Raw genomic sequence first — 144,179 nt, forward strand, 5'->3', positions numbered from 1 at the left:
ATTGCCAGATGATTATTTTTTGCAGATTTAATTTAATGGAAAAGGAAACCCTGACACAATTAGAATCTCACAAATTAGAACAAAGTGTGGAGAATTAGCAGCGCGAAGACCAAATGGCTGTTCTTTTGCATGTTTCTGCTGGGAGGCGTTTGGAAGGCCAAGGGCAAGTGAAGGGGTGTCCGCCTGGGCGAGGTCCTCCGGCTCCCACCGCTGGCTCTGCTCTAGCATTCCTGGGTTTCAGATGTGGTTTGTGGAAAGACCATTTTGCTTATAGCTGGCCCCTAGGGGTTGGTTGTATTGGGCACGAGGAGGGACCAAGGCCACGTCCCTGATGTATTTATTCTCTTGGTCTCCAGATATCCAGCCGATGGAGGGCCTGTCTTCTGAGTTTGGAATAAAATATGAGCACATTACTGCCTAATGTCAAGCCCCTCTGGCCTCTGAACACCTGCAGAAACTGCCCGGCCTGCCGCCCACCAGGTCTTGTGGGGACGACACTGAACTCTGTGTGTGGAACAGGACGCTGCTCAGGGCCCTTTGCCCCACTCTGCCCGCTGACCTTCCTGATGCATCTGCTAGTGCTCAGTTAGCTGCCCAGGCCGCGAGAGCCACGCCGACTTCTCAGAACGGCCCGTCACTCCTCTGCAACGCGTCCCTCCATAATATCGAAGTTAGCGCTTGTCTCTTATTTCCCTTTGTGGATTGGCAGGATCTGTGAGAACAGAGTCTATGCCTCGTTTCCTTCTGAGTCCCTGGCTCCAGCAGCACCTGGCCCAGAATGGCACTCAGTAATTCAAAACTGAACTACACTGAATGGACAGCTAGAGAAAGACCAGCCAAGGTTCCTGTGGACACTACCGTGCCCTTGGAAGCCTTGTACAGCTGGTATGGATCGCCGGCCTCCTGCATGGTAATCCCTTAAGACAAAGTGGTGTTGGAGTTGCTTTGGAAAGCACACCCCTCTGTTTTCTTTCTGGCCACGCTCCCATTTCAATACATATTTTTTTTTCTTTATTGATGTGAGAGAAAGAGGAAGGGAGACAGAGAGAGCGATAGAAACATCGATGAGAGAGACCATCCACTGGCCATCTCCTGCATGTCCCCCACTGGGGATTTGGCCCACAGCCTGGGCATGTGTCCTGACCGCGAATTGAACTGGCGATCTCTTGGTGCAGGGTCGACACTCAACCGCTGAGCCACACCGGCCGGGCTGTACTCCCATTTAATAGTTGCACTTAGATGCGACCATTCCTACTGGAGGCTTTAATAGCCCACTTGACATTTTCCATTTTTTGAATGGTTGTTCCTAATGTTTTAATGGAACAAATAAATATTACTTGTTTTATTTTCTTCTTCAAAATCTGTGTCTAAGCGGACTGTTTCATCAAGCTTCCAACAGCAGCAGATCTTCCAGATGACTGAGCTGGTGGCCCGAGGGAGCATCGGCGCGGCGCTGGGCTGGACACCCGGTCTCCTCGCGCTCTGCACGTCGGAGGCGAGGGCGTGAGCGTTTCAAGGGTCACTACTGTGTTGGCATTGCCTGTGGCAGAGTTTCCAGTTATCAGTGATTATCATTACAGACGTCCCTGAACTGTTGAAGTATGGAGACGAGGATTAGAAGTAGTAGACCGTTTCTTCAGCACCTGAGACAGTGACAATGTTCCAGTGTATTTATTGGTCAGTTTTTGCATATTGTCCATATTTTACACTTATTTAATAAACATGTAAATCAGAAAAGAAAAACATATACAGTATGAAGAAGAAAATGAAAAATCACTCATAACTGAAGTGCCTTGATTTAGTGCTGTTTGCGATTTGATGTGTAGTCTTTGGAAATGCTTTTCTCTTGATCTAATAAAAAAAATGAGATCTCACTATCCATCCGTCTTGTTGGCAACTTGCTTTTTGTCACTGGCTAATATATCATGAACAGCTTTCGAGAAAAAAAGTACCAATGGTCTCATTTAAAGAATTTTTTTTTCTTTTATTGATTTTAGAGAGAGAGGAAGGGAGAGGAAGAGAGAGATAGAAACATGGATGAGAGAGAACATCGATTGGCCGCCTCCTGCATGCTCCGCAATGGGGATCAGGCCCACAACCTGGGCCTGTGTCCTGACCTGGAATTGAACCGGTGACCTCTTGATGCCTGGGTCGATGCTCAGCCACTGAGCCACACCAACCAGGCTGAATTAATTTATTTTTATTGTGTTATCTCTGAACTTGATTCCCTTGTTCTGCTAAAATCCTTAATGACACAAAGTATCTATGTTATTAGGTCATAAGCTGCTTTAGTGCACGCTATCAAATGTGGTATCTCCACCATCACAGTTCAGAGCACAGCGTGAGACGCGAGGAAAGTGTGTGGTCACAGAGCTGAATGAGGCTGAGCACATGCACCCTGCCAGGCCGAGCTCTTCGTCTCTCTTATTCCAGGCGTTTTCCGTTCGAATTTATGTGGCTGTTTCTTCAACATTAAATTAAAGGCTTTAAATAACAAAGTCTTGCTTCTTTGATCCAACTGTACTGTATATGCAATTTTATATCTTGCTTGATAAAATTTGATCTGATTATCATATGTTTATAAAGTTAATGATGTTATTATGGATTCATTCCCATTCATGAGATGGATCCTATTGTACTTGACTATTAACTGACGTCAAGTTGAGATATTACTGATTATTTCTGCTATTAAAATTATGCAAATATTGTTATGCATAGAGCTTCTAAAGCATTGCAGAACTTTCTTCACCATGAACTCACGGCAGTCAGGTCTGTGGGTTGAGGGCGTGAATACTTACTTGTTGTATTTTGACATAAGGACTTCCAAAGGGCCGTTCAGAATTTGGCAGTCCCCAGTGACATATGGATATAACTGTGTTCCTGCAGTTTGCTAATTTGGGGTGCTATTCGTTCCTGTCTCCCATCTCTGGTCAGTGATCCTTGTACTGCACTGTCTGTCTTTCTGTCTCTCTTTCGATCTTTAGAAGGTGTTTCCAGTTTCTCAAGTGCAAATAAGCTAAGAGTGAGAAAGATCTAGAATTAAGAGGATACATTTAATTATTCATTTCACTTATTCTTCTATTAAACAATCAGGCTGATTAAGTCTTTTTAAAGTTACAGAAGTACAAAAGAGAAAATATCCCCCAAGTGGTTTGATTATTGTTGAGTACATTTCACAGGTTGAGAAAGTCAAACCACAAAGAGTAGAAGGATGTGGAAAGCAAAAATCTCATTCCCACTTTGGTTTCTCTCCCTGGAGGTCACTACTTCTTACGTGTCTTTGATTCCTTCCAGAATGAATTTGTACACACGTAGCAGCACACTTGTCGTGTTTCCCAGAGTCTGTGACTGTTTCAGTGATGGCCCTTTGGTCTCACTGTGAGGTGGGACGAAGGTTGTCCACACACATGCTGTCTCTGCCACAGGCTGGCACCAGCTGAGAGGCTCCAGCTTGGAAGAGGCATCTGCTGGCTTCTGTTTATTTAGCTTTTTACTTATTGATTTTGGAGAGAGAGGTTTGTTGTTCCACTTATTTATTCATTCATTGGTTGATTCTTTTATGTGCCCTGACTGGGGATCAAACTCACAACCTTGGCATTAGATGCCCTAACCAAAGGAGCTGCCTGGCCAGGGCGAGGCACCTACTTTTTAAGAAAGGTTACAGGTGCATCTTACAGTCAGTGAAACAAGGTCTACCTATTTCCACATTTTTAATCCACATAAATGAGCCATATATAGACTGTTCTGTAACTTTCAAGGAACTTCAATAATCATTCAACTCACACAGCAGGAGGAGGGGGCAGGGTTTGGGAAGGTCTATCTGTTAAGGAAGTATATTTCATTTAATTATTTTTTTTTCTTTATTGATTTTAGAGAGAGAAGAAGTGAGAGGGAGAGAGAGACAAACACTGATGAGAGAGAACATCGATCGGCTGCCTCCTGCGTGCCCCCACTGGGGATGGGTCCACAACCTGGGCATGTGCCTTGACTGGGAATCGAACCAGCGACCTCTTGGTGCATGGGTCGATGCTCAACCACTGAACCACACTGGCAGGGTAGGAAGTACATTTTTTAACCACTGTGATATTTGTCTCCAAAATGGCACACTTGGGACCAATGCGGAAGTTTCAGGGAGGCACAGCCAGATTCCGTTGTGAGAGACAATCCCAACTGCGGCTTGTGTAAGGGGTCGCCTGCCTTGTGCAGGTGACTGGAGGGGTCGTTTGGTGATGACCTTCAGTTCTAGGTGTTACGGAAATACCTTATTCAAGCTGGACACAAGTTAAGCAGTTGGTTGTCAAGTGTGCATTTGATGAAAGGTATAAAGCAAGGTTCATGCATTGACTCTGCCCCTGACTCACCTCAAGTCAGTCTTTCCTTTGTGCCTCAGTTTCCTCATCTGTGAAATGGGAGAAGCTGGACTTAATGAATATGACCGTATTTTCTAACACAACAATTCAATGGCAGTTACTTTGTTTTTAAATATTTTTAAATTGATTTTTAAAGAGAGAGCGGTAGGGAGAGAGAGAAACAATGATGTGAGAGCTAATGATCAGTCCGCTGCCTTGTGCACGCCCCCTACTGGCCACCAAGCATGCAACCCAAGCATGTGCCCTGACTGGAATTGAACCAGCATCCATCTGGTGCACAAGATGACCCTCGTCCACTGAGCAGCACCAGCCAGGCCAGGGAAGCAGTTTTTTGAACCTGTAGTTTTGTTGGGTAGGAAGAATAATCTTATTAGAAACTGGTGTTCAGGGATGGAGTCTTTGCAGTTTGGGTTGTGCTGGATGGAAGAACTTTGCCTATTTACAACTCTCAGAAGGAAATACATGCTTGTTGCACCTCATCTTTGCAGCACTTCAGGGTAGCTGACAGCAAAAAAAGTGAGCAAAGGTGAAATCTGAGATCACGTGAGCACATTTATAGCAGAAGTAACAATGTGTCATGTGCCCTGATCTCGAATGCTAATGTGTCTTACTGGTAGATCAATCTGGAATTACTTCTAGGGTGTCAGAGCTAAGGTCTTATCCCAAGACAGCAGCCTCACTTGCCAGTGGGATGAACCAGAGTTTTTAATCATTCCACGGGAGACCACAGATTTCGTGGATAAAGTTGCTAAGAGCAAGAACACATTTGCTACACTTTTATTTATATGTGGGTTACACAGTCTCTTTCTGACTATCTGACTACCTGTCTCATTCATTCATTCATTCATTCATTCATTCATTCATTCATTCCACTCATATTTGCTGAGCATCTACTATACATCAGGCATTTTCCAATGCTTGAGACGCAGCAGTAAACAGATAGGATAACAGCCGGTTCTCATGGAGCTCACATTCCACCAGGGAGACAAGTAATGTTCATCGCTATGTCAGGCAGTGGTGTTATAAAGTGCTTGGGGAAGATTAGGCAGGCTAGAGGGACCAAATATTTTAGACAGGATGGTTGGAGAAGCCTCTTGGACAAGACAACATTTGAGTGACAGGCAAGGAAATGGCAGGAGCAAACACCCTGAGGAAGAAATGAGCTTGGCATGTTCAAGAAACAGCCAGAAGGCCCAAGTATCAGGGAAGAGATGAATGGGTGATGAACCCAGGCAGTTGGGAGGGCTGTCCCATAGCCCTTGTTAATCATAGTGGGATGTTTGAATTTGATCCTAGTTCTATTGGGAAGCCAGTAGAGGACTCAAAAGGAGATGTCACATGCTCCAATGTATGTTTAAATCTAAATTCTGTGAAAAGCGTTAATTATAGGGGCAAAGGTTGGGGCAGAGAGAGCAGCTAAGAGGCTCCATCTGAGTCTGGAGAAAAGGGAGGCAGCTGGAACAGAGAGGGTTATGAGGAGAGGTGGCTGGATTCTGGGCAGTTTTACAGTGAACCAGGAGGGGTCACTGTCAGACTGAGTGTGAGGGGCGAGGGGGAGAAGACACCACAGTGATGAGGCTACTTTGCTTCAGCAACTGGGTGAATAAACATGGCATTGGCTGAGGTGTGGGAGCCAGGGGTGATGTGTTGGAGAGGATGGAAAACTGGGTGTGCATTTGGGACCTGCCTGGTAGATTCCCAAGGGGAGTAGGTATGGAGTCTGATGCCTACATTTGGAGCTCATGGTGGTGGTCAGAAGAAGGGGCTATTTGGACATTCTCAGCAGTATGTGGATGTCACTTCGGCCATGTGGCTGGATGAGGTGTGAGGCAGCCTGACGTGAGCTGAGTTGGGGAATGTCCTGTCCTTGCCACACCTGGGTTGGCTCCAGGTTTGGAGAAGCTGTGGGAGGACCCTACTTTGTTTTTTTTTTTTTTTTTTTTTTTTTATCCTCACCCGAGGACATTTTTCCATTTTTTTTGTTCAGATAGAGTGGGAGGGAGAGAGAGGAAGAGAGAGAGAGAAACATCGACGTGAAAGGGACACATCGAGTGGCTGCCACCCGCACGACCAACCAGGGCCGGGGACAAACTGCAACCGAAGTACGTGCCCTTAGCGGGAACCGAACCCGGGTCTCTCTGGACCGCAGGCCGATGCTCTAACCGCTGAGCCAAACTGGCCAGGGCTTGTTTTTGTTTTTTAAAAATAATTTTTTATTGACTTTTTTTTTAGAGAGAGAGAGAGAGAGAGAAACATCGATGAGAGAGAACATAGATTGGTCACCTCCTGCACGCCCCACACTGGGGATCAGGCCCACAACCTGGGCACATGCCCTGACTGGGAACTGAACCGGTGACCTCTTGGTGCAGGGTCGACGCTCGACCACTGAGCCACACAGCTGGACGAGGGCCCTAGTTTGATCTAACGTCTCTGCTGGCTCTTCACTTCAGCCTTTCCAGGGAACTTTGAACTTTGGGAACCACTGGGCAAGTGGTAACATGGATAAAGCTAAACTTTGATCCTCATTTAGAGTCTTTTTAAACTGTTACCTACTGATTAGAACCAAAGGTATGGAGAAGTGGGCACTCCAGAGCCCCACACAGTGACGCCTTCACTGGCAACTCCCCTTGAAAATAACTTCACAGTTCGCTGTATGAGATATAATAGAATCTCCTGTAGGGAGATTGAGCCTCCTGTGACCCCACACACTGGGATTTCATGGACACAGGTGATGCTGGTGGCAGAATTGAAGTCCCAAGACCATGGACGACATGGGGACCTTGAACCTGTTCAAGTGGCCTCAGGCTACGCTGTCACTCCAGCCGAGACTGCAGGTGTAGCCAGGCATTGGAGGACGTGGTTTCAGGGTTTGCAGTCCAGAAGTTTCCTTTCTCCCCTGGTACATGTCTTGACCTTCAAACATGCCATTCAGGCCGCCAGGCAATAAAGATGACAAGACTTGCAGCTGCAGTTGGATGCCACGAGGAGTCACGGGCTGCCAGCCGTCTGCTGGCTCCTCCCAGGCCTCATCTCTCTGCGCTGTTTCCCCTCCACCCTCAACAACCCTTCCAGGACGAAGTGCTTGGCATACAATAGTCACTCAAGGAAAATTTACTGAACGAGTGCTCAGTAGTTGTATAGGCCAGCCAGGCTGCGCAGGCTTTGCTTTTCCAAGTAAATGATAAATGTTTGAATGAAAGTTACCGCCTTTAACCTACTGTTTCCAGGACCCAGAGTTTCAAAGCGTTGCCTGTGATTGAAGTTGATGAATCCATTTCGTTGTTTATCAAGTAGTTACTGATCACCTATGTGCCAAGTGTTCTTCTGGGCACTGGGGATAGAGCAATGGATAAGACTAGTCCTTTCCTTCCCAGAGTTTACATTCTGTGATAAGTAGGCAAACTAATAAAATATAAAGCCAGGGAGTTGTAAGGTTATAAAGAAAAATAAAGCACAGTATGGGATCAAGGTCTGGGGAAGGTACAACCTTGGAGGGGATGGCCCAGGAAGGGCCTCCGAGGAGGAACTTTGGGGCTGAGCACTGAAGGCGGTGAAGGTGTGCAGTGGGGCCAGCCAGAGGGGACGGCAGGGACAAGGCCCTGAGGTGGGGTGAGGAGGCATTCCTACGCAGCCGGCAAGACCATCACTGTGTGGAGACACATGGGAGCTGCCAGGGATCTGCCAAGGAGAGGTTGAAACTGGTTCTATCTGGATATATTGTGAGCCTACAGGATTGCTTTTACACTGGTTGTGGGTTGAGAGAGAAAGACATGGGTCAAGGGTAGCTGCAAGAGTTTTAGCTGGAGAAACTGTTGATGAAGATGAGCAGGAGCTGTAGCTTGGGAGGGCAGTGGGGATAGAGATCCGCCCTTGGGAACCACTCCTCTGTGGACGTTCCCTGTGGGGGAGTCCACAGGTCTGGACGACTTCATCGAGAAGACAAGTTGGCGATGGGGAAGAGAAGGTGGCCGTAGCTGCAGGTGGGCTTCGGTGTGAGGTTCTTATTAGTTTGTCCTTGTGAAGGGACTAACGCACCGAGAACTCCTTTCTGCTTGGCGACAACCTGTCACCTGGCAAGGCCACTGTCCCCATCAGGGGGGCGTCACAGAGCCGTGTGTGACATGTTCATCAGCAGCTCTCTCACATAGAGCCTCTCACGTCTGTCCCTGTGTCCTTTCTTCCACCCTTTTCTCTCTTTAACACGTGTTGGCAAACACACTGTATGGCCCCGATTCAAGTGCACGATATTTTTATTTTCTAAATTAGAATGCTTGTCCTATGGATCAGCTTTTGGGGAGGATAAAGAAGAAAACGCCAGTCTGCTGCTGGGACTGTGCCCCAAACACACCAGGTGTTACCTCCACTGACTGCCCAAGAGGATGGGGCAGTGCGTACCCATCCCTCAGAGAGCTCTGGGCTCCAGGGAGTGTCCCTGGTCTGCCTGCTTTTCTAACAGCAGGTGTGTGATGTTAACTTAAAGTAAGAAGGCCTTTCAACGTGATGGGCAAGAAGCTTTTATTTGAAATTGGTAAGAATAGATGTTTGGGAGCATTGATTCAGGCAGAAGCCCAAGTACTATTTTAACTAGTGGATAAAAGCAAGGGGTACTTATGAGAAGGGGAAGGAGAATGATTACATCCCTAGGAAGAAGGCATTTCTATCATTGCAAGTAAGCAAACATAGTGACGCTAACTCTAAAGCATGTTTTAAGTTTTCAATCAGGTAGCCATCGGTACGGTGGTCAGAGCTGCTTTCTTGTCTTTGCAAACAGGTTTTGGAGACACAAGGCTGCTGTAGGCACAGTACAGGACTTTTTGCCCTATTTTAACATTCTAAGATTTGAGGTATAAGATGTGCACTGCAGTTCCCCTTGGATGGCACCCCATTTCAATGTGGCTCTGTTCATACTGTTGTTTACATGTCCCCCACTTTGATCAAGCGTTTTTCTTGACAGCACCACCCATCAGAGGCAGCGGCTTTCTTTAGAAAGCAGTGTTAATCGGTTAAAACTATCAATGTCAGGCGGCGCATTCTGGGTACGTCATCGCATTACAGACAGTCTGTCCCTGATCCCCAGGAAGACTCGGTCCTGGTGCGTCATGTCCCACGTACAAGGAGAGGTCATCTGCTCTTCTCCTGGAACCCTCGAGCCGTGCTGGAGCACCCGGCGTGCCAGGATGAAGGAGGCTCTCCTGTCACGCTCCTTAAGGACCAACACTGCAGTTTCTTGAGGCTTTTCCCATGGTCTCATCGGCCTTCGTGATCATCTCCAAATGCTGAGCAGCCGTTATCAGGGTGGTGTCTTTATAACACTGAGCCATGTACATTGAACAAACATTTACAACAGCAAACATTTCTCTAAAAAACAAAATGCAAAGTCCAGTGGAAGACTAGACCTGAACAGGAGGCAATACCTGAAGGCAGCCAGCTGAAGACATAAAGAACCATAAGGTTCAGTGGGCTCTGCTTGTAATCCTTTGTCCTGTGCCCAGATTTTGTCTAGTGCCATGTCTATTTCATCAGAGGTGCGTTATCCAAGTGCCACAGGAGGTATGAACAGAGCAAACCCTACCTTGTCATCGAGGATGTGGTTACGATGACTTTTATTGTCTAAGGAAACTCATGTTAGGGAATTGAAAGATTTTCCCTGGTTGGCTACTCCTATGGTGGTCATAGTACTACCTGTCCAAGGGAAAGTATTCCTCCAAATTGGGTACCTTCATGGGGCTGACGTCACCAGCCATTGAATGTCCTTGACTATGTGTACCCAATGTCACACTTTGTCCTATGAAATGGTTTAAAGGTGAATCCCTATGAGGAATTATCTTCCCAGACAGAAATTAGGGGTAGCGGTGGGTTAAAAAAGTCATTACATAGTCCTCGGCCTCTCATGGTTTTATTTTTTGTGGAGGCGGGAGAAGAGGGAAAGAGCAAAAATTAAAGAAAAACAAAAGAAAAAATAAGGAAGATGCAGAGTTATACATTAAAAAGGTATGGCCCACAATTCTGGGTTAGTTGTCCACAGCAAATGTCGCCTGCTTCATTTCCTAGTCATTTTAATTTCAAATCCTCTGATGGTGAACAGTCTAATTAGGTATAAGAACTTTCTTTAAATTGGGAAACATGAATCAATCTAAGGGTCAACATCTTCAACTTTTGTCATAATGGTTTAGTTATGAGTAGTTGAAATTTTAGGAAAGGAAAATAGAAGAGTTTTAGTTCTGTTTCCAAAGGTGTAATTTATCCAATTGCTCTAGGTCATAGGCAGTTCAGGAGAAAAAATGTTCTTCTATCCAGAAAACACTGCTTTCTTCCAGCTCCAGCCTGGTGAGCTGCTGGCGGCCCGGTGGCCAGCTGGTCAGCAGTCTGTGCCTGTTCTGCTTCCTGCTGCTTCTTCCCTGACCGTATGCTCACCGCTCCTGCTGACGTGCACACTTCACACCGGCACTTCTCAATAACAGGTGAAGCACCTGCTTCTTCAGGGTATCAAAGCAGCTGCAACAGCCAGGACAACCCACAGTGATGACAATGGCGGCAACATTGTATCACTTATTCATCCTATGTGTCTGTCCATCAATGAGCCTTAGGTTGTTTCCACATCTCGGCTATTGTGAGTGATGCTGTGATGGACGTGGGGATGCAAATATAGATCCAGATTTACATTCTTTAGGATAGAAACCCAGAATTAGGATGGCTGGATCATCTGGTAACTCTATGTTTAACTAATTGAGGAACATCCATAGTGTTTTCTATAGCAATTACACCATTTTACATTTCCACCAATAGTCCATAAGGGTCCTCATTTATCCTCATTCTTGGCAATACTTGTTAATCTTTTTTGAAAAATAATAGTCATGCCTGGCCAGTGTGGCTCAGTGGTTGAGCATCGACCCATGCACCTGGAGGTTGCCAATTCGATTCCTGGTCAGGGCACATGCCCAGGTTGCGGGCCAGATTCCCAGATGGGGGCATGCAGGAGGCGGCCAGTCAGTGTTCTCTCTCATCGATGTTTCTATCCCTCTCTCTCCCTTTCCCTTCCTCTCTCTCTAAAATCAATAAAGATAAAAATAGTCATTCTAACAAGCATGAGCTGATATCTCATTATGCTTTTAATTTGCATTTACCTGTTAATTAGTGACAGTGTGCATTTTTTATACACCTGTTGGCCACTTTTTCATCTTCTTTGTAGAAATTAACTTTTGATTTGATGATGTGTGAAGGTTCTCTAAATTCACCTGCTTCGAAGAAGTGGTTTTGCTCCCCCGGCCCTTCCCAGAGCCCAGAGCCTCTCCTGTGCAGAGGACTGTATTCTTAGGCTTCAGAAAGTGTGCGAGCCAACCAGGCACTGGATACTAGAGTGTATTTTCTTGATCACTCGGGGACCAGATGCTTTTGCTGGATCTGGGACTTGAAGTTTTTTGAAGTTGAGGTATCACTATGTATAATTGTGGCTAATTTTTAGAATGTAAATATATGCATATTTTGTTAAGCGCTATACGTGTATTTGAAACTTCAAAGATAGGAGCACATGAAGATTTATGTGCGTATATATACTTTTTGAGGTTCTTTTTTTTTTGTTCAGATAGAGTGGGGAGGGGGAGAGAGAGAGAGAGAGAAACATCGACGCGAAAGGGACACATCGAGTGGCTGCCACCTGCACAACCCAACCAGGGCCGGGGACAAACCGCAACCGAGGCACGTGCCCTTAGCGGGAACCAAACCTGGGTCTCTCTGGACCACAGGCTGATGCTCTGCTGCTGAGCCAAACCGGCCAGGGCGAGGTTCTATTCTTTAAAAACTAATGACTCCAAGGAATGAACATCTACTACATGTCTTGGTGGTTGATATGAAGCTTGGAAAGGAATTGCTTTTATAACTTGTGTTGAACCATTAAATTAATAGCATAACAAGAAGAGTCGCTTGGAGGCCTCCCAGTCCCGCAGTGGGGGAGGAGCATTCAGGGACCAGAATGGGGTGACTGATCCTTAGTATAAACTCGACCCCTGGGATTGCACCTGCCTGTCCAGCCCAGATATTGCTTTGGGTGCTCAGTGAAAGAACTTCACGAAACCTCGGTTCTTTTTATGAGAATTTCAAGAGCTCCAGCTTTGTTCTTCTTTTTCTCTTTTCCCCCTTTTATCGAAATTTTGGGGGATGTTTTTGACCTGATCTTTCCCTCTACACTGCATTCGGGGCCAGCCTGCCAATGTCTCTGATCTTTCTTGTGGTTTTTGTCCTGATCTTGCCCGTGGTCCAAATGAGGGAATTCAGGTCTGAGCTGAAACTTGGGCTTTCTGTGTGACGCATGCCCTGCCGGAGGGCAGCAGGGCGCTCCCGAGGGCGGGCAGACAGAGAGAGGGAGAGGGCTGGGCCGTGGGAGCATCTGAGGAGCGGGGCATCTGAACCAATGTTTTGTTTAGCCCTCCATTTCGCCCTGGGTGTAGGTCTGAAATGCACCATCCAGCCGAATTCCTCTGTCACGTGGACCCATTTAAATTTTGCTTTCCTTTTTTACCAGGAAGAAGAAGAAGAACAAGCTAGTCAAATTCTCCTAAAAATCCAATTTGGCTTTTTCCACTGGGGTCCCTAGCTTCCCCGGTTTGTTTTGCAGTTAAACACGAACTAAGTACACTCTAAGGCATGACCTGTGAGTGTGGCCGGGGTCTAGTGCAAGACTTGCTCCTCACGCTCGTTTCTGCAATGGACACACTGCGATCACATCAGGGTCACATACTAGCGGCACTTCAGATAGAGTGAGCACGGCAGAGGACACTCCCTGGAGACACCGTTTCTATTTGTCTCCTCACCCTAGACTCCACAGACATGTTCTGGGGGTTTCCAGAAATAGAAGGAACTGGTGGAAAGTGACTGACAGCAGTAGCCGCTGTTTCCTGAGCACCGGACACGTAGTGGGACTGCTGTGTTCATGACCCACCGAGTGCTCGGCAGCACCGCTGCCTGGTTGTTGTGCCTCTTGTACACGTGGAGAGCGTGGTTTCTAAACCTCTGAGCTCACTTCTTCTTACAAAGACTTAGGTAAGAAACACCACTGTCAGTGTTTGGTGGTCTTCCTTTCTTAGGATGGTTGATGTTGCTCCTCATGCCTTCCATCGGTTGTGTGTCCATGGTAACCAATCAATCAACAACGGCTTTCTTGTTGCTGAGCATGGATTCCCTTGGAAGGCAGCTCATAGCACACAGGCTGGACTGGTGGGGAAAGTGGTATCCGCGTCAGCAAGGTGCTCAGATCAGTAAAACACGGGGCACACCTTTGCATGCTTCCTTGCAGGCATTCCCGGGACATCCCCTCAGCAAGCTCCTTGAGTCCACTCGGTGTTTCTGCTTGGTGTTTGTGTCACTCAGTTATGAAGAAATCATTCTCCATTTGTTTTGGGTGTGTACTATTTTGCTTACCTGAAATGTTCCTTTTTTTGTTTCTTGTGCGTTTCCTGGGAGGCTTAGCTCTTGGTGAAAACACATGGCAATTATTTACTTAAAAAGTATTTTTGCATTTATTTTATGTGTGAACCATGGTGGCAGTTGATGAAGGCAAAAAGATAAAATAAGACATACCCTCTGTCCTCAAAGACATACCCTCTGTCCTCAGAGACATACCCTCTGTCCTCAGAGACATACCCTCTGTCCTCAGAGACATACCCTCTGTCCTCAAAGACATACCCTCTGTCCTCAGAGACATACCCTCTGTCCTCAGAGACATACCCTCTGTCCTCAGAGACATACCCTCTGTCCTCAGAGACATACCCTCTGTCCTCAATGACATACCCTCTGTCCTCAAAGACATACCCTCTGTCCTCAAAGACATACCCTCTGTCCTCAGAGACATACCCTCTGTCCTCAGAGACATACCCTCTGTCCTCAATGACATACCCTCTGTCCTCAAAGACATACCCTCTGTCCTCAAAGACATATCTTCTGTCCTCAAAGACATACCCTCTGTCCTCAGAGACATACCGTCTGTCCTCAAAGACATACCCTCTGTCCTCAGAGACATACCCTCTGTCCTCAGAGACATACCCTCTGTCCTCAAAGACATACCCTCTGTCCTCAAAGACATACCCTCTGTCCCCAAAGACATACCCTCTGTCCCCAAAGACATACCCTCTGTCCTCAAAGACATACCCTCTGTCCTCAAAGACATACCTTCTGTCCTCAAAGACATACCGTCTGTCCTCAAAGACAGACATACCCTCTGTCCTCAAAGACATACCTTCTGTCCTCAGAGACGTACCCTCTGTCCTCAAAGAGCTTACACATGGACATAGGTGATAAATGTCCAAGTAGATGTATAAACAACGTGGCAATAGTAGAAACCAAGTGGGAGATTCAGAGATTAAAGTGAGAGCTACCCTAGTTGGCAGGACAGGGAAGGCTTCCTGGTAGGAGAGGTACCTGAGAAAAGTGTCAACTCAGGACAGGTAGGACTAGCAGCCAAAGCAGGGAGACCGGACGGAATGCAGTAACAGGGAACTTGGAGCAGCAGGGGGATGTGGTTCAAGCACGGAATGACAGGCAGAGAGTGTGAGGAGATGAGCCCATGAACGGAGCATCCCCATGAAGGGCGCTGGCTGTGGGCTTGAAACATTTTAAGCTGGGGATTTAAAAGTTCATATGGGCATGTAGATAGAAAATAGGCAATTTGTTCCTGTTTCCTCATTGCTCCCAGAGACAGATATTTTGCGGTGGGTCGAGGAGAAGCTGAGGGCCTGCCGCACGCTCACACCCTGGTCCCGGGCAGCGGGCTCCTGCATTTCCTCTGCGGCTGGGAGCCTGCCGAGCGACCCGATCACTCTTCCCCTGCCAATGGCCTTCTGAGCTGGGGGCTTCTTTGTTCTTGAGCCCATTTGTTTTTGTGATAGAAGAAAAATAACTGACCCTCTACATTCACCAAGATCAGGGATTGTAGCTGTGACACTCACTCACTGTTTGATTTTTGGCCAGGAGGAACAGCCTCTCGACACCCCGACTTACTCGTCTGCAAGGGGTACTAACGTCCATCCCATAGAACTGCGGTGGGAAAGGCCCAGGCAAAGTGCCTGGCACACGGTAGAGGTTAAATGAGTGCAGATTCGCTCCCTTCATAAATATCAAACACTCCATTGATCTCTGAACTAAAACTGTCCTATTTCCTTTCAGTATTTCAAATGGAATGGGCATGGAGTTAGCCCTGGGAATGATGAGTTCAGTGTCTGCCAGCTCTTGCATGTGTCAGGCCTGTGCTAGGAGCTTTATGTACTCCGAGTTCAATCTTATTTCACAGTGCATGCAGGTGCATGATTTATAAATGAGGAGACTGGATGCGTAGAGTTTAGATGTCTTGCCTCAAGTTCTGTGGGTGGAACAGTTCAAGTCCAGGGTCTTACTGAAGTGTGCCCCTACAAGTACCAGGCATTTGGCGGGGCGCTGGGGAGTTGCAGAGTTGAATACGACATAGCAGGTCTTCTCGAGAAGCTCGTGGATGAGTGGGAGGAAGGTGCAGACAACTGTAGGGCTCTCAGAAGACAATGTAGAAGTGCACAGAGAGATATATCCAAGATGCTCAGGGAGTAAAGGGAGAGGCCTTTGGTTTCTTTGGGACCATCATTGTCTGAGGTCTGGAGATGAAACATTAATCGTTAGACGGAACCTCAGGGTTGTTTCCATGGACATGCTTATGCTTCGGTGGCAGAAACAGCGGTCATTTCTGCAAGGGCTTCTCTGTGTCCTCTTGGTCTGTGGGCAAAGTCACTAGAAGTCACAATGTAAGATTTATGCTTCATTGAAAACAACATGTCTCAGCATGGTTTCCATTCATTTGCTTGGTCTCCAAGACAAGTTTCTTTTTTAATGGGGAGAGGAGCCCATTCACCTGTCACCCGTCACCTGTCAGTTGTTAGCTCACTACGGTGGCTTATTACTGCTGCCAAGGAAAAGTGTGCATACTTGGGAAAGGCGTTCATAAAAGTCAGGGGAGAACACATACAGGCAACACAATAACAACCCTCGCTTCTCCTGTGTACATCCCTGGTGTTCAGCAGGGTCACCACTCCTAATCCCCACCCCCTGCACCATCCACTTACATTCTTCACCCTCTTCTTTAGCCCATGCCAACTGGGCATGAATTCTGTCTCATTTCATCACTCAATGTTATTGCTGAGCAGACTTGCAGATCTAGCCACTATTTGGAAACTATTGAACAGCTGACAACACATTGTCAAATTTATCTCATATACTGACTAAATAATAAGTGGGGGAAAGTTGATATTCAAGAAGACACAAGACCCTCTGAGTTTTCTGCCTTGAAAAGCAAAGGCTTCAGTCTAATTCACTTGAGTTGATTTCCACAAACGTTTCCTGGGTCTCTCCAAGGGCCATGGAGATGAATAAGACATCGGTCTTGCCTCAAAAACTCACAAGTAATAATGTTGCACATGTTTGTGGATGTGTGTGTATGATGGAATAAGCAATTGCAATTGACATGGGGTGCATTTGTGCTGGGAACAGGTAAGTAAGCCACTGTAGCTCAGAGGAGATACATGGATGCTTGATAGGCGTAGAGCCAGGAGGTGGAGAACAGTAGATGATCGTGGTATTTGCATTTAGGAAAAACATTCTGATTGTGGTGTGATAGACGAGTTAGAGCTGTTCCAGAGTTGGAGTTGTCCAGGGAAGAGATGGAGAAAAGTAGATATTCAGTAACTACCAGGAGGTTAAAATCAACAGGCTTGGTGATTCATTTAAAATGGTGAGTGAGGACGAGGTGGATATCAGGATGACACCACTGTTTCTGCTTGAGCAACAGTGTGGTTAATGGTACTATTGACTGAGATACAATTCTTGGGAGAGGTCAGGGTGGGGAATGGAGGGAAAGAAGAAAAGTAAGTTTTTAGATTCTTTCAGTGTGAGATGCTTTGGGAACACTCAAAGAAAGGCGGTAACTAGGAAGTCTTACATAAAGACCCAGAACTCCAAAGATAGTCCTGGTTGGTTTTATAAATGTCGAATCACCTTTGTTTTGCTGGTAACTAAAGCTGTGGACATAGAAGACCATGTCAATTGAGAAAAGAAAACATGCTTGGGACTCGGTTTTGAGGAATCCCACTATTTATGGGCTGGAGCAGGAGGATAAGCCTAAAATCGAGGTGCAGGTGGAATGGCTGGAGGAGAAGCTGAACCAGCAGTGTGTTAGGTCATGAAAGCCCAGAAACATGTTGCAGAAAAGAGAAAAGGTCAACAGAGGCAAACGCTGTTGAAGATCAGTTAAGAGGGTTCCGGAAAGCACCCACTCACGTGCTGTGTAGGCCTCAGGCGGCGGCAGCCAGGGCCAGGCCAGTGGAATGACGGCATCACGTTCGCATCAGAGTGGGTTGGGGCACAAGTGGGAGGTGAGCGAAAGCAACTCTTCCTTAAATTGGACTGTAAGGGGGAGGAGGGATACTGCAGTGGTTGAAACTGGACTCTAGTGCTGATGGTGAGCAAATGCTTAAAGCAGAGAAGGATCAATCGGAGGAAGGTTGTAAAATATTGGAAGTAAAAGGATAAATGACAGTTAAAGACTCTCAAGGTAGAAGGTGGCAATGGGACCCGGCCACATGGAGAGATCCTTGGGTTGGCTCCTCTGCGCCTGTAGGAGTGAAGGAGAAAGGGACAGGTGTCCTTCAGAAAGGTCGATGTGTTTGGTTGTGGGAGTTTTCTGTCTGATGTCATCTGCTTTCTCTGTAAAGCAGGAGGCAAGATCATGTAATAAGAGAGAAGAATACGGGTGGGTATCAGGGGCAGGCGTTTGAGAAGAGTAGCTCGACTTTGAAATGTATTACTATGTGGTGACAGGAGATGCTGGGGAAGACTGTTAGCAGAGCTGTGGACTCGCTTGACCCTGAAGGTTAAGAAGGTGCAGAGGATCGGAGATGCCCTTACTGGAGGGTATTTATAGAGATGGCACCCACTTGGATTTTCCCAGGCTTGGGCTTTATATGGATGGTATAAACAAAAAGCAGCAGATGGGCAAGGTATCTTAGGATATAGGATAAATGTTATTAAAAGCATTTGGACCATGGAGTCTAAGTTGGATCAGCGAATGAAGAAAGTAGAGGGCTGGTGACCTGGGAGAAACTGTGGTTTGAGAACTGTCGGAGTGAAGTGGTGGGATAAGCAAGGTGGAATGGGGGGAAGGGCTGAGAGAGCTTCCCCTGGTGATTCTAGGAGCAGAGTATTTATAGCAAAGGGGACTCATGAAGTGTGAGGTGGAGGGGAAGAGAAGACCACTGGAAATGAGAAGGCCAAGAGACTGAATCAGAGACCATCTCTGGGGTCATCCATGCAGGTGCTGACATCACCCAGGATGACGGCAAAGCCCAGGGCAGAAAAGATAACATGCACACGCCTTCAATAAGTAAACGAGGGTGACTGGCAGCTAGGCAGCTAACAGCAGCCAGTGGGGACGAGGGCAGTACTCTGGTATTTAACCCAGAAAATCTTGTTAGAAATGTCTCTCAACTTCCCTTCAGAGGGTATCAGTGGATCATTATAGCTCTCCTGACATCATCCTGGGTGATGTCAGCACCTACATGGATGACCCCCAAAATGCTCTCTGCTTCAGTCTCTTGGCCTACTCATTTCCAGTGGTCTTCTCTTCCCCTCTACCTCACACTTCATGTGTCTCATTTATTCACACATGTGTGCAATGTGTCATGGCCATTGAATATTTAGTATTATCAAGCATTCTCCATTTGCCAAACACATCACTAGAAACTGGTTAACTGTTGAACAAGACCCATTTCCCAGGGATCCAACTGCTCAGTAGAAGACACAGCTCCAAAGACAAAACCTGCAGTATAATGCATGGTGCCATGTCTGCAGTAGAGGCTCTTCATAATGGTGTAGAGGGTGATTGATTAATTCATGTGGGGAGGGTGAGTAAGGTGTCACTGAAGAGTGAGTGATTTTTCCAGATGATGAGGGTGCTAGAGGAAAGTAGAGTTTAGGCAGAGGAATCAGTAGGAGGAAAGACTCACAGGCGTGAGTTTATGAGGAACATGACGTGTCTCATCCACTTTGGCTCCTGGGACATGGCTGGGAAAGGTGATGCTCTGAGAATACCTTTCTCAGAGTATAAAGTAAAAATAAAAGCGACTGGGTGCTGGGACCATAAAGATGGCAAAGACGGGCAGTGCTGCCCTAAAAATGAAAAAAGAAAGAGGAGTGTATAGTGCTATAATGTGGTTGGTCACAGACAAGGATGCTACACACAATTTCACATCCAGGGGTCTTGGTAGCGTCATCAGAAAGACTCATTTTTCATCCGCTGGGGAGGGAATGTACAGGCCCTGTACCCTGGAAGATGGCATAGGCCTAGCTCACAGGAAAAGATATTCAACTATTTGATGGCAACCTTCATCTTTGAGGGTTTACCTAAAAAAAATGAACTATACTTTTATAGACTGAAGTCCCCACATCCACACATTAAGTCTGAAGTGTCCTTGACCACCATTGACTTTGACCTCAAGTAGCACGTCTGGCTTGCTCGTCTTCCCGTATGTGTTATTTTTTGTGAGCATTTCCTTCTGACAACTCAGTTCTGTCAAAGCTGTTGTGACTGAGCTTGACCTTGTCCAGAAGGCAGAACAAGCAAGTCTTGATCTGAGTGAGTTCTGGTGCTAGATTGTAAGGTTGTTGAGGGTAAGAGTCATGCTATGGATATTTTCTTTTCTTTTTTTAAAATATGGTTTTATTGATTTTTAGAGAGAGGAAGGGAGAGAGAGAGAGAGAGAGAGAGAGAGAGAGAAACACCAACCGGCTGCAAGCCTGTGACCCAGGCACATGTCCTGACGGGGAGTCGAACCAGTGACCTCTTGGTGCATGGGTCAATGCTCAACCACTGAGCCACACCGGCCGGGCTGCTATGAATATTTTCAGGTTGAGCACTGAGTAAATGTTGGGCTGGGAGGGTAATCTTTGACTCCTGCTGCCATCCACAGGCCACGCCCACAGCAGCGCCACCGATTTATCACTGCCCACGGAGCTGAACTGCCGCAGGTTCTCTGCAGAGTGCTCTGGTCAGGCTCTGTCAACGGACAGAGCTGACCCACAAGGGGAAATACATCGTCATCTGCATTAGCTTCCTAGGGCTGCGTGGCCTAGTACCACACCGAGTGGCTTAAAACACATTTCTTCTTTCACCGGTGTTAGGTACTGACAAGGTTGGCTCCTTTGGCGGACCCATTCCATGCCCTCGCACAGCAAGGGCTGCTAGCTATCCTTGGCTTTCCGGGGCTGGTAGCTGCATGACTCCAACCTTTGCCTCCACTCATGTGCCCTACTCCCCTCGGAATCTTCTTTTCTTGCTCTTTATATAAGGACACCAGTCACTGCATCGGGGTGATTTCCTCTAGAGATTCTTTATCCTACTTGCAAACACTCTATTTCCAAGCCTTTATTTCAAATCCACAGGTACGGGGGTTAGGACCTGGACCCATCTCTGTCATCAGCTTCAGTCCGACTCTAGCACGTGGGGGCCATGCAGTTCCTGAGTCCAAAGTCCTTCTGCACAACTTCCCTGATGCCCAGTGTCTGCAGTCCTGGGTGGCCTTAGACCCTACCAGCCGTATCTCCTCCTGTGGGCAGACCACCTGCTCCCAGACATGCACTCAGCATCCCATGTCCCACAGCTGTGCCGCTCTCGGCTGGCGGGGTCCTGCCAGGAGCCCCTGCTGCAATGCAGGCTGAAGGCACTTTGTCGAGGGTTCCAGCAGCTCATCCCCACATGTCAGAGATTCTCCACAGGCTTTCTTTCCTACCATCCATACCTGTTTGCTGGGTCCAGGGTTTATATTTCCAGTACTGCGTCTTGGTGTCTGGCCTCTGCCTCTCTAACCAACCAGTTCTTGCTTATGGTTCATTTACATGGCTTGGGTTGGAGTCTAGCAATGACACTTGCAGCCCAGGACCAAGAACATTAACCCCGGGACCCAGAACTCTTCTGACCTGACTTGTCTTGGATGTGCATTTGGAGACAGGCCTTGTCTCACACTTGCTGCGTCTCCTATGCCGAGCCACTCCTGTGTCATTGTAGGTCCTGGGCCCCTGCTCCCTCTGTCCTGACTCTGGTTTACTCTTCGTGACCCTGGCGCAAGGGAAGGCCTCAGGAGAAGAGCACAGCCCAGGTCTCACGCTCTGAAGCTCTAATCAGGAGCGAGTCTTGTCCTGGCAGAGCTTATAGCGATGTCCTCTCATGCCAGCCTGTGGAAGTTAATTCCACTGCTGCTACTTATTATCACACGTGGCCGTGGGAGAGTGATTGGCTTCTTCAGCTCAGGCTCCTCATCTGTACCATATGGACAATGATAGAACTTGTTTTTGGAGCTCTGCTGGTTTGAGGTTTGGCGTGATGCCTTCAGCCCTCATTGAGGGTCAGTATAAGGGATTATAGGACTGCCTCGCCAGTGTGGTCCAGTGGTTGAGCATTGACCCTGCACCAAGAGGTTTCCAGTTCAATTCCCGGTCAGGGCTCATGCCCAGGTTGTGGGCCCGATCCCCAGTGGGGGGCATGCAGGAGGCAGCCAAGTGACTTTCTCTCTCGTTGATGTTTCTCTCTCTCTCTCCCTGTCCCTTCTTCTCTCTCTAAAATCAATAAAGGGAAAAAAATAAAAAAAAGAGATTACAGGAAGAATTGTACTTGCAAGTTTTGTGGGGATACCCTGGGGACAACCTGTGAATTACCTGGGATCTTCTCAATGGAGACTTAGAAGATCGAGCTGGGATTCATGCATGCAAGTAGTGTGTTTCTGTGTTAGCCACACCAGGAACCAGTGACATGCTCACCTTCTGGTGTATGGGGCAGCTCAGGGGCACAGAGCCCAGCTTACGCTCTCCCTCGAGCAGAGGGTGCAGGGTGCTGCCTGTTTCCACGCCTCCTCCCCCTTCCGTCCCTTATTCAGTGTTCGCAGTGGTTGTATTTGGGGTTTTCCTCTGGTTCACATGAGCGGCTCCTCCCCACGTCTGGTGGTGGATCTCGGGAGACTACCGTTACCCACTGCTTTGGACTGAATGGTGCCCTACTTCCAATGTATATGCTGAAATCCTACCCCCAGCCAATGTGATGGTAGTTGGGGATGAGGCTTTGGGCAGGCCTTTCAGATCAGACAAGGTCATGAGGTTGGGGCGCTCATGATGAGATTAGTGCCCTTATAAGAAGAGCCACCAGAGAGCTTCCTGTCCCCACCACATGCACCCAGGAAAGGCCACAGTGAGATGGTGCCATCTGCAACCCAAACAGAGAGCTCTCACACACACTGACCATGGCCTCAGGCTTTCGTCCTCTGGAACACGAGAAGACAATTCCTGTGGTTTAAGCCCCGGTCTCTGCCATTGTGGTAAGGCAGCCTGACGAAGAGCCCACCCCTGGCCTCAACTAAATACTGGGTAAGTGGCGGCCATCTGTGACAAGTCGGGCTAAAATCAGTTCTTCCTGGGAATTCCGGTTGAACTACGAGAGCGTCAGCATCTCTCCAGGTGGCTTGAGCCCTAACTAAGGTAGCCTTCGAGGTCATGGGAGCTATGTGGATGGGCAGCAGGTGAGCCAGTCTTCTGAGAGCACAGAGGAGCAGGTGCACCGTGGTAAACGGAGCTGAAGGCCAGGCAGCCGACACCTGCTGGGATACAGGAAGGGGCCTTCTTGCTGGTACTGTCTGTCCTGGGACCTTGTGGCTTTCTTGCTTTGGGATTCCACAGTTTGAATCGTAAGGGTTTTTATATATATATTTTAGTAACTTTATACATTTACTATAAAATCTACACTTTTGACTGGTCTTATCTTTTTTTTTTTTTTGCTGTGGTTATTAATTTATTTTTGTTACAGATGTTTCTCATTTTTCCACCAGACACCCTCCTCTCCATCGCCCCCAGCACTGTTGTCTGTGTCCATCGGTTACGCATACATGCACACAAGTTCTTCGGTTTATCTCATCCCTCCTGCCACTCTGAGGTTTGTCAGTCTGAACCATACACCTTTCTATATCTCTTGGTTTATTTTGTTCATCAACTTATTTTGTTCATTATATTCCACAGATGAGTGAGATCATATGGTACTTGGACACTTGGGTTGTTTCCAGATCTTAGCAATTGTAAATAGTGCTGCTATGAACATAGGGGTGTGTATATTCTTTCTGATTGGTGTTTCAGGCTTCTTAGGGTATATTCTGAGAAGTGGGATCACTGGACCAAATAGCAGTTTCGTTTTTATTTTTTGAGGAAACACCATAGTGTTTTCCATAGTGGCTGCACCAGTCTGCATTCCCACCAGCAGTGTATTAGAGTCCCCTTTTCTCCACACCCTCGCCAGCATTTATTGTTTGATGATTTGTTGATGGCGGCCATTCTGACAGGTGTGAGGTGATACCTCATTGTTGTTTTAATTTGCATCTCTCTGATGATTAGTGACATTAAGCATTTTTTCATATGTCTCTTTGGCCGTTTGTATGTCTTGTTTGGAGAGGTGTCTATTTAAGTCCTCTGCCCATTACTTAATTGGGTTCTTTGTCTTCTTTTTGTTGTTTGTATGAGTACTTTATATATTTTGAATATTAACTCTTTATCTGATGTATCATTGGCAATTATGCTCTCCCACACAGTGGGTTGCCTTTCCATTTTGATGCTTTTTTCTTTTGCTGTGCTCAGTCTTGAGGGTTTTTGTTGTAACTCCCACCTTTTTTTTTTTTTTTCTTATAAAGCTAACTTATTGTAATAAATAAAAAAGTCCTTAGGTAAGTCATTTGTTCTGATGTTCTAACTTGTCAATATTTATGTTTGGAGGTTGCACAACCTTTTGTAAGTTGCCTCAGAATTTTCAGTGGGAACAGGTGGATTAGGAATAACTAAAAATAATTCATATATTTCCTTCTGAAGCTGGCTAGAGGCTGCTGAGGAAGGTCAGAAAGTCTTGTGGGTGTCCCCAATAACAAGACAGGGACTTGGAGAAGTCCCGACCACGGAGAAGTTGGTGGGTGGCCTGGGGTCCCCTCTGCTGCAGGAGTCTCCCTTCGGTCAGAAAAAAAAATTGGTGTTGGCCTGACATGAGTTGTTTATAAAGCGTGTTATTAAACTTTTCCTACTTTGCCCCTGCTTTGCTAGGAGTTTCAGATGGGTTATTTGTGCTTACTTTTCAGAACAGATCATGAATAGTCTCAATTATGGCTCCAGACAATTGCAATGGCTGTTACTGAGGATTTATAGAAGCGCCAATGTTTCTAAGCATCCTTTTATGACTCTTTATTTCTATGGCAACCTAGATAGGCGGCTCAGTCCACATAGGCACTTCTTTGGAAAAACCTGATAGAAGAAAATCTGAATTTACAGAAGAGATAAATAAGAGGTTGGCTATTCACATGGTCTTACAGCGGATCCACAGACAGCAGGTTCCCCCAGGCACTCGGTGCGTTCCCTATTCTCTTTACTGATCATGAACAATGTCTTACATGTAATAGGCTCAGAATGAAAATTCTGTTGGTTGATTGATGAACCCCTTGGGAAGGATGGGGGTGTAAAGCTGGGATTATAGTTTGCTGCTGCCAATTGCAGATAAATCAAAGGAAATAGAAAGCATCCTGAGCAGATAGCTATGAGGCATGGGGAAAGGGATGCGACCTCAAAAAACACGATTCTCAGACAGTTTCTCGGAAGCTGCCTGCTGTATATACCAAGATAAACATGCATTTTTCACATAAATGTGCCTAAAGGCCCCAGGATTGGCCCATTGCCCAGGTCATAGAATTGGGCACAGGAAGAGGACCCAGTGTTCTGCAGGGAGTAGCTGCTTCTCGTTTTCTAAGGCTCAGGGGCACGTTGCAAACCCAAGACCTTGGATAGCATGGGGACCAGGGGCTGCTGGATCCTCTTTCTGTTGGGGGCTGCTTTTGTGAGCATTCTTGGTTGCAAAGAGCCCTTATCCGCTGGACCTGGTGTGAACAAGGAGAACGTATTGTAAGGAAGCAGCGACTTCCTGGAGTCCAGGCAGGAATGCAGCTGGGCCAGGACAGGGCGGCCCAGGAGCACATCACTCCTCTGCACTCTGGCTCTGCCCTTTTCCCTGCCAGTGTGGCTTCATCTGCCTCTCACACATGGGCTTGTAGACTCGAAGGAGGTCACCACAGCCAGCAGCACCTCGACAGTGTCAGCTCTGACCTTCATGGCCGGCCCGAAGGGTGTGCCCGCAGCAACTAATTAGCTCTGGGGAAGATAGTTGAGTCAAGCGCTCAGTAGATAACTTCATTCATCATCCGTTCACCCAATACCCCTGGAGTATCTGTCCCTGTGACAGGAGCTGAGAGATAAAATAAGTAAACCAGCCCTAGCCTGGCTCGTTCATTGTCTAGATGGGAGATAGATGAAAAGATATATCATGGAACTTGCCAGGATGGGGACAGACTTTGGGGGAGGGATCCAAAGGAGGTGTGTGGCATTTCCATGTGCATTTATTCATGCAGCAAACATTCGTGAGCACTTCATTTGACCAGGGGCCGCTCTCAGGCCTGGGCGCACTCGGCCTGGAGGTGTATGTGGCAGAGGGCAGGGAGGGACGGGCAGCGGAGGGGTGGAGGACGCATCTGTGACACTGATGTATAGAGCGGGAGGTGGTAAAGAAAGACCTCTGGCAAGGAGGAGGTAAACACAGTGAGTGAAAACCCACTGGGGCCATTCACATGGTGCCGCCATCACGCAGGAGGACGGCGAACCTTGGGGAAGACACAGTGACGCGCCAGCCTTCAGTGAAGGACCACGAGGGGAAAACGGTGACCTCCGAGAGGAACGAGAGCTGGAAGGTGGGCACAGAGTGGTGAGCTGCAGACCTGTTGGCCGCTGTGAGGCATCGCGCCACCTCGGAGAGAAACCAGGACAGCTCTTCAGGCCGAGAGACCGAGGGCAAAGGCCCCGAGGCAAAGCGAGCCCGACGTGGGAGCATATCCAGGGGGAGGAGGGGAGGACACAACGGTCAGAGAGGGTCAGGGCCCGGTCGCAAAGGGCCTCTTGTGGCCTGTAGGCTGTGATGAGGACGTGACTTTAGATTAGCTGGGAGAGATCGAGGGTTTTCGTCAGTGTTGGGGAGGGCCGCGGTGGCTGGGCGAGGCTGGGTACTGAGGGACGAGGGGGGGCCTTTGCCCGGCTCAGTGGAGGGGCCGTCCTGCTGCGGCTGGGGGAAGAGGAGAGAAGCACCCAGACTGGGGACACATTTTAGAGGCAGAATGATCAGGACTTGCACATGAATTGGACATAAAGAGTGAAAAAAAGAGTGGGCTGAAGGATTAATTCTTAGGCTTTATTTTTTCTTTCGTTTTTGATTTTTAGAGAGAGAGGAAGGGAGAGGGAGAGAGAGAGAGAGACATCCATGAGAGGGAACATCGATTGGTTGCCTCCTGCATGTCCCCCACTGGGGACCCGGCCCACACCCTGGGCATGAGCCCTGACCTCTTGGGGCATGGGTCGGCGCTCAACCACTGAGCCACACCAGCCGGGCTGAACACGTTTTGAAAAGCATGGACCACCACAGGAATATAAGGTGTCACAACTTGTGCCACTATGTGTTTGTGACGGTTCCGCCGGACACCGGGGCGAGTCACTGTGAGATGCAGTCCTGCTTCACAAAGCCTCATGAATATGGGGGAGCTTGAGCTAGAGCCCCGAGAAGGAGCATGCACGCTGAGTGTCCCCGCAGTGGTGGCCACAGGCTGAAGGCGGGCGAGAGATGCCTGGGAGCCCCCGTCTGACTGCACGCCTTCTGTTTTGAACCCGTCGAGGCTCCCTTGGTCGGTGAAGAAGCTGTGCTCATAGCCTCCCCAACATGAGCCCACAGCTCTTTCTCCTCTTCTCTGCTCTCTGGAGACTGTCTCCATGCTCCTCACCCCCAGCACTCCATCTGCTCCTGGGGAGCCCCGCTTGTTCCCCATTCTCCTCTCCTCTCTTCCCGTGTGTCTCTGACTCTTCCTGCTCAACCCACTCCTCCCGTGGCTCCCTTTCCGCACAGAGCAGCAACCGCTCAGGCACCTCTGTCTGTAGTGAGGACCCTGTGCAAGGACCTAAGATCTGATCGCACCAGCTTCGATGAGGAGCAGTGGTTGTGACTGAGCGCTGTGGGTGGTACAGGAAGCCAGGACGTCTGAGGAGCGGTCAGCTCGGGGTGCAGCGAGGCCTGGGGGTGCGTGCTCAGGAGGGCGCCTCTCTCCCGTCCTGGCTCAGTCTCCTTCCTGCGGCAGAGTCCCCAGGGTGGGCGTGGCTGCCGGTGCTGCGGACTGTGCTCAGGAGGGAAGGGCGTTTCTCTTCTGGAGGTTCCAGCAGCAGTTCTGGACTGTTCAGTCCAGCCCTGAGCCAACTGTACAGCCAGCGGTACAGACACTCTGGCCAAGCGTGGGCCATGTGCCCAACTGCAGCTGTGTGGGCTCAGGACAGTTCTCTAGAGGGAAACACAGACCCCACTGCTGAAAGAAGAAATTCTGGACAAATATTCCTGTAAATGCCCGCGTTGGTCTCACTGACACACTCCTCACGGATGGTGTAGTCTCTGAGGACCAGAGCCACGTCTAACCACCCCTTGCATCCTCAGGGGCCATCCTGGGGCTGGGACGTAACATTCAGTAGATGCTTCCCACAAAACATGTTCAGAGGAGAGGAGATGCCAGATTGGGGGAGCCAGGCACAGCCTCGTGGTGAAGTGGCGGGACGGGAAGTGGCATCGACCAGGGAAACAGCAGGAGTGGCTGAAACAGGAGCTGTGAGGACCAGGTAGCAGGCGTGAAGACAGGTTGCCCGAGGAGGCTGCCAGAGAGCCTCGGGTGTCAGTTCAGAGTAACGGGAAGGAAGACACGCCCCTGCCTGGAAGACGGATTGATCCTTGCACGCACGGTGGGCGTCTCGGTGGAGAGCACAGCTGGTCGTTTCAAATCAGGGCCAGAGGCTCAGAGAGAGGCATCGCTGGACTTCACAATGGGCGCCTTTTCAAGGAGAGGCCCAGGGAGCACGTGTTCCGGCTGAGAGACAGACTTCAGGGGATGGAGGGCTTAGCCCATGATCTTAGGAAAGGCCTTTCTGTGGAGGGGAGCTGGAGAAGAAAGACAAGCCGGGGACCAGGCAGGGCTAGGTCACGGGCACAGCCAGAAGCAAGACAGGTGCAGGGCCCCAGGAGGAAACTTCTGGAAGAGCAGGGCAGGCGTGTGTTGGCTCAAATGACGTGGCGGGACTAGCTGAAGGAAAGACCATGTGTGCCGCTCTTCCAGGCCCGTGGTGAGCTTCAGGACACCGTCTGGGGAGAGATGGAGGGCAGGGCACTGACGGAGGAGGGCGCCGGGACGGGGGGTGAGGGGGTGGGGAGGGTGGCGCCGGGGATGGGGAGGAGGGCGCCAGTACGGGGGAGGGCGCCGGGACGGGGGAGGGCGCCGGGAAGGGGGGAGGGCTCTGGGAGGGCAGCAGACCAGAGCTGGATCCCAGGCCCCTCCCGCCCAACTACACTCCCAGCCTGGCCGCCTGCCAATGACTCTCCTGTAAACGCAAAGTAGTCACATCAGCTTTGCTTCCCTGCTTCCAAAATTCGGACTGAGACCCCCATTCTTCTAGACTTCACGTTAAATGTACATGTGGCTTTGAACTCAGAGCCAGAGGTGGGGACCACGGCTTTGTCTTCCTGGCACACTTTTTCCGAAGGCAATGAGCGAGGACGGCGGTTCGCGTTTGAAATCGATGTTTAGAGAAGTTAATGACAGTGTGACGATTCCACATCTGTGGCTCAGCCAAGGGCAGATCTGTGTAAAACAGAGAAGATAGGGCAAACGTCAGTGATTTCACGTCTGGGTGGGAAGACTTCAGGGAGAATTTTAACAAGGATGACGTTGCTGGGCTCTCTCTTTGACGTTACTTTTTCGCCTAAAAATCTTGGTCACAGATTCAGGGTGCAGCTGTTGGAAAGGGGGATCACAAATGAAAAAGCTGCAGATTTCCCTTTGCCTATAGAAATTGCTTCTTATTTTCCGTGGACATGCAAAGCCTTTTGCTGTGTGACCCTGATTTGCATCTCGTGCTGTCCTCCATTCGGTAGTTCATTGCCCTTTGGACGTCGCTGACCTGGTTACTGCCCTTTCCAACACGTATTCATCCCACAGGTGGTCACGGCACCTGCCCTGTGCCAGGCCCAGCTCAGGCCCAGGATGAGGTGGTGAACGCCATCCTCTCCTCTCTTCATCGGCCACGTGCCATGAGGGGCAGGCTCAGCGGCAAGACCACAGCTGCCGCAGACCCCAGACCCCGCCACATGCCGGCCGCGTGACTTGGGGGGAGCTCTTCTCCTCAGTTTCTCTGATATTAAATCAGAGCAACAGCAGCCTTCTCAGGTGTGGTGCAGGGATCAGCGAGAACATGACACACTGAGCTGGACACAGTTGGCCCCAGTTTACACCAGATGCATTAATACTGCGAACATCCTCGCGGCCAGGATGTTCCCTCCATCAGCTTGAAGGCCAGCCTGGAAGCGGAGGCACTGCTGCTGCTGCGACAATGTCTTCTCCAACCACCTCCTCCGGCAGGCGGGGGCGTGGCTCCACTTGTTCGCTTTTCTTTATTGATGTTAGAGAGAGAGGAAGGGAGAGGGAGAGAGATGGAAACAGCGATGAGAGAGAACATTGACTGCCGCCTCCTGCACGCCCCCCACTGGGGATCGCGACCGCAACCTGGGCGTGTGCCCTGACCGGGAATCGAACCAGCGACCTCTCAGTGCAGGGTCGATGCTCAACCGCTGAGCCACACCAACCGGGCAAGAGCGTGGCTTTATTAGACGGGGGAGCACAGGCTGCAGAAAGTAAGCGGGGTGGCGTGGTCGGAGCTGGGGCTCCAGTTCGGTGCCAGCACAATAACCACACGAGCAGTGAGGGGAGGGAGGGTGGCACTGGTGTGAGTGGCCCAGCGGACCCACGTTAGGAAGAGGAAGGCGGGGCCTCAAACCCAGGAGAGAAGAGGTACTGTGACTGTGAATGGGGAAGCTGAAGAGGGGAGCTGGTTGTGGGAAGAGGTGGAGTCAGTGCTGTCCCGGAGTTCCAGAAGGCCCTCCGTTATTTGGAGCCATCAAGTATGAGTGAGAGGGCAGGCTATTCCAATCCTCCTTGCTGGCGACCCAATTCTAGGAGCACCGAGCACCAAACACACAATTTAGAGGCCTCGTTCCTTGGGAAAGGAGGTGGAAGAAGGATGCTTAGTCCCCTGGTCACTCCTCTCAGACCTGGGGAACATTCTAGTGGCCTGAGTTGCCCCTCAGGATGGTGCCACGGCACAGGTGAGATCGTCTTGTTGCACGGTGGGCCACAGCCTGCCTGCGGTCTGGGTCCCAGCTCGCTTGACCACGAGAAGAAGAAGTCCCAGGTGTTCAGACTTTAGGCAGGTGGAGCTCTCGCCTTGTGACAGCTCCTGCCTCTCAGGCTGTGCCGAGCTGCTCTGGCTAGGGGTTGGCCTGCTTGTCCCCTCAGTGCCCTTGCTTGCGTCACTGGGACTGGGGCTTATTCCTCTTTGACCTATTTGCTCAGAGGCCCTGCTCTCGTAAGCAGGGGCTGACCTCTTCTCGGCCTCTCAGTGGCTCCTCTGCTTTGTCTGGTCTGTGAGGCCCCTGAGGAACACCTGGCCCGGCACTGGTGCTCTTGGCAGAGGCCGAGCCGTGTGTGATGCAGCTTCTGCACCCGTGTCCACACCCCTGCAGCTCACAGATAGCCAACACGTCTTCTCCAGGCCTCATTTCACAAAGCCAAGTGAGCACCTATGGACTTGACTGCGCAGCTATGTAGACAGAGGAGATGGAACTGTACTGGACGAACATCCAGCAGGAAGCTGAGGACACGGACCCGCAGGGGGGATCCTAGGCTGGCTGGTGGCCCAGCTCCCGGAGTCAGCATTCCAGCTGAAGCTGGCAGACAGAATGAGCTCTTCGGGGGAGCAGGGTGTGTACAGGGTAGAGGGGAAGAGAAGTCAGGGAGATTGAGACAGGAGAGAAGAAGAGAGGCAGGGTCCATTGGGAACCCCACTCCTCACTCTACCCCTGACTCGGACCCTAACCCTGACTCTGCTCTGACCGCTGTGGAGCCAGGAGACAGTTCCATTGGTGTGAACATGAAGGCTAACAAAAGCCATTCGAGCTTGGCCTGCAGTTGTGACCGAGGAAAGGGGTCAGAGACGGGTTGCGGGAGGGTACCCTGAGAGCTGGGTAAGGAAGTGAAGATGCCTGTGTAACCAAAGGTCATCTTGCTAAGCAGCCTGGGAATTTGGGGTTTGGATGGAGCCAGGCAGGGTCAGAAGAACCTTGGAGAAGCAGAGCCAGACCTGAGGGACCCGAAGTGGCAGTTGCTGGGCTTCTGAACCTTGCGGTGTGTGAAGAAACACATCCGTCCAAGCCCTTTCCAGCCAGGTTTTCCGTTTCTGCAGACACACCTGAACTGGATCCAGTCTCTCCCGAGTATCACCTTCTTGTTCATTCTTGAATGCTTAGAGCTTAGAATAGTGGCTGGCATGTAGAGATACATGTTAGTTTAACAAGGTGGAGAAGAATGATGGAATCAGTTACATGAGAAAACAGGTGCACGTCTCTGAGGCGTCTTCAAAATCACAATGTCCTTGGAAGCGACTCGGGATGTGGGGGGGCCTGGCGCCGGCTGATTGCAAACTGTTGTCAACTACAAATACCATCCACTGTTGTCACAGGGCCATTTTCTTGAACCAAAGGCCCAGAACATGGTTCTGAACCAGAGGTGACTATGAAAAGCACTTGGGAGTTTTTCTAAACTATATATGCCCATTTGAACAGCTGATCTACAAAAGAGATGCTTTTGAAACAACCGAGGAACTGTGATGATGGGTCGGTTCTGCGGCATCCAATAGAAATATAATGTAAACCACTTTAGCAATTTAAAATTTTCTAGTAGTCACATAAAAAAAAAAGAAATAAAAACAAGTAAAATAGAATTACTAATATTATTTTTTAAACAAATGTATCTAAAATGGTATTTCAATGTGTAATCACTACAATAAACTATTAATGAAGTAACATACATCCTTCTTTTCATGGGCAAATGTGGTGAAATTTGAGTTGCCCAGGGAACTAGATACAATAGAAATACTGAAACGTAAGGGCAGCCCCGGATCCAGGCTAGACCAGTAATTTGCTGTGTGTGCCCCGGCAAATTATTCCCCTCTCTGGGCCTCTGTTGCTGCATCTATGAAAAGGTCCCATGCATATAGTCTCCTGATGCTGCAAAGCAGCTATTCGAAGTGGGTGTTACTGAGCCATTCTACCTGTGAGGATGCAGAAGTTGGGGGCTTTTCCTGGGTCTCTGGCTTGTGAGGGTGGAATCAATACTGAGTCCAGGTTCGCCTGACCCTGTACAGTGCTCTTTCCACCTTACTTGTCCTTTCAAACCCTCTCCTTTGCAGATCAGAAGCCTCTTGGTCAATAAACACTGACTTTCGTCCTCACTTTAGGGGTCTGGTTGGAGCTGCCCAGTCTTACAGACAGAAGCCAGTGGAGACCTGGGACCAGGTGTGTGTGAGAGGACAGCAAATGCTTTGCTTTGTTCTAAAATCAGGTGGAACAGTATGACGTCCAAAAGGCTCTGCCTTGGAGGGTGAAGGCATGATTTACTCTGAGAGAACGGGGCTCGGGGCTCTGACTGCTGTTGGCCGGCCTGCCCTCCACTGCGTCCCACCAGGCCGGGTGCAGGGAGGGACACGCTGACCAAACTCCCTGCCGTGTGGCTGTGGCCCTTCCGCTATGCTTACCAGCAGCGTCAAGGGGAATTCAAAGGCAAAAACAGCTCAAGGTTGCTCATGCAAATAGACTCTTTTCCATGGAGTGACCAAAGCATGGTCATTTAGCAACTGATGATATTTTCCAACAATGACTGAAATGGTCATTCATAATTAGAAGGGGTTCCACTGAATCCAGAGGCGAAGCATGTCCCCTCTCTCCATGCCTTCTATTTCCACAGACTCGTACATGTTTCTCATTTCTCTTTCTCCTGCAAAAAAGCTGAAAAAAACATTTTGCCACTAAGTAAACCAAGTAATTTTCTTCCAGCAGCCTTACTAGTAGTTCACCGCTGACCTGCCACAAAGGCCAATTAACACATTGCTGACCAGCAATTTTACGCAGAAGTTATCTCATGTCACCGGCTATTTTTTCGTAATTGAGTATGAAAGTGAAACAATCTAAATAAATTTCAGTACACTTTATTCATACATAACGAATTTAAATGAAACTTTGTACATATCTGCTACATATTATATTTTATACATATTACATATTTTAGTAATTTTTTGGTGTGGTATACTGTGTGGCAATCACCTACGTGTAATGGTGCACAACATGTTCTTCAAATATATCTGGTTTCCCTGCACGTTCATCTGGGGATAACTCCTGTTTAGGTACAAAGACTGAAATTTTGGAAGAAAGTAATTCAAAAGAGGCTTAATTTGATACAGTCTGTCTTCATTAAATGTATTTTGTGAATTATCACTAAGATAGAAAAATGTAAGAACTTGCTCGAACCTCATTCTGCTCATAGTTTTAGGAAATATTGGAGCTTCCACCAAAGGGTCTACTGACCAGTCATCCCTGCAATGTGATTTTCAGTTTGTCCCATCAGTTCATCAAACCAGAAGCTTCTCCAGGTGTTAACTCACGAGCGGTCACAATGTGTACTAGACCAGCACTGTCGTTTGGGACGCGCGCCTTATGCGTGGCTGTGAGTTGGAGGGAAGTGGGTAGGAGAGGGGCCATCCCTGGGCTGAGCGTCTCACAAGAGACACGCTGTCCCCCTGGAGTGGGTGGGTGGGGGTGCTGAAGAACCAGGTGCAGGTCCCTCATTAGCCCACCCCCTGCTCTGCCTTTGTTGCTTTGGTGGAGACTTGAGAGGCGGGGCAGCCCAAGCTCTGAGTTAGGTTCCTGCACCTGTGCCCTCAGATTCCCCGGCGACCCTCTCACGGTGGCATGACTGTTTCTGCAGAAGTTGACGCTGCTTCTAATGTCTACAACAGCTCCAAGGCACCAAAGGCTTAGGGTCCCAGGGATTTATTCTCAGTGCTAATGAAGACGATTTCAGAAAACCACTTCAGCTGCCCATGCTCACGACCCCTTTGTTCTGCACGGCCTACACCCCATTAACTAATCATCTTTATAACCATAGCAGGGCAACCTTAAACGAGAATGAGCTGTGTGCTGAAATACAGCAGGGAGCAAGGACTCTGCGTGTCCCTCTGCTTCCTGAGAGTCCGAGTGAGCGAGGACAGGGGGATGCCTGCTGGCCCTCTTACAGACTGACCTTCTTCGTGGGAGAAATGGAGGGGGCACATCAAAGACTGCTGAGCGGTCAAGGTGAGATGCTCACTGGGTTCACCAACATGGAGGTCATTGTGTTCTTGACAAGAGCACCCTCGATGGGGTGACCGGGCAGAACCTACTTGGAGTGGGTTCTGGAGAGAGCAGCCAGAGAGGAAATAGGAAATGTTTTAAAAAGCAAGAAGTTTTGCTATAAAGGGGAGCAGAGTAGTTTAAGGTGGCTTGAGGCTGATATGCAGGCAGGAGAAAGTTGACCTTTTTCTAGGGTAGGAAGGATAACATAATGTTTGTGTGTTGATAGAAATGACCCAGGAGACAGTAAAACAAAGGATGCTGGAGAGAAAGGCATGACTTGTGGGGACAATGTCCTTGGGAAGGTGGGGGGCTGTGGCCGGGGGACCTGAGCAGGCTGGCTGCGGCGGAGCTGTGACTCCCGGGGCAGGAGGAGGCCAGCGAGCAGGGGTGCAGAGGCTGTGATGGGTGGGGCGTCCGACGGCTGTTGCTGGCTTCTGACGTCTAGTGGAATGGGACACAGCTGCGCAGGAGAGGGCGTGGGGAGGGGTTGCAGGTTTGCACTGAAAGAAGAAGTTGTACGTCAGCTCCCAAGTCAGTGGAGTGTGGATGGACCAGGGCACGGGCAGCCTTGGGGTGTGACCCGTAGATGTGTTTCTGACTAGCCGTGTTCACTTGGCTGCAGGGATGTGGGTGCGGAGATGCTGATGGAAGGATTTGTGAAGGTCAGGTGTTTCCTGAACAATGATGGGAAACCTGGGTGAGGGATTTGCAGACACACATGGAAGTGATTATAAAAAGGCATGAGGTATTCGAGGGACGGTGACTAAAACATCAATGAATGAATGAATGAATAAATGATAAGTCCCACTGGCGTTGGAAGTTTTTGGAATAAGAAAGACAAGTCCAGCTGGTGTGGCTCAGGGGTTGAGCATGGACCATGCACCAAGAGGTCGCCAGTTCGATTCCTGATCAGGGCATATGCCTAGGTTGTGGGCCCAATCCCCAGTGGGGGGCATGCAGGAGGTGGCCAGTTGGTGTTCTCTCTCATCGATGTTTCCATCTCTCTCTCCCTCTCCCTTTCTCTCTGATATAAACCAAGGAAAATATTAATAAAAAAATAATATAAGAATGCATTCAGAAAAAGTTTGAGACTTTAGGGAATTTTACTTGGACCCTCAAGAGAGTGTGGAGGGCGGTGTGGAGAGTGGGGCCCAGTCAGGAGGACCCAAGCAGAACAGGACCAGAGTCTGCAGGGGAGCCTGGCATTGCGGGGCTGGTGGGGCGCTGAGCTGAAGGGGTTATGGCGTTCCCTTCATCCCAATAGAGTTGAGGTGGAGTCTTCTTCATTCCTTCATTGTGGGAACTGGGTGGAATTATTGGGAACACATTAATCAAAGGCTAGCCAGCTACATACTGACCATTTCCCTTGGGACATGGCATTAATTTTCAATTTAGTATTATTTAATCCAAATCTGTGACTGCCCTACAACTATCTTTTCATGCTGTACTTTTCAGGGAGAATCCCCACCACTCGCCTGCTGCCAAGAGGAAACCCGAATCCCCTCCTTGCTGGTCTCTCGGCCACTTCACATGGTCTCCTGTCAAGTCTTCTTGATGATAACTCGCCCGGTATCTAAATCTGCACACCTGTGGCCCCAGCCCACACTGGACAGACGCAGCTGCCAGGGAGACCTCTGGGCCCAAGTCTGACAGCCGACCCTGAGCTCGAACACGGCCATGGCCCATGGCCTGGAAGCCAACATCCAAATGAATACGACTCACAATTATGTATGTGACTTATAGCCCTCAAGTACGACTTGTTACTGACAGACCCTTACCTAGTAGTGGGTCAGCATTCTCCTACATCTATCCCCAACCACACCTTCTCTGCAAGTCCATGAGCTCCCGGAGGGACAGTGGAGCAGGGAGAACATGTGGTTTCTCTTTGTCCCCTACTCCATTCTTTTATGCATTTTATTTGTCTTTGGGTAGGTCACTTGCCATAGTATATATTTGTGTTAATCTGTGTGTTTGCTTCTGCACAGAACATAGCTTGATTAGAGTTCCCTGCATCTGGGGGACCCTTGCACCTGCCCAGAGCTGGGCACCATGCTGGGCCCTGGGCAGCACTAGGAGATAGAGCTGATGGTCTGATTTTCAGCGGCAGGCACCACGGGCGCCTTCGTCCAGAGCGACACACTGCCCTCATACTGGCACACAAAGCAGAGAACGTACTCGCTTCTGGGTCTGACAAGCGCAGAAGTAACATTTAAATGTGTCTCTATCATTACAGAGGTTATTGTCATGAGTCGGAAAGATGACTTCCAGCCACATTTTACCGCCTAGTGATCCCAACAGGAAAGCAAAGCCTTTCCTGGAAGCTCCAGGGGAACATTTTTAGGGGAGATCCTGGACTCGTCCACCCCTGGGGGGATGGCCTAGTGTGGGGGCGTTAGCCCCACGGGGCAGGGAGGGAGGTTCTGGAGTGAGCTGGGCTGTTCCTCCTCCAGTTTTGAATCTTGTAAGGAAAGCAGATGGGAGGATCGGAGAAGGGGGTTAATATGCAGCAGAGACCCGTCATTTTCTTTGCATTGCTGGGTCCATGAAGGGAGGCCTGTGTCCTCACAAGGAGGCAAGAAAACTGTCAAAGAGCATTTGATAAATGTGAAGAGACATGCGTAGGCAGCCGTGGTGTTTGACTGATGACGCGTCTTCATATCAGTTCAAACATGTGTCAGGAAGACACAGAACACCGACATCTCGAAACAGCGGAAATAAATTAGTTCAATCAGAATACTTGCTGCTGGTTTTTAAGCGCAGGGCCGAATTACACACACCAAAGGGTCTGCAGACTCTCAGAGAAAAGAACAAGGAATCCACCAGAAAAACAATATGGAAAACACTCATTAGTCCAAAAGCATCCCCAAGATTCTGCCCACAGGCTTCTAATGGGCCATGAAACTTGAAGTCGATAAAAAATGATTTAACCATCAGGCGGGTGACGGGTCGATGGAGGCCCCCTTGCTCATTATGGAGTGTGTTAGAGGTTGTTTATGTAAATACTATTGGTTTTACTGAGGCTCAGAAAATATTTGCATGACAGCGGTATTTTGCATCACTGAAGGAGCTGGTGCTACTTCCTCTGGTCCATTTTCTCTGCTACTCTCTGTCCCCTACCCCTGCCCTGGAGTGTCCCAGTCACCTCGAACCCCAGAGCAGGGGTGGTCGGCTCTGCACAGGGAGTCTGGGGAATTCTGAGGATACATTAGATCTAAAATACATTAGATTCTCACTTTTAAAAAAAAATATTTTTTTCTGACATCTTAGGAGAAGATGGCGGTGGGCAGGACCAGAGGGAGGGTGAAGGTGTGAGAGAGTGTGAGTGGACGTGAAGGTGGACGATCAAACCCAAGCAGTACAGAGCCGCAGAGCAGAAGGTTCCTGTGCTGTGGATGGGAGCAGCTGGCTACCTTGATAAGTGGCCATTCAGGGTGCTCCTCCCTGAGCTGTGGGGAGATCACACCATTTTGGAAGATCCCAGGTCTTCACTGGGAGGAGGCAGTGAGAGCCACTAGGGCCCAGCAACCTGAGCCCACCAGCACACCTGGCATCATTGGACCTATGGACACTCTGTGTCAACACAGACTGGTGCACAGTAGTGGAGCTGCCAAGGTGTTGGTTGTGGAAACCGGGGTCAGCCCAGAACCCAGAACCATCCCCCAGAGTAGCAGTCCAATTAGTTGAGATATACCCCCAGCAACAGAGGCTGGGGAGCAGACATCCATCCCCAGACAACAGAAGCACAAACCAGAAGCTGAGACCTATCCCCAAACACTGCAACAAGTTGAGCAGGAACTGAGCCCCACACAGCAGCAGCACTCCCCAGCCACCAGTGGCAGGACCTGGGGTTCCACAGAGGCCTGTACTATCCAGTAACCCACAAGAGCAGTGGGAAGCCAGAGGCCCAGAGGGACTGGTGAGATCCAGCAGCCCGCCTGTGGGAACTACAGGGTGCTGGGGCACCAGAGAGGCCCGTATGACCCAGCAGGGACTGTGCCATCCACTTACCCGCAGGACCTGTGGGGTGCTGAAGCACCAGAGAGGCCTATGCTACCCAGAAGGGACTGTGACATCCAGTTATTTGCAGGGCCTGTGGGGTGCTGAAGCACCAGAGAGGACTGTGTGACCCAGCAGGGACTGCGCAATCTAGTTACCCACGGGCTTGTGTGGTGCTGAACCACTAGAAAGGCCTGTGCAACCCAGCAGGGACTGTGTCATCCAGTTACCCATGGGACCTGCAGGGTGCTGAAGCACCAGAGAGGCCTGTGTGACCCAGCAACCCATAATATAGGCATAGAGCTAGGTCCCCAAAGGGACTGTACTATCCATTTACCCGTGGGACCTGCAGGATGCAGGGGCACCAGAAAGGCCTGTGTGACCCAGTTGTGCACAAGATAGGCTTAGAGGATGTGAAAATAGAGGCAGAGTGAATAGAAGCTACACAGACAATCTCCCAGGACCAAACAAGAATTACAAATAAAATAAAGACAAATCCTCGAAAAAAAGCAACCGAAAAGCAGCAGAACAGGACCATATAACCAGAGACACTGGGAGGGTCTGCAGAGGCGTGAGAGGGTGGCGAGTTGGGAGCCCACGGACAGCAGCAGTTTTAGCTGTGACTAGTGCCCTTGGGAATAAAGACCAAGCCTGCTCCACAGCGCAGAGAGACGGGACAGAGCACTCAAACAGCCACAGGCACTCACCTGGGTGCTATGGCAGAGGGCGGACAGACTGGGCTGGAACTCTATGGAAACAATTGGGATTTGGAGGGCACTCAGAGTTTTTGCTGAGTTGTGGCCACAAAGGACAGTGGCCAGTGTGCTCCTTCCCAGAGCTGTGGGGAAAAGCAGCAGCCCCTCTGCCCTGGGAGATTCAGCTTTTCCCAGGTGAGGCAAAAATATGCAAATTGAGGCTCATTAACAACCAGCATCTACCCACCCTCTGGAAATCCTCTTATGCAGAACACCAGGCCTACATTCCAAGGCACTGAGTAACTGAGACTACAAGCCACCAGGAAAAAGCTAGAGGATAACCTAATCTTTCCTGGGCTTGCAAATCTACCCAGGGAAGTAAGACTTGACAGTGGTGTTTAACGTGGGCCCACCTAGGCTCATCCAAACCCAGTAGAGGGAGCCACAAACAGCAGAACACCGACACCCACAGGGAAAATTTGGCAGGCTCCAAAGCCCACTGAGATAGCCAAAATGGTCAAACAAAAAAACAAATCCCCAATGAAAGAACAAAAGACCTCTACTGAAGATAAGATATATGAAATGCAGTTAAGCAAGTTAACAGAGCTAGAATTCAGAGCCATGATCTTGAGGAAGCTCAACAGCATGAGTAAGGACATTAACCCCATGAGTAAAGACATAAAACATTGAAAATCAACCAATTGGAAATTAAAAACCACCAAGAAGAAATGAAGACTGACATAGCAGAAATAAAGAACATATTGGAAGGACTAACAAGCAGAGTAGAGGAAGCTGAGGACTGGATCAGTGAATTAGAAGACAGGGTAGAAAAAAATCAACCAATCAGAAAACCAAAAGGAAAAACATAATTTAAAACAGGAAGACAGCTTAAGAGATCTGTGGGACAATTGGAAACGTAATAATACTTGCATCATAGGAGTCCCCGAAGAAGAAGAAAATGAACAAGTTTAGAGAATATATTTGAAGAAATAGTGACAACCTTAATTTGATGAAGGAAGAAGGCATTCAAGTTCAAGAAGCACAGAGAGCCCCAAGTAAGAAGAACACAAACAGGCCCAAACCAAGACACGTAATAATTTAAATGCCAAAAATTAAAGAGAAAGAGAGAATCCTAAAGGTAGCAAGAGATAAGCAACAGGTTTCCTATAAAGGAAACCCCATAAGGCTCTCACCTGACTTCTCAAGAAAAACACTACAGGCCAGAAGGGAATGGCATGAAGTAATCACGGTCATGAAAAACAAGCATCTGAATCCAAGACTACTCTATCCAGCAAGGCCATCTTTCAAAATACAAGGTCAAATAAAGAGTTTTCCAGACAAAAAAAAAGGCTAAGGGAATACAAAGGCTAAGGGAAAACCAGCACTGCAAGATATGCTAAAAGGACTTCTGTGATTAGTAAAAGAAATAGAAAGAAAAATAGCAATAAATGGCAATAAAGAAGTACATATCAATTATCACCTTAAATGTGAATGGTTTGAACGCTCCGAAAAAAAGACAAAGAGTAGCTGACTAAATAAGAAAGCATGACTCACATATATGTTGTTTACAAGAAATCCACCTCACAACAAAAGACTCATATAGGTTGAAAGTGAAGGGATGGAAAAAAATCTTTTAAGCAAACAAAAGGCAAAAAAAATAAAAATAAAAAAAAGGATGGGGTAGCAATACTCATATTTGATAAAGTAGATTTCAAAATGAAGGCCATAACTAGAGACAAAGAAGGCCACTACATAATATTGAAAGGATCTATCCAACAGAAAGATATAACTTTAGTAAACATATATGCATCCAATATAGGAGCAACAACATACATTAAAAACCTTTTGGAGGACTTTAAAGGAGAAATCAACAGCATTATAATCATAGCAGGGGACTTCAATACCCCAATGACCTCACTGGACAGATCTTCCAGACAAAAAATTACCAAGAAAACACAGACTCTAAATGAAGTGCTAGATCAAATGGATTTAATCGATATCTACAGAGAATTACACCCCAAAACTGCACAGTTTACACTCTTCTCAAGTGCCCATGGGACATTCTCAAAGATATACCACATATTAGGAAACAAACTAAGTCTCTACAAGTTCAAGAAGATTGAAATAATAGTAAGCATCTTCTCAGATCACAATGGCATGCAACCTAAAATTCATTGCAACATGAACATGCAAAGACATTTGAAAACACGGAGGCTAAATAGCATGTTATTGAACAATAAATAAGTTACCATGGAGATCAAGTTAGAAATTAAAAACTTCCTGGAAACAAATGAAAATGAAAACACAACAACAAAAAATCTATGGGATGCAGCAAAAGCAGTTCTAAGAAGGAAGTTCATTGCACTACAGGCCTACCTCAAGAAGCAAGAAAACTTTCTAATAGACTATCTAACCTCACAACTTAAAGAACTAGAAAGCAAACAAAAAGAAAACCCCTGAGCAAGTAGAAGGAAGGAAATAGTAAAGATCAGAGCAGAAATAAATGACATGGAGACCAAGAAAACAATTCAAAGGATCAATGAAACAAGGAGCTGGTTCTTTGGAAATATAAACAAGATTGATGGACCCTTAGCTAGACTCACCAAGAAACAAAGAGAGAGAACCCAAATACACAAAATCAGAAATGAAAGAGAAGAAATAATAACTGACACCACAGAAATACAAAGGATTAACAGATATTATGAACAATTATACGGCAACAAATTCGAAAATCTAAGCGAAATGGACAAATTCCTAGAAACACATAGTCCCCAAAACTGGACTGGGAAGATACAGAAAACTTGAACAGACCAATAACAACAAAAGAAATTAAAGATGTAATCAAGACTCTCCCAGCAAACAAAAGCCCAGGCCCGGATGGCTTCACAGGGGAATTTTACCAAATATTCAAATAAGAACTAATACCCATTCTCCTCAAAATATTTCAAAAAATTCAAGAAGAAGGAAGATTTCCAAACTTGTTTCATGAGGCCAGCATAATTCTAATTCCCAAACCAGAAAAAGACACTACAAAGAAAGCAAACCTAGAGGCCAATATCCCTGATAAACATCGATGCCAGAATTCTGAAAAAAATACTAGCAAATCACATCCAGCAATACATCAAAAAAATTATTCACCATGACCAAGTGGAATTCATCCCAGGGATGCAAGGCTGGTTCAATATTTGCAAATCAATAAATGTGATACACCACATAAACAAAGTGAAAGATAAAAATCATATGATCATATCAATAGACGCTGAAAAAGCATTCAACAAAATCCAACACCCATTTTTGATAAAAACGCTCAGCAATCTTAGAATAGAGGGATCATATCTCAACATAATATAGGCCATATATGAAAGACCTACAGCCAACATTATACTCAATGGGTACAGATTAAAAGCATTTTCCTTAAGAACAGGAACAAGAAAAGGATGCCTACTTTCGCCACTCTTATTTAACATAGTACTGGAAGTCTTAGCCACAGCAATCAGACAGGAGAAAAAAATAAGGGATCCAAATTGGAAAGGAGGATGTGAAACTGTCATTATTTGCAGATGACATGATAGTGTACTTAGAAAACACCAAAGACTCCATCAAAAATTTACTAGACTTAATAAATGAATTTGGCAAAGTAGCAGGATACAAAATTAAAGTCAAGAAATCGACAGCATTCTTATACACCGATGATGAACTCACAGAAAGAGAAACTAAAAAAAAAAAAAAAAAAAAAAAATCCCATTTACCATCGCGGCAAAAAAATTAAGATACCTAGGAATAAACTTAGCCAAATGACCCGTCCCGCAGGTCGAGCAAGGAGGACTCTAGAGGGGGAGTGAGGATGAGGAGGGACAAGAGACAGGAGAAATGGAGACAAGACAGGGCTCTGATCAAGTCTCTTTTATTCTGGGGCGATCCACAGTATATATAGGGCAAGAAGCAGAAAAACAATAACATTTGTTGCCAAGCGATAAGTTTGTGGTAACCACCCCTAAGCAATTTCAAGTAAATATCAAGTAAATATCACAGGTGGAACAAAAGATAAACAGAGCATAACTGGCTGAGTAAATGGTTACTTAAAGGAATGCAGAAACATTATATACAGAGATATCCTGCCTTGGGGCAGGAGATGGCAGAGCAGATTGTAACAAAATGGATGCCTTGCAAATAGTCTCCCACAGCCAAAGAAATAAAGTACCTATTCACAGAAAACCACAGGTCATTGAAAAAAAGAAATAGAGGAAGATATAAAAAAGTGGAAGCACATACACTGTTCATGGATTGGGAGAATTAACATCGTTAAAATGTCTATATTACCCAAAGCAATGTATAGATTCAATGCAATCCCCATCAAAATACCAATGACATATCTCACAGAACTGGAACAAATACTTCAAAACTTCATATGGAACAAAAAAAGACCTTACATAGCCACAGCAATCTTGAAAAAGAAGAACAAAGTTGGAGGGATCACATTACCGGATTTTAGTTCATACTACAAAGCCACTGTAATCAAAACAGCCTGGTACTGGCCCAAGAACAGGCAGATAGATCAATGGAACAGAATAGAGAACCCAGAAATGGACCCAAGGCAATATGCTCAATTAATATTTGACAAAGGTGGCAAAAGCATACAGTGGAGTAAGGACAGCCTCTTTAATAAATGGTGCTGGGAAAATTGGACAGCTACATGCAAAAAAAAAAGAAACTGGATCATCAACTTACACCATACACAAGAATAAACTTGAAATGGATAAAAGACTTAAATGTGACCTGTGAATCCATAAAAATCCTAGAAGAAAATGTAGGCAACAAAATTTCAGACATCATACGCAGCAGAATTTTCACTGATACATCACCTAAGGTAACAGAAACAAAGGAGAAAATGAACACATGGGACTACATCAAACTCAAAAGCTTCTGCACAACAAAAGATACAATCATCAAAATGGAAAGGCAACCGATTGTATGGGAGAGCATAATTGCCAAGGATATATCAGATAAGGGGTTAATTTCCAATATATATAGAATGCTCATACAACTCAACCAAAGGAAGACAAAGAACCCAATTTCAAAACGGGCAGAGGAACTAAATAGACATCCCTTCAAACAGGACATTCAAATGTCTAAGAGACATATGAAGAAATGCTCAACATCACTAATCATCAGAGAGATGCAAATTAAAACAACAATGATGTATCACTTCACACCTGTCAAATTGGCTGCCATTAACAAATCATCAAACAACAAATGTTGGCGAGGGTGTGGAGAAAAGAGGACTCTAGTGCATACAGACTGGTGCAGCCACTGTGGAAAAAATATGGTGTTACCTCAAAAAATTAAAAATTGACCTTCCATTTGACCCAGTGATCCCACTTTTAGGAATATATCCTAAGAAGCCTGAAACACCAATAAGAAAGAATGTATGTACCCCCATGTTCATAGCAGCACTCTTTACAGTAGCTATGATCTGGAAACAGCCCAAATGTCCAGCAGTATACGAATGGATAAAAAAGCTGTGGTACATATACACAATGGAGTACTATGCAGCTGTAAGAAAGAAAGATCTCTTATCCTTTGAGATGATATGGAGTGACCTGGAAAGTATTATCTTAAGTGAAACAAGCCAAACAGAGAAAGACAAGTATCATATGATCTCACTTATTTGTGGAATATAATGAACATAACAGTCTGAGGAATGGGGTAGTCCCAGAGACGTGGAAGTGAGGTACAAACTGAAAATTTCCAGAAGAGGGAGTTGTGGGGAGGGGGAGATAAATCACAGAACTTATATGCATGTGTGCATGAACAATGGACACTAACAACAAAGCTGGGGGCAGGGCAGGGAGGGATGACGATGGGTGTATCAGTGGGGGGGAAAGGAGAAACATTTGTAACAACAATAAATGAATTAATTAAAAAATATTTTTTCTTGATTGAAATTTAGAGAGAGGAAGGGAGAGGGAGAGATAGATAGAAACAGCAATGTGGCAGAACATCAATTGGCCGCCTCCTGCATGCCCCTACTGGGGATTGGACCCACAACCTCGCATGTGTCCTGACCAGGAATCAAACAGGCGGCCTCTTGGTGCAGGGTCGATGCTCAGCCCTAATCCACACCGCTCAGTCTTGCTTTCTGATCCATCAATCCTGTTGTTCCACGTCTGTTGCTTCCTGTCAAACCAATACCCCTGAAGCTGCAGAGGGCTGTGACCCAGGGGACTATCCGCAGATGCTGTCTTGTGGCAGTGCTGGTGTGTGTGTGTGTGTGTGTGTGTGTAGTGGGCACAGTTTCCTGACACTCACTAGGAGTGGGCAGGTGTCTTCTTCAAGGGCAGGGATGTCCTCCACCCTCACCGGAGGACTGAGCATCCACTGTACGCTCTCCTAGGACCTCCCCGTCAGTCTTTTAGATGGAAGAACATAGAAAATCCTTCCTGAATGTTTTAGACAGTCAGGCCTATGCCCAGGACACAGTGGTTTGGGAGTTTTCTTCTGACAGGTTTGCATCTCTTGCCATCGTCCCCGAGAAGCGCACCCAGGCACCTGGCCCTGGGTGGTGGCTGCTCTCTGGCGGAGGGCCAGGGGCTCCTTGTGGCAGAGCAGCCGTGCCTGGTGGAGGTGGGGTCTGCAGCAGCTGGTCTGGGAGGGCAGTGGACACCTGCGATGTGATGAGCCGGCCACAGCGGCTTCTCTGCTCATGGTTGGTCTCAGGGGACTCAGGTGTCTGAGCAGCTCCAATGTGTCTTTCTGGCAGGTGACTTGACAGCTCGGTCAGGGTTGAGACCCATCTGATCTGGTAGAGAACTGAGGGCCTTAGGGCTCAGTCCTGCTACTCATCCTCTGGGTGACACTTGGAAATGCATGTAAGCCCTCTGAGCCCCCATTTCCTCCTTTTAAGGTGGAGGTAAGAAGACCCATCTCTGGTTGGTTGTAAAGATGAAATTTGCAAGCTCTTGGCAGAGAGCAGGGCATAGAGTAAGCATGCCCAGTAGGAGCTGTCTTTTCCAGGTTCCAATCCACCTCCTTCGGCGCTGTGGCGGGTCTCTGCAAACTGTGTTTCCACGTGGCCAGCAGCCCCCAACAGGAGGTGCCCCAACAGGAGGTGCCCTCAACAGGAGGTGCCAGAAGGAAGGGGGAGGTGGAGGAGGGAGGAGACCTTGCTTCTCCCTAGTTGCCTCCTGTTGCCTTGACCATCGACCCAGCAAAGCTGCCCCACCTGGCAGCGCCGGGTCCCAGGCTCCAGCTTGTCCCCAGCTCCCGGACCAGCTGATGTGGCTCCTGCCAAGGTACCAGTAGCACCTGGACAGGTCTGGGTCTCAGCTGAATGAAGAGGTGCCCCGACACTTCCAGGTTCTGGGAGCCCCAACCCCTTCTTTTTGTTCACTGGTTTCGGCAGGTGAGGGCTGCTTCCTGCAGCCGCTGGCTGCGTTGGCTCCCACCCCCCTGTGCAGGAGCTGGCGGCGGGACCCCACTGCTGCTCTCCGCCTGCTCGCCAGGCTGGCCCTTGGCTGGCGTGGGACTCCTTGTTTGGGAAGGTTTCCACCGCCGTTCCGAATGGCACGTGCTCACTGCCCACGCTGTTTTACACACTGCGTGCTTGATGTGGGACGTCTGCCTTCCTCGCGGGGTCTAGGATTTGGGGATGTGCTGGCAGAGGTGCTGGTCTCAGCACAAACTGGGCATCAGGTGGGCACCGAGCTTCCCCGTGAGACGAGTCCTGCTGGGGCAGGAAGTGCCTCCCCTGGGCAGCCTCTCGAGGTGCCGCCTCGGTCCCGCCTTCAGCCCCAGCCCCGCTTCCCTTTGCTCACGGGGCTTTGCCTCCTCTCACTGTGAGTCTGGCCCCTTTCCGAGGCTCAGGGTCCTCCCAGGGAGCCCGCACCCTGGGGTGGCCCTAAGGACCTCAGCACCCTTCTTACACTTCCAGTTCTCCAAGGCTCTTTTCTTTTTTTTTTTTCTTTTTTTTTTTTTTTTTATCCTCACCCGAGGATATTTTTCCATTTTTTGTACAGATAGAGTGAGAGGGAGAGAGAGGAAGGGAGAGAGAGAGAAACATCGATGTGAAGGGACACATCGAGTGGCTGCCACCCGCACGACCAACCAGGGCCGGGGACAAACTGCAACCGAAGTATGTGCCCTTAGTGGGAACCGAACCCGGGTCTCTCCGGACCGCAGGCCAATGCTCTAACCGCTGAGCCAAACTGGCCAGGGCATTTTTTTTTTTCTTTTCTTTTCTTTTTTTTTTATTGATTAATTTTTGTTACAGATGTTTCTCCTTTTTTTCCCCCACTGATTCCCCCCTTCCCCTCCTTCCCTGCCCCTTCCCCAGATTGTTGTCCATGTCCATTGTTCACGCATACATGCATATAAGTTCTGTGGTTCATCCCTCCCCCACCTCCCCACTTTTTAGGGGATTATCAGTCTGTACCCCGCTTCCGCGTCTCTGGGACTACCCCATTCCTCAAACTGTTATGTTCATTATATTCCACAAATAAGTGAGATCATATGAAATTTGTCTTTCTTTGTTTGGCTTGTTTCACTTAGGATGATACTTTCCAGGTCCCTCCATGTAGTCTCAAAGGATAAGAGATCTTTCTTACCCTGCATAGTACTCCATTGTGTATATGTACCACTGCTTTTTGATCCATTCGTCTACTGATGGGCACTTGGGCTGTTTCCAGATCTTAGCGATTGTAAATAGTGCTGCTACAAAGATGGGGGTACATATATTCTTTCTGATTGGTGTTTTATGCTTCTTAGGGTATATTTCTAGAAGTGGGATCACTGGGTCAAATGGAAGATCAATTTTTAATTTTTTGAGATGACACCATATTGTTTTCCATAGTGGCTGCACCAGTCTGCATTCCCACCAGTAGTGCACTCGAGTCCCCTTTTCTCCACACCCTCACCGACCCTTGTTGTTTGATGATTTGTTGATGGCGGCCATTCTGACAGGTGTAAGGTGATACCTCATTGTTGTTTTGATTTGCATCTCTCTGATGATTAGTGATGATGAGCATTTCTTCATATGTTTCTTAGCCATTTGTATGTCCTGTTTGGAGAGGTGTCTATTTAGTTCCTCTGCCCAATTTTTAATTGGATTCTTTGTCTTCCTTTTGTGGAGTTGTATGAGCACTCTATATGTATTGGAAATTAACCCCTTATCTGATATATCATTGGCAATTATGCTTTCCCATAGAGTGGGTAGCCTTTCCGTTTTGATGATTGTGTCTTTTGCTGTGCAAAAGCTTTTGAGTTTGATGTAGTCCCATGTGTTCATTTTCTCCTTTGTTTCTATTGCCTTAGGTGATGTGTCAGTAAAAATTCTGCTGCGTATGATGTCTGAAATTTTGTTGCCCACAGTCTCCTCTAGGATTTTTATGGATTCATGAGTTACATTTAAGTCTTTTATCCATTTTGAGTTTATTCTGGTATAGGGTGTAAGTTGATGGTCTAGTTTCATTTTTCTGCAAGTAGCTGTCCAATTTTCCCAGCACCATTTATTAAAGAGGCTGTCCTTACTCCACTGTATGCTTTTGCCACCTTTGTCAAATATTAATTGAGCATATTGCCTTGGGTCCATTTCTGGGTTCTCTATTCTGTTCCACTGGTCTATATACCTGTTCTTGGGCCTGTACCAGGCTGTTTTGATTACAGTGGCTTTGTAGTATGAACTAAAATCTGGTATTGTGATCCCTCCAACTTTGTTCTTCCTTTTCAAGATTGCTGTGGCTATTCGAGACCTTTTTTGGTTCCATATGAACTTTTGAAGTAATTGTTTTAATTCTGTGAAGTATGCCTTTGGTATTTTGATGGGGATTGCGTTGAATCTATATATTGCTTTGGGTAATATGGACATTTTAATGATGTTAATTCTCCCAATCCATGAACAGGGTATGTGCTTCCACTTTTTTATATCTTCCTCTTTTTCTGTTTTCAATTACTTGTAGTTTTCTGCGAATAGGTCCTTTATTTCTTTGGTTAAGTTTATTGCTAGGTATCTTAATTTTTTTGCTGCAATGGTAAAGGGGATTGTTTGCTTAGTTTCTCTTTCTGTGAGTTCATCATTGGTGTATAAGAATGCCATCGATTTCTTGACGATAGTTTTGTATCCTGCTACTTTGCCAAATTCATTTATTAAGTCTAGTAAATTTTGGTGGAGTCTTTGGGGTTTTCGATGTACAGTATCATGTCATCTGCAAATAATGACAATTTCACTTCCTCCTTTCCAATTTGGATCCCTTTTATTTTTTTCTTCATGTCTGATTGCTGTGGCTAAGACTTCCAGTACTATGTTAAATAGGAGTGGCGAAAGTGGGCATCTATGCCTTGTTCCTGTTCTTAAGGGAAATGCTTTTAGTTTTTGCCCATTGAGTATGATGTTGGCTGTAGGTCTTTCATATATGGCCTTTATTATGTCTAGATATGATCCCTCTATTCCCACACTGCTGAGCGTTTTTATCAGAAATGCATGCTGGATTTTGTCAAAGGCTTTTTCAGCATCTATTGATATTATTATGTGGTTTTTATTCTTCATTTTATTTATGTGGTGTATCACATTTATGGATTTGCGAATACTGTACCAGCCTTGCATCCCTGGGATGAATCCCACGTGGTCATGGTGGATAATTTTTTTGGTGTGTTGCTGGATTCGATTTGCTAGTATTTTGTTCAGGATTTTGGCATCTATGTTCATCAGGGATATTGGCCTGTAGTTTTCTTTCCTTGTTGTGTCTTTTTCTGGTTTTGGAATTAGAATTATGCTGGCTTCATAAAAAGAGTTTGGAAGTCTTCCTTCTTCTTGAATTTTTTGAAATAGTTTGAGGAGAATGGGTATTAGTTCTTCTTTGAATGTTCGGTTAAACTCCCCCGTGAAGCCATCTGGGCCTGGACTTTTGTTTACTGGGAGAGTCTTGATTACTTCTTCAATTTCTTCTGTTGTTATTGGTCTGTTCAAGTTTTCTATCTCTTCCTGATTCAGTTTTGGGAGACTATGTGTTTCTAGAAATTTGTCCATTTCGCTTAGATTTTCGAATTTGTTGCCGTATAATTGTTCATAGTAGTTGTTAACAATCTTTTGTATTTCTGTGGTGTCAGTTGTTATCTCTCCTCTTTCATTTCTGATTTTATGTATTTGGGTTCTCTCTCTTTGTTTCTTGGTGAGTCTAGCTAAGGGTCCATCAATCTTGTCTATCTTTTCGAAAAACCAGCTCTTTGTTTTATTGATCCTCTGAATTGTTTTTTTGGTCTCTATGTCATTTATTTCTGCTCTGATCCTTACTATTTCTTTCCTTCTACTTGCTCTGGGGTTTTCTTTTTGTTTGCTCTCTAGTTCTTAAAGTTGTGAGGTTAGGTAGTCTATCAGAGATTTTTCTTCTTTTTTGAGGTAGGCCTGTAGTGCTATGAACTTCCTTCTCAGAACTGCTTTCGCTGCATCTCATAGATTTTGTGTTGTTGTGTCTTCATTTTCATTGGTTTCCAGGAAGTTTTTGATTTCTTCCTTGATCTCCTTGGTGACCCATTCATTGTTTAATAACATGCTATTTAGCTTCCATGTGTTCAAATGTCTTTGTATGTTCTTCTTGCAATTGATTTCTAGTTTCATCCCATTGTGGTCTGAGAAGATGCTTGATATGATTTCAATCTTCTTGAACTTGTAGAGACTTAGTTTGTGCCATAACATGTGGTCTATCTTTGAGAATGTCCCATGGGCACTTGAGAAGAATGTGAATTCTGTAGTTTTGGGGTGTAGTTCTCTGTAGATATCTATTAAATCCATTTGGTCTAGTGCTTCATTTAGAGTCTCTGTTTCCTTGCTAATTTTTTGTCTAGAGGATCTATCCAGTGATGTGAGCGGGGTGTGGAAGTCTCCTGCTATATTGTATTGCTATTGATTTCTCCTTTGAAGTCCTCCAATAGTTTTTTAATATATTTTGGTGCTCCTATATTGGGTGCATAGTATATGTTTATCAAGGTTATATCTTCCTGTTGGATAGATCCTTTCAATATTACGTAGTGGCCTTCTTTGTTTCTAGTTATGGCCTTCATTCTGAAGTCTATTTTATCAGATATAAGTATTGCTACCCCAGCTTTTTTTTCTTTTCCGTTTGCTTGAAAGATTTTCTTCCATCCCTTCACTTTCAGTCTATGTGAGTCTTTTGTTGTGAGGTGGGTCTCTTGTAAACAGCATATTGATGAGTCATGCTTTCTTATCAAATCAGCTACTCTGTGTCTTTTTATGGGAGTATTCAGTCCATTTACATTTAAGGTGATTATTGATATGTACTTATTTATTGCCATTTTTGTTAGTGTGGTTCTATTTTTGTTCCATTTCTCCTGCTAATTACAGCAGTCCTTTTAACATTTCTTGCAGTGCTGGTTTGGTGCTAATATATTCCCTTAGCCTTTTTTTTTGTCTGAAAAGCTCTTTATTTGACCTTCTATTTTGAATGATAGCCTTGTTGGGTAGAGTAGTCTTGAATTCAGATCCTTGTTTTTCATGACCTTGATTACTTCATGCCATTCCCTTCTAGCCTGTAGTGTTTCTTGTGAAAAGTCTGCTGAGAGCCTTATGGGGTTTCCTTTGTAGGTAACCTGTTGCTTATCTCTTGCTGCTTTTAGGATTCTCTCTTTGTCTTTAATTTTTGGCAGTTTAATTACTATGTGTCTTGGTGTGGGCCTGTTTGGGTTCTTCTTACTTGGGGCTCCCTGAGCTTCTTGAATTTGAATGCCTTCTTCCTTCACCAAATTAGGGAAGTTTTCTGTCACTATTTCTTTGAATATATTCTCTAGCCCGTGCTTACTTTCTTCTTCTTCAGGGACTCCTATGATGCAAATATTATTCCATTTCCAGTTGTCCCACAGTTCTCTTAAGCTGTCTTCCTGTTTTTTAATCTTTTTTTCCTTTTTGTTTTCTGATTGGTTGATTTCTTCTAGCCTGTCTTCTAATTCACTGATCCGGTCCTCAGCTTCCCCTACTCTGCTTTTTAGACCTTCCAGTGTGGTTTTCATTTCTGATATGTCATTCTTCATTTCTTCCTGTTGGTTTTTTATTTCCAACTGGTTTATTTTCAACATTTCTATGTCTTTACTCATTGTGCTCATGTCCTTACACATGCTGTTGAGCTTCCGCAACATCATGGCTCTAAATTCTAGTTCTGTTAACTTGCTTAACTGCACCTCATTTATTTCATCTTCTGTAGAGGTCTCTTGGTCTTTCATTTGGCTTTTGTTTCTGTTTTTCACCATTTTGGCTATCACAGTGGGCTTTGGAGTCTGCCAAGTTTTCCCAGGTGGTGTTTGTGTTCTGCTGTTTGTGGCTCCCTCTCCTGGGTTTGGATGCGCCAGGGAGGACCCACTTTAAACACCACCGTCAAGTCTTAGCTTTTCTGGTTAGTGTTACAGGCCCAGGGAATGGTAGTTATCCTGTAGCTTTTTTTTTTTTTTTTTTTTTGCCCGGAGGCTATTAGTAGAGGTCACCTGCAGGCCCTAGTTTTCTGAGTTGCCTGAAAAAGTCCCTCAGGTGCTCAGTGTAAGAGGATTTCCTGAGAGTGAGGCAGGTGTTCCTTGTTAATGGGCCTCAATTAGCATTTCAATGGCCACCAGGTGGGGTTGAATCTCTGAGTGAGGGGCCACCGCCTCTCCCCAGGGCCCTGAGAAGAAGTAAAATGACCACAGTCCTGTGTGGCTGCACTCAGCAAAAGCTCTTAGCACCCTCCAAAACCCAAGTGTCCCCACACAGTTCCAGTCCAGTCTGCCTTCCCTCTGCAGGAGCCCAAGGTGAGTGGCTGCTGCCAATTTAGCCTCTGTCCAGACTCTGCGTCCTGGAGCCCCCTGGGACTTTTAACCCAAGGGCTCTGCTTCCTGCCAAGGGCGGCTACGGCTGTGGCACCAGATGAGGGGGTTGCACTCAGCAGAAGCCCCAGGCCTGAGCCGCTGTAGCAGGACACTGCAGAGGTGGCAGTAGCGTCCAGCACAGTCCCCTGGTCCCTGCGAGTCTGTGCGACGCCCACCGGGGGCTTAACACGCAGAGTTTGCGGGACTCAGCCTTGGTAGCAGAATCCCGCTGAGTCCCCTGGTCTTCGTGAGTCTGTGCGGCTCCAGCGGAGAGTTTAGCCGGCTACAGAGTTCCCAGGGCCCATGCAGGGTGGCAAGGGAGGCGGTAGGAGTAACTTCCCGCCGAGTTCCCTGGCCCCTGCCCAGGCCTCTGCGGACCATGGGCTCCCGGCCCCTCTCGCGTCCTCGCAAGCCTACCAGGATTGAGTGGGTGTTTCTGGTTGAGTGGTCCTCCAAGATGTGTTTCTGCTGCCCTTTCCTGACGATTTGCCTTTATTTTCGTTGTAAATCCAGTTTGGTCTTGGGAGATGGTCTGTGTAGCTCCATTCACTTCGCCGCCATTTTCAGGTTCCTCCAAGGCTCTTTTCAACGATGACTTGTACTCAGTTCTCTCTGTTGAAATGGGTGGTGTGATTTCTGCTTTCCAGGCTATACTGACGGATGCAGGGTGACAAGATGTAGCATCAGAAGTTGGTGGCCCAGGAAACACAGCGTTAACCAGAGGGCTGTGGACTTGGGTTGGCCTGGTTCCTCACCTCCAGGGCAGTGCCAGCGTCTGGCCAGCGGCTCTGGACTCTCGTCATAGGGTCCCAAAGCAGTGCCTGGGGAGCGGGGCCCTCAGTGGGGCAGCGCCCGCCCCCAGACTGCACAGTGGCTGCTTCTGAGGACAGCGACACAGCTGCGGGTAGGAAAGGACCCGCTCAGGTCTCGGAACTGTCTCAGGTCAGAGCTGGAAAACTGGGGGCAGTACCACAGCCGGAGGGTGGGCTCTCATCTCTCGCACTGCAGGCCGGTCCTGTGGAGGCTCTGACAAACCCCAACCCTTGACCCTGCCAGTCCCTGGGCTTCCCTTGCTGTCTGGGCACTGGCTGCGCCTCCCATGAACACCTGGATGCAGCTCCCCATAGGGGAGCCCGAGTGCCCCCAAGCCCTACATTGACCCCCACTGCCTCTGAGGCGGCCTGGCAGACAGGCTGACAGCCCCACAGACACACCCCGATCGCTCTGATCTCTGACTCACATGGGTGAAGGCTCTTCGCAGATGTGAGTGAGCCCTGGACCTTGAGGTGGGCAGGCTGCCCTGGAGCATCTGAGGGGAGGACGAGGCAGAGGAAGTTGGGGAGAGGAACAGACCAGGAACCCAGGGAGCAGGCAGGTTCTGGAAGCTGGACCGGTCAAGGAAAGAGTCCCCCCTAGAGCCTCAGGAAGGAACACCACCCTGCAGGCACCTTGAGCTTCGCTGAGACCCGGGTCAGGTGTCCGACCTCCTGAACGGCAGGGTGTTTCTGTGCGATGTTAAGCCGTGCATGGGGGCATTTGTCATGGCAACTATGTAACCAGGGTCGGGTCTCAGCAGCCAGCACACAGACCTGTGCAAGGAGTCGCCGCATTCGGCCGGTTCACAGCAGTAGGTCCCTGAGGGTAGATGGATGCATGTTCCAAAGACTCAGAGGGAGGGCGGAATTCGATGATAGGCTGAGAGGGGTTTGTTGATATGTGTTCGCTTCTGCGGCCGGAAATGGACCTAACGGTTTGCTTGATTGGTGAATAAAATCACACACAGGGTCTCCTGTTGTTGTAACCCAGGAGAGTCATCCTCACTCAGACATCAAGTAATTTTGAATATTAGGAGCTTTATTACCTGCGCAGGGACTGCAGCCAACCTACACAGAGAACTGCAGCCCCGAGCTCAGGGGGAGGGTTGCTTATATAGGACAGGGGTTACTCAAGAGTTTAGCAGAGCAAGCAAGCTGCGTGTACAGAAGCAGATATCAGCAGTTAGTAGCTGTACAAGTTGTTTATTTTATATTTCTTAACATTTACTAGACCCTAGCCTTGAATGTCTCATTGCCCCGTCTGGCATCTTCTGATTAGTTAAGCTCATGGTCAATACCCTTGTGGTCATGGCTGATGCATACCTTCCTCTTTAAGAATTTTTGCAAAAACAACTCAGGCTCAAGGAACCCAGGAGGGGTTCCTTCTTCTAGCAGATTGAGAATTACTGGGTTATAACACTGTTTGATGAGTCTGGGTGCCTGGACGTTCCTGGTACGATGTGGGGAAGGGACCCAGAGCGTAGGAGACGGCGAGGTGGCAGCAGTTTCCCGGGAGACAGTCTCTTCACTGAGGGGGTGAGAAATAGGTCAGTGGCCTTGAACATCTCTGTGGTGGCTTCCTCTGGAAGCCTGGGGTGACGGTGAAGAGAGCCACCATCTGAATGGGCGCCCTGACTTCAGTGGGGAAGGCAGGACTCAGGAAGGACGTGGAGAGGCTCACCTGCCTGAGTCCCGGTGACCTGCCCTGGCCTTAGCCACGGACTGTCCCTGGAGTCTGTGGGCAGCCCACAGAAGCATCTGTTGATCAGTGTGGCAGGAACACCCCAGGCCCCGTGACTGTGAACCTGACTTGATCGGCACCGTGGGGAGTCACAGACTTTACCCAGCTTTGCAGACCTAAGTCGGCTCCCACAGGCAGAGCCCCTGGAGTGAGGGGCCTGTGCTCTCGAGGAGAGGCCTCAGGGCACCGCCACAAATACACCTCCCCCACGCCATCCCCAAGGGGCCTGGGTTTGTTACTGGGGGCTGGCTCAGGTACATGAGAGCAGGAGATAGCAGACCTCTTGGACATTATGGAGTGTAGCTCTTTATGAAGGCAGGTTCCCGGGGAGCCCAAAAGCTGTGGCCCACTAGGCAGGCTCAGGGACCACCCCTAGTGACATCCCCAGTCCCTGAAGGCACGCTCTGAATAGACGTTGCCAACAGTGCCCAGAACTGCACCCTGGCCCCAGGCCCGGGGCAGGAGGCTATTACACGGGAAAGGGCTGAGTGGAACCCCTGGAGCCCCCTCCTTCTCTGCATATAAACCCAGAGCAGCATGTACCTGTGGGAGCTGCTGGGCCTCATGGACCAGGTCCCAGGAGAGAAGTGCAAAGCCAGGTGTCCAACGAGGCGACCTGTCGGGTGCCTCTCGCCTGGGTGGAGTCTCTCAGGCCAGATGCGCACAGGAGATTCGAGCTGAGTATGAGGAGAACAGTGAGGGCAGGGACCGCCTGACATGAAATCCCACTGCGACCGCTCACCCTGGGTGGCCTGGGGCGTGGCTCCAGGGAAGGCAAAGCCTCCTGTCTTCGCTGAGAAGGCAGAGAGCCTGGCAGGCAGGAGGTTCTCGGAATGAGACAGTCTGGACTCAGTTTTGGTTTCTCTACTTGGTAGCTGCGTGAACTTGGGTAAGTTTCTTTTCTCTTTTATCCTCACCCAAGGACATTTTTTGCATTTATCTTCAGATAGAGTGGGAGGGAGAGAGGGAGGAAAAGAGAGAGAAACATTGATGTGAGAGAGACACATCAAGTGGCTGCCACCCACACGACCCCAACCAGGGCCAGGGACAAACTGCAACCCAAGTACATGCCCTTAGCAGGAACTGAACCTGGGACTCTCTGGTCCATGGGCTGACACTCTAACTGCTGAGCCAAACCGGCCAGGGCTTGGTTAAGTTTCTGAACCTCTATCTGTAAGAAGGTGTTGTATCTACTTTTGGCTTCCTGTGAGCATGAAGAGGTGTAACAGACACAGAATGCTTGGTGCACCGGGAGCCCTCAGAAATTAGCGATCTCATTATGTGAGCATTTAGAAGAAGGAGCCCTTTGGCAAGTAGCTCCAAACGAAGGTGGGAAGCATGGCATTTGCATAAACGGTCTGGCCAATCATGTTCTACTCGGAACAAACACCAAATCAACAACAAAAAGCCCACTCTGTTCATTACCATGATGATGCTGACCTCGTCCTGTGCAGGGTGGGCTGCCTGAGAGGCCCCGTGGTGAAGGCAGGCGGTTCCGGGGGTCCTGTTGTTCCTCTGTCTGCCTGCACGGACCTGAGGTCTCCAGCTAGCTTCTACCTGGGAAGTGGGCTTATCTGGTGGTTGTCTCGAGGAGGACACTTAGCATGCACAATGCCAACCGAGGTACCCGGCGCCCTGCACAGCCCTCTAGGCATCTGCCCCTCGCAGCTGCCGGTGAAGGCGGAACCCTAGCTCAGCCCGACGGGGACAGCCAACGACACCAGCAGCAGCAGCGTGGCTGACGCTCACCGGTTGTTGCCATGTTCCAGACACTGAGCTGAGAATTTCACACACATCGAGTTATTGGGTCCTTGCAATGAGCCATGAGAGTGGTATTGTCATTATTCCCATTTTGTGGATGAGAAAACAGGCACAGAGAGGCTATGTAGATGGGTCGATCATGTGCTGTCACTGGGACTTTCAAGAGAGGGCCGTCGGAGTGTAAAGACAAGGCTTTCTCACACTTATTTTACTTCACCCAGTGGCAAGGAGCTCACATGGTCTCTGTCCACGAAGCCCTGTGCGTGGGGAGATGAGAGGGGAGAGAAAGATGGGATGGGTGCTGAGCCTGTTTTCTTTCAAAAGAGGGGAGGAGGGATGGTGCTCTCTTAAAACTCAAGCAAAAAGGGACGAGAAGCAGCTGTGTGGCGGGGCCTTGCCAGGTGCTTGTGGTGGACGGGCTGTGTGTCACCGTCCTGGTGCTCACAGCCTCGCAGCCTGACGTCGGGGGCATTCGGTGTTTCCATGTTTCTCTTCTATTGCTCTGACCTGCACACAATAGCAGCAGCCACTCCCTGCTGGCCGGGCGTGGGAACGTGCCAGGCACCTGTCCACAACAACAGGGCCAGCCCCTTCATGGTCTCCACCCACCCCTGAGGCTCTGCTCTTGTGCCTGCTCATCAGGGAGAACCTGCAGCCTCAGGACTGTTTGGCTGTTAGCTGCCAGGCTGGCAGGCGTTTCCACGCCTTGGCTTTTAATACGTTCTCTCTCTACTCCACATGGCTGCTGTCTGTGCAGGGTCGCTGGGCGGCCGCTTCCAAGACACCCTCTGACTCCAGTTGCGCCTGCAGCTCTTCCACGGAGCTGGTGGGGCATGCTGGAGTTTCAGACCATCCGTGCTCCGAGGACAGACCTGTCTTATTCACCAGTTAGTGCCCAGCCCAGCGTGGGGCACAGAGAAAGCTCTAAAGAACGTCTAAGTTACCTGAGTGCCCACCCAACTGAAGCTCCTCCTCCAAGTCACCTTAGAGTCCATCCAAATGAAGGTCCTCCTCCAAGTCACCTGAGTGCCCACCCAACTGAAGCTCCTCCTCCAAGTCACCTTAGTGCCCACCCAACTGAAGCTCCTCCTCCAAGTCACCTTAGTGCCCATCCAACTGAAGCTCCTCCTCCAAGTCACCTGAGTGCCCATCCAACTGAAGCTCCTCCTCCAAGTCACCTTAGTGCCCATCCAACTGAAGGTCCTCCTCCAAGTCACCTTAGTGCCCACCCAACTGAAGCTCCTCCTCCAAGTCACCTTAGAGTCCATCCAACTGAAGGTCCTCCTCCAAGTCACCTTAGTGTCCATCCAACTGAAGCTCCTCCTCCAAGTCACCTTAGTGTCCATCCAACTGAAGCTCCTCCTCCAAGTCACCTGAGTGCCCACCCAACTGAAGCTCCTCCTCCAAGTCACCTTAGAGTCCATCCAACTGAAGGTCCTCATCCAAGTCACCTTAGTGTCCATCCAACTGAAGGTCCTCCTCCAAGTCACCTTAGTGTCCATCCAACTGAAGCTCCTCCTCCAAGTCACCTTAGTGTCCATCCAACTGAAGCTCCTCCTCCAAGTCACCTTAGTGTCCATCCAACTGAAGGTCCTCCTCCAAGTCACCTTAGAGTCCATCCAACTGAAGCTCCTCCTCCAAGTCACCTTAGTGCCCATCCAACTGAAGCTCCTCCTCCAAGTCACCTGAGTGCCCACCCAACTGAAGCTCCTCCTCCAAGTCACCTTAGAGTCCATCCAACTGAAGGTCCTCCTCCAAGTCACCTTAGTGTCCATCCAACTGAAGGTCCTCCTCCAAGTCACCTTAGTGTCCATCCAACTGAAGCTCCTCCTCCAAGTCACCTTAGTGCCCATCCAACTGAAGCTCCTCCTCCAAGTCACCTGAGTGCCCACCCAACTGAAGCTCCTCCTCCAAGTCACCTTAGAGTCCATCCAACTGAAGGTCCTCCTCCAAGTCACCTTAGTGTCCATCCAACTGAAGGTCCTCCTCCAAGTCACCTTAGTGCCCATCCAACTGAAGGTCCTCCTCCAAGTCACCTTAGTGCCCATCCAACTGAAGCTCCTCCTCCAAGTCACCTTAGAGTCCATCCAACTGAAGGTCCTCCTCCAAGTCACCTTAGTGCCCATCCAACTGAAGCTCCTCCTCCAAGTCACCTTAGTGCCCATCCAACTGAAGGTCCTCTTCCAAGTCACCTTAGTGCCCACCCAACTGAAGGTCCTCCTCCAAGTCACCTGAGTGCCCATCCAACTGAAGCTCCTCCTCCAAGTCACCTGAGTGCCCATCCAACTGAAGCTCCTCCTCCAAGTCACCTTAGTGCCCATCCAACTGAAGGTCCTCCTCCAAGTCACCTTAGTGCCCACCCAACTGAAGCTCCTCCTCCAAGTCACCTGAGTGCCCACCCAACTGAAGCTCCTCCTCCAAGTCACCTTAGTGTCCATCCAACTGAAGGTCCTCCTCCAAGTCACCTTAGTGCCCACCCAACTGAAGCTCCTCCTCCAAGTCACCTTAGAGTCCATCCAACTGAAGGTCCTCCTCCAAGTCACCTTAGTGCCCACCCAACTGAAGCTCCTCCTCCAAGTCACCTGAGTGCCCACCCAACTGAAGCTCCTCCTCCAAGTCACCTTAGTGCCCACCCAACTGAAGCTCCTCCTCCAAGTCACCTTAGAGTCCATCCAACTGAAGGTCCTCCTCCAAGTCACCTTAGTGTCCATCCAACTGAAGCTCCTCCTCCAAGTCACCTTAGTGTCCATCCAACTGAAGCTCCTCCTCCAAGTCACCTGAGTGCCCACCCAACTGAAGCTCCTCCTCCAAGTCACCTTAGAGTCCATCCAACTGAAGGTCCTCCTCCAAGTCACCTTAGTGTCCATCCAACTGAAGCTCCTCCTCCAAGTCACCTTAGTGTCCATCCAACTGAAGCTCCTCCTCCAAGTCACCTGAGTGCCCATCCAACTGAAGCTCCTCCTCCAAGTCACCTTAGTGCCCATCCAACTGAAGGTCCTCCTCCAAGTCACCTTAGTGCCCACCCAACTGAAGGTCCTCCTCCAAGTCACCTGAGTGCCCATCCAACTGAAGCTCCTCCTCCAAGTCACCTTAGTGTCCATCCAACTGAAGCTCCTCCTCCAAGTCACCTTAGTGTCCATCCAACTGAAGCTCCTCCTCCAAGTCACCTTAGTGCCCATCCAACTGAAGGTCCTCCTCCAAGTCACCTTAGTGCCCACCCAACTGAAGGTCCTCCTCCAAGTCACCTTAGTGTCCATCCAACTGAAGCTTTGTCCTTCTGGGGAACTTAAATTGAAGACTTGATTAGAATTCCAAGAAAAATCATGGCTTTAGACAACAACAGATGTGCTTTTTTATTAGAAAGGTTGCTACTGGAGGATCATACTGGGTGCTGTACCAGGTCTTTTTTTTTTTTTTTAATCCTTACCCAAGGACATTTTTTTCATTTTTTGTCCAGACAGAGCAGGAGGGAGAGAGAATAAGGGAGAAAGAGAGAAACATTGACGTAAAAGGGACACATCGAGTGGCTGCCACCACATGACCCAACCAGGGCCGGGGACAAACTGCAACCAAGGTATGTGCCCTTAGCGGGAACTGAACACAGGTCTCTCTGGACCGCAGGCCGATGCTCTAACCGCTGAACCAAACTGGCCAGGGCTATACCAGGTCTTTTAAAAGGGCAGATAGTTAACTTGTGGGCTTTGGGGCTCTACAGTCTCTGTGGAAAGTACTCAGCCCTGCTGTTGGGCTAAAAGAGTCATGGACAACATGTCCATATACCCCATGACTGGCATGGTTGTGTTCCAATAAAGCTTTATGAAAATAGATGGTGGGCGGGATTTGACTTCTAGGTTGTGGTTTGATGACCTTGGTAATATACCAACTGATATTTTAGGTTGAACTGAGATATAATTGTTAAAATTCTGCAGCTCTATGGTTGTTGGTGCTGTTTTATGACATAGTTTCTTAAAACAGCCCAAGGCATGGCTCTTTAAACAGTGTGGCTGGCCTCGGTGGAGGGTTGAGGGTGACTGCATGAGACTTCGACAAAGAGGAGGCTTTCTTGGAAGCAGTGAACACCTGCTCCCCCAGGCCCTGATTGCCACCTGCTATGCAGTTCCTATGCTTCCTGCTTTCCTTGCACCCCCATCTCCGTTACCTCGACTCCTGTGGCTCGGCTGCCTTCCCACACCCACACCTGCCTTTTAATTTTCCTTCTTGTCTAATTGCTGGAGTTGGGGCCTCCAGTACAGGTTGAATAAAAGTGGTGAATGCTGGCATCCCTTGTTGTTTCTGTTTTTTCAGTAAATGCTTTACATTTGTACCCGTTGAGTGTGATATTGGCTGTGGTTTTGTCATCTATGGCCTTTATTATGTTGAGGTATAGTCCTGCTATTCCCACATTGCTGACAGCACTTATCAAAATGGGTGCTGGATTTTATAGAATGCTTTTTTCTGCATCTATTGATATAATCATGGCATTTTTATCTTTCATTTGTTTATGTGCTATATCACATTTATTGATTAATGAATATTGTACCAAACTTGCATTCATTGAATAAATTCCATTTGTCGTGATGTATAATCTTTTAAATATATTGCTGCATCCTGTTTGCTAATATTTTGTTGAGGGTTTTATCATCTATATTCATCAGGGATATTGGCCTGTAATTCACTTTCTTTGTAGTTTCTTCATTTTGTTTTAGAATTAGAATAATGTGGGCTCATAGAAAGAGCTTGGAAGTGTTCCTTCCTCTTGGATTTTTGGGAATAGTTTGAGGCGGATAGGTGTTAGCTCTTCTTTAAATGTTTGGTAAAGCTTCACTTCCCCATGAAGCCGACTGGACCAGGGTTTTTGTTTGTTGGGAGTTCACTGTCATCAATTGTTATTGGTCTATTCAGATTTTCTGATTCTTCCTGATTTAGTTTTGGAAGATTACATTTTTCTAAGAATTTGTCCATTTCTGCTAGGTTGTCCACCATGTTTGCATAGGGTTGTTCATAGTATTTTCTTACAATCCTGTGTATTTCTGTGGTGTCAGTTGTCACTTCACCTCTTTTGTTCTTGATTTTATTTATTTGGGTGCTCTCTCTTTGTTTCTTAGTGAGTCTGGCTAAAGGTTCATCAACCTTATTTATCTTTTTGAAGACTAGCTCTTGGTTTCATTGACCTTTAGTATTGTTTTCTTTTTGTTAGTCTTTATGTCATTTATTTTTTCTCTGATCTTTATTATTTCCTCTCTCCTACTTATCTGGGGCTTTTCTTGTTCTATTTCTATTTATTTATTTATTTATTTATTTATTTATTTATTTATTTATTTATTTATTTATTTATTTAAATCCTCACCCGAGGATATTTTCCCTTTGATTTTTAGATAGAGTGGGAGGAAGGGAAGAAGACAAAGAGAGAGAGAGAGAGCGAGAGAGAGAGAGAGAGAGAGAGAGAGAGAGAGAGAGAGAGAGAGAAACATCAATATGAGAAAGACACATCAATGGGCTGCCTCCTGCAAGACACTGATCAGGGCACAATTCAAACCTGTAACCGAGATACACACCTTTGATAGGAATTAGAGTCATGACTCTTTGGTCTGTAGGCTGATGCTGTAACTGCTGAGTCAAATTGGCTAGGGCTCTTTCTAACTCTTAAATTGTAAGGTTAGATAGTTTATTACAAATATTTTTTGTTTTTTGAGGTACACTGTATTGCTATAAACTTTTCTCTCAGAACTGCTTTCGCTGTGTCCCATAGATTTTAGGTTGTTGTGTGTTCTTTTTAATTTTTTTCCAGGAATTTTTATTTCTTCCTGGATCTCATTGATAATGCATTCATTGTTAGTCACATGCTATTTAGCCTCCATGCTTTTGAATATTTTTGAGTATTTTTATTAAAATTGATTTCTAGTTTTATGCCATTGTAATTTAAGAAGATGCTTGATATAATTTCAATCTTCTTGAACTTGAAGAGACTTAGTTTGTGTCCTAACATGTGGTCTATCTTTGAGACTATCCCATGTGCACTTGAGAAGAATGTATATTCTAAAGCTTTGGGATGAAATGTCTGTAAATGTCAATTAAATCCATTTGATCTAGTGTGTCATTTAGGGTACTGTTTCCTTGTTTTTCTTTGTCTAGAACAGCGGTTCTCAATCTGTGGGTCATAACCCCTTTGGGGGTTGAATGACCCTTTCACAGGGGTTGCCTAAGACATAACAGTAGCAAAATTACAGTTATGAAGTAGCAATAAAAATAATTTTATGGTTGGGGGTCACCACAATATGAGGAACTGTATTAAAGGGTTGCAGCATTAGGAAGGTTGAGAAACACTGGTCTAGAAGATCTATCCAGTGATGTCAGTGGGGCGTTAAAGTCCCCTACTATGATTGTATTGTCGATCCTTCCCTTAAAGTTCTCCAGAAGTTAGTTTTCTCTATGTTTGGGTGATCTTATATTGGGTGAATATATGTTGACCAGGGTTATATTCTATTGTATCTATCCCATTAATATTGTAAAATGGCCTTCTTTGTCTCTTTTTATGGCCTTCATGTTGAAGTCTATTTTGTCAGATATGAGTATTGCTACCCCAGCTTTTTTTCATTTTCACTGAAATTTTTTTCTCCATCCCTTTACTTTCATCCTGTGTGAGTCTTTTGTTCTGAAGTGGGTCTCTTGTAGACACCATATATAGATAGATCATGCTTTCAATGCCAATCATGAATGGAGCATTTAAGCCATTTACATTTAAGATTATTATTGATAGGTACTTATGTGTTGCCATTTTTATATTTTATGCCTGTGTTTCCCTCTTTCTTCTTCTTTTTACAATAGTTCCTTTAACCTTTCTTGCAATGTTGGTTTAGTGGTAATAAACTCTTTTAGCCTTTTTTTTTTGGTTTGTGAATCAGTTTATTTCACCTTCAATTTTGAATTATAGCTTTATTGGATAGAGTAGTCTTGGATTCAGTTCCTTGCTTTTCATCACTTTTTATACTTCATGCCACTCCCTTCTGGCCTGCAGTGTTTCTATTGAGAAATCAGCTGACAGTCTAATGGGAGCTTCCTTGAAGGTAACTTTCTGTCTCTCTCTTGTTGCCTTTAAGATTCTTTCTTTGTCTTTAATGTTTGCCATTTTAATTATGATGTGTCCAGGTGTGGGTGTTTGGGGGTTTATCTTGCTTGGGACTCTGTGCTTTCTGGACTTTGGTGACTTTTTCCTTCATCAGGTTAGGGAATTTTTCTGTTATTATTTCTTCAAACAGGGTCTCTAGTCTTTGTTCAGATTGTCTTCCTTCTGGTACCCCTATTTTGTTACATTTCATATTGCTCCAAAGCTCCCTTAAACTCTCCACCTGCTTTTTAATTTTTTTTCCCACAAATACTGCTCTGATTGATTTTTTTATACCTTGTCTTCTATCTCACTGATTCATTCCTCAGTGTCTAACCTACTATTGATTTTTTCCAGGGCATTCTTTATTTCAGCTCTGTCATTCTTCATTTTTGTTTGATTCTCATTTATGACTTCTACCTCTTTTTTCATGCTGCTGTAGTTCCTAATGAGTTACTTATATTTCTAGTTCTCATTAAGTTGCTTGTAATTCTCTTTAAGTTGTTTGAACATCCTTAACATTGTTACTTTGAATTATTTATCTCATAAATTGCTTGCTTCCATTTCATTTAGTTCCTTTCTGCTGATTCCTCCTTTTCTTTCATTTGGGTGTTGTGTCTTTGTCTCACCATTCTAGCAGCCTGGTAGTTCAGGGTCAGATGAGATTCACCAGGTCCTGTTGGCAGTCGGGAGTCTCGGTGTGTTGGGTTGTGGCAGGGCCAGACCTTGGATCCAGTCCTGTCATCTGGGGGTACTGGTGACTCTCAGTGGCAGTGGTGTCAGGACTGGTGGTTCTCGGTGATAGTGGTGGCTTTTGGCAGCAGCGGCAGTGGGGGCCGTCAGCTTGTGGTATGGTGGTGTGGCCAGGGTCTCTCGCTATTGTGGGGCCAGCGGGCCAGCAGCTCTGGGCTGTTGTGGGGCTGGAAGGGCCAGTGGCTCTTGCCTTCTGCAGGACCAGCGGGGATGAGGGCAGGCACATCACATCCTTGGGCCTGGTGGGGGTGCAGCTGGCTTTTGCAGGTGTGAAGGCAAGGTGGAGGCTACCATTCCGGCAAGGGTGCAGTGGAAGTCACTGGTCCAGCAGGGCTGGGCATGGGCAGGGCATGCCTGTGGCTTTGAGGTGCTGGGTCTCGGCTGTTCCCCAATCCCTCTACTACCAAGGAAGATCCAGCAGGTCCTTCAAAGTGGCAGTGTTTTCCAACCCCAAGTGGAAAGAAGTGCCCGGCCAAGCAGTGCACAGCAGCCACCAGCAGCCCCCCGGCCTGAGGCACCAGAACTGCCCACCCTCACTCACATGCTTACCCACTCACACTCCACCCTCACTCCAGTCTTGCCTGCTGCCATTTTCAGAAGTTTCTATAGAGACTTTACAAATTTTTTCTAATTGATTTTTAGAGAGAGAGAGAGGAAGGGAGAGGGAGAGAGAGATAGAAACATCGATGAGAGAGAACATCAATTGGCCGCCTCCTGCATGTCCCCCACTGGGGATTTGGCCCACAACCTGGGCAGGTGCCCTGACTGGGAATCGAACTGGTGACCTCTTGGTGCAGGGTTGACACTCAACCACTGAGCTACACCAGCTGGATTCTACAGAGACTTTTGATTAATGTCTTCAAATTTTGTTTCTGAAGGAGAAATACTCAACCTGATTCCACATGCAGAACCACTTTTTGAAAAACAAACAAACAAACAACGCCTAGGGATATTCTAGGCCCAGTAAATGAGAGTTTCTGAGGACTGTACACTAATTCCTATCTTTTGAAAGGCAGCTCGGACCCTGCAGCAGGATAGCTGGGTGGGAGGATCCACACGAGCCTCCGCGAATTCAGCTCGGAAATGGAATGTCCAGCGTCTACCTTGTCATACAGGCCACACTCTGGCTGCTTCCAGGTGGGAGAGGGCGGCACGAACCTGGGCCTTCCTTCCTAGACGCCCTTCGGATAGAACCAGAACACCGGAGAATCCCAAGGGCCACTTGTTAATGGAGCTTTGGACATGGGTGTCCTGGATGTGTGGTCGTGGGTCAAGAACAGGGTTCAGCCCTGGCCGGTTTGGCTCAGCGGTTAGAGCGTGGGCCTGCAGTCCAGAGAGACCCGGGTTCGGTTCCCGCTAAGGGCACGTACCTCGGATGCAGTTTGTCCCCGGCCCTGGTTGGGTCATGCAGGTGGTGACCACTCGATGTGTCCCTTTTACGTTGATGTCTCTCTCTCTCTCTCTCTGTTCCTCTCTCTCCTTCCCACTCTATCTGAGCAAAGAATGGAAAAATGTCCTCTGCTGAGGATAAAAAAAGAACACGGTTCATCGACGTCTTTCTTTTCAGTGACCTCGCTGACCTTGGCCTCCACAACCGCCTGCACAGGTGGTGACCGTGGCGAGAACAGCATCCCAGAGAAGGGCAAGGAGCGGCATCAATGGAGGGACAGAAACAATGACCCTCCATCGTTGCATTGCCAAGTGTTTAACCGTCTCTAAATCTTTGCATGTCTACTATCCTACTTAACTCTCATAAATTTCTCCTTTGCTTTTCAGAAGGCTCCTCAGGAGAGGCTCCTTGTCTGCTTTTTCAGGCATTTCTCCTGTCTCTCACGCTCCGTGCCTGTGTTCCAGCCATTCGGAGCCATGGGCGGATTCTTACACCTCCATAGTCGTGTTAGAGTAGGTACCAGTTAGTTAAGGAAGAGAGCAAGTGGAGTTGGATATTAAACCTGACTCACTGGGGAGCTGAACTGGACACTGACTCCCACTCACTGGGGAGCTGAACCGGACCTGAGCCCCACTCACTGGGGAGCTGAACCGGACCTGAGCTCCACTCACTGGGGAGCTGAATTGGACCTGAGCTCCACTCACTGGGGAGCTGAATTGGACACTGACTCCCACTCACTGGGGAGCTCAACTGGACACTGATTCCCACTCACTGGGGAACTGAACTGGACACTGACTCCCACTCACTGGGGAGCTGAACCAGACCTGAGCTCCACTCACTGGGGAGCTGAACCGGACCTGAGCCCCACTCACTGGGGAGCTGAACTGGACACTGACTCCCACTCACTGGGGAGCTGAACTGGACACTGACTCCCACTCACTGGGGAGCTGAACCGGACCTGAGCTCCACTCACTGGGGAGCTGAACTGGACCTGAGCCCCACTCACCAGGAAGCCACAGCGTGGACAGGCTCTCTGGAAAGCTGTTGCGTCTTCCATTGAGGGGACTTAGTCCCCGAAGTGAGCAGGAGGAGTCGGTTCCTGGTCATCAGCGGGAATCACTAAGGGAGGGAGATGAACAGCAAGGCCCTTTCTTCGCAGGGTGCTCGGCAACACAAGCCAGAGGACGTAGCAGAACCCCCTCGGGGGCATGTGCAGGGCAGCCCAGACGGTGACGTAAAGGGCCGAGTGTAACCTGGGAAAGAATCAGATCAGAGCCTGGCTGGGTGGGTCCGGTGGTGCAGGTCCTGTCCCATACACCAAAACAAGGTCCAATTCCAAGTCAGGACACACACCTGGGTTGTGGGTTTGATCTTTGCTTGGGGCATGTATGGGAGGCAACTGATCAGTGTTTCTTTCTCCCTTCCTCTCTCTCTAAAATAAATAAAAACATATCCTTGGGTGAGGATTAAAAAAAGAAAAGAATCAGCCCTGGCTGGTTTGGCTCAACCTGCAGACCAATGAGTCATGGGTTTGATCCCAGTCAAGGGCATGTACCTCAGTTGTGGTGCGTCCCTGGCCCTGGTCAGGGTTGTATGGGAGGCAACCAGTTGATGTGTCTCTCTCACATGGATGTTTCTCCTCTTTCTCTCCCTCCCTCCTTCCTACTCTATCTGAGAAAAACAAGAATCGGATTGGATAAGGGTGCAGAACCCTGCACTTCCAGGAAAGGAATTGGAGAGGGGGAGGGCCCAGCACAAGCCCAGGGAAACCCAGGAAGTCAGTTGGATAATTGAAAAGAAAGTCTGCTCATTCCCTAAAACCAAGGAAAAACATGGATGATTATTAAGGCTCTCAGGGCAGTTGCTACCAGAGTCTGCCTTCCTGCTACACCCCTGAGGGCATATTATTTCCCTTCTCCCCAGTAATCCTTGCTACTCTATTTAAACTTCTCCTACAGGTGTGCCCTTTGAAATTCCTTTCTCTGGACACCACAAGTACCAGTTTCACTGACAGCACACGTACACACCTCTCTCTCTGGAGTTCCCTTCTCATCCACACACCCTGTGAATCCCTGCCATCCGTCAGGGTCCAGGGGACTGTCTGCTCCTCCACCAATGTTTCCCTGCTGTCCCTGCGCCTCCTGCGCCAGTCCTCATGGCTCCGTAATCACGATGCCTTCAGGTTGTTCTCTCCACAGGGATACGGGCCATTCGAGGGCAAGCAGAGGACTCTGCTCATGGTTTCTTCTCTAGCGATGAGCATAGTCTCTGGAACAAGTCTGTGCTCCATCCGAGTCTGTTGAGTTTCTGAAATCTTGTGAAAATTGTTTTGGAATAACAAGGAAAGAGTAAGTAATTTGTTAAGCTGTAAGTCACTGAATGTTTCTCCTGGTGTAATTCTTTTAAATGGATTCACTCCAGCCCGGCTGGTGTAGCCCAGTGGTTGAGCGTCGACTCATGCACCAAGAAGTCACTGGTTCGATTCCTGGTCAGGGCACATGCCCAGGTTGTGAGGCCGATCCCCAGTGGGGGGCGTGCAGGAGGCGACCAATCTCATTGATGTTTCCATCTCCCTCTCCCTCTCTCTCTCTAAATCAATAAAGAATAAATAAGTAAATAAACACATGCACTCCATCCACACTGGGAATCCGGGAATGCTGGAGGGCATCGTGCCCGGGGACTGGCTGGGCATGTCGGCAAGGTGTGGCTTTCACTGCGCACTCTTCCTACATCCGGCATTTCGTCTCATGTAACCTGTATTACTTATTCTGAAATAAAATGAATCACCACCACACTAGGATCACATTTCATGAGAAGGTTGGCCTTCAGATCAGACTTCTGCGCAGTTCCTGTCCCTTTCTCTCTACGTGAAACTGAGCCAATTTCTTAGCCCACTTTTTTAGCATTGGTTTCTCTATTTTAATATAAATAGTCATATCAAACTTTGATAAGGATAGAAAAAGAAAAAGCAGCTCCTGGGAGCTGGGAGCTGGCGGGCGTTCTGTGAACATGAACCATGTCACAGATGTCAACATCTGACACGGCCACTGGGGGACTAGGAGCAACACAAAACAAGATCACTTTATAATCATGTCTGAACACAGGCAAAGTGGAGCACAGTTCAAACCTCAAGAATGACAAAGTGCCCTCCATGCTGACTACTACAAGGGACTGCACTTGTTGATCAAGAATGTCTTTAACCTCGATCTGTTCTTTCCACATTATGAAAAATTCCACTTATTAAGAGTTATTAAGTTAACCAATTATACAATCCCCCTTTTCCTGAAAGATTCCAATTCTGAGCCAATCACCCTTTCTTGGATGCTCGCCCAAATCTCTTTACATGAGCACACATCCTATCATATGCCATTTCTCTCATCCACTCTCTGAGATGCGCCACTGCTTCTGATGGTGTGCATTTCCCTTGTTGCAATGAGTCAGTAAGCCCGGTTTTGTTCAACCATAACTGTGTTCCTGGCACTTTTGACTATAGGCATCATCGTGTCATTGTTTTTGTTGTTACCATTATCATCATCGTCATTATCAACATTATCTTCATCATCATAATTACCATCACCATCATCATCACAAATGTCACCATCTTCACCATTATCACCATCACCTTAACTGTCACCATTATCATCATCACCATCATCATCATAACTGTCACCATCATCACCATTATCACCATCATTATCACCATCATAACTGTTGCCATCATCACCATCATCATCATCACATCGTCATCACCATCATCATCACAAATGTCACCATTATCACCATCACTGTCACCATCACTATCATCATAATTACCATCATCACCATCATCATCATGACTGTCATCATCATCATTATAATTATCAGGCAATTTGCTTTTCTGCTGCTCCTTTTTGGATTTAACTGGGATCAGACAATAGCATCATGGAAAGAAATATTTTTCCACAAATAGAAAAGAAAGCATTCTTATTTTGCAGGGAATCCAAGCTGAGCAGTCATTGTTACTGTCAGGTTTTGCTAAAAAACACCCAGGAAGACAGGAAGTATATTTTAAGAATATTGTGTTCCACTGTGGGTCTCTGTAGCCGAAGGCACCTAAGCTCAAAGACTCAGAACAAATCGTCATACCTGGGCAAGGGAGCCTATGAGGAGGGGAAATAGGATTCTCCTTCTACTCTTCAGGGGTGACCTTCAGGGGAGAAAGGTCATCTCTGCAGAGATGACCTGTACCAGGAAACTCTTCCTGGAGGCAGAGTCAGGGAATTTTTAGGATTTTCTAGGTCTACTTGGCTGTAATGAAAAATTGTTTGAACATCTTAGTAAGTAGCTACTTTTTTTTCACTCCTACTTTGCCTGATAAATTAGAAAGCAATTATTGTGTTCAGGAATAATCAGGAGATAATATCAGGGGAAAAGGCTCATATTCTTAAGCCGCATTAAAAGGGGGTATAAAATATGCGTGCTTTATGATGAAAGCTCAGTAAAAGTTATACAGAGAAAGAAAGTCAGGAAAGAAAGCCCAGAATGTGAATACTGCTTACCTCTCTGCAGTGATGGTGGGAGGCTGCCGTACTTTCCTGTTTTCCAAATGTCTTATGATGAGCACGCGTTACTTGTACAATGGGAAAAATAATGATCATACAAAATGTCCATTTTGCAGTGATAGGGCATGAATCTAAGGGTCAGGAAGACTTCAGGGGCTGAAGGTGATACAGCAAAGGGTTTATCAGGGCTGAGGCAGCAGGGCAGACCTAACAGCAGATCTAAAGCTTCCCTGGAGAAGGCACAGAGGTGCTGGGAGTCTGATGTCCATGTATCAACAGCAGATGAGGTCTTAGTGTCACGATGCTGAAGGGGAGGGGTCTGCAGACCAAGGTGACTTGATTTCAGACCTGTGGGCTGTGCCATGAGAGCCATTTCTGTCGAATCCTCGAGGAGGTTGTACCTGTGTTCAGGGACACAAGAAGGTATATAAACTTGGAGGGATGAGCACTGCTGAGGAGAGAGAATTCAGAGCGTGGAGGGCTGTTGGAGCTGTGTGGGGGGCTCGGCTTGGCTCCCTAGCTACGTGTTAGCTAAAGCTGATATGGCGTCCTTCCCCTTCGCTGTGGCGTGATGGAAGACACCGCATACACACAGCTCTCGGAGATTCAGTTGGATTTGATTTCTTTTCTGGAGAGGCAGAGAAAGTCCCCTAATTTAACTATGTGCTTTCTATCATTATTTTTATATTAAACAAACAGATACATTAGGCACCGAAATGTGAAATCTGCATGAATTATTAGAAGAGGAGACACTAGAACACAAAGACGTTCTGTGCCGGCAGTGTTCTGCGTCACAGTACATCTTCAGACCCACAGGGGTGCACGCTCAGCCAACCTGACTTTTTTTTCCACCAGAAATTGAATTTATAGAGCAGAGAATAGAAAAGTATCTAGGACAGTGACTTGGAAACAATGCTCCAATACTGTTTTCTGAATGGGCTGTGGAAAGGAAAGGCTGAGGAGTAATTAACAGTCTGAGGAATAGGGTAGACCCAGAAACATGGAAGTAGGGTACAGACTGACATCCCTCAGAAGAGGGGGTGGGGGGTGGGAAGAGATGAACCACAGAACTTATATGCATGTACGCATGACCAATGGACATGGACAACATAGCCGGGGACGGCGCGGGGGAGATAGGGGGGGGTGCCAATGGGGTAAAAAAGGAGAAACATCTGTAACAACAACAAAAAAAAATTAAATAAAAAAAAATAAATACAGAGGCCTAAAGCAGGGAGAAGAGGTGAAAGGAAAAGGGAGGGGAGGGAGAAAGATTGAAGTTTTCCAAGTTTTTGAGCACAAAATTCTATAATTTGATTAGTTTTGAGGTGGGAAAAATGAAGGAACAGAAATAATTTTTTCAATCTTTCTCAAACTCATTATTCATTAAGTTAAGAATTGACCATTCTTCCAAAAAAAAAAAGCAATTAATGTGCATATTAAATTTTGAGAGAACCACATTAGAACCAGGGAATTTTTGTCTGGCTGGTGAGGCTCAGTAGTTGAGCATTAACCCATGCACCAAGAGGTCACCAGTTCAATTCCTGGTCACCTGTATTGGTTGTCTTGTGCGGACTACATGGACCGAAGGAAAGACACAAGTTTGCTACATCCTTACAGCTGCGTCTCAGCTCCCCGGTCTGAAGGCTCCTTCCTTCCTTCCTTCCTTCCTTCCTTCCTTCCTTCCTTCCTTCCTTCCTTCCTTCCTTCCTTCCTCCCGTCCATCCATCCATCCATCCATCCATCCATCCATCCATCTGTCCAGCCATCGCACACCCTGTCACTGAGCCCCTGCCAGGTGCAGCCCTGTACTATGGAGAACAACGCCCGCACTCCTGGGTCTTCGCGCCTCGGGATCCCGCAGCAGGAAGCCCGCAGCTGAGGCTGCCGGTGGTCACCAGAAAGTGTACCTTGGACTCTGTGCCATTGCCCTCAGCTTCCGTCCGGCTCAGCTCGTGTTACTGACTGGCCTGGGGCACGTCACATGGCCTGTATGGGTCTGAAGGTGTAGCTGGTTATTCTCTTATCTGTAAGGTACGGACACAGCCTTCTTTATTATTATTATTATTTATTATTATTATTGATATTTAGGGAGAGAGGAAGGGAGAGAGAGATAGAAACATAGATGAGAGAGAACATCGACTGGCCGCCTCCTGCATGCCCTCCACTGGGGATCGGGCCCACAACCTGGGCATGTGCCCTGACTGGGAATCGAACCTGCGACCTCTTGGTGCAGGGTCCATGCTCAACCACAGAGCCTCACTGGCCAGGCCGGACACACAGCCTTGTTATGCCCGCAAGGCCTGCCCATGTCTCAGCATGGTGGTGGTTTGCTGACACACTCGAGACCTCTGAGCACATGCTCTGTGGGGCCTGTTGCTACTGGGCCCGCGAAGCACCATTTCCAGGTGCTGCTGCTGTCAGCACCGCGCGTTGTCCTGAGCTCATTCTCCGCTGTGGGTCTCACAGAACCAGGGCGAAGAGGTTCTGAGAGCGGGGCCCGGAGCGGGGCTGCTGGGAAGCTGACCTGCGGAGCTGGGGGCCCACACTCAGCCTGCACCCAGGCTTGGCAGCCACAGTGCCCCAGGTCTGCAGAGCCCTGGGGCGTGCGCCAGGCACTGCCTTCACCCGAAGACGCAGGGTGGCCCGAGCGTTGAGCTCAGTCTCAATGTCATCTGGTGCTTTGGGCACAGGATTATCTCACGTTGAAAACAAGCTCACGTTTGTGAGGAGTTGAGGGCCATCCTTCTGCTGAGACCGTGTCCTCATGGTTCCTTCTTCCTCCAGGGGCTGTGGTGTGCCCAGGGAGGGGCACTGGGAGACTCACGGCCGCGTGCTCGGGAGCCACGGGCAGAGGGCGCCACTCCGTCCTGGCCCACATGCCCTCTGCTGCGCACAGCCCACTGGAAGGTGATGCAGGGAGTATCTCGGAGAGCCCGCTGTTTGCCAGGCCTTGCTCTGTGCAGGGACCTGCGCTCACTCTCTAGTCCTCACAGAGCCCCCAGCAGGCACTGCCGCATCGCATCGCACAGGTGGGGGGAGGCACTGCCCGTGAAGGCACTGGCCCGGGTCCCACAGATCGGGAGGGGAGGGAGCCTGGGTTTCAATGCCAAGCCTTCCCTCAGACCGCAGCCTTGCAGTGTCTTTCAGTGTGCTTCTATTTATTTATTTCTTGATTTAAAAAACAAATCGTTTTATTGATTAATTTATTTTTGTTACAGATATTTCTCCTTTTCCCCTGCAGACACCCTCCTCCCCATCTCACCCTGCCCAGCGTTGTTGTGCACGTCCATCGGTTACCCCTACATGCAGGTAGTTCTGTGGTTCCTCTCATCCAGCCCCCGCCCCTCTTCTGAGGTTCGGCAGTCTGAACCCTACTCCTTTCTATGTCTCTGGGTCTATTTTGTTCATCAGATATTTTTATTAATTATATTCCACAAATAAGTGAGATCATGTGATACTTGTCTTTCTTTGTCTGGCTTATTTAGCTCAGCATAATGATCTCCAGTTCCGTCCATGTTATGTCAAAGGATAAGAGATCTTTCTTTTTTAAAAAAAAACACTTTTTTTTCCTGTAATGATTTTAGAGAAAGAAGACGGGAGAGGGAGAGATAGAAACATAGATGAGAGAGAACATTGATTGGCCACCTCCTGCACGCCCCCCACTGGGGATTTGGCCAACAACCTGGGCATGTGGCCTGACCGGAAATAAAACTGGTGACCTCTTGGGGCATGGGTCAATGCTCAACCACGGAGCCACACCAACTGGGCAGAGATCTTTCTTTGTTACAGCTGCATAGTAGTCCATTGTGTATATGTACCACAGCTTTGTTATTTATTCATCTACTGATGGACATTTGGGCTGTTTCCAGATTTTAGCTATTGTAAATAGTGCTGCTATGAACATAGGGGTACATATATTCTTTCTGATTGGTGTTTCAGGCTTCTTAGGATATAGTCCTAGAAGTGAGATCACTGGATCAAACAGCTTTTATTTTAATCTCTTTTCTTTTTTTTGAAAAATGTGTGTTTTTTCTGCACATTTACCAGCTGTTTTCTTTTTTCTTTTTAATTGGGCTCCACTGCTGCCGGAAGGGACGTGGTTAATCTAACATTCTACGTGTCATCTATCACTACCTCTCTGTCCACTCATCTATCATTTATCCAGAGAAGACCGGTGGACAGGCGTCTGCCGTGCAGTTAAAGCTTTTACCACATTTCAGCCGGAGATGCCCGGATTTACAGACAAATGTTCAGGTGGGGCTTAGAATGAACTACTCACTATGATCCACATTTCCAATGATGTGAAATGGGGATTTCAATGCCTCTTTTTACTGCAGGAATTTTGTGTAATTAGGAATCATACCCTCAATATATTTAGCACAGAGTTAATGCTTGATAAATGTTCACTTCTATTTGAGAAAAAAGTATACCGCGTATCTCTGATCTCACCGTTCACTTCTGAGTCTAACGTGTCCCTGTTGTCGCTGCAAAGCATAACGGCCGTGACGGTGTCTTGGCTCTCCTGTGGCTCCAGGCAGCGACGCGGGCTGGCCACCCAGGCACCGCCCGGGCCCCGCGGCCCTGGACAGTGGCCCCAAGCCGAGAACGTGCCTGCAGAGGCTGTGATGCAGTAGAAACAACCCAAATCCCAGTGCTGAGCAAACAAGATGCCTTCATTTCTCTCCCTCTTCACATTCTGTCCTGGGTCCGGGCCGATGGAGAGGCAGTGTCACTGAGCTCACCAGCTGAGCCACGGCTGCCTGGTGCCTGCTGGGGGAGGAGACGGCTGGAAGGTCTGCCCTGGCACTGCCCTGGGTTCGAGTCACGCCAGCCCCCAGCCTGCAGGTCTGTTACGATCCCGTTGGGGTGCAGGACACAGAGCACTTGGCTCAGACCAGAGAAAGGGGTCTTTTGTGGGAGCGGTTCTGGATTCAGATGTCGAGGGCGGTGTCCTGGTCATCCTGTGACTGCCACCGGACGTTGGCAGACATGGGTGTGGTTTGTGCGCTAGTGGGACATTGTGGACAGGGCTTAGAGGGCAGAGAGCTAAGGACCCCTGCAGAGTCTCATGGCCCAGCTGCACTGGGACGCACCTGGCCTACTTCCAAAATAAAGGCTGCCCCAAGCACTCGGCATTTTCCCGGAGGACACCACCCCTGGAGCACGCACGGTCTTTCCGACGCTCTGAGAGAACGCGATTCTGTTCTGCGTTATTCTCCTCCCGGGCCTGCTCACAGATTCTGACGGGCGGTCCCTGAGCTCACTACACCTGCTCGCTTTGTGCTTCACCTTCTTTCAGCGTCAGTTTCCTCGTCAGTGAAATGGGGCAGTGACAACCCTGAGCGTGTGGGTTATCACGGCTGTTCGATGAAATAGGGCGTGTGAAAGGGCCTGGTACTGTCCTCGGTCGTAGCTGAGTGTCCAGTCGCATGCTGCTTAGCCACAGGGATGTGCATTGTTGCCTGGCTGGTGTGGCTCAGTGGGTGAGCATCGACCCTGCACCAAGAGGTCAGGGCACATGCCCAGGTTGTGGGCCCAGTCCCCAGTGGGGGGCCTGCAGGAGGCGGCCAATCGATGTTCTCTCTCATCAGTGTTTCTATCTCTCTCTCCCTCTTTCTTTCTCTCCTTCTCTAAGATCAATAAAGAAAATAAAAATAAAAAAGCAGTGCATTATTGGGTGATTTTGTCATTGTGTGAAGTCACAGCGTGTGGGCACAGCCTAGTGCCCCCTGGCTACAGGGTACAGCTATTGCCCCCAGGCTACGGCCTGTCCATGTTCCTGCACTCAGTGCTGCAGGCAGTTATAAGTAGCTGTGTATCTAAACATATCTAAAACAGAAAAAGTAGAGTTCAAATACAGTCTAAAAGATTTTAAAAATGGGACACCTGTATGGGCCACTTAGCACAAATGGACTTCAGGACCGACGCTGCTCTGGGGGAGCTGGTGAGTGGTGAGTGGACATGAGGCGCAGAACACACTGCCCACCACCGTAGACAGTCCACACCGTACATGGAGGCTGCGCTTACAAAACAACATGAGGCTAAATCACTCACGAGAAAACGGAGGTGATCGAGAGATGTATCAGGCTGCTGCAGGTGTAAAACACAGAGAGAGACATCAATGTGAGAGAGAAACAATGATTGGCCGCCTCCTGCACACCCCCTACTGGGAGTCGAGCCTGCAATCCAGGCAGGTGCCCTGACGGGGAATCAGACCGGGCCCTCTCAGTCCACGGGACAGCGCTCCATCCACTGAGCCACACCAGCTGGGCCACAGGAGCAATTTCCATAAATAGGAGGAGCACACTCTAACATACTGATGGAAGCACAGCACAGCGAGTAGGGCGGTGGCTCTGCCACGTATTGTTACCCGCGTGTCCTGCGCCCAGCTACAGCTTCACGCCTGCCTGTGACGGCCGCACGCTGTTCACACGGCGTCACGCAGACACGAAGTCGCATGTGCCGGGACGTCACGATGGCTGCGTCACGAGGAGTCGGGAACTTCTCAGCTGCGTGCACTGTCATGGGACCGCCACCTCGTGGGAGGTCTGCCACCGGCGGGCGTGCCGCTCCACGCACGTGGCGGGAGTGTTGGTGTTTGCTGTGTTCACGTACGCCTGGCGCCAGGGGTTCCGTGTATGCGCCTGTGCACCCACCGCAACTGTCCGGGGACAGGGCTCAGGTCACAACAGTCCTGCCCACTGTTGTCCCCGCACTCAGGCTTTGTTCTGACCCGTGACTCCCAATGCCCTGTGCAGGTCTCACCTAGTAACTCTCCTTGTCCCCCAAGGAGCTTGATGATACTTATCAGGACCACTCAGGCCGTGCTCTGCCCTCGTCATCCGCGCGGAGATGGGCGAGCCCTGTTTCCGGGGAGACAGTGTGTTGGGAGGGGACCGTCACTGCCCACAGAGAAGTCACGCTGGAGGGGAAACCAGCAGAGGGCAGGAACGGGGATGGGAAACCGCTCCGCTGGTCCACAGTTTATTCTGGAGGGATGTTCCCTACTTTAAAGACGGACACCTGCCGAGGTGCCGAAGAAAAGCGGCCCTTTGCTGGCCACCAGGCTCCGTGGGCATGAGAGGCCACGGGCTCACTGGCGCCTGTCACACAGCAGGCGGCAGCTTGTCCAGCTCCGTGGACATGCAGCTTCGTGCCAGCCTTTCCCGGCCCTGTCGATCTCTGCGGCAGGGCCTTGCTCGGGGAGGTCGGCTTCCAGGTTGGATGGTTCTGAGTAATCCATGGCCTCAAAGTTAGGAATTAGAGAGAACCTGGCCAAGCTGCAGGCAGCACCTGGCCCCGCCCACAGAGGCTCCGCATGCGCCATCGCCACGCTGCCACCGTCTTTCCCTCGATTCACTATTTCTCAACTTGCTGCGTGTTAACAGAGATGAATAGCTGGCTAACGTGTATCAGCTCTTTTCTGTTTTCCCGACACCACGCTAAGTGCTTTTTACTAATTTCTCATTTTAACGCAGTAACTCCCTGAGGAATAGACTAACAATGTCCTATTATGTAGACAGGGTTTTGAAAGCTTGAGTACGGGGCATGACAAGCAGAGCTATGAGCAGGACAGAGCGCCCCCAAGGGGCTGACTGCCCAGTGAGGTCACATTCCTGGTCAAGGCAGCGGGTGGGTCCTGAGGCCACGCGGAGCCCATGGCAGCTGAGCCCAGGCAGACATCAAGGGTGGGTTCCCGGAGGAGACCCGAATAGTCATCCAGGCAGCACGTGGCCCTAGCCTCTGCCTTATGGGGGGCTCCTGAACCAGGCTCTCTGGCTTGCGCAAGTGCACCAGCAATGGGTCATGTGTGATGACGATTGGGGGTGAAGGCTTTGAGATCAGAGAACAAGGGCGTCAGGACTGTGTGCGGTGCAGCCTGGTGCGGGGAGAACAGCCCTAGCACCCGGCTTCCGAGTCCAGCTGAGCAAAGCACAGAGGAGAAAGCACGGTGGGCACCCACGCAGAAGGCAGGACGCCTGTCTCAGCACCAGGGTGGACTGGGAGGGAAGCTGAGCCGCGTCCCCAAAATTCTTACAAAGGTTTGGACTTCATGCTGACATCTATGAGGGGACCGTGGAAGGGATTTCAACACAGTGAGACAGGCCAACTTACTTTTCGTAAACAGTACTTTGGGGGCAGTAAGAGAGTGGGTTGAACAGGAAAGTGGGAAGTCAGGAGACCAAGCTGGGAGGCGGGGGTTCCCGGACAGGTCGAAGGGGGTGGTCTGGACTGGGGCAGGGGCCATATGGAAGGTGTTAGATACGGCATCCAGCCTGGTGGGGGGCCGACTGTGCGGGGGAGGGGGGAGGATTGCACCCTATGCCCAAGTGTCTGAAACAGTGCCTCGTAACTGGCATTTTCAGTAAGTAGTAATAATGGGGTACAGTCAAGAAAGCAACCCTATCATTATCTCTCACTATTCCTCTGCATCTGCTGAGTAGGGTACAGATTTGGACAGGCCTCGGGGCTTTTGCCGTCTCCTGGGTGAGACAGGTCCAGGTGCCTTAAGTCACAGCCTGATGAACACATGGGGGTCTAGCACACTACGTGATGAGCACCCCAATCCTCATGGAAGTGTAGGGTCCACACCTCCCCTGGCGAGGGCCCACAGGTGGGCGTGTGCCCAGGGAAGGGAGGGGAGCTCTGTGTCCCAGCTCTCACTCCACCAGCCTCCAGCCCTGTGGCCCTCCAGGGGCAGGGGGGAGGGGGCATGGGCTCCTGACTAGGCTGAGGCTGCAGAGCTGCGCTGGGCTCCCCTGTCCGGCAGATGCAGTGCCACCCTCCACGGGCACTCCCAAGGAGCCTTCTGTGGCTTTCTGCTGGGCCCCTCTCCTGGGAAAGGCTTCTCTCTTGAGAGACTGTGCCAGCTCTCTCCTCAGCTCCTGCTGCTGCGCAGCGTCGGTGTGTCCAGGCCGATGCCCCCGCCTGGCAGGATCAGCATCAGGACATCCCTGGGCGGGATCTCAGTCAGGATTTGTCGCCAGCCTGCAGGAGTCCTTGCTTTGATGTGCACTTTGATGTGCTCGTACTTCCCGGACACAGGGCTGAATTCTGCCACCAGTCAGCTTTGGCTGTCTCAGGTTGGGGTCAGGCGCTAGGGTTAGTGGGGAGCGCCTCCCTGGCCCTCCCCTTGGGGCTGGATGACAGCCCCAGCTCCCCATGGAATCTCTAATGGAATCTTTCTTCAAAAAATACATTTCTCGATATTCACTCTTGCTTTGTCTGTATCTCCAACTACAATGTATCCACTTTTGATCACCTATGTTGACATGTTTCATGAAGGTCTGTATTATACCTTGATTTTGGAAGCTGATCTCTAATTACGTGTGGACATATCTCCTTCGAAACCTCCAATTTTGTATCCTGTTGCGTTACATCTTTAATCTTTCTGTAAGCTGTCTCTGTTTGAGCTCCAGCTGCGTGGGTGGTGGATGGGGGGGTGCATTCCTGCTTCTGTGCAGGTGAGGAGCTGGAGAGACAAGGAGATGAAGTAGTTGGACGTGGTTAGTTAGAATTAATCAAGGCCCTGTGGACTGGCTGAGGCCAGTGTCGGGCTCCCCGGCTTTGGCTCCGGGGGCAGGACCACGGTAACGCCGACAGCAGCACCTCCCGGGAGGCAGAGCGTCGGGGGCCTGGGCAGCAGTCGGGGTGGACTGCCTGGGAAATGAACTGAAGCCAGGGCTCCCCCAGGGCTCGGACCTGTGTCTTCAGGCCACACAGATGCAGATGAAGCTGTTAGGCTCCCAGCGCCTGTGATCTGGGAAGAGCCTGCACCTCCGGGCGGTCTCATTACCTGTTCAGTAAGCGGAGGAATCACACCTCCCTCGCAGTACAGTCCCGGGGATTCCAGCACGCTGCTGCCGTAGGGTAGACGACAAAGAGTGGGCACCGGCTCCCTGCGGAGAAGAGGTCTCTATGGCTCTCCTTCCAGGTGAGGGCCAGAGAATGACAGGGTTAGTGAGGCCTCCCCCAGAACTAGACGCAGAAGGCGATGTCCCAGGTTCTCCTCTCTCCTGTTGACACTTACACTTTGTTCTCTCCTAGTATTTGGCATGTTGGTTTGTTTTCTGAAACAGCAAGGGAGCCAGAGGCTGGGGAGACGTCCATGCTGATCTTAGCGTGGCGGGGGGATGGCCACCCCAAAGAGCAGAGTGAAGGCAGTGACACCCCGTGAGCCTAATTCTGGCAGCTGTGACCAAGGGAGAGAGCAGACTCTGGGCTGTTCCCAGTGAGGAGAAGATGGGGTACCTCAGTGTGACACGGGCCCAGGTCCTCTGTGGGCCTGCGGTGCCCCGAGGAGAGGTGTCCATGTGTGCAGGCTCCCAACAAAGAGCCAAGGGACTTTCCAAACAACAAAAGTCTTGACATACCCACTTAATTTTCTTTTCTTCGGTTGAGTCTCAGTTGATGAGACACGCAGGGAAAGGCAGAGCTCTGGACGCAGACACAGAACCCGCCTGCAGGTGCCGCCTGGCCTCCAGGCTCAGAATCCCTCTGCAGTGTCACGCACTTTGAACAGAGTACAGAGAAGTGTGGAGACAGGGGACGACCAGTGGTCGCCCTTAGAAGTGAACAGCAGGTCGCAGAGGACTCCTAGGGCAGGGGAAACACCCTGTAGGATGCTCGGATGATGCATACGTGTCGTCACACACCTGTCCAAACCCACGGATTGTGCAGCACCCTGATGTCCTCAGTGGGCCATGAGTGGCCATGACAGGTCCCATGAGTTCAGCAGCTGTCACCAATGTACCGTCTGGTGGGGACGTTGGTGATGGGGGGCTCTTGTGTGGGGACAGGTGGTGCGCTTTCCTCTCAGTTTTGCTGCGAGCCTGAAACCGCTCCAGAAGAAGCCTTTGTAAAGTAGGACATGTCACGTGTAGAATGGCACTGTCGCTTTGGCTCACCTGGGCCTGAGCTACGACTCGGAGCTGGAAGCCTCCTTCCCCACAGGCCCCCCTGAACCGAGGCTTTGGGGTCTCATCCAGCAGAGTGTGGGGAGGTGTGTGTGTGCATGTGTGTGCATGTGTGCACGTGTGTATGTGCATGTGTGCACGTGTGTGCGTGTGTGTGCGTGTGTGTGCACTTATCTGAGACATGCAGGTGGGAGGAAGTGAAGAGCATGACATGTTGACCTGGGCCCCTTGGCTAAGGCAACTAAATAACTTCATTTTGATCATCAATAAACCTTCCTTGATATTTTTCCAATAATAGGTTAATTACCCCTAGAAGTAAGGAACTTTGCCTAAGATTATAGTTGCCCCACGTGTTGAGAGGCATTTGCAGTTTCTGAGTATCAGTATTTGCAGGTATTTGTGAGCCCAGTGGATAATGGTAATTTTGACTTCTGTAATCACTGTCATACCCACTATTGTACCGGTCCTCTGATTTGGGGGGAGCAAAAGGGAGATGGGGCTTCTGTCTTTAAAATCAGACGAGCAAGAAGAATCTGGTGCTGAGGATCTGGGGAAGCCGTACCCCCAGCTCGCCGGTGTAATGAGGGCTCCTTTACAGTTCGGCTGTGCGTCTCTGGTCATCTCGTGGCGCCCCCTGAGTTCCAGGGCCCTGAAGATCCTACTTGGGTTTCTGACGAGCATCCGGGAGATGCCAAGACATCCCCAAAAGATGAAAGGAGACCTGGCAAGAGCCTCCGGAGGTGAGCTCCGGGTGACCGGTCTGTCTGGACGAGAGTGAGAGGGCCGGACGGGGTGCAGCCTCTCCTCTCCTGGGAAGCCCCCTAAGACGTTAGGTGGGGTTCAACTCTGGCAGATTCTGCTTCAAATCTGGCAGATTCTGTTCATTCAGACCTGCCACTGGGGTGGAAGGGGAGACTGATCACCTCCCAAGCAGCATAGGTGCCGCTCAAGACAGGGAATTTCTGGAAGGAAATTTAAACAGTGTGTGAGTGTGACTGTGTGAAGGTAACTGTGTGTGTCCCCCAGAGAACATGATCCGAGTTGGGGGCTTATTCCCACCTGCCACAAGGCGTCTGAAATCTCCACAAGGGGAGCAGCCAGACGGACAAAGCAAAAGTTCCTGTCTTGTGTGTCTTCCCTTGTTTCTGTCCTCATCTGCCTCCCTCTGTGTCTCCCTCAACTTTGTTACGGTTAGTCTAATCCTGGGCAGCAGCCCTAGGGCCCAGGAGACCTCACTGGGTTGCACATTGAAACATTCTTAGAGAAGGAAGGTTCTGATTGGGCACAAATACTGGCAGTGGGCCCCAAACTGGGCTCCGGGAGAAACCTGGGCAGAGGCAGGGAAGTGCCTGCGAGGCAGAGGTACAGCTAAAAGCCCGGCCGGTGTCACTCAGTGGCTGAGAGTTGACCCCTGCACCAAGAGGTCACTAGTTTGATTCCCAGTCAGAGCACATGCCCAGGTTGTGGGCCAAATCCCCAGTGGGGGGCATGCAGGAGGCTAATAAGGTGGGGAAGCAGGTTGTAGTGAAAGACTCTAGGAAAGCTGAGAAAGGCTATGAGTCCTTAAAGACTCCCCCACTGTCTTCTGCTACAGCTGTGATTAATATTTGTGCTTTGAAGGCCTGTAAGGAGCTCCCAACAGAAAGAAAAAGTATGTTTGATCTTACATCTATCAGACAAGGACCTAAAGAGCCATATCAAGATTTTGTAGCTCGGTTGCTACAGGCAGTTAACAGAGCAATAAGTGATTCAGAGGCTGTCCCTGCTGGTGGGCTGCCCTGTGCATCCTGCATGGCGCTACGCATCAGAACTGGGGTCCTGGGAAACGGGGCAGCGGGCAGCAGGCAGGCACACAGGCACTCACCCAAAGGCCGGAGGCCGCAGGGACCACAGAGGCCACAGGGTTCCCTGGGGAGGGCGGTCAGGCCATGGAAGGGTGTGTTCTTTCGGTGCCAGCCCGGGCAGCTCATCTGTCCATCTGTCCACCCTGGGTTTGGTGGCCGCAAGTTTTCAACAGGCTTCTCTGAACTTTGGGGAGTTGAAAATATGGATCCCAGGCGTGGGAGCGAAGTGCTCTTGGAGAGTTGGAAAATACTCCCATGTAAATATGCACTAGGATGATGCTCCCCTTTCCTGCATTGTTTTGAAAACCTGGAAATTTTTTCCACCCCTCTGCCCCCAGTGGGATCCAAATACTGCCATGGGGAGGGCTTCCTTGGACACTTTACACCGTGTTCTCCGGTTAGGCCTGAAGGCCCAATTGGTTGGAATAGCAAAGGTGATAGTAGCAGCCTTAAGGGAAACAGGGCCCATGGAGAAGGATCATCCTAGGAAGGGTCAGGATGGCAGGCCTAGGTCCTGATTAGCGATAGAAAAGACACAAGCAAAGTCAGGTGCAGAGGAACAAAGTACAATCTTTAACTTAGAAAAATGACAGGGCCAGGACTCCTTCCAATTGAGCCCTCAGGAGCCAAGAATAACAAGAAAATACGGGACAAACTAGTTAGATTTCTGGTAGATACTAGTGCAGCAGACTCAGTCCTGACCAAGCCAAAGGGCCCCTAACCTACTTCTGGACTTCAAAGAGGACTATAGACCTTGGGGAAAATACTGTGACTCATTTGTTTCTGGTCATGCGGGAGTGCCCATACCCCCTACTCAGACGTGATCTTCTCCAGTGATTGTTCAGTTTCTGGCCACTGTCACTCCAGGCCATTGGCCATCAATTCTGCCAGCCTGCCTCCAGATGATGACCCGGAGTAACCTCTACAGGACTGCCTGGAGGTAATCGACATAATGCAGACAGCCTGCCCAGACCTCGAGGATGTCCCACTGCCATCATCAGATGAGGTATTGTTCACGGATGGGAGCAGCAGTGACCAGGAAGAAATCAGGTATGCTGGGGCAGCAGTAGTTACTCTGGGCCATGTCATCTTGTCACAGTCCTTGAATAGAGGAACTTCAGCCCAATGGGCTGAACTCATAGCCCTAATCCAGGCTCTCCAATGGGGCAAGAAAAATCTGCTGCAGATCAGAAAACATGGGAGGCAGACATAAAAGCAGTGAGGTCTCTCCAGATATTAGTCACCATGCCAAATCCAAGTTTGCCTTCGACTGCTACTTACACTGGGTCAGAAAATGACTTAGCCAAGCAGAGACAAGCACGGCCTGATGGGAGGTTGTTGGTCCCAGAGGCTCTAGGTCAGACTTCAGTCAACCAGCTGCACCAGACCACCCACGTAGGTTACACCAAGCTCACTAACTCCTGAGAGGCAGGTAGTGTCCAGTAAGGTCAGAGGGAAAGGGAGAAGGCAGAGGAAAGCAGGAATCTGTGGGTCTGAGAAGGGAGGAGGAGAAGAAAAATGGGGATATGCTGACAGCAGGTGGACTGAGCAAGCTCTCAAGTTCATGTCAGGGGAAGGACTAGGAAAGTCGCAGAGGGTCTATGCAAGTTAAAGAAAAATTATGCAGAGGAAATAAAAAGATAAGAAAGAATAAAAGAAAGGACACAAATATTACAGGAAGACAGGACATTGGAGAAATCTCAAGAAGGGAAGAAAACAGGACACTGAGAGAGGGAGAGCTTGTCACTGGTGGTGGGATAACAGTCTGGGATGTAGGGGAGTAACAGCTTTAGGCTACTCCTGGCCCTTGGATCAGACAATGGCCCCACCTTTATAGCAAAGAGATCATAGTATGTCTCTAATGAATTAGATATAGATTGGAAGCTCAATTGTGCTTACCGCCCACAGAGTTCTGGGCAGATAGAGCACACGAACAGGACCTTAAAGGAAACCTTAACCAACTTTACTTTACAAACTGGTGAAAACTGGACCACTCTGCTCCCCTCGCCCTCTTACAGTTCTTGCAGGCCCTGCAGTCTGCCCAGAAGGCCGTCCATAAACATGTCTGCGATGCCCTTCCTGAGCCCACCTTGGACCCTGTGCACCCTTCCAGCCTGGGGACTCGATATGGGCAAAGAAGTTCACCACCCAGGGACTAACTCTGGCCTGGAAGGGACCAAACACTGTCATCCTGCCTGCACCAATGGCTGTCAAGGTCAACGGCATCCCGATCTGGCAGCACCAATCCCGGCTGAGGGGGAAATAGCTAAATAGATGGTTCAGGCCTCTCCAGATAAGAGTCTTGCATTTACTGGGACTCTGATTTCTCTGTTTATGACTGTTCAGGGGAATCCTTATAGACCTGGGCCCCACTGGAACTGGGAACTTGGAAATGGTCCTACAGAACAGGAGAGGATTAGACCTCTTATTTCTTTATTTTTTTAATTAATTTATTTTTATTCTCACCCGAGGACATTTTTTGATACTTTGTTCAGGTAGAGTGAGAGGGAGAGAGAGAGAGAAACATCGACGTGAAAGGGACACAAGTGGCTGCCACCCACACAACCAACCAGGGCTGGGGACAAACTGCTACCGAGGTACGTGCCCTTAGCGGGAACCGAACCCGGGTCTCTCTGGACTGCAGGCCGATGCTCCAACCGCGGAGCCAAACTGGCCAGGGCTAGACCTCTTATTTCTTAAGGAAGGAGGATTATGTGTTGCATTGGGAGAAAAATACTGTTTTTATGCAAATAATTTAGGGATTATTCAAGAAAGTTTATCACTAGTTAGGAAACATATCGAGGAACAAGAAAGACAAAGGCGACAGTCTGAAAATTGGTTGACAACTCTATTATCTGCCATTGCCGGCCCGCGCTATATTATGTTTACCCCTGGCCTTTGGGCCATGTCTAATAAATGGCCTCAGAAACACTAAGTCGAGTCAACGATTTGCCTCGTCAGCAAAACCAGTGGGGAATGACCTGGGCCCCGGGCTAAGGCAACCAGATTCCATTCTTCTTTTTTTTAATTAATTAATTTATTTTTTTACAGATGTTTCTCCTTTCCCCCCCACCTTTGCTGTCCATGTCCATTGTTCATGCTCACATGCATATAAGTTCTGTGGTTTATTCTTAAGTAGGCCTCTTGGCTGAGGTGACTAAATGACTTCATTTTTATCATCAATGAACCTCCCTCAATATTTTTCCAATAGTAGGTTAATTACCCCTAGAAGTAAAGGAATTTTGCCTAAGATTATAGTTGCCCCACGTGTTGGGAGGCATTTGTGGTTTCCAGTACCGGTATTTGCAGACATTTGCAGGTACATGTGAGCCCAGTGAATAGCGGTGATTTTGACTTCTGTAATTGCTGTCACACACACTATTGTACCGGTCCCCTGATTTGGGGGGCGGCAAAAGGGAGATGGGCTTCTGGCTTTAAAATCGGATGAGCAGGGAGAATCTGGTGCTGAGGATCTGGGGAAGCTGCACCCCACAGCCTGCCGGTGTCACGAAGGCTCCTCTACAATTCGGCTGTGCGTCTCTGGTTGTCTCACGGACACCGTCCAACAACGGGACAGTCACTTCTTTTACCCACAGGCTCTGTGGCTGCACGTTCTCTTCTGAAACACTGCTTTTAGAAACAAGGAGCAGAGAGATCCTCAGTAACGGCGAAGCGTCATCGGGGCGTGTCTCCCATGGAGCTTGCTGGGATGGTCACCCTGTCGGTATTAGGGAAATCCATCCGGTTCCGGTATAAGGACATGCATTTCTTTATGCGCTGGGGGTGGATGGGGCTCATCGTAGGGCAGCTTTACCCTGAGGTCTGCCGCTGCTTTGCTTTTGGTCCTGGGCAGGCCTGGTGAAGTGACTGATGGACGGTCTCTGTGATCAGTCTCACACTTGAGCCTGGGAGCGACTGGAGGGCTGGTTTAGCCACTGCTGGGCCCATGCTCGGAGCATCAGGTTCAGTAGGCTCAGAGGACGAGAAAATTCCCCAGGTGATGCCAATGCTGCTGCTCGAGGCTGGCGGGGTCAGAACCACCAGGACTGTGAACAGTTATGTGATCTGATGTCCTCTGTTTTAGGCACCAATGCAAACCAATAGTTTACTCTTAGGGGTTTAGAGCGGTACGTGGGCTCAAGAAAAATGGCATGCTGCTTCATTAGCCTCGGGAAGTTCCAGGAACCCCAACGCGAAGCTCCAGTCAACCCGGTGTTGGAGAATAGCTGGGGTGCAGCCCACTGTGATGATGGGTGAGTGGCAGGGCTGGGATTTAAATGCAGAGGGGACCATCACTTCAGCCACTAGGAGCGCGTCTAACAATGAGCCGTTGGGTGTCCAGGCTCCCCAGACCCAACTACTGAAAGAAACAGAATTATGAAACCCAGTGAAAAGCCAGGTCTGGGTCCGGCTGCCTGCCCTGCGTCCAGCTGGCCCTCTGTGCTTCCGGCTGCCGTGCCGTCGCGCACGTGGGCTCAGGTCACTCAGCTCCCCGCCGGGCCGATCCTGCTTCCTGGCTTTCATTTCTTTGCCGTGGGCCGGTTGGATACGTGTTCTCCGCGTTTGCAAAAGGACGTGGCTGCAGTTTTCTCTCCGGCCCTCTTGGCTCCATCCCCGTCGGCTGGGTGAACTGCTGGCAAGTGCCCTTCAGGTCTCGGCCTCCGGTTCCTCGTCTGTCCATGGGGATGGCAGTGCCGTCCGCGGGGCTGTGAGAGACTGAACCTGTTAGTGGCTGCGAAGACTGTCCATGAGTGGCCAACCAGAGCAAGTCCGCGAGAGGCCGCGTTTTCACCTTACCCCTCCCGTGGAGAAGGAATGCCAGAGGAGAGCGGGCAAAGCTCTCTGTCTGAACTTCTCCACACAGGTAGAGGTGTATCATCACCTCTTCATGGTCCAGGGTTGAAAGGTGAGGAGGGTCACCCTGGCTGGTTTGGCACAGTGGTTAGAGCGTTGGCCCGCGGAGCAGAGAGTCCCAGGTTTGGTTCCCGCCAAGGGCACGTACCTTGGTTGCAGTTTGTCCCCGGCCCCGATTGGGGTCGTGTGGGTGACAACCAGTCGGCGTGTCTCTCACATCAATGTTTCTCTCTCTCTCTTCCCCTCTCTCCCTCCCGCTCTCGCTGAAGATAAATGCAAGTGTCCTCAGGTGGGTGAGGATGAAAGAGAAAGACAGGTGAGGAGGCAGAGGAAAGGCTCCACGGAAGCATGACGTGGGTGTTACATCGACTCAACACATGTACTTGCACCCGGAACAGCACCTCTCACATCGAACACCAGAGAGAGTGTGTGATCAACGAGCTGTTCACATCCTCACATCCAGCGTCTCCTCACCCCCCAGACAGCGCCTCCTGGCTGGTGTGTGGGGCAGAAAGCCCATGGCTGCCTCTCTGTGCGGCTCATACACGAACTCCGGGGGAGGAGAGGAACTAGCCAGCGCCTGTCACCTCCCGCACACAGTCACTGTGCTGGTCCTGGCCCTACCTCCTCACCACGACACCGTCAGGCGGGGCTGCTGCTCTGGTTTCACAGACGATGACACGGAGTCTTGGGTGAAGAGACTTCTTTACAGCCACACAGCCGGTAAATGATGGGGTCAGAGTCCGAACCCAGCCCCAGGGGCCAGAGAGCTGCGTTCCCTGCAGGGGGTGCCCATGAGCACGGCTGCAGCTGAGGAGGCTACGGAAGGTTGTGACTCGTTCCTCCCGGGCAGCTTCCCCGGACCTCTTGGGGGGGGGGGGGGCAGCCCTAATTCTGCTGCATACGTTCTGGTTGGGCCTCTCAAAAAGTCTCTTATGAGATTTGGGGTTTCGTCTGACAGAAGCACTCAAATCTCCGTTATGAAGGCAGATGTAGAGTGAAGGTTTGATTTGCTTAAAAGTCACCCAGTTAGCCTGGCCGGTGTGGCTCAGTGGTTGAGTGCCGACCCTGCACCAGGTGGTCACCGGTTCGATTCCTGGTCAGGGCACATGCCCAGGTTGTGGGCCTGATCCCCAGTGAGGGGCATGCAGGAGGCAGCCAATCGATGTTCTTTCTCACCAATGTTTCTATCTCTCTCTCCCTTCCTCTCTCTAAAATCAATAAAGAAAAAACAATTAAAAAAAAAAAAGTCACCCAGCCAGGTAGTGGTGGGCCTGGACTTAAATCGGCCCTATCTGTCTGGGCCAGGCCCTTGCTGACCACGCTGCGGGAAGCGGTCAGCTCGTGTTTCTCCGTCCCCACGTGCCCACACCAGCGGTAGAGTGAAGCTGTGCGGCAGTGTTATTTCCACACCGTTTCTGCTAAAAGTCGAATGGCAAGGCTGCTTGGCCATTTCCAGGGTCTTGGGTGAGTGATTTATTCATACACACACCACGGCCGGGTCTCTGCGTCTGAAGGATGGTGCTGACCACAGCCTCTATTATTGTACAATGCGCTGTAGGAAATATGGTGTTTTTCTCCGAATGCCGATATAAAATTTGATATAAAGATTGGTGATGTGTGAGCTTTGACATTACATCAATAGATATTGGCATTATAAAAGCTAACAACCCTTTTATATACAATTATATTGCAGATGGATATTTTTGTATCAACACTGTCAACAGTGGTCTTTCCGCCTTCACTTTCGTCTTGGCCCCGAATGCTGGCACAAGACTTTTCTTGTGTCTCTGTGATGTCAGCGCTCCCACTGTCTTTCCGAAGTCACGTGGCATTGGTGCGTTCAGTCTGTGGGGAGAAGAACTCCTCTCCCGGCGGACCTGTGAGTCGCAGCACCCTCCTCCGGTACGCTTGATGAGCCCTCACTGCCACGGGAAGTCCGCGCTGTGCATCTCCGTACCCCACGTCCTCTGAGTGCAAGGCGAGACATTTGAGCCCCTGGATTAAGAAATATCTGGCCCGGCTGGTGTGGCTCCGTGGTTGAGCATCGACCCTGCACCAAGAGGTCACTGGTTCGATTCCAGGTCAGGACACATGCCCAGGTTGTGGGCCTGGTCCCCAGTGGGGGGCATGCAGGAGGCGGCCAATCGATGTTCTCTCTCATCGACGTTTCTCTCTCTCTCTCTCTTTCTCTCTTTTCCTCCCTCTCTAAATCAATAAAGAAAAATCAAATTTAAAAAAAAAAAAAAAAGAAATACCAGTTATTTGACTCTTCCATTTACAATAATAGAAATTTTCCTCCTCAAATACATTGGAGGACCACAGAAACATGGTTTAGTCTCAGCGGAGCTCTGCTCCAAGGAGAAAACAACAACATCTTAAATATCCTTGCGTACAAAAGATTCCCCTATTGAACAGGGATCTGGTGCTTTTGAAGTGGAAGGAAAGTGATCCCCACACAGGACGCAGAGCTGCTGACCCCAGAGGGTGCTATTTCCTTTTCACCAGGCTGGATGGAGCCACGCCCAGAGGACGCAGCCCTGTGCCCGTCCTGTGCTTGGCATTTCTGCCCTCAGTTCCCTGGGCAGCCCAAGACGACACAGGCTTCTCCGACCCTGGGAGATCACGGAGGCAGAGGCTGGTACACTGCACTGCTTGGGTTTCATCTTAGGAAGGAAAGTCAGCTAACAGATGCTTCTTTGGCTGTCTGCCTTTGCCTGTATCCTCCCAGAACACACTGTGGTCTCACTGGTGAGCTGCACTGGAAGCTGCATCTAAGGCGCCCGGGAGAGCACAGGGCACCCCCTGCTGGTGGCGCTTTGCGGATGCTTCGTTTGTGTGAACACCAGGACCCTACAAGGTTGTCCTTAGAAGGGTAGGCGGGCCTTTGGGAAGGTTTCCCACTAGCTTCTGGATCTGAGGAGAGCAAAGGGCCCGCGAGGGGAGGGTCTGAGTCAGAGCATCCTCTCTCTTCTCCCACTTGTACCCCTCAGGGTGGAGTCACTACTGGGAGGATGTGTCTCTCCCTCAGGGAACAGATGGGGACACTCCCTCCATGGTAATGGCCAGGCAGGCCCTTTGCATACATTTTCAGTCTGTCATGTGTATCTCACGATGTTTCTTCATCTGCCAGATACTCACCAGGGTCTAGAAAGGAGGACAAGTTCCTGACCAGAGACTGGCAGGGTGGTGGCCTTTCCCGGCAAGCCCTCCAGGAAGGTATCCGTGTCCTTCCAGGCGAATGAGGCTTCGGGTCACAGAGGGCCCCACTAGCTGCACACCTGCATCATCTGGTTCGCAGAGGGCCTGGCTGTCCGCACACCCGCATCATCTGGTTCACAGAGGACTGGCTGGCCGCACACCCGCATCATCTGGTTCGCAGAGGACCGGCTGGCCACACACCCGCATCATCTGGTTCGCAGAGGACCCCACTAGCCGCACACCCGCATCATCTGATTCACAGAGGACTGGCTGGCCGCACACCCGCATCATCTGGTTCACAGAGGACCGGCTGTCCGCACACCCGCATCATCTGGTTTGCAGAGGGCCTGGCTGGCCGCACACCCGCATCATCTGGTTTGCAGAGGGCCTGGCTGGCTGCACACCCGCATCATCTGGTTTGCAGAGGACTTGGCTGGCCGCACACCCGCATCATCTGATTCACAGAGGACTGGCTGGCCGCACACCCGCATCATCTGGTTCACAGAGGACCGGCTGGCCACATACGCATCATCTGGTTTGCAGAGGGCTGGGTGGCCGCACACCCGCATCATCTGGTTTGCAGAGGACCAGGCTGGGCGCACACCCGCATCATCTGGTTCACAGAGGACCGGCTGGCCGCACACCCGCATCATCTGGTTCGCAGAGGAGTGGCTGGCCGCACACCCGCATCATCTGGTTTGCAGAGGACTGGCTGGCCGCACACCCACATCATCTGGTTTGCAGAGGACTTGGCTGGCCACACACCCGCATCATCTGGTTCACAGAGGACTGGCTGGCCACACACCCGCATCATCTGGTTCACAGAGGACTGGCTGGCCGGACACCCGCATCATCTGGTTCACAGAGGACTGGCTGGCCGCACACCCGCATCATCTGGTTCACGGAGGACTGGCTGGCCGCACACCCACATCATCTGGTTTGCAGAGGACTTGGCTGGCCACACACCCGCATCATCTGATTCACAGAGGACTGGCTGGCCGCACACCCGCATCATCTGATTCACAGAGGACTGGCTGGCCGCACACCCGCATCATCTGGTTTGCAGAGGACTGGCTGGCCGCACACCCGCATCATCTGGTTTGCAGAGGACTGGCTGGCCGCACACCCACAACATCTGATTCACAGAGGACTGGCTGGCCACACACCCGCATCATCTGGTTCACAGAGGACTGGCTGGCCACACACCCGCATCATCTGGTTTGCAGAGGACCGGCTGGCCGCACACCCGCATCATCTGGTTTGCAGAGGACCGGCTGGCCGCACACCCGCATCATCTGGTTTGCAGAGGACTGGCTGGCCGCACACCCGCATCATCTGGTTCACAGAGGACTGGCTGGCCGCACACCCACATCATCTGGTTTGCAGAGGACCGGCTGGCCGCACACCCGCATCATCTGATTTGCAGAGGACCGGCTGGCCGCACACCCGCATCATCTGGTTTGCAGAGGACTGGCTGGCCGCACACCCGCATCATCTGGTTCACAGAGGACTGGCTGGCCACACACCCGCATCATCTGGTTGCAGAGGACCGGCTGGCCGCACACCCGCATCATCTGATTTGCAGAGGACCGGCTGGCCGCACACCCGCATCATCTGATTCACAGAGGACTGGCTGGCCGCACACCCGCATCATCTGGTTCACAGAGGACTGGCTGGCCGCACACCCACATCATCTGGTTTGCAGAGGACTGGCTGGCCGCACACCCGCATCATCTGGTTCACAGAGGACTGGCTGGCCACACACCCGCATCATCTGGTTCACAGAGGACTGGCTGGCCACACACCCGCATCATCTGGTTCACAGAGGACTGGCTGGCCGCACACCCGCATCATCTGGTTCACAGAGGACTGGCTGGCCACACACCCGCATCATCTGGTTCACAGAGGACTGGCTGGCCGCACACCCGCATCATCTGGTTCGCAGAGGACTGGCTGGCCGCACACCCGCATCATCTGGTTCGCAGAGGACTGGCTGGCCGCACACCCGCATCATCTGGTTCGCAGAGGACTGGCTGGCCACACACCCGCATCATCTGATTCACAGAGGACTGGCTGGCCACACACCCGCATCATCTGGTTCACAGAGGACTGGCTGGCCACACACCCGCATCATCTGGTTCGCAGAGGACTGGCTGGCCACACACCCGCATCATCTGATTCACAGAGGACTGGCTGGCCACACACCCGCATCATCTGGTTCACAGAGGACTGGCTGGCCACACACCCGCATCATCTGATTCACAGAGGACTGGCTGGCCACACACCCGCATCATCTGATTCACAGAGGACTGGCTGGCCACACACCCGCATCATCTGATTCACAGAGGACTGGCTGGCCACACACCCGCATCATCTGGTTCGCAGAGGACTGGCTGGCCGCACACCCGCATCATCTGGTTCGCAGAGGACTGGCTGGCCGCACACCCGCATCATCTGGTTCGCAGAGGACTGGCTGGCCACACACCCGCATCATCTGATTCACAGAGGACTGGCTGGCCGCACACCCGCATCATCTGGTTCGCAGAGGACTGGCTGGCCGCACACCCGCATCATCTGGTTCGCAGAGGACTGGCTGGCCGCACACCCGATCATCTGGTTCGCAGAGGACTGGCTGGCCGCACACCCACATCATCTGGTTTGCAGAGGACTGGCTGGCCGCACACCCGCATCATCTGGTTCGCAGAGGACTGGCTGGCCGCACACCCGCATCATCTGGTTCACAGAGGACCAGGCTGGCTGCACACCCGCATCATCTGGTTCACAGAGGACTGGCTGGCCGCACACCCGCATCATCTGGTTCACAGAGGACTGGCTGGCCGGACACCCGCATCATCTGGTTCACAGAGGACCAGGCTGGCTGCACACCCGCATCATCTGGTTCACAGAGGACTGGCTGGCCGCACACCCGCATCATCTGGACCGTGCCAGGAGAGTCAGATGCCAACCCCCCAGCCCCTGCACTTTTCCCCCATTCTGCCCGCCTCCTGCCTGTGCTGTGAGGACAGCCCAGGTGACATTCAGACCAACACAAGGTGGTAGGTGCCTCTGAGCCCAGAGTCGCAGCATCAGGAGAGTGACCCAGTGACTGGAGTTAGCTTGGGGCTGGAAGAAGCCGTGGTGACTACTGCAGCCCGAAATGAGCTGGTGCAGGTGAACTGTCCCCAGTGAGGCCACAGAGGACGTCGGCGTTGGATAGTTCTTGCGTTTAGTCGAGTGCGTAGGGCAGGTAGTAGTCCCCTGCGCCCATCGCAGGGTGGGTGCAGTGTGTAGGGGAGAATCCCACTGAGAAGCCAGGGCTCACCCCTGAAGGTCACCCAGCCTGTCATCGTGGGCTGTGTGATGGGAGGGGCAGCAGCTCACAGCAACTCACGCACAGGTGTCTGGAGGGAGTGGTCTGCCCACCTCTCTGCATGACCTTCTGCCCCCACTTGGCCGGCGGACTCAGGAGCAGCTGTGGGCAGCATCCCTGTGTCTCACCCTGTTTCATACCCCCTAGTGGATGCTCTTGAGGAGCCTTTGCCTTCCATTCTGGTCTGCACCCCAGACTCGCTCGCGTCACTGTCTCCAGCATGACCCTTCTGCCCTCCGTGCTCTCCGGCCGTCACCGCCCTAAAGGCGCTGACCACTGGCTTGTGCGAGACGCCTGCCCACCTGCTCCACACCTCGGGTGCCGAGGCACAGCGCCTGCAGCACCGTTCTCATCTTCATGGCGCCTGCCAGTGTCCGGCGCACAGTCAGTGCCCAAGAAATGCTTGTTGAATAGGAATCAATGAGCAAGTCACTGAGCCGCAGATTAAGGACACGTTTCCAGGTCTCTGCCAACAACCCACAGTAAACTTGCTCAGTGACTGTGAGTGGGACATATCGAAACCTGTAATGTGCATGTCCCATCAACCCTTCTGTTTTGTTGTCAACTTGGTTGACGTCACCTTCCAGGCCCGGCTGGTGTGGCTCACTGCTGGAGCGTCCACTGATGTGGTCACTGGTCAGGACACATGCCCACCCTATGGGCCTGATCCCCAGTGGGGGGCATGCAGGAAGCAGCCAATCCATGTTCTCTCTCATCAATGTCTCTATCTCTCTCTCCCTCCCTCTTCTTCTCTCTCTCAAATTAATAAAGAAAAACATGTATGAAAGCACCTGCCAGGCGGGGGCGCTGTGTTCAGTGGCTGCATCGGACTCGTTGGCACAACCCTGTCTCAGAAACCAGAAGCCTGCGCCCTGAGAACACCAGGTTACAAGGCCCGAGATAGGAGCTTTTATAACAATAACTAACGAGCTTAACCCTGCTGCTTGGACCCGGGAAAGAGGGCAGGATGTAGGTCTCATTTCTCTCTGGAGCTGAAGCAGAAGTCACCTGGCATGGTCTCTCTTTGGTCCTCAGTCCATCTGTGTTAAACAGAGGAGCAGACCTGACGTTATTAACTGTAACACTGTAGATGTGAAATCCACATAACCAATAGACATAGGCAACCATGCTTGCGGGGAGTGTCTGTGGGGAAAAAAGGAGAAACATCTGTAACAAAAATAAATTAATTAAAAAGAAAAGAATGAAGAAATGCCAGCCCTTTGGAAAAAAACAAAGGATTTTTGGCTTTTCCAGTTACCAGCAGTGTGGGGATGGGGCAGGTGGAGAGACGTCTCTGCGAGGCCTGCTGTGTGCTCCGCGCTCTGCCTGCATCTTCTCGGTCCAGGTTCGCACGGACTGGGCCAGAGCAGTGTCCTCCCTTTGGAGACACACAGTTAAACCAGGAGAAGACGCACGGTTTGTGTGATCCACACAGCTGGGTGTCAGCACAGGGCACAGGGACCCAAGCTGGATGCCGGGGTGACCTGTCCTGCCGTCTGGGTCTCGGAACAGTGGCTGGGCGTCCGGAGGCCCCGTTAGCTCGAAGAAAGTAAAAACGCCGGTAGGCAGGCAGGGGCACCTTGGGTGGGAGTCTGAGCGCCTGCGGAAGGGCTCCCCGGGGGGCAGGGCGGAGCGGGCTTCCAGAAGGAAGGATCAGAGGCGCAGGCCCGCAGTGTCAGACCCGGCTGCCCTCTCCAGCACGTCCCCCTCTCCTGTGATTGGTGCGCTTGTCTCCCTCTTCAAAGATCATTTAGGAACGACCTCACCGGAGTGAGATGATTGCCTCTGGGTCGCTGAGAACACAACCGGATAAAATTAGCAGGCGCTTGGCAGCTGCTTTCCTCACTAGACTGCTTGACTTAGAGACGCCCTCCCGTCCTCTCCTGCAGGTGCGGGGGGAGGACTGCTGTGCTGGGGCGGGCCCCTCACCAACACCAGCGCCCTAGAGTCCTTCTGCAGGTCAGCCTCTGTCCAGCACGGTTGTAAGCATCCAGCTCACCCAAAGAAAACTGGAAGTTGGCCTTGAAAAGGATCTTGGAACCATCGTCCCGCTCCCCCTCCGCCAGCAGCCCTTCCCGTAGCGTTTCCATGGCCTGCCCATCGGCTGCCTGGGGCCGCGTGCACAGACACTCCCTCTCTTTAACTTAGAGCATTTTTTCCTTTATTGATTTTAGAGAGAGAGGAAGGGAGAGGGAGAGAGAGGAACACTGATGAGAGAGAACATCGATTGGCCGCCTCCTGCATGCCCCCCACTGGGGATCGGGCCCACAACCTGGGCATGTGCCCTGACCGGGAATCGAACCAGCAACCTGCTGGTGCATGGATTGACGCTCAGCCACTGAGCTACACTGGCCGGGCAGAATGTTGGCATTTTTATGGCTTCTATAATAGTAGGAAAAAAAGATTCTGATTCAGCTATCAGAAAAAAAAACTCAACTATGTCTACAAGGAGCTCTGATGTCCAGGGAAACCCCAATACCCCTTCATAGCAGAAACCAAGGAACCCCCAAATGAATTAAAATATTGTGGACTTGTGTCCAGATCATTTTACAGAGCTAGACTAAGGTCAGTGGGAGCTTTTCACCAGAGAAGGTGAGGGCACCCTGGCCGGACCCTGCGGTCGCAGCGTTGGAGGGAGCCACAGTGGGTGCAGGAAGTGACCCGAAGGCTGAGATGGGCTGCACAGTGGAGGGGAGGAAGGGCCACGCCATGGTCTCAGGAGAATGGTGTCCCCAAGCAGGGAGCTGGGGCTGCGGTGCAAACTTGCGCTGTGGACAGGGCTCAGGTCCCGGGCTAACTCTCCCCCTAGCGTTTGTGGAATTGAGCGGACACGTCAAAGCCACAGTGCCTGCTCACCCTGAGGGCTGGGTTGTGCCCAGGACCTCACCTCTGGTGGCTCTAGGTACAGCCGGAGAGGCCTCTCTCTGGAGAGTCCCTTGCTATAGCTCCCTGCAGTGACTGTCCTCTGAGGGCAACGTGTGTGACTGGCTCCACATCTCTGGGTGTGGAGCATGCCTGGAACGGGCCTCTCCGAACTTTCTCTTGACCCGCCTCATCCAGGGACCCTGCTGACGTCATGTGGGCCTGCTCCTGCCAGAGTCATGGCTGTTGAAAGAAGCCGTCCTGTCCACGTTCCTGCTTCATCACCCGGGCTGCTGTGGTTGCCAGGGACAGCAACGCAGCTCAAACCTGCTTCGAAATAAATTTCCTTTCGCCCTAGCTGGTGTGGCTCAACAGTTAGAGCACTGGCCACAGACCAATGAGTCGTGGGTTCAATTCCGGTCAAGTGCACGTACCTTGGTTGCAATTTGTCTCCAGCCCTGGTTGGTATCATGCAGGAGATAACCAGTCGATGTGTCCCTCCCATGTCGATGTTTCTCTCTCTCCCTCCTGCTCTGTCTGAACAAAAATGGAAAAGTATCCTTGGGTGAAGATTAAAAAAAGATTTCACTTCCTCAGAAAACTGAAAGGTACAGAGGCAGAGGTAGGTTCAAACACATCAGAAGACAGAGAATCAAATGGAACCACAACTCACAGGGGCTCACATGCCCTCTCCCACTCACTTCTGATGGCCCCTGACTGGGCACCAACCTTAGGCAGGCTTTCCGTTGTGGCTTCACGCTTATAATATACGCGCTTGCGTCCAGAAGTGGAATGAGCTCCTTTTTTTTGGCAGTTCTGGTTGACACCCTGAGACTACGTCTTTCTGTGCCAGTCTAAGCTCTGTGGCCAAGGGCTTCATGTCTGGTTGGCCAGGCCTGTGGCCAAGGGCTCGGTGTCTGGTTGGCCATGGCCAGGCCTAGCTCTTGTGCACACGTCCAGAGACAAGGCTGGGATGCTGCACTTGAACTGCCTGATCTGGAGGTATGGGGGGTGGGTAGTTCCTTGAAGTACACTAAGGTTCTGTTACCAGCAGAAGGGGCAGGAAAACCATGAATACGTACTGGGAGCAGCAGCAGATCAGCCAGCAAGGCTAGCTCAGTGAGCAAGTCATAACACAGAATACTGATGTCAACAGCAGACGGGGGCGAGGAAGGAGAGGGTCTGCAAGGGCTGCCCAGAAGACAGCAATGGACGTCGGTTTATCCTATTTCCTGATGCTGGTGGTCATCCTGCAGGGTCGGCAGGACCTCTATTTTTATAATAACTGTCCTCATTTTGTACATTGGACACAAAAGGTTAGTTTGCATATGCATTTATTCATTCATTTATCTTTTTCTAGTACCTACTAGGTATCAGGCCCATTGCTGAGTGCTGGGGACACCGAGATGCGTCAGCGGCCCCTGCCACCCTGATCTAGATGGTCCCATGTGCCCTGCAGGTTTGGCTACTCAGACCTGGGTCTGGGAGGCAGAGTGTTCGCCCCTCTGTGTTGAGTTCCCCAAAGACTCTGGGCTGCATTTCACAGATGCGGCATTCCTGAAACAGCCTGCTGCCGAAAATAATGCAGGTGTGTTTCTGTAAGACTTTCCTGTGACAGTTCTCTGAGGCTCTGTCCTGAGTGGGGAAGGGCCCCTGACTATGCAGGCTCACGGGTGGGACAATATCCTGTGAGCAAAAAGTTGATTCTCTAAAATTTTTCTCTTTCAGGGTTGCTGACATATTTTTGAAGAATTCTCAAAGAAAGTTCTACAAACACATTGCAGAGAGATGTCTGCCGGGATCCTGAGGCAGAACTCTGGGCTCTGTGAGTTCCAGCAATGCCGCCTGCTCTGCCCACAGGGCAGCTCTGGGCTGTGCACAGGGAACAGCAGCCCCTGGTCACCGCCCTGGCCCCTGTCCTGGCTACATGTGGGGTGCTTCCGTGTCTTTCTCCCCGCGTGCCTGCAGTTAGGGATGGCATGGACGGTAGTTTTCTGGAATTACCATTGGTTAGTCATACTGGTGGTTCGTTCAGACTTGTTCATAACAATTTTCTGAAACGTTGTTTATGAGAATATTTTTAAGCTGGTACAAACAATATTCTTATTCTGTTCCTCCAGATTAGGCTGTCGTAGCCAGAGACAGGAGAGAGCGAGGCCACTCGTCAGCACCCTTTGGACGGGGTCTGCCCTTCCCCAGGTGAGCACAGAGACGAACGTCTCATAGCCCGAGGACTCTGGATAGACAGGGCTCCTGTGACCAGTCAGGGGGGTGGGGAGCACACTGTCCTGGGCATGGCAAAGGGGGACCCTCCACACCACCAGCATACTGCTTTGCCCTTTTCATGCAATCCCCCGCCCCCAGGAAGCTCAGAGGAGCTCTGGGGTTCAGAACAACAGGGCATAGGGCTGGGTAGAGCTCAAATGGGTTAGAGAACTCACTGTTCTCTTGGGTCATTCTGCACTAATCAGTGTAGCTCGGGCTGCAGGGAAATCAGAGAACTCTTCCCACAGCTGCAGGGACCTTTGCCTTCTCCCCAAGAGCACACTGTTCAGGAAGATTTAGGGTCAGTTATTCCAAGTCCACTTCAATTCCATGAAATCTTAAACCTCTGCACTAGACCCACTGCTACCTTGATCGAAGATGAGGGGCCAGTTGATTATAGTTCTCAATCACTGTATTGCACAATCCAATTGCAGGCATAGCACTGCTGTCTGCTCGGTCCCCTGATCATGTCCGAATGGTCACTGCTTCACCACGGGCTCTTAGGAAGACGCTGTTTGTTTCCAGAGCCCTCTGCAGTGAAGGCTGCCCAAAATGTGCTAAATGAGAACCAGGGTTTGTGAGTGGGACCTTGGGACACTCACAGTCTCTGCTACCCGGTCGTGGGCAGAATGTGGAGGAAAGACTCGGGGTTCAAATTTAATCTCTCCCACTTGCTCGTGTGTCCTTGGGTAAATTGGAAGGCTACTCACTGTGCTGGAAAACTACTGCTTTCCTGAATGGTCACTGCAGGGACGCTGGGGATTGCTAAATAGTGTGTCTCCCTCGCCACTTCTGTCCTTGTGAGAGAAACATATAAAAAGCAGCAGCTACATTGTATCCTCAGGAGGTAAAGGCCAGCATTCAACTTAGCTTTTCAAAAGTCAATGGAGCTTCCAGAGGAGCATTTTTCTGACCTATCATTATTAGATTTTCAAAAAGAGACCTGAGACTGTTTCCCTAACTTTTGAAATTAACTAATTAATCAATTATTGTTACAGATGTTTCTCCTTTTTCTCCCACTGATATCCTCCTCCTTGCTCCTGTCCCCACCCCTCCACAGTACTGTCTGTGTCCATTGGTTTTATACATATGCATATAAGTTCTTTGGTTTATCCCCCCCCCCCCCCGCCCCGTTTCCCTTTGAGGTTTGTCAGTCTGTTCTCTACGTCCATGTCTCTGGGTCTATTTCTTTCTTTTTTTTTTTTTTATCCTCATCCGAGGACATTTTTCCATTTTTTGTACAGACAGAGTGGGAGGGAGAGAGAGGAAGAGAGAGAGAGAGAAACATCGATGTGAAAGGGCCACATTGAGTGGCTGCCACCCGCACGACCAACCAGGGCCGGGGACAAACTGCAACCGAGGTACATGCCCTTAGCAGGAACCGAACCCGGGTCTCTCCGGACCGCAGGCGGATGCTCTAACCGCTGAGCCAAACCGGCCAGGGCAAGGGTCTATTTCTTTTTAATATGTTCTTATTGATTTTTTTTTTTTTAAGAGAGAGGAATGGACGAGAGATAGAACCATCAATCGACTGCCTCCTGCACATCCCCCCCACTGGGGATGGAGCTCGCAGCCTGGGGCATATGCCATGCCCGAGAATCAAACCAGGACCTCTGAGCCACACCAGTCGGGCTCTGGGTCTATTTTGTTCATCATCTTATTTTGTTCTTTATCTTCCACAAATAAGTGAGATCATGTGATATTTGTCTATCTCTGACTAGCTTATTTCGCTTAGTATAATACTCTCCAGGTCCTTCCTTGTTATCTCAAAGGATACAAGATCTTTCTTTTTTACAGCTGCGTAGTATTTCATTGTGTATATGAACTACAGCTTTTTTATCCACTCATCTTTTAATGGACACTTGGGCTGTTTTCAGATCTTAGCTATTGTAAATAGTGCTGCTATGAATATAGGGGTGCATATATTCTTTCTGATTGATGTTTCAGGTTTTTTAGGATATATTCCTAGAAATGGAATCACTGGGTCAAATGGCAGTTCCGTTTTTAATTTTTTGACGAAACACCTTATTGTTTTCCATAGTGGCTGCACCAGTCTGCATTCCCACCAGCAGTGTACTAGAGTCCCCTTTTCCCCACAGCCTCACCAGTGCTTGTGTGATAATTTGTTGATGGCGGCCATTCTGGTAGGGGTGAGGTGATACCACATAGTCATTTTAGTATGCATCTCTCTGATGATTAGTGATGTTGAACATTTTTCATAGGTCTCTTGGCCATTTGTATGTCCTGTTTGGAGAGGGGTCTCTTTAGGTCTGCTGCCCACTTTTTAATTGGATTCTTCATCTTCCTTTTGTGGAGTTGTATGAGTGCTCTATATATTTTGAAAATTAACCCCTTATCTGATATATCATTAGCAATTATGTTCTCCAGAGAGTAGGTTACCTTTTAATTTTGATGCTTCTTTTTCTATGCAGAAGCTTTTTAGTTTGATGTAGTCCCATTTATTAAATTTTTCTTTGTTTCTCTTGCCCTACGCGATGTATCAGTGAAATTCTGCTGTGTGTGATGTCAGAGATTTATTCTAAGATTTTTATGGTTTTACCACTCCTATTTACATCTTTTATCCATTTTGAGTTTATTCTTGTATATGATGTAAGGTGGTGGTGTAGTTCCTTTCTTTTTCTTTTTCTTTTTTTGCATGTAGTTGTCCAATTTTCCTAATGCCATTTATTATTAAAGAGACTATCTTTCCTCCATTGTATGCTCTTGCCACCTTTGTCAAATATTAACTGAGCATTATATTTTCAGTCAATTTCTGGGTTCTCTGTTCTATTGCCTTGATCTATATGCCTGTTCTCTTGCCAGTGCCAGGCTGTTCTGATTACAATAGCTTTATAGTATAATCTGATATCTGGTATTGCGATCCCTCCTACTTTGTTCTTCTTTATCAAGATTGCTACAGTTATTCAGGGTCTTTTTTGGTTTAGTATAAACTTTTGAAATATTTGTTCTAGTTCTGTCCAATATGCCATTGTATTTTAAAGGGAATTGCATGGAATCTATAGATTACTTTGGATAATATGGACATTTCAATGATGTTAATTCTTATAATTCATGAACATGATATATGCTTTTCTGTATTCCTTTTTTTAATGTTCTGTAGTTTCCTGTGAACAGGTCCTTTACTTCTTTGGTTAAGTTTATTCCTAGGTATCTTAATTTTTTTTAAATGGTAAATTTTTTTTTAAATTACTCTTTCTGTGTGTTCATTATGGCCATATAAAAATGCCAACAATTTCTGGATGTTGATTTTGTATCCTGCTACTTTGCCGAATTCATTTATTAAATCTAGTAATTTTTTTGATGGATTCTTTAGGGTTTTCTATGTACAATATTATGTCCTCTGTGAATAATGACAGTTTTACTTCCTCTTTTCCAATTTGGATCCCTTTTGTTTTTCCTTCTTATCTGATTGCTGTGGCTAAGACTCCCAGTACTATGTTGAATAAGAGTGGCAAAAGTGGGCATCCCTGTCTTGTTCCTGTTATTACGTAAAATGCTTTTAGTTTTTGCCCATTGAGTATGATGTTGGCAGTAGGTTTGCCATATATGACTTTTGTTATGTTGAGATATGATCATTCTATTGCCACTTTGCTGAGAGTTTTTATCACAAGTGTGTGCTGGATTTTGTCAAATGCTTTTTCAGCATCTATCGATATGATCATATTATTTTTTCTTTCATTTTGTTTATGTGGCATATCACATTTATTGATTTACAAATATTGTACCAGCCTTGCATTTCTAGAATAAATTCTACTTGGTTGTGGTGTATAATTTTTTTGATATATTGCTGGATCCATTTTGCTAACATCTTTTTGAGGATTTGGGGGTTTATGTTTATCAGAGATATTGGCCTATAGTTTTCTTTCTTTGTAGTGTCTTTCTCTGGTTTTGGAGTTAGGATTATGCTGTCTTCATAAAAAGAACTTGGACGTCTTTCTTCCTCTTGCTGTTTTTGGAATACTTTGAGGAAAATGGGTGAGAGTTCTTCTTTTAATGTTTGGTAAAACCCCCTGTGATGCCATCTGGACTAGGGCTTTTGTTTGCTGGGAGTTTATTGATTACTGCTTCTATTATTTAAAATGTTATTTGTCTGTTCAGGTTTTCTGGCTTTTCCCAGTTGAGTTTTGAAAAACTGTATGATTCAAAAAATTTTTCCATTTTACCTAGGTTGTTGAATTTGTTGGCATATAATTGTACACAGTATTTTCTTACAATCTTGTGTATTTCTGTTGTGTGAGTTGTTATTTCACCTCTTTTGTTTCTCATTTTATTAATTTGGGTCCTCTAATTTTGTTACTTGGTGAGCCTGGCTAACGGTTGAGCAATCATGTTTATCTTTTCAAAGAACAAAATCTTTGTTTTATTGATCTTTTTGTATTGGTTTTTTAGTCTCTGTCATTTATTTCTGCTCAGATCTTTATTATGTTCTTTCTTCTACTAACTCTGGATTTTTATTTTTGTTGTCTTCCTGAGTCTTTAAGTTGTAGGGATAGATAGTTTATTAGAAATGTTTCTTGTTTCTTGAGGTAGGACTGTATTGCTATGAACTTCCCTCTCAGGACTGCTTTTGCAGTGTCTCATAGATTTTGGGTTGTTATGTGTTCATTTTCATTAGTTACCAGGAATTTTTTAACATCTTTATTGATCTCATTAGTAACTCATTCATTGTTTAATAACATGCTATTTAGCCTCCATGTGTTTGAATGTTCTTGAGGTTTTTTTAAATTTTTTTATTAATTTATTTTTGTTACAGATGTTTCCCCCCTTTTCCCCAGACCCCTCCTCCACATTCACCCCAACCCATACTCAGATTTCTTGTTCTTGTCCATTGGTTATGCATACATTCATATAAGTTCTGTGGTTTATTTCTTTCCTCCCCTCATTATCCCTTCTTCTGGGGGTTGTCAGTCTGTACCTTACTTCTACGTCTCTGGGTCTACCCAATTCCTCAGACTGCTATGTTCATTATATTCCACAAATAAGTAAGATCATGTGATATTTTTTTTCTCTGCCTGATTTGTTTCACTGAGGATAATACTTTCCAGGTCCCTCCATGTCATCTCAAAGGTTAAGAAATCTTTCTTTCTTACAGCTGCATAGTACTCCATTGTGTATACGTACCACAGCTTCTTTATCCATTCATTACTGATGGACACTTGAGCTGTTTCCAGATCTTAGCTATTATAAATAGTGCTGCTATGAACATGGGGGTACATATGTTCTTTTTAATTGGTGTCTCAGGCTTCTTAGGGTACATTCCTAGAAGTGGAATTGCTGGATGAAATGGCAATTCAATTTTTAAGTTTTTGAGGTAACACCGTAGTGTTTTTCATAGTGACTGCACCAGTCTGCATTCCCACCAGCAGTGTACTAGAGTCCCCTTTTCTCCACACTCTCGCCAACACTTGTTGTTTGATGCTTTGTTGATGGCGGCCATTCTGACAGGTGTGAGGTTGTTTTAATTTGCATCTTTCTGATGATTAGTGATGTTGAACATTCCTTCATATGTCCTAGCCATTTGTATGTCCTATTTGGAGAGGTATCTCTTTAGGTCCTCTGCCCATAATTTAATTGGGTTCTTTGTCTTTCTTTTGTTGAGTTGTATGAGTACTCTAAATATTTTTAAAATTAATCCCTTATCTGATATATTATTGGCAATTATGCTCTCCAATACAGTGGGTTGCCTTTCCATTTTGATGATTGTATCTTTTGCTGTGCAGAAGGTTTTGAGTTTGATATAGTCCCATGTGTTCATTTTCTCCTTTGTTTTTGTTGCCTACATTTTCTTCTAGGATTTTTATGGATTCATGGGTCACATTTAAGTCTTTTATTCATTTTGGAGTTTATTCTTGTGTATGGTGTAAGTTGATGGTCTAGTTTCATTTTTTTGCACGTAGCTGTCTAATTTTCCCAACACCATTTATTAAAAAGGTGTTGTATGCTCTTGCCTCTTTTGTCAAATATTAATTGAGCATAATGTCTTGGGTCTATTTCTGAGTTCTCTGTTCTGTTCCACTGGTCTATAGGCCTGTTTTTGTGCCAGTACCAGGATGTTTTGATTACAGTATCTTTGTAGTGTTACCTGATATCTGGTATTGTGATCCCACCTACATTGTTCTTCTTTTTCAAGATTGTTGTGGCTATTTGAGATCTTTTTTGGTTTCATACAAACTTTTGAAGTATTTGTTCGAATTCTGTGAAATATGTCATTGATATTTTGATGGGGATTGCATTGAAATCTATAGATTGCTTTGGGTAATATGGACATCTTAATGATGTTAATTCTTCCAATCCATGAATAAGGTATGTGCTTCCACTTTTTTATATCTTCCTGTACTTCTTTTTTCAATGACCTATAGTTTTCTGCGAATAGGTCCTTTATTTCTTTGGTTAAGTTTATTCCTAGGTTTCTTAATTGTTTTTGCACCGATGGTAAATGGAATTTTTTTTTAGATTTTTTTTCTGTGACTTCACATTTGATGTATAAGAATGCCATTGATTTCTTGACGTAAATTTTGTATCCTGCTACTTTGCCAAATTCATTTATTAAGTCTAATAGATTTTTGATGGAGTCTTCAGGGTTTTCTATGTATAATATCATTTCATCTGGGAATAATGATAGTTTCAATTCCTCCTTTCCAATTTGGATCCCTTTTATTTTTTCTTCCTGTCTGATTGCTGTGGCTAAGACTTCCAGTAATATTTAAATAAGAGTGGTGAAAGTGGGCATCACAGTCTTGTTCCCATTCTTAATGAAAATGCTTTTAGTTTTTGCCCATTGAGTATGATGTTGGCTGTAGGTCTTTCATATATGGCCTATATTGTGTTGAGATATGATCCCTCTATTCTCCGATTGCTGAGCGTTGTTATCAGAAATAGGTGCTGAATTTTGTTGAATGCCTTTTTAGCATCTATTGATATGATCATGTGATTTTTATTCTCAATTTTGTTTATGTGGTGTATCACATTTATTGATTTGTGAGTATTGTCCCAGCCTAGCATCCCTGGGATGAATCCCATTTGGTCATGGTGAATAATTTTTTTGATGTGTTGCTGGATCCTATTTGCTAGTATTTTGTTCAGGATTTTGGCATCTATGTTCATCAGGTATGTTGGCCTGTAGTTTTCTTTCTTTGTATTGTCTTTTTCTGGTTTTAGAATTAGAATTGTGCTGGCCTCATAAAACGAATTTGGAAATCTTCCTTCTTCTTGAATTTTTTGAAATAGTTTGAGAAGAATGGGTTTTAATTCTTCTTTGAATGTTGCGTAAAACTCCCTTGTGAAGACATTTGTGCTGGGCTTTTCTTTTCTGGGAGAGTCTTGATTACACCTTCAGTTTCCTTAGTTGTTATAGATCTGTTCAAGTTTTTTTATTTTTTTTATTTTTATTTTTTTATCTCTTCCTGTTCCAGTTTTGAAAGACTATGTGTTTCTAGAAATTTGTCCATTTTGCTTAGATTGTCAAATTTATTGCCATATAATTGTTCATAAGAGTTGTTAATGATCCTTTGTATTTCTGTGGTGTCAGATATTATTTCTCCTCTTTCATTTCTGATTTTGTGTATTGGGGTTCTCTCTCTGTTTCTTGGTGAGTCTAGCTAAGGGTCCATGAATCTTGTTTATTTTTTTGAAAAAACAGCTCTTTATTTCATTGATCTGTTGAATTGTTTTTTTTGGTCTCTATGTCATTTATTTCTGCTCTGATCTTTACTATTTCCTTCCTTCTACTTGTTCTGGGGTTTTCTTTTTGTTTGCTTTCTAGTTCTTTAAGTAGTGGGGTTAGATAGTCTATTAGGAATTTTTCTTATTTTTTTAGGTAGGCATTTAGTTCTATGAACTTCCCTCTCAGAACTGCTTTCACTGCATCCCATAGATTTTGTGTTGTTGTGTGTTCATTTTTATTGGTTTCCAGGAAATTTTTAATTTCTTCTTTGATCTCCTCAGTAACTCATTCATTGTTTAATAACATGCTATTTAACCTCCATGTTTTGAAATGTCTTTGCATGTTCTTGGAATTGATTTCTAGTTTCATGCCATTATGATCTGAGAAGATGGTTGATATGATTTCAATCTTCTTGAACTTGTAGAGATTTAGTTTGTGTCCTAACATGTGGTCTATCTTTGAGAATGTCCCATGTGCACTTGAGAAGAATGTGAATTCTGTAGTTTTGAGGTGTAATTCTCTGTAGATATCTGTTAAATCCATTTGGTCTAGTGTTTCATTTAGAGTCTGTGTTTCCTTGTTAATTTTTTTTTCTAGATAATCTATCCAGTAATGTCAGCAGGGTTTTGAAGTCCCTTGCTATGATTGTGTTGTTGTTGATTTCTTCTTTGAAGCTCTCCAGAAGATTTTTAATATATGTTGGTGCTCCTAAGTAAGGTGCATATATGTTTATCAAAGTTATATCTATCTGTTGGATAGTTCTTTTCAATATTATGTGGTAGCCTTCTTTGTTTCTAGTTATGGCCTTCATTTTGAAATCTACTTTATCAGATATGAATATTACTACCCCAGCTTATTTTGCTTTCTGTTTGCTATAAAGATTTTTTCCCATCCCTTCACTTTCAACCTATGTGAGTTTTTTGTTCTGTTTTGTTGTGAGGTGGGTTTTTTGTAAACAACATATATGTGAGTCTTGCTTTCTTATCTAGTCAGCTACTCTCTGTCTTTTTATTTCAGTATTCAAACCATTCACAATTAATGTGATAATTGATATATACTTATTTACTGCCATTTTTGTTTAGTGTGGGTATATTTTGTTTCCTATTTTTTCTACTAATTACAGCAGTCCTTTTAGCATATCTTGCAGTGCTGGTTTGGTGTTAATATATTCCCTTAGCCTTTTTTTTTTTTTTTGCTAGGAATCTCTTTATTTGACCTTCTGTTTTGAATGATAGCCTTGCTAGATAGAGTAGTCTTGGATTCAGATCCTTGTTTTTCATGACCTTGATTCCTTCATGCCACTCCCTTCTGGCCTGTAGTGTTTCTGTTGAGAAGTCAGCTGAGAGCCTTATAGGGTTTCCTTTGTAGGTAACCTGTTGCTTCTCTCTTGCTGCCTTTAGGATTATCACTTTGTTTTTAATTTTTGGCATTTTAATCACTATTTGTCTTGGTGTGGGCCTGTTGGATTTTTCTTACTTGGGGCTCTCTGTGCTTCTTGAACTTGAATGCCTTTTTCCTTCACCAAGTTAGGAAAGTTTTATGTCACTATTTCTTCAAATATATTCTCTAACCTTTGCTCATTTTCTTCCTTTTCAGGGACTCCTTTGATGCGAATGTTATTATGATTCCTGTTGTCCCACACTTTTCTTAAGCTGTCTTCTTGTTTTTTAATTGTTTTTTCCTTTTGGTGTTATGATTGGTTGATTTTTTTCTACCCCGTGTTCTAATTCACTGATCTGGTCCTCAGCTTTCTCTGCTCTGCTGGTTAGTCCTTCCAATGTGTTCTTTATTTCTGCTATGTTATTCTTTACTTACACTCGGTTGGTTTTCAATATTTCTATATCTTTACTCATGGTGCTGATGTCTTTACTCATGCTGTTGAGCTTCCTCAAGATCATAGCTCTGAACTGTACCTCTAATATTCTGCTTAGCTGCATTCCATTGATCTCATCTTCAATAGATTTCTCTTGTTCTTTCATTTTGGGATTTGTTTCTTTGTTTCACCATTTTGGCTACCTCAGTGGGTTTTGGAGCCTGCCAAATTTTCCTTGTGGGTGTTGGTGTTATGCTGTTTGTTGCTCCCTCTACTGGGTTTGGATGATCTTGAGTGGGCCCATGTTAAACACCACTGTCAAGTCTTACTTTTATGGGTAGAGTTGCAAGTCTGGGAATGGTTCAGTTATCCTCTAGCTTTTTGCCTGGAGGCTATTAGTAGCTGTTACTTGAAGAGCCTTTTATTCTCAGTTGAATAAATAACTCTCTCAGATGTTCAGTGTAAGGGGATTTTCCAAGGGTAGGGCAGATGCTGGTTGTAAATGGGCCTCAATTTGCATTTCAATGGCCTCCAGGGTGGGGCTTAGTCTTTGAGGGAGGGGCTTCAGCCTCTCTCCAGAGCCCTGGGAAGGAGTAAAATGACCACTGTTTTGTGTGGCCGCAACTCAGCAAAAACTCTGAGCCTCCTCCAAATCTCTAGTGTTTCCACACAGTTTCAGTCCATTCTGCCCTCCCTCTGCTGGAGCCCAAGGTGAGTGACTGTGGCTATGTTAGCACTCTGTCTAGGCTCTGCACTGTTGAGCGGCTTGGGAGTTTAACCCCAAGGGTCCTGCTCACAGTTCAAATCGTTGCTTTTCATGGGCTCCAAGCCCCCTCTCATGTCTTCGCAATCCCTCCAAGATCGATTCAGTGTCCCTAGTTATATGATGCTAGCCAGCTGCATTTCTGTTGATTTTTCCTGACGATTTCTCTTTATTTTAGTTGTAATTCCAGTTTGGTCCTGGGAGATGGTCTGTGTAGCTTTCATTCACTTCACTGCCATTTTCTAAATTTGGTTTTGTTTTGTTTTTTTGGTAATTGCTTTTTAGTTTCATGCCATTGTCATCTGAGAAGATGCTTGATATGATTTTAATCTTTTTGAACTTCTAGAGACTTACGTTGTATTCTGAGATGTGGTCTATCTTTGAGAATGTCTTTTGTGCACTTGGGAAGGTTGTATATTCTTCAGATTTATGGTGAAATGTTCTATAAATATCAATTAAATCCAACTGATCTAGTGTCTCGTTTAGACACTCTGTTTTGTTGTTAGTTTTTTTTCTAGAATATTTATCTAGAGGTGTCAATGGGGTGTTAAAGTCCCCTACTATAATTGTATTACTGTTGATCTCTTCCTTGAGGTCCTCTAGAAGTTTTAAAACATTTTGTTGCTCCTATATTGGATGCATATATGTTTACCAGACTTATGTCCTCTTGTTGGATCGATCTCTTTAATATTATATACTGACCTCCTTTGTCTCTTATTATGGCCCTCGTTTTGAAGTCTATCTTATCAAGATATGAGTATTGCTACAATAGCTTTTTTTTTTTTTATTAATATTTGACTAGAAAGTTTATTTCATCCCTTCACCTTCATCCCATGTGAGTCTTGTGAGGTGGATCTCTTGTAGACAACATATATATGAGTCATGTTTTCTTTTCCAATCAGCTACCCTATGTCTTTTGATTGGAGCATTTAAGCCATTTACATTTAAGGTTATTGATAGGCACTATTTGTTGCCATTTTTATTTTATGCTTCTCTCTCTCTCTATATATATATTTCTTTCTTTTGTTACAACAGTCCCTTTAGCATTCCCTGCAGTGCTGGTTTGGTACCAGTAAATTCCTTTAGCTTTTTTTTGTGTCTGTGAAGCTCTTTATTTCACCTTCAATTTTGAGTGATAGCTTTGTTGGATAAAGTAGTCTTGGATTAAGACCCTTGATTTTTATTACTTTGTATACTTCATGTCACTCCCTTCTGGCCTGTAATGTTTCTACTGAGAAATCAGCTGACAGTCTAATGAGAGCTCCCTTGTAGGTAACTTTCTGTCTCTCTTTTGCTTCCTTTAAGATTCGTTCTTTGTCTTTATTATTTGCCATTTTAATTATGATATGTCCTGCTTACTTTGTTCTTCTTTTTCAATATTTTTGTGGCCATTCAGGGTCTTTTTTTGGTTCCATATGAGCTTTTGAAGTATTTGTTCTAGTTCTGTGAAATATGTCATTTGTATTTTGAAGGGGATTGCAGTAAATGTATAGATTGCTTTGGGTGGTGTGGACATTTTAATGATGTTAATTCTTCCAGTCCATGAACAAGGTTTGTTCTTCCACTTTTTCATGTCTTTCTCTATTTCTTTTTTCAATTTCCTGTAATTTTCTGCAAATAGGTCCTTTACTTCTTTGGTTAAGTTTACTCCTAGGTATCTTAATTATTTTGCTGCGATGGTTAATGGGATTGTTTTTTTAGTTTCCTTTTTAGTGACTTCATCATTGGTGTATAAGAATGCTGTTGATCTCTTGACGTTAATTTTGTATCCTGCTACTTTGTCAAATTTATTTATTAAATCTAGTAGATATTTGATGGAGTCTTTAGGGTTTTCTATGTATAATATCATGTCATCTGGGAATAATGATAGTTTCACTTCCTCCTTTCCGATTTGGATCCTTTTATTTTTTTCTTCCTGTCTGATTGCTGTGGCTAAGACTTCCAGTAATATGTTAAATAAGAGTGGTGAAAGTGGGCATCCTTGTCTTGTTCCTGTTCTTAAGAGAAATATTTTTCGCTTTTGCCCATTGAGTATGATTTTGTTTGTAGATTTTTTATATATGGCCTTTATTATGTTCAGATATGATCCCTCTATTTCCACATTGGTGCAAAGTAGTATCCTAAGCAAAACAAGCCAAGCAGAGAAAGACAAATATCACATGATCTCACTTATTTGTGGAATATAGTGAACATAGCAGTCTGAGTAAGAAGGTAGACCCAGAGATGTGGAAGGAGGGTACAGTCTGATGATCCTCAGAAAAGGGGATGGGAGGAGAGATAAACCACAGAACTTATATGCATGTATACATAACTGATGGACATGGACAACAAAGTTGGGGATGGGGTGGGGAGGGTTGGGGAAGAGGGTGTCAACTAGGGGAAAAGGAGAAATATCTGTAACAAAAATAAATTAATAATAAAAAAATTAAAAAAAAAATTAAAAAATTATAATGTGTGTAGCTGTGGGTCTTTTGGGCTTCTTCTTGTTCAAGACTCTCTGTCTTTCCTGGACTTGTGTGATTTTTCCTTCACTGGATTATAGAACTTTTCTGTCATTATTTCTTCAAACAGGTTGTCTGTTTGTTTCCCTGATTCTTCTCCTTCTGGTACCCCTATGATGCAAATGTTGTTATGTTTCATATTGTTTCAAAGGTCTCTTACACTCTCCTCCTGCTTTTACATTTTTTTCCCATTTGCTGCTCTGTTTAGGTGTTTATTTCTACCTTGTCCTCTAACTCAGTGATTGGTCTTTAGTTTCTTCTAATCTACTACTGAATCTTTCCAAGATATTTTTATATCAACTATGTCATTCTTTATGTCCACTGGATTTTTATTCATAGTGTTTACCTTTTCTTTTTTTTTTTAATGCTGGTTTAGTTCCCACTGAGCTCTTTATAATTATCACTAAGTTGCTTGGAGTTCTCACTAACTTGTCCGAGCACCCTTAAAACCATTGCTTTGAATTTTTTATCTGACAAAATGCTTGCTTCCATTTCATGTAGTTCCTTTTCTTGTTATTACTTCTATTCTTTCATTTGAGTGTTGTTTCTTTGTCTCACCATTTTAGCAGTTGGTAGTTCCAGGCCAGTTGAGGCATATTGGGATGTGTAGGCAGGTTGGTGTGTACTAGATAAGATTGCTATGCCTTTCTGACTATTCTTGTGCATGGTGCCTCTTGTCTCCTGTGGGTCCTGGAGGATTGGCAGCTAGCGGCTCATGTTGGTATGTCATGGTAAGTTCTGCTGGAGTGCATGTGTCTGGCTGGTGCTCTGCTGAGGCATGTGGGTCCTCAGGTACCACTGCTGCCTTGTGGGGCTTAGGTCCTGATCAATCGCTGCTGATGCTGCTGGATTGGGTCTCAGTTCCCATTCTGCACTGCTGCTGTTTCTTCTTTTGCTGCCGGAAGATAAGTCTCAGCTCCCAAACCTCTGTTGCTATTGTCAGGGGTCGATCTCAGCTCCCTGAGTCTTGCTGTTGCTGGGGCTGGGGCTCACCTCCTGACCAACCACTCCTGATGCTTCCCAACAGTTACTGCTGTCTTCAGGCATGGTGCATGGCTCCCAAGCTGGTGCTACTGCTGCTGGGCTCCTTGTGCTTTGTTGCTGTGGGGGGTGAGGCTCTGCTCCTGAGCTGACTGCAATTGCTGCTGGGGATGTTGCTCAGCTCCGTCTGCTGCTGCTTCCGGGAGCAGGTACCTTGACAGCATCACTACTTTGCACTGGTTCATTTTGGCACAGTGGGGGCCACTGGTATGATGGTGCAAGGCACACTGGTGGCCTCAGGTTTCTGGGCCATAGCTGCTCTCTGCTGCCTCCCAGAGAAGACTGAGCAGACCTTCCAAAATGGTGGGGTCTTCCAGCGCAGAGCAGGGAGAAGCACCCTGACAAGTAGCACAGAGCGGTAGTTGGGTGCTCCCCAGTCCTCAGTTCTTAAATCTTCTGCCTTATGTTTCTGCCCTGCTTCATAGTTGCTCATTCACCCTCATGTCCACTCCCACTCTCTTACTCTCTAACACTCTCAGACACTCACACTCACTCTGGTCTTGCCTGCCACCATCTCCCTAAAAAATCTTAATATTTTTAATATGCACCCACTTAGTGTTAAGCATGGCCTTGGCAAGCATTTAAGTAAGCATCTACTTTGTTTACATAGCCAAGGCCTCTGCTAACCTCTGTAAGTGGCACAGATCCAGTCACCTCAGGTATTATGTACTCAGGGTCAGCTAAGTACAAGGGCTCCGACCTCCTTTTTATTGTGTCCTTTGGGCCTCCAATACATGTGGCCGAGCTTATCCAAACTGAACTCTGGTGTGCTACCCATGAGGCAGAAAGGCCATACCTGGTTTGAAAGGTTGCCATTTTATCCTTGATAACCCACGGGACCCAACAAATCTCTCTGTTGGTTTTGTGCTGGCCTCAGTTGTTGGTGTCCCCTATCTGATCTCTGGGCTAGCAGCTCAGTGTCTGACTGCCAGCTAGCTCAGGGTCTTTAAGATAGAATTGACCACCATTTATCAGCCTCCCTCAGTTGGAAACAAAGTCTTCTTCTGTTCCTCATACACGGTTCACTTCACAGCTTCTGGGTTGTATTCCTGCAGCTCAGCCTCCCAAGACTGGCAGTCATGGTCTGTCTGTGTCTTATCCACCACTGATGACTTTCTCTAGGCCCATGGGACATTGAGGCTTCTCTGTCATTCCAACTGTGGCTCTGAGAAGAACCGATGGCAACCTTTGCCTTTTCTAATTATGTTGCCACTATCATTTCCTACCCATTGCCAGAGTGGTGACATGTTGGTTGTGATGACTCCCTAAGGATTCTTGAAAGTTTTCTGTGTCTAGGGAAACACAGAATAAGTTCATTATTTTAGTATTCTTACAAAATTGTCAGGGGATTTAGTTTCATATTTGGTCATAAAGTAGAGCAGAGAGAAGAAGAGAGTAGAAGACAGAATGCCATGTAGAGTAGACATAGGAAGGGAGTAGAAGACAGAATGCCATGTAGAGTAGAGAGAGGAAGGGAGTAGAGGACAGAATGCCCAGTAGAGTAGAGAGAGGAAGGGAGTAGGGGACAGAATGCCCAGTAGAGCAGAGAGAGCAAGGGAGTAGAGGACAGAATGCCCAGTAGAGCAGAAAGAGGAAGGAAGTAGAGGACAGAATGCCATGTAGAGTAGAGAGAGGAAGGGAGTAGAGGACAGAATGCCATGTAGAGCAGAGAGAGCAAAGGAAGAGAGGACAGAATGCTCAGTAGAGCAGAGTGAGGAAGGGAGTAGAGGACAGAATGCCCAGTAGAGCAGAAAGAGGAAGGAAGTAGAGGACAGAATGCCATGTAGAGTAGAGAGAGGAAGGGAGTAGAGGACAGAATGCCTAGTAAAGCAGTGAGAGGAAGAGAGTAGAGGACAGAATGCCCAGTAAAGCAGTGAGAGGAAGGGAGTAGAGGACAGAATACCCAGTAGAGTAGAGAGAGCAAGGGAGTAGAGGACAGAATGCCCAGTAGAGTAGAGAAAGGAAGGGAGTAGAGGACAGGATGCCCAGTAGAGCAGAGAGAGCAAGGGAGTAGAGGACAGAATGCCCAGTAGAGTAGAGAGAGGAAGGGAGTAGAGGACAGGATGCCCAGTAGAGCAGAGAGAGCAAGGGAGTAGAGGACAGAATGCCCAGTAGAGCAGAGAGAGCAAGGGAGTAGAGGACAGAATGCCCAGTAGAGCAGAGAGAGCAAAGGAAGAGAGGACAGAATGCCCAGTAGAGCAGAGTGAGGAAGGGAGTAGAGGACAGAATGCCCAGTAGAGCAGAGACAGGATGGGAGTAGGGGACAGAATGCCCAGTAGAGTAGAGAGAGGAAGGGAGTAGAGGGAAGACGTTCTGTACTTTTTTACCCCCCTACTCTCAGGTGTGTCCTCTTTGCTGTCCAACTGGTATTTACCCGGCATCACAACCTTCTTTATGAAGTGGCATTTACCAATTTCTCCTCCTGAGGACAAGGTAACTGAGAATGACACCCACAATAAATGAAAGAACAGGATTTAAAAAGTACTAGAGTTTTTAAAAGTTTTTTTCTTGTTATTTAAGCAAGTTTAGGATTAATAGAGAGAACGCAGTCCCCTGTGCCTCTGTCCTACAGAAAACAAAATATGAAAGCCAATGGAAAGGGTTTGGTTATCTGTGGCCACCATTTTCTGATATGTACATCAATATTTGCTTTAAGGTGGTGGGGTATCAGCACCCTGAGAAGACAATTAAAGGGGTTCAGCATAGTTTTTGTTGAAAGCCATGGAAATGTTGCACCTTTGGCTTCCTGATCTCTTTCTCCTTCTTCCTGGCTGGGTCCTAGCATGTGCTTTCAGTCTCTCACAGGCTTTTCTGGATCTGGGACACCTGGGACCTGGGCACCAGGTTGATAAGAGGTGGCATGAGAGGTGATGGAAAAGAGCATATTGGAGTGTCCCTCTCCGATTCCCTCTCTTTCAAAATACTGGAGTTGGGCCCCCGGGTTTCTTTCCCCTCTAGTTGAAATCCCTCTCTTTACTTCTTGAGCAGGTCCTGGCTAGCCAAGCTTTCTTCCTGAGAGCTGTTATCTATTCCGTAGCTGAACACCCTCTCCTCGGCCCCTCATGCAGTCAGGCTGTCTCTGTCTGTGACCTTCACTAGAAGTTGAACATTTATGTATGAAGATTAACCCCCTTTTGGAGCATGAGCCAGTCTACAAATAGGAAAGAGGACAGGAGAGATACTTGGTTCTTTCCTACCTACTGGGGGGCAGCAAATGAGGCACTTAACTGTACTGACTCTCCATGCCCCCCACAAAGCCTGGAAGCATGAGGAGGTGCAGGAGCATCCTTCTGTCCTGGAGGGTGAGCAGCAGGCAGAGCATCTCCTGGGATGTTAGGACTGCTCCATGGCAAACTAAATTGACTACACTTTTCCATTTTGTAACCATTTATTTGAAGTCATTTTTACATAACTTCTACTTTTTCTTAAAGGATGCATTTTTATTCTGCAATTTATCTTGTGATTCTGTCCTCAATCTTTCCACCTGCTGGTACTCGGGGCTGGCTTTCCACAGGTGCTCATCCATCACAGTGATGTCCTCTCTGCATGTCCTCCCCAATGGCTTTCTGGGCCCTGCTTTTATCAGGATGCAGCACGACAGCTTGAGCAGTCAAATTCCCACTGTTAATCTGCGTGCAGGAGATGGAACCTTCCGACCAATTCTCTGCTCCCTTCTCTGGTGCCATTACACTCTCCATTGGATACAATCTGATTCTACACACGCCACAAAATATGAAATGATCACAGTGAAACAAGTTACATAAGCACCTTCCAATTTCTGATGCTGACGTTATTCCACAAAGATGCCTGGGAGGGTGGTTGATGTCCTCTCGAGGCAGCTCTGAAAAAGCGGGGAGAGAAAAGTAGGTTGTCGAGTGCTGCCTGTGTACTTGGCCTCATTCCAGCCACAGAAGGATGGAAACTTGCCTTGTGAACCCCCAGAATAGAGGGCGATGGATCAAATATCTCAGGACAAGTGCCCTGCAGAACTCCCCGTACTTGAATACTCTGTAAGGGGCCACTTTTCAGTTGTTCAAAGGCTCCTGAAATGTATTTTCTTTCTTCCCACTCATCTCTTGGAAGTGAAAGGCCATCAGTGCACATAAGATATTAGTGTGATAACAATGGAACTGGTGGTGCTTACCCTTTTCTGGCATCAAGTACGTATTAGATATGTTACATGACTATTGTGTTTGACACTCACTATGGTCCTGCAAAACAGAAATTATTATCTCCATTGCATATATAGGAAAAGTGGAGCTCAGAACAATGAAAGTACTTGTGCAAGAATACTGAGCTAGCAATGAATGCCAGAGAGAGGATTCAAACCCACGGCTTCCCAACATCTAACCCTGTGGGTAACCTTCTCTCAATGTAGCCCACACATGGACATATACACATACACACCCCACACATAAACATACACACATGCACACCCCACACATAAACATATACACCCCCACACATAAACATACACACCCCAACACATAAACATACACACCCCACACATAAACATACACACATACACACCCCACACATAAACATACACACATACACACCCCACACATAAACATATACACATACACATCCCACACATAAACATACACACATACACACCCCCACACATAAACATACACACCCCTACACATAAACATATACACATACACACCCCACACATAAACATACACACCCCCACACATAAACATATACACATACACACCCCACACATAAACATACACACCCCTACACATAAACATATACACATACACACCCCACACATAAACATACACACATACACACCCCACACATAAACATACACACCCCACACATAAACATATACACATACACATCCCACACATAAACATACACACATACACACCCCACACATAAACATACACACATACACACCCCACACATAAACATATACACATACACATCCCACACATAAACATACACACATACACACCCCCACACATAAACATACACACCCCTACACATAAACATATACACATACACACCCCACACATAAACATACACACCCCTACACATAAACATATACACATACACACCCCACACATAAACATACACACATACACACCCCACACATAAACATACACACCCCCACACATAAACATATACACATACACACCTCACATACAAACATACACACATACACACCCCACACATAAACATACACACCCCTACACATAAACATACACACATACACACCCTCACACATAAACATACACATCACACACACACACCCTCACTAACATATACACACACCACACACACAAACATCCACACATACATGTCTCACACATACATAAACATGCATACACCATCTGCACACATAAATTTACACATACATACCACACACATACTCACACATAAACATACACACACTATACACACATATACAGATAGACACCACATACACACCACACACATAACACACATGTAAACATACACCACACACACATAAACACACATCCACACCACACATATGCATCACACACAAACATCCACACCACACACACACACACACACCCACACATACACCACACACACACACATAACCATACACACCCAGGCACATACAAACACACCACACACATACACACAGTACACACACCATGCACATACACACTGCACACATACACACACCCTCACAAACATTACAAACACATATACCCATACCACACAGAACACATACATCTCATATCCAAACACTACACACACACACGGGCATATGCACACATCACACACACACACACCACCCACAGATGACGCACACACACACACACACACACATATGGACACACACCTCACATACCACACACACTACACATCACACACACATACAACCTCCCATACACAACACATATATGACACCCCTCACATACAGCACCCATACACATGTACCATTCACACCACATATACCATAGACATACCACACAAACAATATGCATATACACACATATGAACGGACACACCCATACACACATGACCCACACTACACACAGAACCCACATGACACCCTCCACACTATATACACACATGATACTCCACATACACACATACACATGCACACATACACCATACACACTAGACATCACACACACACACCACACCACAAATGTACATATACACACACCACACACACATACACACCACATATATCACACACAGAGAGACACCAAGCATACACATATAAACACACACACGATATACACAGAGCATGCACTCTTCAAACACCCAGAACCCACATGCATACACAGCACATACATACATCATGCACACACACTGCACACACCACACACATACACACACCCACACAAACACCATACACACACACACACACCACATAAAACACTGCCAGTTGTTTATTACAGAAAAAGTTGATTTTATTTTTATTGTAAGAGATTCAAATGATGCAAAACTACACATTTTAAAAATTAACTGCAATTCTGGGGTAGGTTTTTAAGATGTGGAGATGCCTGTGGCCCAGGTTGGAGAGTCTAATTGGGGGTGTCTGGCATGGGGCCTTGGGGTGTATCTTTTAAACCACTTGTGCGCCCTGGCCAGTTTGGCTCAGCGGTTGGAGCGTTGGCCTGTGAACCAGAGAGTCCCGGGTTCAGTTCCCGCTAGAAGCACGTACAAAAAATAAATAAATAAACCACTTGTGCAGGTGATTTTGAGTCCCAGCTGTGGCTAAAGAGCCGTGACCCTCCCCATCCAGACTGCAGTAACAGCTGAGTTCAGATGGGTTATGCGCCTCTGTCTGGTCCCTTCTAACTGGAGCACACTCTCATTTCGATTGGGAAATGGGGTGCATGACGCATGTGGAAGTCTCCATGTGCCTTGCATGTCTATTTAACCTCTTCAGATCTAGTATCTGGAATTTTCATTGCAAAATTTGCTATATCTCAGTTGTATTATCCTCATTCTGAGATGCAGGGAGATAAGGTGCAAAGACGGTGACTGCAGGGTCAGAGGCACACGGCTGGGAGCTGGGCTCTTCCTCACTTAGCTGCGTAGGGACCAGTAGGATCCTCTGGTCTTATCCTCAGACTTCCCCATTTGAATCCAGCCCTTCTGCCTGTCTGGGCAAGTTACATCATCTTTCTAAGCTTCAAAGCCCTCATTTGTAAAGTGGGAATAGAAACTAGAGGAATAATTATTATTATTTTTATTTATTTATTTAATTTTTAATCCTTACTCGAGGACATTTTTGCATTTATCTTCAGACAGAGGGGGAGGGAGAGAGGGAGGAAGAGAGAGAGAGAGAAACATCGATGTGAGAGAGAAAGACACATCGACTGGCTGCCACCCACACAACCCCAGCCGGGGCTGGGGACAAACTGCCGTCAGCGGGAACCAAATCTGGGTCTCTCTGGTCCTCAGGCCAATGCTCTAACCACTGAGCAAAACCGGCCAGGGAAGAATAATTATTGATTAGGGTTTATATAAGTGTTAAATAAAATAATCTATGGATGGTGTCTAAGAGTTCTGTGTTCGTTACCTTTAATAGTTATTAAACTTCTCTTGGAAGTTTACTCTCTCTTGCAAATTACCTGCAAAAACATACACCAGATGTGCTGGCTCAGTGTAGGTGTGCAAAGCATTCCAGTTCCCTTCTTCTTTCCCCTGAATGTGCCAGAGCACGGGAGGATGTTTGGGCCAACCCCAGACCCTGAGGGTTAAGCCCATGGAGAGAGTGTCACTTGAAATTTACAAGCTTTGCAAACAGACCTGGTTTTTGCCTCTCTGAAGAGACAACGTGACCCCCGGCAAACGCTCCGCACTCTGTCTGAACTCAGGGAGGGAGGAAGCTTTTCTGCAAGATCAGTGCCAGGAGTAAAACACCACTTTGGCCGAGTGGAGACGTGTGCTTTTTCATCTCAAACGGACGGATCTATTCTGCAGCCATCACCATGACACTTGCTGAGCGTAATACGTGGGACACGTCACAGAGGCGATTCGCCGACACTTAGGTTACTTAACGTGATTGTTGCCTGGAGAGGTGCCTCGCTGCCTGAGTGTAATAGAGACAGGTAGGTGTCTGCGGGAGTTCCTTGACCTTGTCTGCATGTCCAGGGGTGTGGATGAAAAACCAAGGTACAAAAGGAAGACCAAAAAATCAACCTTCCAGCAACTTGTGGTCTTAAGGCCGTTCTCTCCCTCGGAGTCACATCTAAAGGGAAGCTTGTCAGACGCGCTCACCTCCTTCTCATCCGTCAGCGACGGCTGACAGCGGGACCTTACAGGTTGGCATCTATCTTCAAGGCTGCCGACAGGCTTGCTGCCCTAAAGAGATGCAGCCAGATGGGTGGCCGTCCTTTTCAGAGCTGTCCCCAGAAACAGATCTTCGGTGTGCTTCATGAGCAATGACAGGGCCAGGCGCCTCGGAGGACCGTCTGAGACCAGCGCAGTCGGCGGAGAGACGCCAGTTGCCGGCTCTGTGTGTGGTCACATGGATCATGTACGTAGGAGGTCGTGGAGATCAAACACACAAGTGTCAGAAACAAGCGACTGCACTGGTCCCTGTGACGGGCCCTGCCGCTCGCCCCAGGGCTGGCCCTCCTGTGGGCTCACCTCAGGAGCTGCTCTGCTCTCCTGCAAGGTAGAAGCCAATGGCCTTGCTCTATGGGAGCGTTTTCCTGTGCAGAGCTAGCTCCTGGTGCACACCCACCTTTCCTAGTTATCTCCCGGGTGTGGTTTGAGGGTCTCCGAAGCCCCCAGTGCGTAGAACTTTCACAGCCTGTCTGTGTTGAATCTCCCTGTCTCCCACCCCACACGTGCAGGCCCCCTGTTATTATGGCAGCATTTCCCCAAGTAAGCGGAATCTGCAGTCCCCTAGGCTAGCAGGGCAGTGCCAACTGGCAGCACCAGAGATGCTGGCTGGGTACAACGAGAGCTCCTACCTGCAGCGAGGGCCGGGCCTTCCCTCCTCGGCCACTGCTCCCCTACCCGGAGGGCTCCCTGTCCCTGGTGCCTGGCTGGACTCCTTCTCCCCCATCCGATGAGACCGTGATGATAGAAGGACGTTACTGATCCTGCCTGGTGGGGTCTTTGCCAGGCTGCCTGGGGATGAGGGAAGGCCTAAGCGCCTCAGCTCTAGCACTTGCTGACCCCACAGTTAGGGTGACCGTGGCTGTCAGTCAGAGAAGACGGTGAGCGGCTCTGCTGGGATGGTGAGGGAAACTGTAGCTGCATTTAACTGGGCGCTGGCTGTGGGCAGCTCCAGGCCTCCTACAGCCGGACGCTCGGCATGACATCACGGAGGGTCTGCCCTGTTGCACCTCAGTGCCGGCTGTGCCCGCAGGGGGGTTCCCTCGCTCGTCCATGGCACTGTTTCCAGGTTCCCCTTCAGAACTAGACATCCCGAGGGACAGGTTCTCTACGTCTCCTTAGCAAAGTAAGGTCTGCTTTCCTGGGAGCCCCTGACGACCTCCGCTCGCGCCTGACCGGTCAGCTGGCTTCCTGCCGGCCTGCCAGCGTCCCCGGGAAGGGGGCAGACCGCGTGGCTGGCAGGCCACGGAGCGGAGCGGGACCCACCTGCCCGGCGCCCAGCGGAGGGATCCTGTGGGAGAGGCGGCGGCGGGATACCGTGCTGATGACCGCGAGGAGTGCATGGCTCACTGCCTGACCAGCAGCAGTGGCCCGGGGTTCAAGCCAGACACTGTTGGCTTCAGCCAGCATCATGTTTTGCTTGAAGGAAGGGTAGGGGGTGGTAACAGCAGCATGCATAGCAACAGGACAGAAGTCCGGGGTCCCTCAACGCCAGCTCTGCCCAGATGACTGTCACTTCACCCATCACGGTCCCGGGGGGGGGGGGGGGAATGAGACACAGACCGCGATTAGTTCCGGAGAATGGCCCCTGTCCTCCGAGGCTCGGAGTCTCAGGGTGCCACAGATTTGATCGCTACTGATGCTCCCCCCACCCTGGGAGGAGTCGTCCCTCTCTCCGCACCCACCTGGGCTGGCCCGCGGCTGGCCTTGGCGTGGGGAACGTGAGTGGAAGCGGCAGGGCCCGGTTCCGAGCTGAGGCCGCCAGCAGCGCTGTCTCGGCCTGTCCTACATTGTCTGCCATCAGTGGAGAGAGCTCTGTCCGGGACCCCTGCCGGCCCCCGGAGGGTGTGCAGCCGACCTGCGTGAGCCTGTGGCTGGACACTCGGCCGAGCCACGCACACGAGTGAGTGAGGGGCACTGCTTATGTTCACACCACTGCCTTCTGTGTGGTTGTCCGCAGACACTGCTGCCTGGGCACCCACGACGGTGATGGAGGAGACGAGGCCTCCTTACCAGCAGTGTTGCTTTCCCTGGTTTCCCTTAACTGCTGTCAAGTGCAGTCTGAAAATATTAAGAAGAGAGTTCCAGACATAAACAGCATGTAAGTTTTCAATGACAGCCGTTCTGAGCAGCGAGTGGAACCTCACCCAGCGGCTCTGAGCCACCGGGGTAGGGCTCATCCTGGCCTCCGGGGTGCCCGCGGTGTGCCCAGGGTGCGGTGTGCCCAGTGTGCGGCAGAGAGCAGGAGAGACCACATCATGGAACCTTTATTATAGTTACTGTTACAGCTGTCCTGTTTTATAAGTATCGTCAGTAGTCTCTTACTCTGTCTAACCTATACATTAAACTTCTCATAGGTATATATGCATTGAAAACATGATAGTATATGTAGGGTTTGGTACTATCTCTCTGTGGTTTCATGCATCCCCTGGGGGTCTTGAAGCTATCCCCCAGAATGAGGGGAGACAGCTATGTACCAGTAGCCTGATGTCCAGGAAGAGCATGATGCCAGGTGTTTCCCAGATACAGCTGTGCTGGCCCCTCGCACTGCATGCCCATCCTGCAGGGAGCTGGACTCTGCTCCCCTGCCTGCATACTTTACTTGACCACACTGCTTGCTGAAACACATCCCTGTCTCTTCCTTGTCTTATTCTTTAATTCACCTCACTCACCCTGTGCAGCTAGTGCTTCCTGAGCAACCTTCAGGCGAAGGAATGATCAGCCCCCGGTTTGGCTAGAACCACTGCAGTTATTCAGGAAGGATTACGGAGGGGTGCACATTTCACCTGGAATGTTATAATCATGTCAAAACGCAAGTGGCCATCTTCTGTCCTTTCGATAGCACTGTGGAAGTTCTGGAGATCTTTCACAGTCTCCCGGTAGATGCAATGAAATCGCTCATGAATCCTTGACCAGATCTCAGTTCTGAGCTGTCAGTGAAATCATCCTGGTAATTACAAGGGGTTCCTAGGGAAGCACTGCCAGGGTGCAGGGGACCTTCATCAGGGGCTCCCAGAAAGGCAACTGTGGAAATAACATGGTCCAAAACCTGTGTTTATGCATTTAAAGTCCACAAAAGGAAAAGGCGTGCCCAAGGTCATGTAGACATCTGGCTGGAGTTGCGAACAAAGATCTATGGAGTATCTACATAAGGCTGCTACTCTGCCCCAAGATTTTGTGTTATTCCATTTCCATCCCTAAAATATTATTTTTCTTCTCTTATTCTACAGTTGGAGAAACTGAGTCTCAGAGAAGCTGACTCTCAAGCCCTCACCCCATCGCCTCCACCACCCTGCAGAGAAAAAAGAGAGTACTGTTCTCCTGGTGGCTGCATGCATTCAAGACTCTGAGGGAATTTCCCCAAGTTGAGTCTCAAATATCAAGAACACGCCATTACTGTGATGAACATGATTCCAGCCCAGGTCCATAGGTCACTGTGATGCTTAGGAGAGATCTCACCAAGTATTTAACTAGAAAATAGATTTTGTTATCCCACATGATGTATTAAATTAAAATAGCTTATACATTTGAATACGTCATATAAAAATCTCAATTTGTGCTTTTTTTTTTTTAGTTTAGTTTCTTTTTTTTTTTTTTAAATTTAACTCATCTTTATTGTTGAATATATTACAGATGTTCCCCCCCCCCCCTTTTCCCCATGGACTCCTTCCTGCCTTCCCCACACTATTGTCGGTGTCCATTGGTTATGTATATATGCATAGAAATTCTCTGGTTTATCTCATCCTACCCTCCTTCTCCCCTTCACTTTGAGGTTCATCAGCCTAACAACCAATTTGTACTTCTTAATTCCTTCCTCTTTTTCACCTATCAGCCCTCATCCATCTGGCAAGCAACAAACATTTCTCTGTATCTACGAGTCTGTTTCTGTTCTGCTCGCTCATTTTGTTTGTAGATTCAGTTGTTGATAGATATGTATTAATTGCCTCCTCCTCCTCCTCCTCCTCCTCCTCCTCCTCCTTCTTCTTCTTGACTCTTCAACATTTCATATAATACTAATTTGGTGGTGATGAATTCCTTTAGCTTTTTCTTGTCTGGGGAACTCTTGATATTGATTCTAACTGATAGCTTTGCAGGAAAGAGTAATCTAGGTTGTAGGTCATTTTTTTCCCATCACCTTGAATATCTCTTGCCACTCCTTTCTGTCCTACAAAGTTTCTTTTGAGAAATCAGCTGAAAATTTTATGGAATCTCCTTTGTAGGTAACAGACTGCTTTTCTCTTGCTGCTTTTAAGATTCTTTGTTTGTATTTAACCTTTGGCATTTTAATGATGATGTGTCTTGGTGTGGACCTCATTAGATTCATCTTCTTTGAGACTCTCTGAGTTTCCTGGACTTGTATGTCTGTTTCCTTCACCAAGTTAGGGAAGTTTTCTGTTATTAGTTTTTCAAATAGGTTTTCAATTTCTTGCTCTCTCTCTTCTCCTTCTGGCACCCCTATGATGTGAATGTTGGCACACTTGAAGTTGTCCCAGAGGCTCCTTACACTATCCTCATTTTTTTTAGATTCTTTTTTTCTTTTTGCTGTTCTGATTGGGTGTTTTCTGCTTCCTTATATTCCAAATTAATGGTTTGCTTCTTGGCTTTACCTACTATACTATTGATTCCCTATAAATTATTCTTTATTTCTGTTAGTACATCCTTCATTTTTGACTGGTCCTTTTTGATGTTGTTGATGCCTTCACTAAGTTCCTTGGAGGTCTCTTTAAGTTCTTTGACCAACCTTATAACCTGTTTTTTAAACTCTGCATCTGATTGATTGCTTATCTTCATTTTGTTTAGTTTTTTTCTTGGAGTTTTGTTCTTTTCTTTCATTTGGGACATGTTTCTTTGTCTCCTCATTTTGGCTGCTTCCCTGTGATTATTCCTATGTATTAGGTAGAGTTGCTATGTCTCCTAGGCTTTAAAGGGTGGCCTATTGTTGTAGGTGTTGTAGGATCTAGTGGCACAGTCTCCCTGATCACCCCAGCTGGGCCTTCAAGGTGCACCCCTAGTGTGGACTGTACACCCTTCTGTTGTAATTGAGACTTGATTGCTTTTAGCACATCAATGGAAAAAATGTACTCAGGCTGATCAGGTTCAAGGACTGGCTGTGCCCACTGATCACTAGCCTCTGACTGCTTTGGGGGATAAGCTGTGTAGGGGCCCACCACACAGAGCAAGACTTACTTTATCAGGGCTCTGGTACCCACTGAGTCCACTCAGTGAGTGTGTCACCTGTGGAGGTGGTTGGGTGGTGGTGTTTCAATGTATTCCGAAGCTGTCCACTGGGTGTCTGGCTCTGGGGCAAGGTCAGCCTCTGCCTGTGTTCTACTCAAGGCCACTAGGCTTAAGCTACAAAGTGATTTGCAGATGGATGCTTCTTGTGCTAGGCTTGGAGATGCCCAGGAAAAGCCAAGTTGTGAACCAAGGCTGGCTGCTTCTAGTGCCAGACCTGGGGCCACTTAATAAGAGGTATAGGGCTCGCTGAGATCAGATGCTGCTTGTTTGAGAGATTTTAGGAAAATCTAAAGTAGGATCCAAAACAAGTGAATACTATGGTAAAGCCACTGGAAACAGCTTGGGTGGGCCCCAAAACTGGGTGGGGCAGGGATTCAGGGAATCATCAGAGCAGGGCAAACAGTGTGATCCAGGTTGCTGGAGTCTCAGATATGGCAACTGTGTGCCACCCAGAGAAGGGTTCACCAAAGGAACAGTGGCCTCTGACCACAAGTCTGTCCAGAAAAAAGCTGCCCCTCCAGCCCTCAGTTCGAGGCCAAACAGCTCAGTTCTTCCCTGTATGTTTCTGGTGCCCCTCAAGCTGCCTCCCCTCTGAGCTCAGAGAGAGCAAGTCTGAGTAAGTTCATCTTTGGGCCCTTCAAGAGGAGCTGCCTGGGGCTACAGAAGCCTCAGCCTTTCTCAGCCTCAATTCCTACTGGTTTTACAGCCAGAAGTGATGGGGATTCTCTTTCTGGCACTGGAACCCTGAGCTGGGGGCCTGGAGTGGGACAGGGACCCCTCAGTCCTCAGAGAGAAACTTCTCAGCCAAGGTGTCCTCCTGATTTTTATCCGCCACACAAGGGTGTGGGACCAGCCCGTCTGCCTCCGCCCCTCCTACCTGTCTCCATGTGGTTCTTCTTTAATGTTGTGGTTGTAGGACTTCCATTCAGGTTGATGTCAGGTGGTCGGGAAGGATGGTTTTTCTGTAGTTGAGTTGTCATTTTGATGTGGTTGTGGGAGGAGGCGATGCTGCGTTTACCTACCCGCCATCCTGACCGGAAGTCCTCTCGCTTCTTTTGAAGAAAGGAAGAGTATGGAAACAGTGAGACAGCATTTAAAAAGGGCCCAAGGAATGTCCATGCCATTTGCCATGTCCCCAGGTCTCGTCTGAGTCTCACTCGGCTTGTCATGTGCCTGGCCCCATGGGTGTCAAAATCTGGAATTTCCACACTTCCTTGTGATGGGCTGGGCAGTTCCTGAGGGAATGAGGAAGCGTTTTCTCCAGGTATGACTTCTGCTTATTTTCTGGGTGTCTCCCTGGTTCACTTTGATGGTTTTCTTCATATGATGGAGCTTTACCAGGGGAAATGAGAAAAAAGGAAGCCAGGTCGGCGACCTTCATCCTTCTCCAAGTGAAACCGTTAGGGTCAATTATATCGCACAGTCACCACCATAACAACATGGTCTATATTTTGGGGGGAAAAAAGCAATTACTCTGAGAAGAAGAAGTCTTTCTTCACTCCGAAATTTGGGGCAACTGCCCGGCTGGTGTGGCTCAGTGGTTGAGCATCATCCCATGCACCAAGAGGTTGCCAGTTCAATTCTTGGTCAGGACACATGACCAGGTTGTGGGCCTGATCCCCAGTGAGGGCCATGCAGAAGGCAGCCAGTTGGTGTTCTCTCTCATTGATGCTTCTCTCTTTCTCTCTTCCTCTCTCTCTAAAATCAATAAAGAAAAAAAAATTTGAAAAAAAAAAAAAGAAATCTGGGGAAACAGATTACTTCCAGAAAGCATTTTACTCACTCAAAGATCAGGGCCATTAATAAATAATGCAGCAACGAGGACAAGATCAATACCAGTGACAGAGACAGAATGTGTGGGCTACAAAGAGCTATGAGTGGTCCCCCCACAGCCTTGGGCTCTGGGGGTGGTGTTATGGCCCCTGCAGGAATGGCACACCGGAGGGTGGGGCGTCAGGACGGTGCGGCCTAGCTGTTTCCTGGAGAATGCTGCCTCCTGTAACCTGTTCCATTTCCATCAGCGAGGTCTTCCTGTCGCGTTTCTCCAACACGCCCTGGACTGTACTCCCAAGGTGACGTTTTCTGTTACATGTTCAAAGCAAAGATGTCATGTTTCGAAACATGATTAAATCAAAAGGCTTAATTTAACTAAACTTATTTTAAAAGTAATTTCTTCACATCTTGTGTTTTGGAATATGAGAGATTGAGTTGTAATCTCAGGTCTGCTTGTCTTCAGTGTGGGGTTTAGTTCTTATCATAGTTGCTCCTTTCTTTCCACCCACCCTCCCTCCGTCTTCTCATTAAGTTTGTGATTGATCGTTGAGGAAAAAAGGATACTTTCAAAAGGATTTGAAATGAGGTAGATAAGGACTAATTAAGAAGTAGTTCTTCAGCCCTGGCTGGTTCGGCTCAGAGGTAGAGCTTCGGCCTGCGAACCAGAGAGTCCCGGGTTCGATCCCAGTCAATGGCTGTACCTCAGTTGCGGTTCAACCCTGGCTCTGGTCAGGTTATGCAGGAGGCAACCAATCGATATGTCTCTCTCACATCAATATTTCTCTCTCTTGCTCTCTCCCTCCCACACTATCTGAAAATAAATGTAAAAATATCCTCTGTTGAGGATTAAAAAAAAAGTAGATCTTCAGCCTGGCCAGGTAGCTCAGTTGGTTACAGTGTGGCCCTGATACACCAAAGAGGTGGGTTGGATCTCTGCATCCTGACATGTAAAAAGTGGAACAATAAATTGATGCTTTTCTCTTTCTCTCTCCCTGACTCTCTCTCTGAAATCAATAAATTATTAGGAAAAAAAACAGAACTAGATTCTTCACTTGTAGATTCCCGTTTTCAGTTCTTCACACGCCACACCACATTCTGGAGGAGGCAGGGAACTCCTGAAACACCTGTTAGGACTCGGGCCACCGTGCGACTTGGTGAAAAGCTTGGCCGAGGAACTCGCTCCATCTACAGAAGTCTGTGGAAGGCCAGGGATGAAGGTATGACGGACCCCTCCAGCACTGTCCTGGCCTGGTGTCTCCAGAGGCAGCAGACAGGCCCCCTGGCGGGGCGCCTCCTGACCCAGTCGTCCTACACTAGCGGACGGGGCACATTGCTGGCTGCTCTGCCTCAGGTGATGCGTCTGTAAATCCACGCGGTTTGGTGAGGACCGTGGGGCGGTCAGTGTAAGTGAACGCCTTCAAATAGAGGTTGTCGTGTAGACATTGCAAACATGACACTGGTATTATTCCTTCATTGTAACTGCAATCTTACTTGTTTTACCAGAAAAACGGTCATTCAGAGGCTTGAAGAAAGACATGGGTGAGAGCCCCAAGTAGAAATACAAAGATTTTCAATTTATTATTAATGGGACTATAACTGCTTTTCTCAGGAAGTTCTAACTATATGGCTTAATCATTGTATTTATGCTCATATATTTGTGCTTGCAGAATTATAAATGATCAAACAAAACATATGTTATTGTTGAAAATAAATGAGGATTCCTGGAATCTCAGAAGGAATACTTTTGCTATGACTTAAAATGTTGATGACTGAAGACTCCTCTCAGTGTAGGATAAAACAGACAATGTACGTGCTTGATGTTAGCTTTTCTTCCAGGGTAAATGTTTCTACACTTTTAACTTCTCATGACCTCAGAGTTAAACATCAACATCCACCAGCTTGACATAGTCAGAAATCTTTAGTTAGGCACAGGGGTGAGTACATATTGTATATATTACTGCTTCAAGTAATAATAATTATTAATTGCAGTGTTAATTTGATTTAAAAATATATTTTATTTTTATTGTTCACATTATTACAGATGTCCCCTGTTTTACTCCCCTCCCCCCACCTTCACCCAGATCCCGCCCTCCCCTCCCTCTGGCCCTCCCACATTGTTGTCTGTGTCTATGGGCTTTGGCTATTCTCTTCGCCTTCTTTAATCCTGTCGGCCCCACCCACCTTCCCTCTGACATGACAGTCCGTACCATGTTTCCATGCCTCTGGTTCTCTTTTGTATGTCAGTTTGTTTTATTCATTAGATTCCACATATAAGTGAGATCGATTTGTCTTTCTCTAACTGGCTTATTTTGCTTAGCAAAATAATTTGCAGACCCATCCATGTTGTCATAAAAGTAAGAGTTCCTTCCCTTTTATAGCTGCATAGTATTCCATCGTGTAAATGTACCACAGCTTTTTTATCCACTTATTTATTGATGGGCACTTCGGGTGTTTCTATATCTTGGCTGTAAAAATTCTGCTATGAACATAGGGGAGTATATTTTCTTTCTGATTGATGTATCAGGATTCTTAGGATATATTTCCAGAAGTGGGATTGCTGTTCCATTTTTTAAAAAATATTTTTTCCTTATTGATTATTAGAAAGAGAGAAAGGGAGAGGGAGAGAGAGAGAGAAACATTGATGAGAGAAAACATCAGTTGGCTGCCTCCAGAATGCCACCCACTGAGGATTGGGTCCACAACCTGGGCATGTGCCCTGCCCGGGAATTGAACTTGTGACCTCTTGGTGCATGGGTTGATGCTCAACAACTGAGCCACACTGGCTGGGTAAAAGGCTGTTCCATTTTTAAGAAGAAACTCTCTATTGTTTTCCCAGTGGCTGCACCAGTCTGCATTCCCACCAACAGTGCACTAGGGTTCCCTTTCTCCACACCCTCGACAGCACTTGTTATTTGTTGATTTATTGATAGTAGCCATTCTGGCATGTGTGAGGTGATATCTCATTGTAGTTTTAATTTGCATCTCTCTGATGACTAGTGATGTTGAGCATTTATATATATATATATATATATATATATATATATATATATATATATATGTCATCTGTAAGTCCTTTTTGGAGAAGGGTATATTCAGGTCCTTTTCCAATTTTTAATTGGATTGTTTGTCTTCATTGTGTTAAGTTGTATAAGTTCTTTATATATTGTGGAAATTGACCCCATGTTAGGTGTATTATTAGCAAATATGTTCTCCCATACAGTGGGTTCTCTTCTAATTTTGTTGATAGTTTCTATTGCTGGGCAGAAGCTTGTTAGTTTGATGTAATCACATTTATTTATTTTTTCTTTTTTTTCCCTCATCCTAAGAGATATATTGGCAAAAATATTGCTATGAGAGATGCCTCAGATTGTACTGCCTATGTCTTCTTCTAGGATTTTTATGGTTTCATGACTTACATTTAACTCTTTTATGCATTTTGACTTTATTCTTGTGTATGGTATAAGTTAGTAGTCTAGTTTAATTTTTTTGCATGTACTTGTCCAATTTTCCCTACACCATTTATTAAAAAGACTGTCTTTCTAGATTTGTGAACTATGCCTTTATTATTTTAATAGGGATTAGGTTGATTCCATAGATTGCTTTGGGTAGTATGGACATTTTAATGATGTTAACTCTTCCATTCTGTGACCACGGTATATTCTTCCACTTGTTTATATCTTCCTCAATTTCTTTCTTCAGTATCATATAGCTTTTGAGAACAGGTCTTTTAGCTCCTTGGTTAAGTTTATTTATAGGTAACATATTTTTTGTTGCAATAATAAATGAAATTGTTTTCTTAGTTTCTTTCTCTGATAGTTCATTATTAGTATATAAAAATGCCAATAATTTCTGGATATTGATTTTGTATTCTGCTTCTTTGCTGAATTTATTTGCTAGGTCTAGCGTTTTTTTGGTGGCGTCTTTAGGGTTTTCTATGTATAATATAATGTCATCTGTAAATAATGACAGTTTTGTTTCCTCCTTTCCAATTCGAATGACTTTTATTTCTTCTTGTCTGATCAGAGGCTAGAACTTTCAGTACTTTGCTGATAAAGAGTGGTGAGCCCATTGGAGTTGCTCAGTTGTTGGGAGCTGACCCATGAACCAAGAGATCACTAGTTCAATTCCTGTCAGGGCACATGCCTGGGCTGTGAGCTCAATCCCCAGCAGGGGAAATGGGGGAGGCAGCCTATTGATGTTTCTCTCTCATCAATGTTTCTAGCTCTTCCTTTTTCTTCCTTTCTCTAAAAAATAAATAAAAAGGTATTTTAAAAAAGAAAAATGCTTCAAACAAATATATTAGAAAATATATAAAAAAGAAAAGAAAAAGAAAAAAAAGTGGTGAAAGCGGACATCCCTGTCTTTCTCCTGATCTTAAGGGAAATGCTTTTAGTTTTTGCCCATTGAGTATGATGTTGGCTGTGGGTCTTTCATATATGGCCTTTGTTATGTTGAGGTATGATCCTTCTATTCCTACTTTGCTGAGTATTTTTATCATAAATAGGTGCTGGGTTTTATTGAATGTTTTTTCTGTACCTATCGATATGATCATTTTTTTAATCTTTCAGTTTGTTTATGTGATGTATCACATTTATTGATTTGCAAATATTGTACCAATCTTGCATCCCTGGAATAAAACCCACTTGATCATGATGTATGATGTTTTAATGTATTGCTGATTTGCTAATAGTTTGTTGAGGATTTTAGTATATATACTCATCAGGGATATTGGTCTATGATTTTCATTCTTTGTAGTGTGTTTATCTGGTTTTGGGCTTAGGATAATGTTGGCCTCATAAAAAGAGCTTGGAAGTCTTCCCTCCTCCTGAATTTTTGGGAATAGTTTGAGGAAGGTAGGTGTAAGTTTCTCTTTGAATGTTTGGTAAAATTCACCTGTGAAGCCATCCATTCCAGGAATTTTGTTTGCTGGGAGTTTTTTTTTATCCTCAACTGAGGACATTTTTTTTTTTTTTTTTGCATTTATCTTCAGATAAAGCAGGAGAGAGAGAGGGGTAAAGAGAGAGAGAAACATTGTGTGAGAGAGACACATTGAGTGACTGCCACCCACACGACCCCAACCGGGGCTGGGGACAAACAGCAACCGAGGTACGTGCCCTTAGTGGGAACCAAACCTGGGACTCTCTGGTCCATGGGCTGATGCTCTAATCATGGAGCCAAACCGGCCAGGGCTCACTGAAAGGTTTATTTTATTTTTTTATTACTGCTTCAATTTCATTAGTTGTTATTGGTCTAATCAAGTTTTCTGAATCTTCCTGATTCAGTTTAGGAAGATTGTATGTTTCTAGGTACTTGTCCATTTCGCCCAGTTTATCCCATTTGTTGGCATAGAGTTGTTTGTAATATTTTCTTTCAATCTTATGTATTTTTGTAATGTCAATTGTTACTTCTCCTCTTTCATTTCAGAGTTTATTTATTTGTGTCCTCTTTTTTTGTTTCTTGATAAGTCTGATTTTTTTGATGCATATATTTATCTTGACTGGGGATTCTGATGTAATTAAAACAATTTTTTTTCCTGTATTGATTTTTTAGAGAGACAGGAAGGGAGAGAGAGAGAGAGAAAGAGAGAAACACTGATGAGCGACAACATCGATTGGCTGCCTCCTGCATGCCCCCCACTGGGGGTTGGGCCCACAACCTGGGCATGTGTCCTGACTGGGAATCAAACCAGCGACCTCTTAATGCGTGGGTCTATGCTCAGCCACTGAGCCACACCCTCCAGACTCTGATGGAATTTGGATGCTAGCAAGTAAGAGAACCGGCCTCAGTCGTGTTGAACTGCCCAAGGAAGGCTTTCCTGGTTTCTGCACTGGGGACGGGGCTGGGAATTCCAGTTCGTATCTGGATACAATAATCACTCTATTATCACCACAACTAATACATGAGCAAAAGCAAACAAATAAACCAGACAGACAAAGAAGGAAATAAAAAAATCAGTATACATATAAAGAACAGAGAAGCTCCAAATAGTTTCTAAATTTCATTTTATTCTAAGTTGGGTTAACTTTTACCCTAAATAGTAAAATAAGTGACCCAGAGATGCCAGTGTTTGTGGGACGTGAGATGGATGTTGTTCACGTGGCTTTGGCAGGTGTGAGCCAGAAACGTACACTGTCTCCTTTCTGTCTGCCCTGGACTTGTTTTCAGTCCTCCCCGTAGGCGGCTTCACAAATGATATTCTACACACATCTCGATCTAAATACTCAGCTCATCTGCTCTCCTAATGGCCTCTCCACGTTGAGAAGTGATTGCTCCCATTAGTCTTGAGTGGAAAATCAAATAGATTTCATCTTCAGAGCACTTCATTCCAGAGCAGGTCTCTGAAAATCACAGCAAATTACATTTGGTTTAGGATTGTTTTCTTAACGCCTACAGCCGTGTTTTGAAAGTGTGGTTCTCCGACCACCGGCATCAACATTAGTGGCAGGGCTTGCTCATTATAAAAGCATTTTCTGGGCCCCTCCTCAAACCCACTAAGTTTGAAAGTCTGGGGGCAACTCCAAGAAAGCTTTTATGAGAGTCACCAAAAAATGCAGAGATGACAGTGTCCCTCTCACAGCCCTGGGTGCTGGGACCACAGTCCTGCTCTGGCTCTCCTAGGCATATCTCACCTTATTTTTTTATCCTCACCCAAGGACATTTTTGCATTTATCTTCAGATAGAGCAGGAGGGCAAGAGGGAGGAAGAGAGAGAAATATCGACGTGAGAGAGACACATTGAGTAGTTGTCACCCACACGACCCCAACCAGGGCCAGGGACAAACTGAGGTACATGCCCTTAGCGGGAATCTAACCCAAGACTGTGTGGTCCATAGGCTGACACTCTAACCACTGAGCCAAACCAGCCAGGGCATATCTCAACTTCTGAATGACATTGTTGCAGCTAAGAAAACAAAGAGAGGAAAACTCACCATTTAGAAAGAGGAGCCTCCTCCTCTCCTTCATCCTCCTAGGGCGTGGAGCCGAAGTATACTTGCTTGAAGAAGGAGGGCGAAGTGAGTAGGAGTGTGGAGAATGGGGTTCTCCCATTTTTTGCTATCTGAGCATTTCTTTTAGGAATGGTCACCTTAGCGGATGGAGTTTGTAGATGGTCCCCGGTTTCACTATTTATTTGTTTCTTTACTCTTTCTTTTATGCCTTCAGCAAGCATGTATTGATTGGCCCTGTGGCAGGAGCTAAGGTAGCTGGGAGAAATAAAAAGATGAACCAAAAAGAGCCTTTGTTTCTTTAAGTATGAAAGCAGATGATGGGAAGGTGCCACGTGTTCTGTGACAGCAGTACAGTTGTGGAAAATTGGAGTGAACCTTCTAAATCAGACTGGCACACTCAAGACTCTCCAGAGGAGGCCACCTTTAAAGTGAGTTTTGAAGAGTGAGTAGGAGTTGGCCAAATACAGGGTGAGATAGGCATCTGAGGCAGAACAGGGATGTGTGCAAAGACACAGCATAAACTGCTTCAGGGCTGGAGAAGAGCAAACCCTACTGAGTGATGGGGAGTCACAGGAAACAGATGGAGAGAGGCAGGGAGTGGTCAGATCCTTGAGATGATATGTTTTCTAAGGAGTCTGAGCCTTTCTTGGAAAGCTGTGGAAAGATGCTGACGGGTTTGGGTAAGAGAGTCCAAAATAAGATTTACATTTTGGAAACATGACCCTACCATTTTACTGTGACTCATAAATGGGTGGAGGATGAGACAGGAGGCAGAGAGAAGATGCAGAGATTACTCCAGAGTTACAGCAGTTGGACTAAAGTGGAAAGAAGTGGATGAGATTAGACATTTTAATCTGCAAAACTCAGTGACTGAGTGAGGTGAGGAAGGAGGTAGAGGGATCAAGAATAATTTCTTAAAAGCAGCAAGAGAAAAGCAGTTAGTTACCTACAAGAAAGTTCCCATAAGGCTGCCAGCTGATTTTTTAAAAGAAACTTTGCAGGCCAGAAGGGAGTGGCAAGAAATATTCAGAGTGATGAAAAGCAAGAATCTACAACCAAGATTACTCTATCCTGCAAAGCTGTCATTTAGAATCGATGGACATATAAAGACTTTCCCAGACAAGGAAAAGTTAAAGGAGTTCATCACCACCAAACCATTATTATATGAAATATTGAAGGGTCTTCTTGAAGAAAAATAAGATAAAAAATATGAACAAACAAAATGGCAATGAATACATATCTATCAACAATTGAATCTATAAACAAAATGAACAAGCAGAACAGAAACATTCTCATAGTTATACAGAAAACATTTCGTTGGTTGCCAGATAGGAGGGGGAGTTTGGGGAATGGGTGATAAAGGTAGAGGGATTAAGAAGTACAAATTGGTTGTTAGACTGACAAACCTCAAAGGGAAGAGGGGCAGTGGGAAGAAATAAACCAGAGAACTTATATGTATATATGCAATAGACACAGACAACAGTGTGGGGAAAGACAGGAGGGGTCGGGAGTGGTGAGGAGGGGGTCAATGGGGGAAAAAGGAGGAACATCTGTAATACATCCGACAATAAAGACAAGTTAAAAAAAAAAACAAGAAAAGAGAATGACTTCTGGAGTTTTGATTTGGACAACTTGTTGAGCGTTGTCATATAAGAGAAGGAATCAGGAAGAGGATGTTAACGCGCAAGGAGGACTGGCGAGGTTCATTTGAGACTTGTTGAATTGTAGGTGCTCCTGGCACACTGGGGAGAAGAAATCTAGTAGCAGCGGGACTCACAGATTTGGAGTGAGGGAGTCAGGGCTGGAGATGTAAGTGTGAGAAATCGCAGGGTGCTGCAGCCCTGTGGGACAGACTAGGAGTGAAGAGCCAGAAGCAGCAGGACAGAACCCGTGCAAAGTGGAGAAGAGCCCACAAGGTGGCTTGGAATGACGGTCCAGAGCGGAGTGTCTCGTGACTGAAGTGTGCCTTTCTGTGTCCACTCTTCCCTGACGAGAACTGCTATGTAACTGAGCCTTGGTGACCTCTGTTTCACCAGAGGCCTTTTCTTCCTGCCTTTCTTCTCTATCCTGCATGCAGACTCTCCCGGTAACTGAAGGTCCCCCTGTGAGCTCAACGACTTCAGTCAAGTGCAATGTCTTGGGAACGGTTGGCACTAGTGACCCAGAGAGGGAAAGGCAAGAAGGAGCTGAGTTACTCTCTGGGTGGCTGCCTGGCAGACACAGGGAGTGAGTTCATAATCCAGCGTCCAGAGCAGGAGGTGCCCATGACTGTACATTGCAGTTATCATCTGTTCTATGCATTTGAAATGCTTAACCCCGTGAAGGGAGGCAGCGTGATACAGTGGGCAGGTAAGTGCCTAGGTTTGGGATGACATCACCCTGTTATCACTGCTCACAGTGTGACTTTGGGCGTCTCGGTCATATCTTCTAGAAAACTGAGATGATGCATAGTTCTGAGGATTCAAACAGGTAAGTCCATCTATGTGAATCTCCCATTACACGGTTAGGACCATGTGGGAGGTGCGCAGGAATCGACAGCCGTCCCTTCCCCTTACGTTTCCTGGGCCCCGACCAGAGGCATGCCCTGCCTACAGTGGAAGCTGAGATTTGGGGCTGGGACTTGTACCTGAGCTCATGAGATAGACAAGCAGAATAAGGAATTTTCAGGATGAGGAACTATAAGAATAAAAGCAAGGAGTGATGGGAGGTTGGGGAAATGATAGCTGAGCAAGGGATGTAATCATTCTCGTAGTGCCTATAAGGGTGTGAGAGCTGTCTGGGAACATAGATCGGGGCCAGAGTTTAAGGATCATCAACATTTCTGTCAAGGGCTTTCACTCTAGCCTGTTGCATCGAAGAGTCATGGCAGGTTGAAAAATGAGGGGGGCCCTGGCCGGTTTGGCTCAGCAGTTAGAGCGTCGGCCTGCGGTCCAGAGAGACCCGGGTTCGGTTCCCACTAAGGACACGTACCTCGGTTGCAGTTTGTCCCCGGCCCTGGTTGGGTCGTGTGGGTGGCAACCACTCGATGTGTCCCTTTCACATCGATGTTTCTCTCTCTCTCCCTCCCACTCTATCTGAACAAAATATCAAAAAATGTCCTCAGGTGAGGATAAAAAATAAAAAAAAAGAAAAATGAGGGGGGTGTTGACTTCATCAGTTCCTTGTTCTCCAACCTCCTCCAAACAGGATCTATGGTCTGAGTCTACAGTAAAACTCATGGGTTAATTTTAGCTCCTTGGTAGTTTAGAGGGAAGATAGTTGTACGTTGATAGAAGTAGGTTGGCTTCCAAGGACCCCCCCATAAAACAACAACCACCACCCCCAATGCCCATGCTGCTGGTAGGTAAGACGTCAGAGCTCGGGCGGTGATCACAGGCTTGTCCACATTCATTGATCTAAAGCAGATAGGACACCTGCTACTCCATCACCTTCGCCATCTTTCCCAGTATCCCTTTGTTCTGTGAAGAGAGGTTTCTTTTCCCCTGAACTCTGGGCTTCAGTCCTCACAACCACATTTTGGGCCCATCTAGTTCCCATTTTATAGCTGGAACACCAAGACTGAGAGAAAGCCAAAAATAGGGGGACAGACCATAACAAAAGCCCCAAATAGGGTCGTTTAGAAATGTCAACATCTCAGGCCTGCTAGTGGGGGAGAAAGGACACAGTCAGGCCTCCAGATGTCCAGCCCCCACTCAGCTCTCCTGCACCGGACACTGTCCTGGGCCCATCCCCCTGCAGGCTTTCCCTAAAGACTCCTGCTCAGTCTCATTCTCCTCACCCTCAGTCTTCTTGCTCGGCCCCTGATGTCTTCTTTTCTGTGGGAAGAGAGAGAAGAGAGCGAGTGCCTTCCAAACCCTAGAGCTCAGGGATTTGCACGGATTGTTTCATGAGCTTCCCAAGGACTTTAGATGGTGTGTGCCCGCTCGCTAGGCTGGGAAACCAGCTTCCAGGAGGTCCGGGCGACTGGGCCGAGATCTTGTCCCTGCGGAACTGGCATTCAAATGCAGTTCAAAGTGTTTAATGACCTCTCCTCGGGTCAGGAAAAGTCCCTGAGGTCCCGCCAGTGAGCTTCCTTCCTGTGCTCACGGAAGACTCGGTCCGAGCTCTGCAGAGAGGGAACTGTCCGCTCCCATCACAGCTTCTCTGCAGAGCTCGGAGATGCCTCTGCTCAGCGGAGAGCAGATTCCAGGTCGCTGGGCGCTCGCTGCGCTTCCATCAATTCCAGATGCACAGCCTGGTAAAGTCGCCCAGCCTTCCTGCCTCAATTTCCTGCCTTTAAAGAGGGCTCTGGGGGTGGGCAGTGATGCCCATGGGGCTGTGCTGAGGTTTAGAAAAACAGATAGTATATTGGCCGGTGTGGCTCAGTGGTTGAGCGTCGACCCTGCACCAAGAGGTCGCTGGTTTGATTCCTGGTCAGGGCACATGCCCAGGTTGTGGGCCCGATCCCCAGTGGGGGGCATGCAGGAAGTGGCCAATAGATGTTCTCTCTCATCAATGTTTCCATCTCTCTCTTCGTCTCCCTAACTCTCTCTCTCTCTAATATCAATAAAGAAAAAAAAAAGAAAGAAAAGCAATATACGCATTATAGCTAGGGCTATTCCTAGTGTCTAGTACTTACCAAGGAATGGAAATAGCAACTGTCAGGCAATTTTTAGGCACATCAATTCAGTTTGATTCATACCTAGGAGCACCTGAGTGCTGAGATATACAAATGCTGTGTGATGTAGTAGAACAAGCATTAGACCTAAGTCAGAGCAATTGGGTTTTCACCCCAACTCAGCCACCTACTGGACCTGGGAGCATGCATGAGACAAGGAATCACTCTAAGTCTCAGTTTCCCCATTTGTAAGGCGGGAGTTTAACCCTGACCTTTGTTTCTCATGCTCAGCTCATAGGTCATTTTGAGGATCAGTGAAATGATGTCTGCAAGCGCTATCTACATGGAAATCCTTAGGGTTATGCAAAAGAGGGACAGGACCCTGTTCCCACCCCAGAGGACTCTTTGGTGTGGTTGCGAAGATAAAAAAATTAATCATAAAACTCTTGGGGAAAGTATTGGTATCATGTAATGGGCAAAGGATGCTGTACACAACACTTGAGACTAAGTTGAACACCTCCTATGGGCATGAGGCTTATTTGCCCTTGTTGGGTCCTCCTGGAACATGGAAAAGAAACTAAACTCTTGAGCTTTTTGCTTCAGAAAACAAATGCAATTCCCATAGTTGAATGTGTTGTCCGGCAGGGTCAGCTGGGTCTGCATGAAGTCCTGGCTGCCACGTGAGGATATTTCTGTGCAGGGGAAGGGCCCTGAGGACAGCGTGCCTCTGCCTCTTGCTTTGTCCAGCTCCTCCCAGTGTTTCAAAGGGAAGCCGATGTAGGCTTCATGTGGTTGACACATGTGTGATGGTGAAGTTGGGCTGTTGGCATACATCATTCCATGTTGTCTTCACCACGTAGCCTGGCTGACATTATTGCCATCTTACAGACACGAACCGGGCTCAGGGAGGTTGAATATCTGGTCCTGGGCTCCAGGGCACAGCTCAGAGCTAGTCAGTCGAAATGCTGGGATTTCAACCAAGTTTAAGCTCTTATTTCTGTGCTCAGCCCTTTATTTCCTCCCAGGAAACTTTTCTATTCATGACTTTAAAAAATTTTTTTTTCTTTATTGATTTGATTGATTTTTTCTTCCAAATACACGTCTTGTGACCTTGATACAGTGATGTGACCTCTCTGAGCCTCAGTTCTGTAAATAAGGTCAGACTAGATTTGTGTTGTCCAAATTGGCCATTGAAATTAAAATTAATTAACATTATGTATAAGTAGAACTTCAATTCTTAGTCACACTGGCCACATTTCAAGCACCCAAATATCTATAAGTAGCGAGTGGCTAGCAGCTACCACAGTGGATATCACAGATTTTTATTCGTTTCAGAGAGAGAGGAAGGGGGAGAGATAGAAACATTGATGAGAGAGAACATGGATTGGCCCCACTGGGGATCAGGCCCACAACCTGGGCATGCGCCCTGACCGGGAATCTGATCAGCAAACTCTTGGTGCAGGGTCGACCGCACCCGCTGAGCCACAGGCCTGGCTCTGATCCTGACTCTCGGAGGACCTCACGCTGCTGTAGGCCCCGGACGTCTAGTCCGTGCTCCGCAGGCACTGCCCGAGACACGCGTGCTCTATGGGTTTGACTTATGTGTAGTCCGTGTAATATCGGCCGTTTCCCGGGCAGAGACGGGGAGAGCACAGCTCCTCTTTAGATTTCTGGCAGATAAGATTCTTCCGGGTTAGACACGCTTATCCAGCCACAGACATGAGTCTGTGTATGCACCACCCTAGGCACAGGCACAGAGTGATGGGCGGGATAGACGTGCTGTGCTGTTTCCATGAAACATAGTTTAGTGGGAGAAGATACACAACATATATTTTTGGTCAAATAATTTTTTTTTTTTTTTTATCCTCACCCGAGGATATTTTTCCATTTTTTGTACAGATAGAGTGGGAGGGAGAGAGAGAGAGAAACATCGATGTGAAGGGACACATTGAGTGGCTGCCACCTGCACGACCAACCAGGGCCGGGGACAAACTGCAACCGAAGTACGTGCCCTTAGCGGGAACCGAACCCGGGTCTCTCTGGACCGCAGTCCGACGCTCTAACCGCTGAGCCAAACTGGCCAGGGCGATTTTTTAATTAATTAATTCATTTTTGTTACAGATGGTTCTTCTTTTTTTCCCATTGACACCCTCCTCCCGATCCCCCCCACCCCAAGCATAGTTGTCTGTATTTATTGGGTACGCATACATGCATGTAAGTTCTGTGGTCTATCTCCTCCCTCCCCCATCCCCTCTTTTGAGGTTTGTCAGTCTCTACCCCACATCCATGTCTCTGGGTCCATTCTGTTCATCAGTTTGTTTTGTTTATTATATTCCACAAATAAGTGAGTTTATGTGATATTTGTCTGTCTCTGGCTTATTTCACTTAGCATAATTTAACCAAAAGCAACATATCATTTGATAGATAGTAGGCAGTTCCAGGGACAAACATAAAACAAGAAAGAGAGTGAACATGGTATTGGGGAAGGGGGCTGCAGTTTTTTTTGTGGGTGTGTGGTATGTGCCCATAGCGGGAACCAAACCTGGAACTCTGGTCCGCAGGTTGACGCTCAACGGCTGAGCCAAACTGGACAGGGCGAGGTTGTAGTTTTTAAAAGGATGTTCAGAGACTGCTTCACTGCAAGGTGACGTTTGAGCAAAATCTGAAGGGGGAAATGGACAGGAAGTAGAGACAATGGAGGGGGCCCCTGGGAAGAGTGTTCCAGGTGGAGGAAGGACCAGAGCCAAGGCCCTGAAGGTTGAAGGTCAGGTCTGTTTGCAGCGTGCTGGAGATTC

Source organism: Molossus molossus, unplaced genomic scaffold, assembly GCF_014108415.1.
Source record: "Molossus molossus isolate mMolMol1 unplaced genomic scaffold, mMolMol1.p scaffold_m16_p_11, whole genome shotgun sequence".
NCBI lineage: Eukaryota > Metazoa > Chordata > Mammalia > Chiroptera > Molossidae > Molossus > Molossus molossus.